Below are 144,179 nucleotides of genomic sequence, written 5' to 3' on the forward strand. Positions count from 1 at the left end.
TGCTCAAAAGAGTTTGAACAGCCGGGTTATTGTCGAATACGCAAGTTCACTGTTGGAGCAAAAATACCATGAAAATGCGGACCAATCATGAACGCGTGCCTAGCGGCGACAGGCGAGCGTTTCCGGAAGGTGCAGTGGCTTTATGAGGGGAAAAAACTGGAAAAAACCACCAGGCGTGATAAAATGCCCAGCGCTCTGAACGCGTTCCTGGCGGCGACCGCCGAGTACCCGGCTCATGCAGTGGCTTTTGCGAACAAAAGAAAGAAAAATAAATACTACAGCTACAGTGTCAAACAACGACGGAATATGTAAATAAACAATTTCGAAGTTCTACAAATGTGTGGTAGTGTGTCCTTCAGTGCTCACGTAGAAAGTAATCAAGCAGCTTTGCTATGGTTCCATGCTTGCGCGACTTAGTACAAGCATTGAGAGTTGATCTGGTGGAAGTGTACAATGCGGATGCTGACGGCATTCAGTACTTACCTTGAAGAATATGACGACCTCTTCGATGCATACAACGACGATTGCTAGCACCACAACTACGCAACTAAGCAATGATACTAAAACGTAGCTAGGTGTCCGCCAACGCTCCCCTAGAAAAACTTCGTTATTCAAGTCTTGGACGAGAGAGAAGGTTTCCGTGATTTTTAGCGCGAATTGTTACCTGGCTAGGCTGGAAAAAGCAGGCACCCCGCCAGCGTCCACCAAACACGTACCCACCTAGGTATCATCCACAAAAAAGTGTGCAGAGCTGCTATATTCCCTGAGGCATTTGATAGCGTTGCTCGACCGTTAGAGCGCGCGTACATCCGGAAGAGTACCCGTACATTGATCCGAAAAAATGAACAGGAAGAAGCACTTTGCGCGCAATGATTCAGGTACTGCATCAAAAAAAGAGGTAACTAGGGAGAAACACTCGGCTAATCCTCAATCCCGGTTGGCTTACGGTACATAGCACGAGTATAACATTAAAAGAAGGCATGCGGCGTGAAAAAAATTCCGCGCAGTATTCATTTGATTGCAGCTGCTGCGGAGGCACTGTCACAGAAGCATGTAAAGTAAAGCCTGATGGCGAGGCTGTAGGTTATGGTGGAACGAGGCAGGGGCTAGGCTCGGCGACGAATCTGCCCAAAGAAACGCTTTCGGTAAAGAAAGTGCTGAAATATCCTGCAAGATTTTTGCATCGTAACTTTAGTGAACATATCGTACGCGATGATATTTCTTGGGTTCAGCTGAGCTAGCACAGCAGGCACACCGTAAGGACACTTTTTTAAGTGCAGAGCATTTTTGGAGCTCGTTTTGGCGTCGTAGCTCACTCACCGGACCCAAGTAGAGCCCCCCGGCGTTCTGTCATCCCAGCGTCACACAGAGGCTTCGAACGCAAAGCCGTTCATATAGTCATAAGCGTCCGAAACTAGTGAATTGCTGGAGCTTGTAAGACATCTCTCCGTTGTTTAGCGCAAAGAAAACTGCAGGTACATTGTAGCCAAAGCATATGTAACTAACCGACAGCGAACGCGTTCATTTAGTTAGGAACTCTCGTTGGGTTGGTTTTAACGGCAGTAAGCGAAAAAAAGTGTCAGTGCAGCGCCGGCACGTCTGGGAGGAAAACCAAGCACCAAAAAACTCCCACCTCCCCTCGCGGGAACCCCTGCGTAGATGCGACGCATAGGCGGAGCGGCGAAGGGACCGCGTTTTATAGCGCGCATAACGTTGAGGGGACTGCGTAAGCCGGTCCCAGTCGATGACGACGTTGGCGTACTTGTAAAGCGGCGTGGACTCTAGGTGTTTGAGCCAAGCGTGGATGTTGCTTCGCCGGAGAACGGCACACCGGTTATATGCGCAGCGCACCCGAAGGAGAGGAAACCGCGGAAGAGAGAGTACTGCACATGCGCCGGCCCCAGCGCGTCTGCGGCGGCTATGACGCAACACAATCCAACACAATCCACTTTAATCCAATCCCATCCAAGCCAAGCCAAGCCAAGCCAAGCCAATCCAAGCGAATCCAATCGAATCCAATCCAATGCCCCTCGCGAGAGAGTGTTCGCTATCGGAGAGGAGAGGGGGTGAGTGGCGGAGAGCGCAGCTGGCGCGGCGAGGAAAATGGGGGAGGGGTGGACAACGCCAACGACGACGGCGACGACGCCGGAGGAACAAGGCGAGTGAATCAGATGCTCTGCATCTAAAAGTACCAAGTCCCCTCACGGGAAACCCTGTGTAGATGAGACGCATAGGGGGTCACGTTGCAGCATTGGACAGCACAGGAACGGCGCTGGAACGATGGAGCGGAGCGGCGCAGGCACCGCGTTTTATAGCGCGCATAAAGGTGAGGGGACTCGCTGGTGCCAGTGCGTCTGCCGTGGCTATGACGCAACACAATCCAACGCAATCCACTTTAATCCAATCCAATCCAAATCCAATCCAATCAAATCTAATCCAAGCCAAGCCAAGCCAAGCAAATCGAATCCAATCCAATGCCCCTCGCGAGAGAGTGTTCGCTATAAGAGAGGAGAGGGAGTGAGCGGAAGAGGGCGAAGCTGGCACGGCGAGGAGAATGGGGGAGGGGCGGACGCCGACAACAACGACACCGACGCCGGATGCAGGGACAAGGCGGGTGAATGAGATGCGTGGCACCTAAAAACAGAACTCCCGCTGGCGCAGTTTCAGGATTGGGGTTCTCAAACACTGCGAAGGCGGCAAATTGAATTGCATTGGTTGGGAGCAGTGAGCAGATAACGGCGCTACAGCCCATTATGGCGAATCACTGCTCCGCACTTCCGACAGCTTTCCGATGTAGTGGAACGGCTTTAGGTCTTCCTGGTAGCTTCGTTCTGGCATCACGTTCTGGGAGCTTCGGTACGGGGGTGCTGGCTTTGGGGATTTGGAAGATAACTTTGGGGATTGTGGCCATAGGCAAATGTGCCATTTGCTGCGCTTGTAAGCCGGTCCCGACTGATCTCAAGCGTGGCTCCAGTTGTGACAAAAAGGCCGAAACTGCTGAAAAGGTTACCGTCGATATGTGCCGTTTTGGCTGGAAAAGCATTTTTTTCCCGTACAAACAACGGCGCTTAAGCCTCACAGAATGGTTTTCTTGAATTTTTTATACGAATTTGGGCATCCACGGAGAATTTGTGGCAACAGAAAACTTGGGCGAGTTGGTTATGCATGTTGACCCACAGCGCAAACGACAAGACAGAGGACGATAGCAAGAAGACACACGAAGCACTCACTTACAACTAGATTTTATTTTGTCCAACGACGCAAATGTAAACGAAACTGAAGAAAACAAAACATGAAAGAATAAAAAGACTGGCATGAATAAACACGGAACCAACTTCACAGCAAAGCATATTTGGCACGTGTCCTTTTAAAATAATGTATCTCTTAATCTAAAATTGAGGCTTCACTGGTGCAATTCTCACGCATCCGTTCGGCCTCAGCGGCCTCTATAATTTCTCGAGTAAGCGTGTTCAAGTTTCTCGCGATAAGGCGGCAACCTCCAAACAGCGGTTCTCAGCGGCATGTGTGGCAGTGGAAGCACTTGCCGCTTCCTTTTTAACGTTATTGTGGTGCTCCCGCAGGCGGTCATTGAGGCATCTTTCCGTTTGACCGGTGTATGTACCTCTTTCCACAACAAAGGCCGGTCATTCAACGTAATCAACGAAGGGCGCTCTGTGCATTATCGGATACGAGGATTTTTCCCTCCCCGAACCGGGGTTCATGCTGCAGAGGCCCGACAGTTTCTTTGAGGCAGAAAAGCATACTTGTATGCGCGCTCTGTGAGCTATTCGTTTTATGTTGTACTAAGTAAAATTTTTAAGTTTGCGCTGTGGTTAATCAACGTGAATTTGTGCACGGGCATAAACAAGCTTCCCGTGAAAACAAAGTCCCTCGATGTACAGCGAGAGTCGACAAAGTTTCCACTTGTTGAAATGAATGAAAATGCTCGAAAATGCGAAATACTAGTCGAGCACGCAGATATGTTAACAGTGTTGTTTGGCGTTTGCATAGCTTAGAAACGGGTCGAGATTCAACCATGAATTCTCGTTGCTTGCCGATATTATAGGAAGTGATCGGTTCACTCGAAATTGATTGGCATGACCGCTACTTTTGTCAGCAGTCGCAGGACCCACTGAGGGCGAAGTCAAGCTTTGTAGTTCGGAGATTAAACAGCCCCACCTGACTGTCCGCGCCGTCCCTACACGGTAATTTCTTGGCACGCTGACTCCCATTGCCGCACGTTGCGATGGGCAGGAGGCTATCTATAAAGCCGGTAGTCGTTTGTCTCGCGACCGTCTTTATAGGGTTTGCCGACGGCACACTGCTCGCAAATTCCTTGCTCTGTGACTTCTTTAGCTTGGGGCGACGCACATTGGCTCTCTGGTAACGACTACATGTTTGCTACGTTCATGAAGTAATTTTAGCGTCTACGTTACTTTTCATATAGCCGTAGAAAGGTGGTTGGTGTGCACAGGCATCTTGGAAGAATTATCGCCGCTATTCTGAACAGCCTGGTTGGTTTGAGTGATTCAATAAACCTAGTTTTTAATTGGAGCCGACTGGAGGTATCCAGCCTCCCTCCCTCTACTTTGCAATATTTTGTACAGAGTTGTTCTATTTTATTTTTTTACAAGAAAGGTTTAAAAGTACAAAATGTTGCTAGTAATCTTAAAAAGGCAAGGAAGGCAAATAGAATTTAGATGAATTCTGAAAACCAGGTCGTGCTTTCAAATGACAATTCCATCAGCGAAAGAGCGTTGCAGCCTAAAAAAATTAGATATGTTAAAAAACTTTGCGTTTTGCACGCCACGACGCCTGGCCCGCCTTAAAAGAGACTACTGAAGCAGAGAGAGAGAGAGAGAAAGAAAAATGCCTTTATTTCTTGCCCAAGATGGGTTCTCAAAAGTAAACGTATTAGACGTTCTTCCTAGACCTACGCTACTTGGATCCTAGCGGGAGGTTCGGCTGTGTGTGGAGCTAAACAGAACAACTTCATATATTGTTCTGCTTAGCTATCAAAAAACTGGTGCATGCTGTCCGTGTCCCAGTTTTTGTATGTTTACTGGCTCCACCTGTGAATAAATTTAGTGAAAGTTAGCGCATGTCCTGTCTGCTGTTTCTTGTGTATTGTCTTGGTTGTTTTCCGCTTAAACATATTTAGGAATGCATTGCTAGTTTCCCGTAACAAATGATTTTGATTCCAACAGTAAGTTCCAAGTTATAGAGAGTTAGCAATGCTCCATTTATGCATATTTCAGTGTACTATTTGCCATACGAGTTATTTCCTTACTAGTATTAGCAAACAGAAAAATGGTAATAGCTTAAACATATATTACAATTATTTCGATCTGCACTCAGATGTCCATGCAGGGTTATAAGGAAGTGAAACTTTTCCCCTGTGTTGCTGAATTATGGGAGCGCACTTTCTAAGTTGAATTACTGCTTCGTAAGCACTATTTAGCTTCTACGATTCTGATTTGATTTGATTCTCGGGTTTAACGCGCCGACGCAACGCAGGCGATGAGGCGCTCCGTAGTGGAGGGCTCCGGATTAATTTTGACCACCTGGGGATCTTTAACGTGCGCCGAAATCTCGTACACACGGCCGTTTTTCGCTTTTCGCCTCCATCAGAAAAGCGGCCGCCGCGGCCGGGAATCGAACCCGTGACCTCGTGCACAGCAGCGCAACGCCTTAGCCACTCAGCCTCCGCGGCGGGTGCTTCTACGATTCTGAACACAGATCATTGGGCTAGCATATTTAAGGAGATCGTAGAAATTATATCTTAATCCAAAACAAAACCACGGAATCACGCCCACACAAACCAGCTACTCCTAATGTAAGACCATGCGATTATGGTGGTTCTCCAAGGAGAGAAATTTATGCAATGGCTCCTTGAGTTGTCGGATTGAGGCGCAGAACCAAAATACCAGGCAGGGTGATATGCGTCATGTTTGAATACGTTTAAATTGAATTCAAAGATGTAGAGCCACGATAAAAACTTGAAGAAGAAAATGGCAATTTTAGGTTATTTCTCTTCCAGTAGGAGCCCGAAAAACTGCCGTGTGCATGAGAGATGTCATATAATTAAAGAACTAATCAAAAATACGGCACATGCTACTCCGGGCGGCTCCGCAGCAGAGAAATAACCCCAAATTGCTTCTTTTTGGATCCGTAAACTTTTGATCATGGGTGTACCTGCATTTATACTGAAGTATTTGGGAAAAGCCAGGTCAAGGTGCACTAACTTGAACGCCAGGAGTGTACCTTTTGCAATCTCATTTGTTTCTTGTTTGTTTAATGTACTGGAGAAAGGTGACTACTTTTTATGAACATATCTTGTTTAGGTTCAGCCTATATCATTCACACAAAACATATAATCAAGGTGTCTGCAGGTGAAATTTTTGAAGGGCATACATGTTAGGCCCCACGGATGCCGGCCGCACTTTGGAGGTCATAGCCAGTATTTGGCATATTTCTCTTCACCTCGTTTTTCTGTGTTTTTTTTTCGGTGTGAATTTCCTCAAACCTTTGAAATTGGGTGTCGATGTTTTGTATCAGTTCCGTTGAGCGACTACCAAAAGTGTCAAAAGACGCGTTTTGCAAGCTCAACCGGCTGTTACAGTAGAAAAATATTGGCATGGCCGTTTGTAGTCAGTCGCCCCATGAATATGACTCACCGTTTACCTGCCGTGATAAAAACAAAACCGTGTGAAATTTCGGCACTGAAACCTTAAATGGTCTTCTCCAACATATACCTAGCCCCCACAAAACAAAAAACTGAGATGGTGCCAGTAGCAACTTTGACACACATGATTGCTTTTTGAAACCTGACTTCCGCTGCGATGCCGTTTTGCTGTTATTAGGTGAAAGTCTCGCACATCCCATTGTGTGAAATACCTGGAGTTAGATTTCGCCTCTCCATCTTCTTGGCGATTGATGAAGACGAAATAATGAAGTTCTTTTGATGGTCGAGCCGAGAGTACGATCTCGACTCGCTCGGATGACCGACGTCCGATGCTTAAAGCAGGGGAGGGATATGGACTGCCTTTCTTGGTGGTTATTAGGTTTATTTACACTATTCCATTACTGCAAGTATTTACATCAGGACAGAATGACGGTTACATTGACACTCTACCCGCAGCCCTCCTGTTCGGCCAAAATCTATACTGAACTAGATCCGTCCGACCGACCTGGGACAAAACCCAACACTCCGGTTTTGATCCCAAAAACCAAGCCTCCAAAGGGGGCGTTCAAGAAAGAGTGAAAAAAACTTTCAAATTAATTCATATAAATCATTGATTGCCCACAAGAACCAACCAATCCTACACAGGTCCCCACCTGTGGTGACGTGACCCAACGCTCCCTCACTAGCACTCATAGTACGTTTCCCGCGTACGTTATTGCAACCAGCAAGCAAATAAATACAAGACATCTGCCACCTAAAGCCATTGACCACGCGGAGTGGTTACACCATCTGCTCATAAGCCAAAGCCGAACGCTTAGAGCGGTCTTACAGTGTGCTCGCCTTGCCGCCTCGCACTTGTCCGCGCACGCTCGCCGGCACAATAAGAAAGTCGTGGCTATTCCCCTCCCAAACTAACGGATCCGCTGCCCGCCGCCTGACTCACAGGAAGAGCTGCTCGAAGCTTAGGCGCCCATTTGCAGGGCGAATGACCCACAAACGAACCGCACCTACGCCGGCTTCCCAAATCCTCAAAGTCTACGCCGCGCGCCTTTTCGACACTAAGAGACGGCATCCTTTCGCTTCCCGTCAGCTCGTCAACGAACGACCGCATACCAACGCAACAGAGGTACTCGGGCTAAGAATCCCCGTATTTTACCACACAAAAGGAAGGAACACAAAGCATGCACTTAGCGGCATCCAACTTCGCATCCCTGGGGTTGCATGAAAGGAACGCAGCATGACACCTACAAGCGGAGGCGACGCCGATGCATGAGCCACCGGCGGCTTTCATTAATTAAATGAGGAGCCCGAACTTAACACCGGGCTTGTAGTTTCTGTGGAGTAAATGAATAGCCACAATCGCAAAGAGTGAACAAAGAGCCCGACGACCCTGTATGAAAATTTATCTCCGGTCGCCAAAGTAGGAGCCGAATGCCTTATAGCCGTACTGCCGCAGTACGTTGACAGCGGCAAAAAAGTGAACGTGGTGCGCGCAGTCCTGACGTCCCATTGCGCGCTCGTGAGCTATACCGAGCGGGTAGTTTTTGCCCCCTTATCCTGAAGTCGAAATTTGTTTTGTATCGTTGATTAGTATATGAACCCAGTGTGCAAATAGGGAGCTTCAGAGCTCCCTCACAACGCTTGTTGGTACTCGACCCTTGAATCCTTGCGGGTGGTAATTCTACTACACGCGAAAGACAGCCGCGGGTCCTTTATTTTGTGTAAAAATATACCACCCTCTTTCCGTTTTTGCAAAAAGAGGAGGTCAAAGTGCTGGTTCAATAAAATTTTGGCTCATAGAAACACTTGTGCTTTCCCAATATTGTTCATTGTATTTCCTTACGACACATTTCAAAGCTATAAAGAACTGTGTCGGATCGAAGGATAAGTGCTGGTGTTATGTTTTTCTGAGAGGACATTTATCACTGAAAAATAACCGCCACAAGTTGCGCTACTTCACTTCGCCACAGACATTTTTTTTCTAGGCCTCGACCTTTCACGTCAGCGATGACTAATCTATGAAGACGGCTGTCTTGTTCACGGAATTACTGGCTGTTTTTTGTTTTGTTTCTTTCGGATGACAAGAGAAGAAATCTTCAAAAGCGGTGCGTCTGGGCCTCAGTTCACGCACAGTGCCCTTTGGGGCGGTTTGAAACAATATGCGGATTCTGGAGGCCACTGCTCTAAATCTGCTTTTCCTCGTAAGTAGGGCACCACACTTTTTTGGCCATGACTTGCAAGATGGGCTCTCCAAGAAACATTTCGTTTCACGCTCAGGAAGTATGCCAGTGTAGGCAGCTATTTAGCAATAGCAAAGTGGAGTAAAACGACGTCATGTTTATTGTGATCTACCGGTAGCAGCCGGCGATGGCCGGGTGGGCCATTATGATAACGACAATATTCGAGGTATAACACGTATTCACTTTTTTTTTTGTTGTCTTAGTTCAACGTGGAGTTGTACATAATTCCCAAGTCCCGCCTTGGCCCAACTGGAAGCATGTGGTGATTGGAAAAGCTGGAAGCCGTGTTCTATACGAACTATTCCAAAATGTTGTACGAGGTACAATTAAACGTGGATATAACCACAGTCCTTCAATGCTTTACTGGTCAGGAAACTTCGGCGCTCGTTTCATATAGGGACCGCGCGCGCCACTACAGGCGCCACCGCCGACCGAAGGGCATCCAGCCGCCGCGTTCGCGGCGTATTGGCCTGCTCTTGGAGCGGAGATGCTCGCTGCTTTTGGTGTCTGCGCGCTGATTAAAAGTTTTTTTCGTAGTAGTTAGCGATGAATAGTCCAGTAATCACCTGCCTTCAATGGAGTTTAATTTTTTGTAGTAAATTCCCGTAGACTTCGGCCGCGAAGGGCAATGGCTTCTGCGTGCTCTGGCACAAGCACTGCGCCGTCGTGTTTTCGGATTTTTAAATCTCTATTTCTTCTTTTCTTAAAGCAAAAGTTGTAAATACCACGCATACGGTAGCTGCGTAGTCACGGAGGGCTGCGGGCCTATCGATATTACAATAAAAAAAACTGAAAGAATCAGACTAGGCTTAATGAAGCCGCTGATTGCTCTGGAATGCAGAGAACACCAAAAGAGATAGCCCAATAGTATTGTCGTTTCGATGAGTGGGTACATACTTGAGAACATCAAAAAACGCTGCAGAAACGCGAAGGATCAAAACACAAAGAGATATGTTGCACCATGTGTCTTTCCGCATCCACGCATTGCAATCTTTGGAAAAAACAAGAAGCGAAAAAAGAACAACAAAACTGATTTTATCACACGCAACAAAAATTCACTGTTACGAAGGGAGACAACAGAGCGTGGTCCAGCGTACAAAAATTTATTTTTTCGCGCTGCGATGTGCAGCACAAGGAGGAGAGGAAACAGAGTATTGCCACATAGCCAAGAACTACGCAAAGCTTTTGTGAACGCAGTGAGCTAGGGATCTCCTGCACTACAAAAGACTAGAATGAAACACAAACATCGAAAAAGCAGTCCGCAGTGTGACGTGCACAGATGAACGTCGATAAAGTGAGTTGCGCGGCGTTTTCTATGCATGCATTACTCTCGGAACGTTATTAATTTCAGATCCATGGAAATGGGATCGAGAACATTGTCGGAGAAACAAAATATCAAGTTAGCGACAAGGTGGCACCCTTTTCATACTAAACAATATTGCCCAAGGGGACGTACGACAAAAAGAGCAAACGGGCGCTCCGGTTAAAACGCCGGATAAGAAACCGGAATCGGCCACGCGCGGTTACAAAACAAACAAGACACAAGACAAACACTAAGGGATAATTCGCGGAAATATGAAAAGTAAAAGCACAAAGACGTCCCAAAGCTTTTTTAAACGCGATCCTGAGCGCAAGGTAATACAAGTTTGCAAGCAGGTAATGAAGCACCGCTACAACCTTACTGTAATGACAAAAATCCGGCTTTAAGTTAGCCTTTTACAATTCTAGGTCCACGATGCTCTCAAAAGGGTACATTGCTTTTTCCATTCTCACACACAGTGCATTTCCACACACTATGACACACTTATAATCGAAGCTGAAATCTCCCGTTTCTTGCCTTGGAATGGCGCGCCTCCATTTCTCTCGCATCTCCTTGTCGCTCAGTCAACACAACAAGGAAACATTTTATGTGGTATCGTTGTACAAGGAACGACATCCCGGGACGCAACACATGTTAAGCATCTTTGTTGCACTGCTTAAGTCGCATCAGAAGAGCGCGAGATGCAGGTTACATTTTTTCCCCCGCACAAAACAAACACAACTCGCCGCGGCTCGGCCGTCCGAGCCAGCGCATTGCCGCCCGAAGAGTGACCTCAGTGAGAGGGTGGCGCCACCGCGCGGCGCCCAAACGCAGCATATGAAGCTCTCCCATTGAGTTACGGAGCAGTGTCGTGACCAGTAAAGCATTGAAGGACTCAGATATAACCAAGCTGACAAAATATCGCAATTTTTCGTTACGTCCACGTATTCGTTAAATGGAGGTTTTGAGTTAAGGGTGGCGTGAATGAAGCATCAGCAAAACCAGAATGCTATACATCAGTGAAGGTGAACTCACCCTTCGAGGACTTATTTCGCAGTAGAAAAGTTCGTGATTTGCGCCTTCTCCTTTCCCACAAGCTCGGGCACTACACGGCGCTCCAAAGAGGCACCGTCCCCCATTTACAAGCGTAACTTGCCATTCGAAACTTCTTGGTTCCAAACGCGTTTCAAGAACCCAACTTATGCTGAAAAGGGCGCCTTTCCGGGAACTCGAGGTTCACTCCCACACTCAAAATTGTTGAGAGGCTGCTGGCTTGGATACTGTACCGGGCGGCCATGGCGTTTACTTGGTCGTGTTGAAAAGAGAAAATGTTTCGCAACGGGAAAACTTGGACGAATTGGTGATGCATGTGGAACTACAGCGCAAAGGACGAGGCAAAGGACGATAGCAAGAGGACACACGAAGCGCTGACTTACAACTGGATTTTATTTTCTCCTTGATATGCCTTGTCATGCCGGTTTTTCATGTTTTTTTCTTGTGTCTTTCACGTTTTATTTTCTTCAAGTTACTTTATATTTGGCGCCGTTGCAATAAATCAAATCCAGTTGTAAGTCAGCGCGTCGTGTGTCCTCGTGCTATCGTCCTTTGTCTCGTCGTTTGCGCTGTGGTTCAAAAGAAAATGTCGTTTTCTGGCAGCAAACTCATCACATACGAACCAACACCACAGATTGCAGTGGAGACGCGCGACTACACGTTTAAAGGCAGGCCTACCACCTGAAAACTTGTGTCGATCCGACACGACAGGACAACGCACCATCGTTTGCGTTACGGGCGAAAAAGGTCGGTGTTTGCCACCCTTGCGAGGTGGCGTCACGCTGCACAAGGAAAACCTTACACGCCCAGAATAAGCACGCTCGCTATGTAGATGTGGAGCAATACCAACATGAAGCCTTCGCTGCAGTTGTCATAAAGGCAACCACCGGAGACACTGTGCCGGCGGCAAGCGTCAAGTGCACCGATGTAGAACGCACAGTGGAGGTGGCCATCGCCATTACCGATGCAGGTTGCAAGTCGGTGGCCTTGGCAGGCTGCAAGTTGGTTACTCACAAAAGGCAGTACCGAACGACGCCAAGGGACGCATCTGCAAAAAATTTTTGCAGGTGCTACACAATGCACGTGTAGAAAACCCAAGAACTGTTCGAGTCGAGTGGATCCAGGCGCATGCGGGCAAGGACGCGTCGAGTAAGAACGCAAACGTTGCAACGATACATCGGAGCTGTGCGACCACCGGAACACTCACCCTCGTTACGGACTTTTAAATGCAGAGCATTCGTATAACTCACGATGTCACCCGTGCGTCGGCGTCCGCAGCAGCCAGCCTCCCCCTACACTGTAAAAAGAAAAAAAAATAACAGGTACCGGCGCCTGGTTTCGATCACACGACCCTGCGGGCGGAACGCAAGGTACAGGGTGCTCTACCCACTGCGCCACAAAAGCGGCACAGAATCAAAGGCTACGAACGCGCATTATATCCTTGACTCATTCAAGCCACGTCGTCAGCGGCGTGCGTTGGCGACTCAGCGGCGTGCTAGCGGCGTGATATCTGCGTGGTGTACACGTGATAGTGATGGCAATAAATAACAACAAGTTGACGTTACCTACTTACGTCTCTCTCCTCTCTCTCCCTCTCAAACCCAACTACCATCACCAACAACTACCACCAACAACTACCACCACCACCACCACCACCAACCCTACGCCACGTAAACGACCCCAATGCTCTGCATTTACTCGTGTCCCTCGCGCGGGGGCATGCGACGGAGGATTTTTTGTTTCTCTTTATCCCTTCTCTTTATTCTTTTAAAGACGATAATCTTTCTTGGGCTACTTAAACCCAGAAATTTTGGCCTGTCTCTCTGTCTATCTGTCTGTCTGTCTGTCTGTCTCTGACTGGATTCAGCCACCCGGCCAAAGTAAAAAAATGCCAGCGCAATCGTCCTATACAGTCACAGCCTAATCTACCCGTCTAAGTCGGGTGTAATGTTCCTACTTGTCAACATTGTTAAAGACGAACAAGGCATTACGTAAATATAAGACAACAAATTAATACAGAAGTGATATTTGCAGTTTCTTTATAAAAAACATACATGCTTGACTTTTGCGAAATGAAATACTTCATCAACTGCAGAAAAAAAATTCACTTCGCCGTCGTGTGCTGTCGCCCGCGTCACTATAGCTTCTGGCGCCATCTTAAGAAATCAACCGGCAACAGTTACGAAAGATTCCACTAGATAGGTTCCGCGTTCTGCTTGCAACGCACTTGGAATAGGGAAACGCGGTTCTATAAACGTTGAAGTAGGTCGCCTCGATTCACGCGCCTGTTTGCCGTGCGGCAGCGTTGGCATCCAGACACCCGGTTTGGAGCAGTGGAACGCGGAAATTTAAAATTATTTAAGCAAACCTTTGGTGTCTTTACCTTGGGATTAGCGCGACGCAAGAGTAACAACATGGGAGGTGAGAGGGAAAGCGAAGGGAGGCATTTACTTGGCAAAAGTCGATAAAGACTATCGTCTCTTGACGACATTTGCAACGAAAGAAGGCGATACGCGGCCAATTTTTTTTAGTGTGTCGCCTGTATAGAGCGGTGTGTAAGTGTGGTGGGCTGTCGTTTATGGAGGTTGGAATATTCTGTTACAATATTCTATAGAGGGAGCAGTGTCGCAAACGGCCGGCCAGGCCCTCAATGTTTTCCTTCCGGCGGCCGACATGATGGCCTCCCCGTCAGGGGACGGCCATTCTTGGTCCCGCTTCGGCACCCGAGTCACCCCATCCACTTCCCCCGCGTTTCTTTTTTTTTCTTTCTCCTGCTTTTCGCTATCGCTTGTCCGAATATGGTTGCGGTGGTTCGGCTGGCCCGTCGCGTCTCCGATTCAGGGAGGGAGACGCGGCGAGACACGGCGAGCCAGATGGCGAGAGAAACAAGACTGAGGCGCAGCTAACGAGCCGTAGAAAGTCTGAGCCAGACGGCAAAATAGAAGACCGTAAGGGTCAGAAACGTTGTCGAGGAGAGGCACCGAGCTTTCGTCGGAGTGGCGAGGTGCTGATTATTTTCAGCTGTGTTCCGGCAACTGAAGGTTTGGACTACCTGTTGGTACATGCGCGTGAAAGAGCGATGCTCGCTCTTCTCGAGGCACGCGGGGACCAGCACTCGCGGAGTTCTGACTCCCGCGGGAGAGAGAGAGATAAGAGCCTAAGGCCCATAGGTAAAAACTAGTGGCCATCGCCCAAAGTCTTATTAAAAGCGTAAAAAAGAGACGTTTAACCATGAACCTTTTACCAGACCAGACGAGATTTCATCAAACTTTTGATTTCAAGAGCCTATGGCTGCGTGTCATGCTGGCCACGCAGTTGCACGTAGGGTTCAGGAATCATCTGGGCGATTGTCGTTTTGTGCCCCCTCGTGCGACTGGTCACACGAACCGTTTGCTGAGAAGTCTACACTGACCGGGCATGCAGAGACAACTTGTTGTAGCTTGAGTATTTGGATAGTGGAACACATTTTGCATGTTTGGGTATGTTGTAGTCTTTTCTTTGTGAGCGTAACACTGCGTGTGTCCTCAAAGCACGGGAATGGAGTTTCGGCGTAAGGTGATTTTTTTTGGCGTGTACCGGGATGACTTTTCGAATGTAGCGTGCGTCCTATCTTTTTGGAAATTGTGTAACGTACATGTGCGTTCTAAGCACGTGAATTGTGCTTTAGCGGAGGATGCGTTTGTTTTCTGGATTTTCCCGAGAACGAAGTGTGCGGTGTTTCTCGTTTGGCGTGTTCTCGCGTAAGTAGACCTAGGGTGCGTCAGTGGTAAGCACCATGGAACAGTGGTGAGCAACATGGAACAGTTGCGTGTGCGAGGTGGTAGCGCGTGAATGTGCGCAGTACAGCCGACTAAAAGTGCTCTGGTGGGACCGTGCTCGGGTGCGTTTGTGCGCGTTGCAACGATGCTTCGGAGCTGTGGGACCACAGGAACACTGACTCTGGTTACGGACTCTTTGTTTCTCTTTATTACCTCTTTAGTGTGCCGCCTGTACAGAGAGTTGTGTAAGAGTGGTGGCCTGTCGTTTGTGGAGGCTAGAATATTCTTTGGTCGCGCTTCGGCACCTGAGTTCCCACATCCACTTTTCCCGTGTTTTTTTTTTCTTTCTCCCGTTTTTCGTTGTCGCTGCTCCAAAGAGGGCACGAAGAGGGTCGCGGCGGTTTGGCTCGCTCGCCGCGTCTCCGATTCAGGGAAACGTCCCAATCACGCGAACAGCGTCGCACTCGCAGATGCATCGTAGTGGCGGAGGCCCAGGGAAAGAGGGAACGAAGGTGCGGGACAGTCGGGCGATCGGGCGAAGTTTATTTAAGGGGGTGCGAGCGGCAGCTTGTGGCAGCCGACTGGAAATTTTTCAACGTGCAAGACCCTGGGAAACGTTGTTTGCGACAACATGTACAAGACTGGCTATACAGTTGCGGGGGTGACGCGTATTTAGCGAAGACCATGGGTAGGCTCGCGACGGGACGACAAACGCCTTATCTACGGGATCGAGTTTGCCTTGTCGTCGCGGGTCTCAAGGGCGACCAGACTCCGCACCCCGGATCCCCGAAAAACGTAAGCGGCTGCGCGGCGAAGCCGACTTGACTTCGCTGTCACTTTCCGTGAATTCCGCCGACCGTGACTTTTCACTCGCGGTTACCCCTAGCCACGCCTAGGGTTAAGACGTATGCCTCCCCCTGGTTTTTCCTGTGTCACGTACAGCTTTCGTACCTGTTACATTTTTTTCTGGTGTTGTTTTTGCCTAGTACTAAGATGTAGCCTCCCCAGAGAGTGTGTCGCTGTATTATCCCATCGTGTATTTTTTTTTGTGGATGTGGCTTGTCTAGTTAACGACGTGCGTTAGCCGCCGAGCGCGTACGTGCGCCCATTGTTCGGCGTCTCCCCACTTAGTGCCTGCGCGCACGAAGTCGATGTCCGCGTAAGTTTTTTCTTTCTTTCTTTCTTTTTACAACCGCTGTCTGTCCCCTAGTAATCTCTCCGTATTGTGCATGCAGTAAAAGTGTTTTGTTTAAAACGTACTCGTGCACCCCTTTACGCTCTGATTCACTCCAGCTACTTCGGCACACGCACGGGCCGGCAATCCTGCAAATAGAAATAACTGTTGTGGCGCCTCTTTGTTTCGGCAAGCGGGCAAGGGGGGTTCATGACGTATAAACAGGCCGCATACACATGCGCTTCATTGGGGATGGAAAATGGGGAATTGAAAAACATCGTTAAATACAGGAATTCGTTACATACAGGTTCGTTACATCCAGGTTTAAGTGTAGTGGCTTCTTACCCCAGAAGTTGTATTTCAGTGGGTATTAGGAACATATAACAGTTCCAGTTTGACAATAAAAAAACTGGCACAGCTTACACCAGTCGTGCGAGGCTGGAAAAACAGCAAAGCTGGGGGTCGACCTCTCTCCCAAAATAACGCCGGGTCCCAGGATACAGGGAGCAGCCGGACCCTGGTATTTCAAAGCCATTACGTATGTACAAAGTAATAAAGCAAGGAATTAATAAAGCAAAGCAATAAAGAAATAAATTTCAAAGTATGTACAGTGTTTTTTTTTTCAGTAGCAATTATGCTCATTTCTTTCGTCGTTCTCTTCCGATGGCACAACCGCGTAGGGCAAATCGTCTTATAGCTCGTCCTCACCTTGGTATACCTCCACTTCTTCAGCTGGTTCGGTGGCCGTCTCCACGGGTGGATTGTGAAGAGATGGCTTGACAGATTTGTCATTATCGTCTTCGGCGCGGCGGATCCATGGCGCGCCGGTCACTACATGACGACGACTACGAAGGCGGGAGCTACTCGTGTGGCGTAAGCCCTCGCGTAATCCTGGACGACACCAGGCAGTCACCGCGAGGCGCCCGTTTAGGTTCGCTCGCGCTTTTCTGTCTCCGCCAGACATAATTGTGTTGGCATTATTAGCTCTGCGGTCAATATAGGGTCGTACTGAAGGTGTGAGGTTCAACATTCTCAAATGATGGCGCGCGCTATTCCAACGGGCGAAACTTTAACTGTAAATTCCTGAGAGGTGTTAATTTAAGCATCCCGCTGTCCCCTTTATATGTTTGTCAGAGAGAGGGAGAGAGAGAAAACGTTTATTGAAACAACAGGGACGGGGCAGGGGAGAAAAAGAGTTGGGTGCTGTGGGTGGCCATCCTATTCTGGTAGGCCGCGTCCGCGTGCCGCGGCTGCCATTCTCACCCGAGAGATCGGGGCCTCCTGGTCGCGCACTCCCACTGCTCAAGGGTAGGGGATTTGGGTGGTGAAGCGTTGGTGGGGCCCGTCTAGACGAAATGATCTGCGGTGTCAGGCTCATCGCATTGGGGGCAGTTAAGTGGGTACTTAGTAAGGGATATGTGACGGAGATGGAGGTGATTGTACTGAGTGCTGATTGATGAGTGATTGAATGTTTATTAGCATTTGTCACATGAAGTTTACAAACACTGATTGGACCCATAGCCAGTGGTATAGCCCATAGTTGTTTGGAGTCGGCGCCAAATGCGGGCGTCAGTAGTAGAAAGATTAGGGTTGGGAGGGGAATAGGTGATTCGGTTTGCTCTGTAGTGGTACGGGATGTCAGTGTAGGTTTGGGAGAGGGGCGTAAGAGAGTTTGTAATACTGGCTGCATTGCTGGCCTCTTCTGAGAATGCCCGGTGAAGGAGAGCTCGGGCGGTGGGGTGTGCCACCTCGTTCCCAGGGAGGGAAGTGTGGCTGGGTGTCCACACTATGCGGGCATGAGGGAGGGTGGGGCATTGAGAAAGAATGGCCAGGGTAAGAGCCGAGACTCGTCCGAGTGCAAAACGATGGAAGGCAGCTTGTGAGGCAGAGAGTATTTTTATGCGGGTACTCATGGCTTGGGTCATTGCGAAGGGAATGGCTGCTTCTTCTGCCGTGGTAGTAGCCGCTGTGCAGACAGTTGCCGAGATGAGGAAGGCATTGTCGAAACGGGCCACACTAGCGACGTCAGCTGTTCGTTGAGGGCAGGGAGAGGCGTCCGTATATAGGGTGGTCGGGTTGCTGCCATATTTTCTGATGAGGAGGCGTGTACGATGCTTACAACGGCCGGCGTTGTATGTAGGGTGGATATGACGCGGAATGGGGAGGGCATGGATGTTGCGTCGCATTGATGGAGGTATGCGTTGTGGCGAGTCCGGAGTTTGTACCACCTTCCGGCCCAGCGTTTTGAGCAGATGACGACCGGCGGGTGTGAGTAGTAGGCGCTGTACTTAGTTTTGGAGATGGGACTCAATTTTTTCCGAGAGGGTGGTATGTAGACCCAGTTTCAATAAGCGGTCGGTAGAAGTGAAGGTAGGTAGGCTGAGGGCTGTCTTGTAAGATTTTCGTATTAAAACACAAATCTTGCCATATTCTGGTGGTTTTAAGATAAGATACGGTGCCCCTTAGGTGATGCGGCTGATCAGCATTGCTTGAATGATGCCGCAGTTATCTGTTTCCTTGAGTCCATGTCGGCGAGAGCATATTCATTGAATTGGGTGTGTAAATTGGGAGACCGTATACGTTTGTGGAGGTACGCGGCCCCCAAGCCATCGTGGTGGTAGTGGACTCCTAGGATGCGGAGGGTCTTGACGGTGGAGATTGCTTGCCCGTTGAGAGTGATTGAGGAGTCGGGGGCAGGGTTTAGTGGGCGTTTTTGGGTTCGTGATTGGAGGACTAGTAAGGCGGATTTTGATGCGGCGCAGAAGAGGCCACAGGTTTGGAGATAGTGGAGTATAGTGTCGACTGCCTGTTGAAGACTATCTTGCTGTTGACCGGGAGAGCCTGTATTGGACCATATGGTGAGATCGTCTGCATATAAGGCGTGCCACACGTGGGGGATTTATTGAAGTACTGTCGGGGAGTCCCATGAGCGCTATATTGAAAAGTAGTGGTGAGACAACCGAGCCTTGGGGAGTGCCCTTTGTCGGTGTGTGAAAGGTCTCTCTCTGGTTCGGGCCAATCTGGAGAGTAGCAGTTAGATCTTTCAAAAAGGCTCTCACGTAGTTATATGTTGCAGATCCGCAGCTCGTGGTTTGAAGTTGATAGAGAATGCCTATGTGAGTGACGTTATCGATGGCACCTTGTATATCAAGAGCAACGACCTGACTGGGAACCCGTTCTTTGAGTTGGGGGTGGACGTCTTGCACCGAGAGGTTAGTACGGAACCCGAACATGCTGTAAAGTAACCGGTTGGTGTCTTCAAAGAAGTCCGTTCGATGGCGAGTCACCAGATGTTCAAAACGTTTGCCCACACAGGATGTGAGGGGGATCGATCATAAGTTTTTAAAATTGATGGGTTTGTGAGGCTTGGGAAGTAAAGTGACATCTGCGTGGCGCCACGGTGGCGGTACTGTGCCGTTAGTCCAGTGGTGGTTGTAACAGGCAAGGAGGGATTCTAAGTTGTCGTCGCTAAGGTTATGAAGTAGCTTGTACGTTATTAAATCGTGTCCGAATGCTGTTGTGCGGGTTAACCGGGTGAGCGCTTGCGTGAGCTCGTCCATGGTAAAAGGGCCCTCGAGATGAGGATTCGCAGTGCGTCCGGGTGCGAGGGTGTTGTCAGAGATGACACAGGTCAGAATAACTTGTGGCGGATTTGAGAGAGTAGTTGATTAGGCGGCTGATAGTGGTTGTGTAAAAGTAGGGCTTTGTTTTGCGGCGGGGCAGTTTTGGTAGGGGGGTTTCCCAGGAGGTGGCGTAGGATGTTCCAAGCTTTCTTGATTGCAAGAGTGCCATTTATTTGGTCACAGAAGCCACGCCAGGTTTGGACTTGCAGTTGTTTGGCGTATCTGACAGCCTCTTCTGTAATGTGGGCAATACGACGTTTAAGCTTGCGATTGTGTTCACTTCGGCGCCATCGGTTGAGTAGGCTACGTCGTGCCGTCCACAGATGGTCGTGAAGGTTGTCCACTGTCGGTAGATCCTGCGTGAGCGTGATTTTTTTGGTGTGAGAGTTTTGTATATCAATGAGTTGTTGCGTCTACTGTTCTAGGTTATCGGTCGGCAGTACGCTTGGAAGTGGAGCTTAACGAGCCTGTCTTAACGAGCCTGCGACAAAAGGACGATCATCATCATCACCAAAAGCCTACTAAGGTCCATTGGCTCTAGAACCTGCAGTTTGTTTGCGCGTTAACATCACGTGTTCGGTGTTTTTGGCACGTGAGGGTTCTGTTTTGAAAAAAAAAACTTTTCACAATTTAGAGTTGACGTTGGGGGAAATCTTTCAAATTGGTTTTTTTTGCTTTTGTAAAAGTTCCATATATCACCAAAAACTAATTAAGTACATCCAACTTTGATACATGGGTAAGGAAACCGGTAAAACACTTAATTTGCTCCGATGGGCAGATTCGGACAATTACCGTTGGTTAGGGCAAAACCCTGAAACTACATTTTAGAGATTCTTACAGGTTAAATACATCCGCAAAAATCCTTCGATATGTTAACGGCCAATAGAGATAATGACGAATTTGTGAAAGCAAAATGTCCCTTTTTATACAGTTACCGGCGTAATTTCCAAATATCCCGGCTTTCTAAGCTCCTCTGCCATATCGGAAATGTACTTTTGAAGTTTGAAGCCTCTAGGTGCAGCAGTTTTGGCTGGGCATTGGTGAATCAGTCAGTCAGTCAGCCACTCAGTCATTCAGGAAGTCGAACTCTTCTTTTGAAGGTTAAGATTCATTTGATCTGCATAACATATTGCTCTTGCGTTATTGTTATTGTGTTGTGTATCAGTGCGGTAATCATCCACACAACCCTTTTTACTGGCTAAACGGATTATCTTGCCTTTTTCAATTTCCCTAAACTCGCACGCTTAAGCTTACACGTAACCTGTTCCAGAGTTGCGTTATGTAATTCCTGCCCTTCCCCTCCCTAGCTTAGAATTATTTTCCTTCAGTAGTTTTTTCCTACGGATTTAAGCCCCTTTCATGGTGCTACGAATTAGTCTGGTGGCTCTTAAAACCTCTTAAAGATGTACCACCCATACAAAAAGTATATTACCGTTTTTAGATGCCCAATACCCGCAATAATGACGTTTCTGCACAACCTACGACTGCGCTGACGGGACAATCTACGTTTAGTTAGTTTGATGGTTGCTACGGCTCGTGCTATGGCGGCAAACGTCCGAGCTTGAAACACGCAGCTGACAGGACGGCCTCCGTGAGTTATGGCTGGTGCGCGTCAGCTTGTTTCAAGGCTGTCGTGGCACGCGAGGTGGTCGTCGTATTCGTAGAACTGTGTCAAGCACACTAACATGCGACATGCGGATGGCACGACCATGTACTAACTAATCATTCGCAGTCGCGACACTGGCGCCTACAGGACCGTATCACACCGCGAAATCGCCCAGTTAAAGAGCCACTGCCTTGTGCATGTCTGCTTTGATTGAATGGCAGGCGGCGCCGCTGAATTGAACACACTTCATGCGGCACCAACGCCTGGAATTACGATACATGGTGATCTCGTGCTTGCTCGTTCACCAGGTGGGCCGGTATACCTAGAAAATGCCCGACTAAAATATGGCGACATACGGGTGCACATGTACATTATGGGAAACGGTGCCACCCTTGTGCAACGGCTAAATGTTCACAGAAGCATCGCTGTGCATTTACTGCGTGATTTCCGGAGCCCCGTGCACTGAACAGAAATGTCTCCTCTATTAAGATTAGGCACTATTAGGCACTAAAGATTGTACTGGTCGTCTCTAGCTACAGAAAGAAGAGCAGCTGAATGGAGTGTGGGATTCAATGGTCGGGCAGCACGGAAATGCCTCAGGAGAGCTCCACAATATTCACTCTCAACATGCACTCGGCCGTAATCTTGGTATTTGTGGATTTTAGAGGGGTGTTATCATCTTCTATGAGAACAATTCCCAAACTTGATTTGTGGGAATATCACTGTGGGCCATTACGCAAGATGAAATGTTGAACTTTCTTCTCAGTGAAGGAAAGCAGCACAATTTTTGGTTTTCCGCCTCAGACTTTATTCAAATTTGCTTTTATTGCCCAAGAATTAATAACAAAGTACACAGCCAGGTCTCACATCAAAAACGTAGCGTTAGCATGACACCAGTAGTGATAGTATAACAAGGGAGTATAAAACCATAGTCATAGCATAAAAAGATTTTCAAGTACTTTTTTTCTTCCCAAACCGTTTCTGATTGTAATGATATGCCCTATAATTACCCTACTATTGACATGGCGACGTAAAATTGTATCCAGAGCTCGTTCAATTCACAACGCTTTATTCGTGTCTGTATTCTCGCCCCAGACGTTTCACAAATATTTCCTCTTGAATTATGAAGATCTTTTGTGCCGCAGGATACGTAAGCGGATTTTTCTTAATTATATTGGCTTCCCACCACCTGTGGCATGTTTTAAAGTAAATCAGTAAAGTAAATAAACACGGGGTCTTCGTAGCAGCCGGAAGGTTCCCGTGGTGCTATATATAAAATAAAGGTACTGACATCTGCTTTCGCGCACATTGGTCGTTTTATCATCCTATCCGTGGTTTTTACGCGGGAGAAAACTTGGCGCACTCGACCTGCGCAGGGTGCCCTCGGTCCTTAGTAGGAGGCTTCAGCACATTTCTAGTAACGAAAGAAGAGGTGATACTAGCGAGGTCGGTACCGCTGTGGTTTATTAATACTTAGGCGATTGTGTTTGCGTCAGCCCTGATGTGGGTGCACCAGTGATTATGTCAAGTTTACGTCTTAGAACGGGGCCCTATGAAAGGGGAGGCGGCACAAATAATTTCCCCTGTTTCGGAGCGAGCTATCGGAATTTTGTATTAATTCCAACTGCAAAGTCGTGGCTGGTCTAAGACGATCTGTAATGCTCTGGCTCTTTGTGAAATTGTTACTGGTGGCTCGTGTAGGTAAAAGCGATGATGAGTTCTAGTCTAAGTTCAGCTCAATTCCGAACGCGCGTCCCGATGTGCAAGGAGCACGCATGAAGAGGGAGCAAAACAGAATGGTGTAACCCAAATTGGATGCCTGTGAATTGATCATAGGTAAGATTGCACTCTGCTCGCTGAATCCCGGATAAGTAGCTGTGACGATGGGTGCACTGTCATTTCGTCGAGTCATCTGTCATCTGGAGGAGGGAGGGTAAACGAAGCAACAAAACATGTTTGACCCTCCGCTGCAGCTCAAGATAACATAATTAACATCCCTTTCAAATACCTGCCCTCGGGACATCAACGCTGGCGTCACGAAACATACGATATAGGGATAGAATTGAAATTCGGGCTTCAATTGTTTAATTTCTTCATGAAGAAACAATTTTTTGCTGCCAGGCATGCACGGGCTCACTATAAAACCTAATCAATCGAACAAAATAAACTTGTATTTTTTCTTCATCCACCGTTTAAAGCCTCCACACCTCCCCCGCACACATCATCGCCGTCGATGTGTACATACTTAAAGTTCACATGTTCATATATAAAATACCATTACATTATTAATATCTCCATACTAAGCAAATACATTCATATATCAAGTATTGCAAAAGTATGTCCACATATAAAATTTTGTCAATACAGAACAGATAAATGCTTTGCTAGCAGTCCCTCTTCAATATAATGGAAGGGCCGATGAATTCCTTCTGCAGACTTTACCTAATCTCACCACCTCACTGTACGATAACTAGATATGATTTTAACATGCTTTAATGCATGTGCTACACGGCGACTCTCAACTGACAGTTAAACGTTCGCCCACAAGTGCGCCCTATGCATTTACAGTGGGGCATTCGATAGACAATTGGTTCAACGGCCTTCGAAAGGCATTTGAAACGCCCGTGTAGCACAGGTATAAGACGGGAGCACAATTTAGCAATGGGTGGCGTCAACATGTGAACGTTTCATGGTATTTAATCTTCTCTTTATTATTTCCGTACAGTGTGCACGTGTAACGGGGGGCCCCAGGGACAGAAAAAAGTTTGCTCGACGGTGTCTCTCCCTGTTCGCACCAATAAATGAGTGGAACTAGGGGATCCAACAGTTGAAAGAAAGTAAATCCTGAGCAATTGCTGAGTTGAAACACCCCGAGATTTCCCGAAAAAATGGGTCCCGCTTATAAAGCTTATTTAACCAATGCAGATGTTTCGCACAGAGTCAGGAGTTGATTGGGGTATCAACACCTTGAAAAGATATTGTAAAATTTTTAAAGTTTTATGCAATGTTTCGGTTAAAGCTACTGCCCATGTATTTGAAGCTTATACTTTCCTGCACTCTATGACCCACTAGAACAATGGTCTGCATTTAATACTGTGCACAACGTAAGCTCTGAGCTTAAATAATAGGTTTGCTGAAATATTTTCTGACACCTAATATCTCGAGAGTAATCACTTATGAAAACAATGCTATGAGGCTTAAATCTCCATTTTTGTTGGTCAGCGTTTCCAGCTGCTTTAAAAAACAGCACAAAAACGATACGACAGGGAGGAAAGACGAACGTTGCGCTAAAAGTCCGACTGAGTTTTATTTAGATCAGCATTTCCAAGTTTGAGGTGTGTATGTATATCCCGGCGTCATATCCCGGCCTTATACCGGCGTATATGCAGTAGGCTCCAGACAAAAGGTCAACATTATTACAAAAAAGTTTAACAGTATACGCCATCCATTTATACAAATATCAAAGCATTTCAAAAGTGATTCCTTGGAATTTTCTACTGGGCCTTTTGGGCCTTAAAACAAAGATAGAAGATAAGCTGTGATAACAGAAATAGTTTTTTTCCTAAACGCGTCCTGGACGCGGTTAAAAATGGGTTGTACATCATCAAAACTGGCGTTCAGTTGTTGCATTTTTATTGTTTACTTTGGAAAAAAATAAGTGGTTTGCCGGCTGTAGTTCTTCGTTACGAAATGTGTCCTTCTCTTTGAATCCTGCATAATAAAAATGTTAAGAACACTCTGAAATTTTACCTAATCCCTGCTATTTTTTAATTCATTCGAGAAGATACATTGCAGAAAAGGCCGGGCTTTAGCATGGCGTATTTGATAAAAAGTTGCCCAGTGCTTGGATCGCGCTCCTTGTCTTTGACGTTTGCACACGTTTGTAGAGCTTTTGTGACTTAGCAGTTAACTCATTGACTCATACGGGTTTGTTGCATCGGAAACAAGCACCTTAAATTTTAGCCGATAGTCAACGAGGCGCATAACCGGACAATGGCCCATAGCGCCTTCCTGACCCACCACGGGGGGTGACGAGGAATCTAGTGCACAGAGTGCCTCAGACAGTCATGGCTACTTTGTAAATACATTGCATTCTCTTCAAACACCATTCATGTCATTTTCAGGGCAGTTGTTTAGCAGGGTATACATGACTTGCTTTTCGATATTGGTTAAAGTTTCGTACGTACAACTGAATTTTATGAAAGGGAAGAATTTTCGCACCGTTATATGGCAGCAGCACGGCGATTCATGGAATTTTTTGAAATCATCATGGGAGCACCCGACTAATTTCAATTTTTTTTCTTTTAGGTGTGCCTACAAGAAGGTAAGTTGTACCAAAGGGGTGAGCCTAGCTCGTCCCTTCTTGATTAAATAATTCCGCTGACAGATTACCGTTTACCCGTTACAGAAAACTTCTTTTCGCTTTCTAGTTTGAGTGTACCATAGCCATTATTATTGGCAATGGCTGGTAGTAGAACTCCAGATTATCCATACTTGCAAGTTCGAAAAACGGCAGAACAGTGCTTGTTATTGGCAAAAGTGCTTATGCGATATGGAATGTTTTTGTTTTTGTTACGCGCATTGTTTGTGCTTCCGGAAGATCAGACTACGGACGTTTGAAAGGTACTGAAATTCCCCATGACGCTGTCAAAGCCAAGGCTGGTGAACGGCAGGGTGAGAGCCCCTTCGAACAAGAACATCACGGTAGAGAGAATTTTGCAGGCCACCATCAAGCAGGTTTGGCGCAAAGATAGTTTGTCTGAATACATCAAGCGATAACAAAGTGAGCGCAAGTTGGCAGAAGACCGGGCATGTGGTATGGAAAGCTGTGACCGGCCATATATGCATCATTCGATTACCGCGCCATGCACATTGACGACAAAGCCGGACCTATTGTCGAGATGGTTGATATCCGTGGTATGTGTAGTGGAGGATGTTACGCTACAGAAAAGAAATAAGAGAAGCTCCAGAAGCAATCATCCCATCCCACTACCTTGACGATTAGTCGGTACCGCATGCCGCGCTCTGCGCAAGCAAAGTGGCTCGATGTTTAAACACTCACTTCGTTTCGTTTAAACACGCACCGCTTGTGCCGAGGACTGTGGCACAGCTGTCGGCGAATCAAACCTCATCTCGAAATTAGGGCAGTAGTCCAGCACCTCAAGTTTGTACTACTTTAAGCGAAAGAGGTACTATAAAAGAAAACGAACGGAACAAAGCTGAACACGAAGAAGACATACCCACAGGCAAATGTACGATGCTAGCTTCCATTATTGCAACTGATGAAAGTGCAGTAGTTATACACGATACCCAAGTAAAAGAGCATCAAAATAAACGCACTAAAAGCAAATGCCCGTATGAAAAGTGTGTAAAAATCACTTTTAAGCTTGTGAGAACCAGTATGGATGAAACAATAATGTAATTCTAGCAACCTGGGCTCAATTTTGACGTGAGCCATTAGAAGCAAGCCTGCATTACTAGCGCGAACGGGGTTTGAAACAAAATGTGCCAGGTGAGCGTTTTTAAGATGCCGGCGACTATGGCCTGTCTTTTATAAATGACGTTTCTTTCTTCTTTCTCAATAGGTGAGGGCATTAAAATGCACGCATCAATTTCCTACTCGTTCTGAAGAATCGACACGATAATGTGTCTTTTCGCTCGATTTTTGCTTTCCTGAGAAAGGTCATCCGGCCCAGGTGGGAAGAAACGTCATAGCGTTTCCATTGGGCTGCCGAGTATTATTTTTATTGCTCATTACGGCTCACACAATCGCTAAAGCACCGTACCGTTTGTCCATTACACCCTGCTGCGGCTTAGGACATTGTGGGTTACGTTGCTAACACGCTCGGTGTAGCGTGTTGCGCCCCTCTTTGGGACAGGCTGGTGGCCTTTTTTTCGGTGCCATAGGGCAAATCTTAAGGAAATTTAAAGGTTAATATTAGAATTGGTACAGCATATAAAAATGGCCACCACGCTGATACTGTGTGAACGCCTATGTAAATTAGGGCATTACATGCGTCCTTTTTCTTTCCTCTTCGCGCACCTTGTTTTTCTGTATAATCCTCGGCGTTAGGCTTTCGGCCACCCCCTTAGTGATTGAAGTGGAAATAGAGCTCCTTATCTGAATAAAAAAACGTATAATAATATTGTACTCGCAAGAATATAGTATGCCTAAATAACACACGCAGGTAGCTATTTGCCTATTTAACGGAATGAGCTGTGTAACGAAAAAAAATTGGCAGCGTGTCCATTACCTTGATGATGGCGCAGGTGGGGAGTACGGGGACTAGAAATGACATCCAAGTTGCACCCCGAGCGATATCCCATTTGCGCCCCGACCATCATCCGATTTTTGCCGTGACTTGCACCTTGATTATTCCCTAAGTAAACTGCAACTCACGGCTCAAATCGAATTTGGCTTGATTTTCGCTTGATGGGGGTGTGCGAACGGATGAACGCGGGCGGACATTGGGAGGTCATAAGGTATTCCGCACCGTTGCAGATGAGGGAGTAAGCCGTTTGACTCTCGGGTACCTACTGACGGTCGCAGCCCAATGGCCAGGACGACTGACACTATCTCTGTATGGCCTACCAGGCACAGGCTCAAATCCTACTGGTGCCTGTTTGATCTTATGCGATTGTAAATGCTAGGCGCATGGACGCGGACGGACATTGTGCGGTCTTAAGGTACACCACACCTAAAAAGCATTTCGTGGCCACAGTCTCTGTTACTCCATTTTTTGTGAAGTTCTGATCATTTAACTTCTACTCAGTTCAGCTGCCTTAGCTGTGGCTTACGTGCGCTCACCATGAGAGGACTGACCCGTTTAGGTATGCCTGGGTAACGCAATGATCATGCTTCTATGGCGGTTTCTGACTGCGATGTCTTGATAAAGCACAAAAGAAACTCGATCCCTAGGCTGTGCGTAACTTTGCCGTGACCGGAGGGAAAGGGAATTCTGGTGGCTGAGCAAAACGAGGGTTGTTTTCGAACTTCATGCGTCCCTGGCAGCTGGAACAGACCAAGTTCGTCCCTGCTTCTCCCAGACGACGCCCCCCATCTGACTTCCCCTGGGAAGAATCAGCCAGTCGCCTTTTCCTGCCCTACTCTTAGTTCTTTCTCTTTCCTATCGCCTTTCCTAACCGCGTCGTGTCATCCCCCTCCTTCGTAAGTCAGCATTTTTCCAGGATGTGAGGTTAGCCCAGTGCAAAGATGTCACCCTAGATTCCGAGGATAGGTTTATGCCGCCAACATATAGTGACCATACGCTCAAAAGCCACGTTCCCTTCTTGGGCTTGGTGGCGGCCACTGGCCTTACCACGGATTTATTTCGATGATCTCTGGCTATGTTTACTATTCCACCGAGAAGCTCGATCAACCTCCTAAAAGGGGTCACATCAAAGCATTACATATTCAGTCACCTCAGGCAACACTCAGTAAATATCTAGTGGTACACTCTACCGATAAAAAAATATCAATGTCCTGTCGTTCTTTATTGCCAAGTGGATTGAATATATTCTGATGAAATATTACAGCCCCAAAAAGATGCCCTCTAGAAGCTTTCTTGCTTAAGGTATGAAAAAAAAAATGTAAGAACCCCCTGACGCACGAAAAATTGCAAACGACTGTCACCGTTGCGCCACACCGCACGCTACACACTGTCCAAGGGGATATATTTAAAAAAGAGCTACTTCATTACTCAGATGCTGATCTCCTGGTGGGAATGCAAGACTAAGGTATTGTTGGTGTTCGTAGAATTGCAATGAGACGGAATGGGACAGACGTCCACACGCAGAGATCATTCGTATCTTACATATCCCTGAGAACTCTTTCTCTACTGTGGTCGGCCCCTTTTTTTCGTCGTCTACGAAAATACCTTATTTTAGTGTCTAATCGGCGCTCTGCACATCAGAAAAACGCAGCTACTTCTCGTGATGCAACCGCTTCCAATCATTTGAGCTTGTCTCCTCTGCTTGATTTCCTCAAAGTTGTGGTACACACTAAACTTTTTAACACCCTTTAAGGTGCTAAAAGGGTGCACTTAACATTTTGCACCCTTTTTGCACCTTTTAGGGACCAAAACATTGCTCCGGCACCCAATCATAAGGGTGCCACAAATTAAGGGGTGCAAGTTTTAACATTTTTACACCTGTTAAGGTGCTAGAAGGGTGTACTGAAAATTTTGCACCCTTTTTGCACCTTTCAAGCAACCAAATATTGCTCGGGCACCCCACATCGAGGGTGCCAAAATTCAGGGGTGTAATCAACAGTTTGAAAGGGTGCTACGATTGTTAAAGGGGTGCTAAAAAGTATTTCTTCTCGATTGGGGTGTTACCATGGCACCCTATCGTTAGGGTGCCTAAAAAAATGGTGCGTGAATGCAAGCATGCAAAATTGCACAAAAACGGGCTGAATGTTTAAACCACACATCGCACTATTTCACCCAGTGGCGCACCCACGGGGGGTATTTTGGGGGTTGTAACCCCCCCCCCCCCAGATGTCCGTCGACCAAATCCCCTCCGCACGCCTCTCCCACCAAACCGAAACCGAAGTTCACCGAGCGCGGAAGCTCTTATTGTTGAACATTCGCAGTTAAATCTCGACAACGAATATTGTATGACCGGAATTAAAAAATAAAACTAGAGCACGAGCTTTTAGGATTTCGCTTTTAAGACAGTGCGGACCAACTTGCGTATAACTTGAAGTAGTTTAAGAAAAATAATGAGAAAAAAATTTTAATGACACCAAAAGTGTCCCTGGAGAGGAAATTTCTGAATGCTTAAGAATCCGTGGGGGTTTTAAATGATTCCGTAGCCCCCCTCCCCCCTACGGCACGCCTCATAGCCCACGCTAAACCGCAAATAGTCGCACAATTTTTGTAGGGCCAGATTATACCACTTTCTGAACTTCTGTGCGGAATTTCCATCACAAGATTTGAATTATTCGTCGCCTTCTAGACAAAAAAAAAGACGCTGAAATTTCCCATAGGTTGGAACTCAGTATTGTCGAGCTTGCCTTCTGGCCTCAAATCAAATCTAACAAGATCAGATCGAAGTTTTTTTATTTCATTTGAAAGCTTAAACAACTGTTTTTCCTTCAATACTCAGCACTGTACGAGCCCTCCCTCTCCCGTTGAATAAAAAAGGTTCGGTTTTCCTTTATATATATATCGCCTGAGTTTGTAACATTATAGTGAGGAAGACATCAACGCTTCATGCGCAGTTACGAAAACCTGTGAACCTGTGATCACGGATAACAATGATGTTTTGTTGAATAGGCTTTCAGAAATATGTGTTAATTGGACTGTTCAGTGCAAATTGTGCCAGCCTATACGAACAGATTTCGTGCATTACTCTTGGCTTGACTTCACCAGTGAAGAAGGCATTAATTGTATTTCCTCCCCAACCTCGTCTCCCGTCATCCCTTCCTTCAAATTGTACTTTTAACCTTGGGTCCGTGGCCTCGGGCAATGGCCAAAGGCTTCGCGTATCTTCTATTTTTATGTGAAGGGGCATCCGTTATTATATTTCTTCTGCAGGCGAATTGTATAGGTTATGGCGGCTGATTTATTGCGTAATTTTTTCGCGTAAGAATTAATAAAAACTGTGCTGCTCTTGATAGTTTTATATATTTTATTCTTTGTGGTTATTTATTTTTATTTTTTTGTATTACTTACATTTGTGTTTATATTTGTTCGTTTACATTAATATATATTATATTTTATATTGCGAAAATTTCAAACCCCCCTTAAACAAAAACCCTGAGTGCGCTAATGATTTCACCTCCCGTTGAGAGGTTTAAATATAAACTCTCCCCATAGACCAGGGGAAATGCTCTAAAATTGCTGTTCGTAAATTGAACAAAACGTGCTGAATGTTTCAATTCCACTCCGCACTAATCTACTCCTTCGAGTGTATCACAAGGTTCGTTTCGATGTCTGGGTGCACGGGAAGGGAAGGCTACAAAATGCCTCTTGTAGTCCTATAAATAAAACTTTTACGCGAGGCATCGGTGTCCTCAACGAAATCGAATTTACCTAAGAATTTGTTCCCGTATTAATATGCCCCGGGCAAAAAGTCCAACAAGACTTTCTTGTTGGGCTCACAGCACGCCTGTGGGGCCAATACGAAGTTCTGTCGGCACTCTATCGTTCCAATAGCCTAATCTTCCAACAGGGAGTTTAACCTTGATGGCGTTTGTGGGGTCAATGAGAAGCTCTGTCGGCACTCTATCGTCCCAACAGCGTAGTCTTCCAACAGGGAGTTTAACCGTGATGGCGTTTACCGGCTCGCCAACACAATCAGTGAACGCCAACAGACGCCTTGTTCGTAATGAGCGGCGCGAGCGCGCCATCAGACAGAACCGACAGACGCCCTGAAGGTGGTTTTTAGGGCCTAAACAGCAGCGTCTATGTCGGGCATATATAGACGCTAGACGTCAACGTCTGTGTTCTGAATTTTCTCTTCAATAAGTAACAGTCAGACGGACGAACATAACGATGTGAAGATATGCTTTGGCTCATACCACGGCAAGCACAATCGTTTGTGGCTGCAGCCTCGGTTGCTCTTCGTCTACAACAAACTGAATCGGCTGTACAGCTTTCTTCGAGGGCGTGTATGCAGGGGTTCTATCTTCCTTTTTTGCGCAGGCCGACGGGGGCGGTCATGTAAAATCATTTTCGCTCGTCGCTGCCGTTCTGCCTACCTGTTTGCTGTATACAGCAAACAGGTAGGCAGAACGGCAGCGACGAGCGACGGCGACGTAATAGGTATACCTATTACGTCGCCTCTACCGCATGCTTCGGTCGCTTTCTAATAATCCCCACTTGTTACAAACTCAGAGTTTTTTGCACTGTTACAGTCGCTTTACACGACGGGTTTGATGCGCCTGACATGCCGGGAGTGACATCGCTTGTAGTATTAGCGCGACGTTGCTTGTCCCCAAGACGGTGCCGGACAAACAAGCGTTATCAACGCCATAATTCTAACGGCACATTCCATTTATTTCGTGGTTACCGTGGCTTGCGCAGGAAAGGTCGGGTTGACTTGAGTCAAATAAGGGAGCTTTGGCTCACTCGCTTGCAGCGCTAGCAATGCGGCCTCGTCTGCAAGACCGGTGCCTGAGAAACAAGCGTTAGGACAACCAGAATTTCAAAAATGCAGCATAAACTAGACAGAAGTGACAATATTTGTTGACAACTTACGTAAGTATAGAGTAGTTTTAGGCGCCCCAAACACCGCCCGTCGACATAGCTGGCTAAGCCACGGAAGCATTGCCGTTGTTTGCTCGAACAAAGAAAGCGTGATGTTCGCCGTGGAAACAGTGAAGCATTTTGGGGAGGTCACGGGTAGTCTGGTAAATTGGGGAAAATGCCTGGGGTTCTGGCACGGTGAATGGAGGTCAACGCCAGCGATCTTTGCTAATGTAGCTTGGGTAACCACCCCAGTAAAGTACTTGGGAACCCCTCTGGAATACTATCGCGACAGTGAGCCCTACTGGCGGGGGCAGGTGCAATCACTGAAAGAGAAAGCGGAAAAAATGAAAGCAACTGGGCTGTCAGTGTTCGCGAGATCCACGACTTGTAATCTTTTCTTCGTGGCAAAGCTTTGGTTCGTTAGACAAGTGCTGCATTGTTCGCATTTGAATGTACAGAAGCTGCATCGCGTATTTGCTGTTTTTGTGTGGGAGTCCACGTGGGAAAGGGGCAGTAGGACGAATTTGTTTCGGCGAATCCGTGAAGGCGGATTAGGACTGACTCATCTGTATGTACGGCAACTCGTAAATCGATTTTTATTTCTACGCGATGTACAGGACCCTTTTCTACGCACTGTAATCCAAGTTCGGTTAATGCGTGCTTTGCCAGAATTTGTGGTTTCTTCAAGTGGCATGCCAGGTGGTGTCCATGGATATTTTAAAGAAATTGTTTTGTCATTCCGATTTTTAAGAACGCGTTTTTCGATGCAATATCTGGCCAGTGTAACTAGGAAAAAATTATATAAGGATGTATGTGACGTAGTCTTCCCAGTGCCACTGTATAGAGCTCTGTACAGCAATGGTCCAGGACAAGATGTGTTAAAAAGAGTCAAGCGAATGGAAGTGTCACCTGGGGCAAAGACTTTCTTTTTTAAATTGCACACGGGTACACTTTCAGTCGCTACTTGGATGAATGAAAGGGGGCTCTCCATTCCATGGGGAACCGACTGCCCCATTTGCAAACAACCCGAAACTGTGGAGCATGTTTTTATTCATTGTTGGGCCGCAGTGTTCCTTTGGGATGTCCTCCAATGGTCACTCCAGAAAGATTTTCCACTTAGTCCACACGGTATTCGTTTTTTGTGCATTGATAGAGAGGATGGTGTACCATTTGACAGTGTCATGTTGTTAGGTCTGCACAGCATTTGGTGTTCTCGCATGGCTTGGCTGCATTGCGATGTCGACGCGCGACCAACGAGACAGTATTTTAGGGAAAGTGTGTCACAGTTTGTTGAAGTTCAGAGAGCGAAGAACTCTCCGCCAGAGTGGTTGTCTAAAATTGAACCCCTTACTACGCTTAGGGAATTTTAAATGACAACACCGGCTCTGGGGGCCATGGCGGCATTACTGTGATTTTTTTCTTTGTCATTGTACCTGGTACCTTGTGTTGCTGTCCGAGATGGGCAATAAAGAAAAAAAAAGTCGACATAGCTGAGTGTTAACGTGTCCGTTTACTGTTTTGTAGGTCAATGGTTCGATTCCTCGTCGAACCTGTTTTTTTTTTAGGTGAGGGTTTTATTTTACGACCAGGGTAAGCGCCTGTTCCTGGCTTTCTATCACGCCGACATTTACCGCCCTCTTCCTAAACCCAAAGTAGCTCGTTTTCTCGCACCTTCTCTCGTGAGAAGCCCGCCGTGAAAACAAAACCAAAACAAACTTCAAAGCCTCTTTAAAATATCAGTATATATGTCAATTACTTTATGTTTATTCAATTTTTGTTTAAAAACCTTAAATTTAAGTTATAAACACATTTCAGACTTTGAAAGCAGAAGGATAATTACCAACATTACAGTACTAACACAATTTTCATCAAACATAGAGATGCTGCATTTGAAGTATGGCAACTATCTCTCACTTTTTGTGTGTTTTTTATGGCGTTTTGTGCCGAGTGGTTGCTGGAGTGATTTAATCAGTTTTATCTATTTCAAGATTAAATCATAGTTATAAAAGCTTTATGCGTGATGTCTACCCTTCCAACCTACGCGTGTGTTGAACATGGGGACCCCAGAAGAACGATCATTGCCGGATAAAATACTGCGCATCAAAAGTGGATGACATTGCATCAGAGCAAAGCGTGTTCGTGTGTCCGCGAGATGAAGACGACAGTGAAGGAGAATTGTACGTTGGAATCATCGTTTTTGCTCGGGTAAGTACGCATTTTTTATTATTCTGTATTTGGTTGGAACGAGTTCTGGTGTTTATGGGTCAGTAATTCGCTAGACCCCCATCTCGTTTGCTCTGAGAGCCTACGTGAGTTATATACATGTGTGGCGCCCAGTCCACCGTTTCCGCAGAAGTCAGCATCAATTTACGCTGAAGCTAGACCTTGGCTACGATGCTCGCGCTGTGGTACACGGCTGCTAATAATTTCACATCACGCAAGGCTCTTTAACACCGGGGCGTTTGTTTATGTGTCTCTCAAACAGTGCCTTTGCGGTTGCAGATCACAGTAGCAATTTCGCGTGAGTGGCACAACGCTGTGATTAGTCCTCCCTCGTGAATACCCGCGGTATACCAAGAAATAACACGAACAGGAGGTTCCCTGGAAGTGCATGTGAAAAAGCGTACACTTGATTCCTTGGCTGGCGTCTCGTAGGTGTTGTGAAATTCCCCCCCCCCCCCCTACACGAATTCCGTGCAGTGCGCTTCGCAGCTATTGCGCTCGCGAGACCGGCGACCGTACGCCTCGGGGTCTTCGGGCCGCGAAGAATTCAAATACGTGCAAATTGAAGGTGAAATGCGCGCATGTGGCGTCGCAGGGAGTTAGCATAGTCTCGGGGTAGTGGGGGGGATTTCACAACGCCTACGAGGCGCCTGCCGATTCCGTCAGAGTAGCTCTCGGGAAGTCTGGGGCTTGACATCAGAGGCATATGTATTGTTTAAATTAGTGCAGAAAATTGAGCGAATTCGCAAGTTCTCATTTTCGCAAAACCGCAGGCCATACAGAGACTAACAAGTAAGCTGTAGGCACTCACTCAACTCTATTTATATTGGAAAATTGAACGTGCAGATACAAGTCAGACATTGAAATGTTTCATCCACTCCCAGGTCGCTAATTATTTATAAAATCACAATATCAAATTCGAATATCACCACGGTTTTCACAAGGGTTACTTGAGAAACACAACATTCAGGATTTGTTCACGATCTACATTGACCCATTGACGCAGGCTTACAAACTGCGGTAGTTTTTCTCGATTTTTCTAAAGCATTCAATCGCATTGCACACCACAGACTACTTCTCAGACTTCACCCTAATGTCCTCACTTGAGTGAAAGATGTTCATTCTTCTCAAATGCAGTTTACTTCTAATAACTATATACTTCTTTTGCTCGTGCCACTTTGTTGTCCCCCCAGGCAGGTTGCTTGGTCCTGTCTATCTTCCATGTTGCATATCCTCCCATGTAGGTCTATTTGCAGATGATGTTGTAATTTATCACACAATTTCTTTCAACTACTACCGTCAATGCTTTCAATCTGATCTTAACACAATTAACTCCTGGTGCTGCAAATGGCTAATGTCACTTATCTCTAAAACAGAGTGCATGACTTTAACGGTGGCAAGTCTCGAATTGTAAATACTTACTTCATTAACAACAGCCTGATTACCACTTGAGACAAGGGTGTTTTGGTAGGCCGGTAGGGGAGGGGGGATTGCATGGTGAATTTCAAAAGGTAGATCGATTGGGAAAATAAGACGTGTGATTAATATTTTCATTTGCACTCCAAAACTCGCTTTATTTTATATGTTTAACCCACTGCAGTGGCTAGGGTGGTGTGCTGTGGAGGCGAATGTTGGTTAGATACTGCTTGGTGTGGCCGCTCTTCAGATGGAGGCAACACGTAAAGACGCCCGTGTTTTCAGATTTCGGTGGGCACAAAAATACCCAGGTGGTCAAAATTAATGCGAAGCCTTCCCCTACAGTGCTCCCGATATCCAAACTGTAGCTTTGGCGTGTTAAACCACAGTTTTTTTTCATGTTTTTGGTATATTACCAGCTGCTGTAGCAGATGCAACATAAAAGTGAAATTATACATAATGTTTCCAAGAGCTAAATATAAAGGCCATATTGAAGTGCGTTTATGGGTATATCTCATAGCAGTAGTGAAAGGTTATATACTCTGGTGCAGGTTAAGAACGGCAATAGCTCATGTAGTGTAGTCTAGTGTTTGACGGAATGCCGTGTAGGCAGGTAAAAGCATTATTGCAATGATGAAACGTAGGTCACTGACCAAGTCAAGAAAGCCATTTAACGGCTTGGTGCTTGTTCACGGTGAACATGTGTCGTGGAAAACGATGCTATATATTGGGCATTACGCGGCGCAATGAGTTTGTATAGATATGGTGCAGATTGCCATCCATTATGTTGATAATTTTGGGCGTCGTCTGAACGATGAGGGACTCGAGCAGTAATCGATAAAATAGATTGCACTCAGTTGTCAGTAATTTTGTGTTGTTCCAGTCGACCACGTGTCCCGTCCTCTCACGGTGCTCTGCCAGTGGATTTGTTTTTGCATGGCCCTTGTTCACTTCGTTCCAGTGCTACGTTAATCTTCTGTGCAGATTGCCCGTTTTGTCAATGTACACTGATTTGCATTCATCGCATGGAATTTAATAAACAATACCCGGAAGCTTGGAGCGTGAGAGGAGGTCTCTCACGCTGACAATGTCAGAACGCAGCTTGCTAGTGGGCACATGCACTGCGTGTCTTGAAAATGTGTGCGAGAGTTTCACCGATATGTGGGACGTAGGTAATTGCTGCACGTTTTGATGCTGTCCTTGTCCTGAATTTAATAACTAAAGCATTATATTCAGAAAGAAGCAAAGAGGGCGACTAGCAAGAATCCACATTGACATTAGCAGGCGGAAGCGTCCACAAGGCCTGTGTCAAAACGTGCTGCAATTCTCGTCCTACACATCAATCAAGCTTTCGCACGCATTTTCAAGAAACACATTGTGCACATCGTGCACGTGCCCACTAGCAAGCTATGTTGGGACATTGTCAGCGTGAAAGACCCCCTCTCACGTTTCAAGCTTCCAGGTGTTGTTTATGTTTTGAACGAAAAAAGTGCCATTTAAACGTGACACCTCCTTCCTTGCCGATTTCTGATGCCTGATTGTTCAGTTTGTGGGGATACGTTTAGCAGATTGTTCACATGTCTAACCTGTATTTGTGCTTGAGCAGTCAAACGCTGATGTTAGCAGTGAAGTAGGTGAAAATTGTAGTTTGATTGTAGTTGTGTGCAGATTACCTACATTGTACTAATTCGTAGAAAAGCAAAATTGAGGTAACCCTGCTAACTGTTCCGCATTGCAGCATTTTATTATGCGAACGTTAAGGAGTTCAGCTGCTTGTTAAAGGTGAAATAAACAGTGGTACAAAAAGAAGAGCATCTACTAAACAGAAATATCTTCACAATCGCAGGATGCCAACGGTCCGCCTACCAACTTGTGTCCTGCATCGTTTCTGCTGGCTGGAGCGGCTCATGGAGCATTTTCCACCTTCTCAAAGTTTGTGGTCAAGCGCTCCCCCAAGTGAAAGATGCCGCAGAGGGATCTTTTGTTTTAATGCCACAATTTCACGAGCTCAGCAGCAAATTTACTCGTTAGGCTTTTTAAATATTCATCACCCAAGAGGGCATGTTACCTTCGTCTTCGGAGGAATGTGTCTGCACTCAGGTTATTTGTGACAGAAACAAGAGGACCCCGTCATGAGAGTCATTCAGGCCTTGTTGATTGTGCATGCTTCTGAAATGACATTTTCATTCGGCTGAATACTTTCCAAATACTACGATTTGTGAACAAATTATGGTAAAAGTCATGATTAGTTGTACTACAGTGCAGGAAGGAAATGCCAACATACGTTTTAAGCGCCTTTGATATTTCAGATCGTTGGCTGGTGAGCAATAAAACAAAACTGAAATTTTTTAAAGTAAAATCAAATATTTCTTGTCATCAGTGCATGACCATAGGCAAAGCTATCTAGTCACCAAATTTAGAATTAGACACGAAATGCCAAGAAAAATAGGGAAATAAACTAGACAGCTCGCTACAATAAACCAATTCGTAAAATTCCTCAATGTCTATCAAGTGATGATTCAGGCGGGTTAGTTAAGATGTCAGTGGGTTTACACACCCAACTTGCAGGGAAGCACATGAGCTCCCAATATTAACATGTTTTTTAGTGAAGACCGTCTTCCTTCATTAAGCTGCTTTGCACATTGATGCCAGTCTGATAAATGTAGTCCTGAATTTTTGTTATGATCAATCTTTGTATGGGAACCATATATTTTTATATGATGTCGCTATGTATTTCTGAAACTCTATCTAGTCACTAATTCCAATTTGTTGTGGTCAGGTTTTTTCAACTAATTCGTAGCTTTTTTAACAATTATGGTATATTTTGTGTGCCTAAAGGAATGCCTCATTGCATGTTTAGCCTATGTAGTCTTGAAAGCGGACATTTTGCTTCAAAGTGGAATGTCGGGCTAGCAACAAGGTACTTCGCGTGCTGCTCACTTTCATTCATGCCATTATTTTTTATATTATCATTTAAAATTAAAAGCCAACCAATTTGCTATCGTTTTAATTTTGTCACCTACTTTATACTTTCTTTTTTTTCAACTTTCTGTAAGGATTGACTATCCATATTTTTGTAATACCAAGGCGTTGGACTGGGCTAGCTGGTACATGTTTGAATGGATGAAAAACCATAGGAAAACCCAGGACACAGAAGAGAACAACGGGACAAACTTGTGCCATCATTCTTTTTTAACTGTTTCCTGTGTTTATCACTGGTTTTTTATGCATTCAAACATATTTATTGAGTTTGTTGAACAGTGATTAGTTTAGGTGTTCAAACAATTTTTGGCTGCGAAGGCTCCCTGTAGCATTTATATAAGTGCTCTCTGCTTTTTTTTTTGAGCCAATACCCCACCACCAGTCTTCATGAGGTGGTCTTTTGTAGAAATGAAGTTGAAATAAATATTTCTTTGCATTGCTTTACATGTTTTGAAAGAATTTCTTGTTCATTCTTGTTTCATTCAACCCCGTTTCAGAATCCTGCTTAAGGCATTTCCTCTGTTATTTTTTTTCAGAACCAGGAAGGGTGCTCATCCTCGGTTCTTGCTGAAGCAGCAGTATCCATACTTCACACGTGAGCTCTGAACACACAGTAATTATGGTATGAAACATTCTACCAGTATAAGCTTGCTTTGTAGACGTCATTGTAGATGTCAAAAGTCTTGACAGTGTAGACCATTGTCTGGCGTAACGGGCAATGTCTACAACTTGTAAAAATTAGTTTTGTGGCTATAATGTTTGAGATTATTTATAATGCACGTCAACTACTATTTAGCATGGCTGTCTAAATTGGCAGCCATTTCCTGGTGGATACAGAAAGTGAAAAAGCGCATGTGTAGAGATTTCAGTGCATCTTAAATGTCCCAAATTTGCTAAAGCTAATCTAAAGCCCTCCTTGTGGTGCACTTCATATCCTATGTACAGTTTTTCGTAAAAACAGCTAAAAATTTATGATCAATTTAAACTTATTTTAATATTTTTAATTGCAAATATTCTCAGTTTAAGCTGCCATATTTAGAGTAAAATATTTTGTAACAATTATATAGCTACCAAAGGTTTACAGAAAAGCTTTTTGCTTTTGATTATGCACCTTCTTATCAAAACAAAAATGATAAGAAAGGCAGAAGAAACCCAAATATGAAAATTAGCAAACCCTAAAGCTGTGGATAGACTGAATGTTTTGTAGAGAATCTTTTGCTGATTTCAGTTCTAGTCAACTCTAAAAAAGTCTATCGACGTAGAATGCTTACCGTGGGGCACCCCGTAATACTAGCCAAAACTAATGGGCCCTGGCTGTTGGCTTTTCATTTGCAACAGTGACAAATGACCCCACATCCACCGGCAGGGACATAATGCAAGGCACCATGTACAAGCTAGCCTCATGATAAAATAATGTTTTCTGAACAATTAAATTACATTTCAACCATGGGCTTCACCAGGGAACTTGTATGCATTGTTCTGTGATGATTGCAGTTCTTGTTATTGCTATGTGGGGTCATTTAGTCTAAAGGTATGCTTATAAAACTCCATATACCACCAAACCTTGGAAGTGCTGTACCATATGAATATTTTTTCGTAAAGCAAAAAGAATAATGCAAATGAAAATAAATGGCTTGGGTACCCAACTTTTATAAGTAGATTATGAGCCGCAGTATGGAGGGAACTATATTATGAGCCGCATTACGGAGGGAACTATACATTTTGCATTTGGTCTTCCTTCATATTGATCCTTCCTGCTCAGCTCAAGAATAAGGCACTAAACATTGCAGGTAGCTACCTTGATTGGAAGTTTGATGCAGTACTAAGAAGCCAAGGGTTTTAAGGTTCAAGGATGTTTTGTGTTGTTGAAGTGTTGCACACCTAATTGCTTTCACTGCACAGCATGGTTAGGCTGTGCAGTGAATCTCGAAGGATGTGTACTGCAGTTCGGCAAAGTGAACATATAATTGGTTTTTTACGAAGTTTTGGATAATCAACTACCTCTAAAGTTATAACTCTGTACTGAGATGTGGCTCCTGACTCTTTAAATTGATGTTTTAACAATCGGTGACACAAGTTCAAGGAAATTATCAGCTGATGTTGAGCTTCAATGGAATGTCTCACAGAACCGAGCTTGGAAAGCACGAATGTTTCATACCATATTCGTGTGTGATATTGTGCAATATGTGGTCTCACACCTGCTGCACCTGTGAACCGAGGATGACGCACCCGTTTTGTACCCCTTTAGGTGGGTGCTTTTGCAGAAGATGCTCATACAGATTGGGGTTCTAAGTAGCACCCTGGGATACTTTTAGGCGGAAAAGGGTGTTATAAGACACCTGTCTTCTGGGGTGCTTCCCAAAGGGTGCTCCTGCGGCGACAAAATCCAAGCACCATAAAGGGCGTAAAATATTCAGTTTTTAGGGTGCTCCTGCGGCGACAAGCTGAAGCACCCTTTTGGGCGTAAAAATTTTTAGTGTGTACAGTCAAGACAGCGATAGGATGGTTGCTTCCTTGCGAGAGAACCGAAATGTTCGAGTCGTAGCATATGTCGAAGAACGCTTGACTTTCCACTATTCGAGAATTCACTTCAGGGAGATGTGGAGGTCACAAAACCTTGGCTTGTTTCTTTTGCAAATCGAAGGAGGTTTACGGTACTGACAGGTGCGAATGTCCCTTACCATCAGGGTAAGACCTCTATGCCTCAGCAAGCCCGTCAATGTTTCCACTGTACAGCCAGGAATCATATTGCGAAAACCTTAGCCACCGCAAAGTGCAACAGCCAGCATACTTCGATGATGTGCGAGCCCTACGTACCTGCCAGTTCAAGGCCTTAGGGACCGCCGGCTGCTCCGGTTCCGCTAAAAGCAGCCGCACGCCGAACCATCGCCACAAAAAATCGCCTACTTACGCATACCGTGCTGCACGCGTCTTCACTGAAGAAACATTTCTACTCCATGGGGGCAGTCAATGAACCTTTGTTACGGCTGGATTAGCCAGAAGATTAGCCTGCCCCACAGTCGACTGTGAAAGGGTTTTCGTGGGTTTCTATGGCGGCCACAAAACCTAGAATTGCTCGACGTGGAATTAAGGAAGGCCGTTCTGTTAAGATCGACCTCATTGTTACGCAACAAATCTGCGACTGTCCTATACGCCATGGAACATGCTTCGGAAAAGCTACGGGAATAGGGTTGCACTCTAAACAAATTGTATCGACACTCCGCTATGGCGGTTCAAGCATTATTCGATATCCTCGTTGCCACTGAAGGTCGTCACAGTTTGAATAAATACACCGAGAAATGGTCTAAACGCTGTGAAGACAGTTTTCGGGTGGACTCTGCGTGGCCCTACTACTGAGACACCAACCCGAGCCAGTTGTTTAGAGAATATGGCCCTGAAATCTTACGGGAGCACCAGGGAAATATTTTAGAACGGTTCTGGGACCTTGACCCACCGATATTCGCTCCCAGCTGTGTGAGCAACCGCACGACAAAATAACACTGATTCAGTACTACAACTCTATGGAGCAAATCAATGGCCGGTACGAAGTACGGCTTCCACGGATGGTACCTGCCGCACTGCATTTGTTCCACGACCATTACATTTACGGACACTAGACACCACAGGACTATTTCTCCAAAAAAACGAAGATCTTCGTCGGGCGACACTAGCTCTAGTTCCAACGTGTGGAACGGACCTCCCTAGCCGACTCGCTCGCTGCGAGGAGGTCTTGGTGCGAAGACTTAGTCTTGCTGTAGCCCTCCCTCCTGCTGTTACCTGGGAGTGGCCACCACCCTACCATGCCCCGTTCGCACAGAACTGCCCCATTTTGCACGGCTCCTGCCGAATATGCGGACACAAAACATTTGCTGTGGACGTTCCCTTAATTGTAAGCGGCCCGAACATGACACCTTTGAGGCACAGGCCTCCACCATGACAGGCCACCTGACCTTCATCGGTGGATATAGGGAATCTACCATCAGTTCCTCCTTGCGTTTCTTCGCGAAGCGGTAGTTAATTTAGACTTGTTACATAGTACTTATGCAAACGGGCATATTATCGAAATAAAAAAGTACGGCTTCCCTGGAAGCTATCCGTCGAACTAGACGAAAACAAAGCGAACGCTGTACTGGCGCACTCAACTTCTACGAAGAGAATGACAACATCCCGACCTCTTAAGTGCGCATAACACCGTGATGTCGAAGTACGCTAACAATGACATGCCTGAAAGGGCGCCTATATACAACACTGAAGGCCCCGTCCATTATATGCCTCACCACACAGTCATCAGGGAGGAGCGGGCAACGAAGACTAGCGTTGTTTGAAGCATCGGCGCACGCACGTGGACATACCTCCCTAAACGACCGCATCTACAATGGCTCCAACCTATAGATGTAGGCTTAGTAGGCCTGGTTTGGGAATGAAGAGGCTGTTCTGCGTGTGTCGGTTTGAGTACACCACATTCACCTGTTTTATAAGGGCTACCTCATTATTTTGCTGAAGCAACCCTACTACTCCAAGCTTTTTTTGCAGAATATCCCCTTAAGCTTCTACGCGCCGGTGTGACAGACACGGTCGCATAATTTTGAAAGTAGTACGGGATTCTCGAAAGACAACAGCTTGTGAAGAATGTTATTTCTGAATGTCCTGTTTGTAGAAGGCACCATGAAAAACCTCGGGAGGAAGTGTCAAAGACAGAGTCACGGAAACCGAACCGTTCACTGTCGTCGGCATCGGCTTTACGGGAGGATTATTCGTGCGCACGGCACGGACGTTGTCCTGGTGCTGTTTACTTCCGCTGTAATCAGGGCTGTATATCTCGAACTCATGTACGACGAAACAGCGCCATCCTTTTTACCTGCGTTTTCTCGTTTTGTTTCGCGCAGAGGTTTCACTCAGTGGTGTACACCGATAGCTCCGTTAACTCTACACACAGCAGTAGAGAAGTTACACAGCTTGGGTGACAATTCTGGATACACAAGTGAAGAACACATTTTCCAACAACAGCACTGAATGAACATGCATCGCAGAACGGGCGCATGGTGGGAGTGCTTTCCGACCGTCTCATTCGTTCGGTTATGCTAGCAGAAAAAATTGGCTTCAATCGAAGCTTGGAAGATGGTTGCAAAGCAACGCTTTAAACGACAACCACAAAAATTTCCCATGCGACATCACATGAATTCACACACCTGGCTCTACAAAGAGTGAAACCAGAGTTTTTCCAGCCGCTACCTGGAATGCGCGGGGTAGCGTCCGGAACGCAGAAGCCGAGAGAGAGAGAGAGAAACACTATTAAAATCGGGCCCTGTTAGGCGGGGCGGGTGGCTAGCAGCAGCAGCTGCTCAGCGATCTTGGCTGCTCTGTCCGTCAGGGCTTGTTGCGTCGTCAGTTCAGAGCAGCCCAGCGCCGCCTCCCATAGCTCCGGGGTGGTGATTGGGGGTAGGGGGTCATCGGGACAGGCCCACATGTGGTGCTGCACAGTGGCCTTCGCACCGCATGATGTGCAGTTGGGAGAGGAGAACTGTGAGGGGTGAATACGGTGAAGGAGAGCTCTGTTGGGTAAAGATTCTGTTTGTAGGAGTCTCCAGAGTCGTTCTTTCGTGTAGCTGAAGGAAGGGTGGGCGGGGGGTATCGGCGGCGAGAGAGGCGGTAATATATGGTGATGTGGTGGCCCAAGAGGCTGTCACGAGCTGACCTGGCTCCGTGGGAAGCAATGGCGCTGGGGTATGCACGGGAGTTGAGCTCTCGGGCCGTTGCATGAGCCGCCTCATTGCCTCCCAGCCCAGTGTTGGCAGGAGTCCAGATCAGTTCTACTTGGGTGGTGGGTGGATTTTGCATAAGAAGTTTTAGGGCCTGGGGTGAGATGGCACCCGCAGCAAAATTTCGAACGGCGGTTTTCGAATCGGATAATATGAATTCAGGGGCTGGTCGGTGTGACAGGGCTAATGCGATTGCCGCCTCTTCCGCCATCGCAAGTTCGGAGGTACGAATTGTAAGGGAGTTGATTGGGGGGCATTGCGGGCAATAATGATCGCCAGTGCGAAAGAGGTCTTGTGCCGGTATTCGGCGGCATCTACGTACACCGTGGCGGGCCGTATGGGGTGGCGTTCTGCTAAGGCTCTAGCTCATTGCTCTCTGCGGCACTGGTTAATATGAGGAAGCATATTGCGGGGTAGGGGACGTGCTTTGAGGCAGGAGTGGGTTTCAATGGGTAAGGGGAGCTTAGGATCTCTACTATTAGGCGCATTTAGCTGTAGGCGTTGAAGGAGGTGTTTGCCGGGGTTAGTTTTGGCTAGGCAGCTTAGTTGGCTCATCCGGTGCGCCTTTATCAGCTCTTGGGCCGTGTTGTACAACCCTGTTCCTTCTAGTCTGGCAGTAGAGGTGCCGGGTGGGAGTTGCAGAGCAGGTTTGTATATTGTGCGGATAAGGCAATTGATTTTGGCCAGTTCTGAATTTGAGGGGAGGAGGTACTGGCGAGCATAGGTGATCCGGGGGTGAATGACGTTAATGATGTTGAGGAGAAGTAGTTCTGATTTAGATGGGGAGCATTGTAGGACGGCTGTAGTGGCTCCCTCAACCACGGATGACGCTGCTGCTTGGAGATTCTCCTCTACTTGTGCGTCACTACCTCCGCTTGTGCAAAGTGTGATGTCGTCTGCATAGACGCTAAATTGTAGGTTGGGATTGCAATCTAGAGCCTTTGAAATATGAAGGAGGGCTATATTGAAATGGAGAGGGGATAGCACAGCTCCTTGCGGAGTGCCTATCGGGGTAGGTGAAGCTCGCCTGATTCTATGGTGCCTAATCGGAGGGTTGCAGTCCGCGAGGAAAGGAAAGCTATAACGTAATTGTACGTTCGTAAGCCAGGGGAGATAGAGGAAAGGGCATTGAGGATTGATTGATTCGAGACCCGGTCAAAGGCTTTCGTGAGGTCTAGTGCTAAAATCGCTGCTGTGTCAGACTGTTGGGGAGAAGAAATTATGTCGTGGTAGAGTTGGACATGCGCATCATTTGTCGAGAGTCCGGCACGGAAACCGAACATTGTGGGAGGCAGGGCGTTGGTTTGGTTTATGTGTTTGGTGAGTCTGGCATGTATGATATGTTCAAGCACTTTTCCGATACAGGAGGGGATACAAATCGGTCGGAGGTGATCTAAGCTTAACGATTTTTAGTGCTTGGGGATGAGTGAAATGTTCGCATGTGTCCATAACGCTGGTAGTCTGCCTTCTTTCCAGTGTTTGTTGTAGAAGTGTGTGAGTGTTGTAATGGAGTTGTCATCAAGGTTGCGTAATATTTTGTTAGTTACTTCAACCCTCCCAGGAGCCGAACTGGTTTTGAGAGTGAGAAGAGCGGCTCGGACCTCTGCTTCAGTTATATCCGCGTCGAGGAGTGTGTTGGGTGTTCCTTGGTAGTCTGGTAGGGGGCTACGGTCGCCAGTAGGGATGTATTTTTCTTGAAGCGAAGAGAGGAGTTGTTGTGGGGTATTTGGGTAGGAGTGGACAAGCTGGGCCATGCGGTTGGTCTGAGCAGTTTTGGATTTATGGGGATCGATGAGGTGACGGAAGAGGGCCCAGGTGCACTTCATGGTAAGATTGTCACAGATTTCTCCCCGTCGGGCTGCGGCTAGTTCTGCTGCGTACTTTTCCGTTTTGTGGCTTAGCTCTGCAATTTTCTTCCTGAGGCTGTTATTATGTTTATTTGTCCGCCATATTCGCCGAAGGCTGCTTAGTGCAGTCCACATATTTTTGAGACGGGAGTCTACCATTTCAGCCGGGATTTCAGGGTCAAGCGGTTGGTCGTGGGCTTTTTTGTCTCGAAGGAGGTCGGCTACCCGTGTATCTAATGACTGTACTGTAGAGGATTCAGTCAGTTGTTCGTTGCGAGTGGTCCTGAAGGCGTGATGGTCTGTTATGTATTGCTGTTTGTGTTGGGGGACATAAGTGCGTTGAAGGGGGGTGGTGAGCTGGATGATGCAATGGTCACTTCCAAGAGTGTGGTACATGTTGTGCCAGTGTGCATTGGATATGCGATGGGTAAGAGTGAGATCTGGTGTTGTGTCTCGTTGCACATTATTGCCAAGTCTGGTTGGTATGTCAGGAGGGGTGCCTAGTGTGAGCCTGTGCGTGTGAAGGTGTTCCCAAAGTAGGCGGCCTTTTTTCGAGATTGTAGGATAACCCCAAGCTGTATGTTGGGCGTTAAAGTCGCCCACTACTATGAGGGGGTGGCTTTGTGCCTCTCTCTTGGGTAGCGAAAAAAGTTTGTTGAAAGTGTGCGTGTATTCTTTGGGGCCGCTGTATATGTTGAGCACGTGTAGTCGTGGGGAGGACGGAGTTTTGGAGTAAATGACGACCATGTCGTGAGGGATAGGAACGCTGTCAAAGTGCACTCGCTTAACTGGGACGTTACGGTGCCCTAAGATTGCAGTGTATGGTATACGGGGGTCTTGGAAGAATTGGTAGCCACCTAGTTTGACGTGGGGACCAGGTTCTTGTAGACGTAATATTGAGGGGGGTTGGTCGGACGAGGCAGTTAGCATCTGTAAGTTGGCGCGTTTCCGTTGGAGGCCACGACAATTCCACTGCCAGACTAGGAATTCTTTATGGGAATATGTAATGGGGACATCTAATACTGTGGCTACCGGAACGTTGATGCTGGTAAGTATTCGGTGGAGGTAGCTATGCATTTCCGCTCCTATTGCCTCTATGGTTCCCCGCATGGGCGCCTGGTTGCTAAGCAAGGATTGGTGGAGATTAGTGTACTCCGCTTTTTGTTCTTCCATGGTATGTTCTAGCCTCCCGAGACGTTCCTCTAGCTGCTAAGGAGGCTGGTCCTGAAGTTCATCTTGGGAGACGGAGCCGGCTTTGCGTTTTTGTGGTGGGGAGGTTGAGTTCTCCTGCTGGGAAAGGGTAGCTGAGTGAGACTGATTTTTTAGCAAAAAGTTTTCGCGCTTGAGAGCAGCGTTTTCCTCTCTGAGATATGTGATTTCAGCGCGTATAGTCTGGAGTTCTCTGAGTACGTCTGCTATGGATGTACCTACAGGGGGGTTTTGGGAAGCGTGTGGGGGCTGGGAGCGGGGATGGGCGCTTGGGCTGCTCCCCTGCTGAGACTGTGAGCCAGTCGATGACTTGAGGAGTTGGCGCTGGGGATCAGAGGGAGTCCTGCTGCCTGTTGACTTGTGCGTTGCAGACTTGCGGTCTTGGGCTTGTAGTGGAGGAAATGAATCAAGTAGTGGAGGGTGGCTTTGGGACGCGACTTCTGCGCAGGAGAGCATCCGTGGTTTGGGCTTGTAGCGGCGCGGGCAGTCTGCCGAACCTGTACGGTGGCTTCCTTCACACAATATGCAGCATGGGTTGCAGGGGTGATTTTCATGAGCGTTGGTAGCGCCACAGCGAGAACAGCGGGGTACAGTTTGTTGGGTAGGGCACACATCCTGGCGATGAACCGTTTTCCAATAGCTGATGTAGGCTTCGGTTTTGCGCCGGAAGGGTCGGCAGCGAGTGGTGGCGGCCCGGCACCGAACCCAATACGGGACGTGAGGTCCGTCCAAAAGTATTTGGGCCATGTTGGAGCTGTTCAGTCAGCGGACGTCGAGGATTTTCAAGTCGGGGTTATAATTGATGATGCTGTGAGCGATTTGTTCAGGAGTGTCCGTTTCTGCAATATTGAAGATTATGCCCAAGGAGGTATTTGCCGGGGCCGGAACGTGGGCCGCGACGTCATACCGATGTTCTCCAATGAGCAGGGAGGAGATTCTAGAATCATTTATTGCACGTGCCTCCGAGGGAGTACTTATTATGATGAAGTTGGATTTGGCTTGAATGCGTATTTGATCCTCACCATTGGGTTCAACATTTGCGTGCTGTTGAATTGTATCCGCCAGAACCGCAAGGGAGAGCTTGGCGAGGGCTAGTCCGCCTCTCGGACGCAAAACAATCTTGACGTCGGTCACAGGGAGGGGTTCGACTGGAGTTATTCGACGCAGGGGCTTTTTGCGGCCTTTGCATAGAGAGCTTGTAGAGGTTGCTTGGAGACTTGTCTGTTGGGATTGTCTCTCGGTACAACGGAGAGCTTGCTGCTTGCTTCGTATAGTTTTCCAGCCAGGTTGAAGCAGTTCGTCCGGGTTGATGGGTTCACCGACAACTTCGCTTTCCATAGCGGCGGGGCAGGCGACGAGCATCAGGGAGCAGCTGGCCGCCTGGCGTGCTGCGGGCGCGCACAGCCGCGGTGCTAGGCCTGGTTAGGCCTAGCAGTGCGAGCGGCGTGGTCCGGTCTTCCAAGGCTTGCAATTTCGAGCTGGTGGGGTGGATGACCATAAAAGTTGTTACCCGGGGTTCCTGGGTGCTTCCGGTGACCCTGTGGCGAGCTTCAAGGTCGATGGTCAGGGCGTACCGCACTTAAAGCAAGTGAAATACGGAGCCGTTGTGAAGCGTGGACGCTTGGCGCGGCCCCCTAGCGGGCTTGAAGCAGCGTCGGCCATGTCCGGGCTAGAGTGGCGGACGCTGCCGGTGTTGCCCGGCCGTGAGTCGGGAGGAAGAAAACGGAGAGGAGCGTCTTTCGAAGGGTGAGACAGCGGAACCTAGCCATCCTGATGTGCTAGCTTGGGGCTACACCACCGCGCGACACAAGCCAGACACCGAAACAATTCGGCATGTGAGCTTAGTGATTCCCCTTTATACCGATTTAAACTAGTTAGTTTAGTAAGTTTGAGAATTGCGATAAAGCTGAGGAAACTTTTGTAATCGCCATTTATACTCCTCCTGCAATAATCCCTAAGAGCACCAGCTTTAACGTGGCTCATAGGTGGCATTCATTGAAAAATTCGGCTGTCAATTTCTTCGCTTGGAAACAATAGAAACGGCCATGGAAATGGCCACGTACATGGCCGCTGCACCACGGGCATGGAGCGCCTTGTGCCGCTGCGACCGCATGCAGCCGAACAAAAAAACCGGCGTGTGTCGTCTGCTCCGTTTCTACACGATTCTCAACGGTTGTGTCATGAGAAATGTTAGTAATCGCACTAAAACTGGCATCGAGGCATTACTTTGCGTTCGGTGGGATGGAGTTTAGAACGTCTAACCCAGTTCATGTGCAACGTGTGGGTGCGAGCGAGTTGGTAATCCATTATTACTTTGCTGAGCGCAGCAAAGAGAACAGAGGAGGAGGGATACAAGGACTTAGCATGGCCAAATACCACCATCCCGTGGAACTCGACATGACCAGTGACGATGCACTCACATGGTTGCCTGCATGGGAGCCTCGCCACTGAATACATAATATAGGCGGTATTCGTTGAAAAGTTTAGCGGTCAATTTCTTCGCATGGCAACGCTGGAAACGGCCACAGACATGGCCGATGCACCACGGACACGGCGCGGCGTGGGCCACTCCGGCCGCACGCCGAAGAAAAAAAAACACCAGCGTGCGTCATCTGCTCCGTTCCAATCCGATTCTTAACGGTGGCGTCAACAGAGATGTTATTAATCGCACTGACATTGAACTCGAGGCAATAATTTGCGTTCGCTGAGGGAGATTTTGCAACGTGAAACACAGTCTTGTGTTTCACAGTCGTGCTTACCATTGACAAGTACTGCCATCCCGCAGACCCCGACGTAACGAGTGCCGGCGCACTCGCACGGTTGCATAGAGGAGAAGAGGGGTGCCTGATATGCAGGCCGTGCGCACAACATCGCCTAGAAACAGACGCTTGACCGCATATTGGCGGTGGACACTTGGTTGCCTCCATGCATTCCACGTCGATTGAATACCGGCTATACCCGGACTTTCAAGTCCAGAGTAGGGTGCGATAATTTCCCACTGTCCCGATGACTGCAATGCGTTGAGACTACCGGAGAGATTTAACCTGAGTGAGAAACCGCTCTATGCCCATCCCGCTATACAGTAGCTGCACGTGACGCAGCTGCCTACCAGGTCTTGTACAAGAAACATTCTGGCTTTGTAAGAACTGTCCAGTGTACCTCTGCTTATGGTGTACCACTGCACGCGTAACATCCGCTACCCCTCAGTCTCGTGTACGGCGGGGACGCAGGCTTTAATTGCGCCTCTTTTAACACGGAAGATGTTTACCCTGCCGCAAGTTGTCCAACGCGAACTGAAAACGCACCACTGGAAAAAACGCGTTCCTGGTGGTGGGAATCGAACCTGATCCCTCACACTCTGAAACAAGCGTCTGTCCGACAAATGTCTCTTTTTATTTCTTGTAAGAGCAACTTTATTTACATATATAAATATATAGTGACATAGCGTGTTGCCAAAGGTTTCAGAGAACAGAAAAACACACCTTTGCATACACAGAACAACAAACGCGTTCGGGGACTACGCGAGTCAAGAGTCGGCACTTGTCGTCAGGGAATTTAAAACCAGTCGAGGGAACTGCCAGCAAAGACGCAAAGTGCTGGCAGAATTATTGTATGAAAGATTTTCCATTGGGCGGTGGCGTAATTTGTGTACAGTTTTAAGACAACGGGGTAGGGACACGCAGATGGGGAGAGAGCGTTTGGAGCGAATGCGTTGATCTGCAGATGTGGCCTAATGTGAATTCCCGCTTCCAGCCTTCACATCAGCTCCCATCACCTCTACGGCCGTAGCTTACTAAGCGCCATGTGAGCTCGTGAGTACCGCGCCAGCGATTAACTTTACCTCAATCCTGGAAACACGCAAAAGTCACAGTTATACCAAAAACAGGAAAACCACTCATGCGTAAAAATCTCCGACAAATCTCTCTCACCTCCTGCCTCGGAAAGCTCATAGAGCATATTATACACAACAGACTCATCAAGTATTTACAGCACAAAAAACTCCTTCCTCACACAATGATTGGTTTCCGACCTAAACTATCCTCACAGTACATTCGTCTTTAGCTGTCCCAATACAAAATCATGCCACAGCATAAACTTGGTAATGACGCTATACTAGCATTAGATTTACTCACGAACATGACAGTTTTCTCACGAACATGACAGCTAATATACAAATCGCCAATATCACTTCCGCCACCCGGGCTCTGCCTTCAAAAGGCACGCCAAAAGGCGCCGCCTCTTCCCCTTTGCTGTTTAATCTCGCCATGTTAACCATTCCCCAACAAGTCCAACAAATCCCTAATCTTAATTTTGGTTTGTACGCTCACGACATTACACTTTGGATCAACAGAGGCAGCGACGCTGAAATTGAGAGCACTCTACAAAGAGGAGTAGAAATAGTGATAAAAGAGTCTGGTACAGCGGGTCTCACCTGTTTGCCAACCAAACCCCAGCTGCTCATACTCCCACCAAAAACGCAAAACTCATCTCCTTTCCCCCCCGAATATCCACATACACATGCCAGACGACCCCATCCCAAAGGTTTAAATAATCAAAATCTTGAGCTTAACCATCCAACATAACAGATCAAACACTCACTTCATACGCCAGCTCGAAGAACACGCCACATAAACAACTGGTTCAACTAGACGAGTTACCAATAGACACAGAGGCCTCATGGAAGCAGAACGCCTCCGTCTCCATCAAGCCTTTGTATTTAGCAGGCTGACCTTGTCCTTAGCTTCCATATCTAAACACATCTAAAACAGAGCCTAATAGAGTCAACCTCATACTCAGAAAAGCCTGTGAAGCAGCGTTACAACTGCCCCTCGGCACTTCCACTGCCAAATTCGAAGCTCTAGGTGTGCATAACACCGTGGAGGAACGTATTGAGGCCCATCTCGTCAATCAAATCACCAGACTCTCAAAATATACCACTCGCACTCGTATTCTCCAGAGTTTAAGAATCTCCCCTCTATACCCACAGAAGACTCAACGCAAACTCAGCGATCGAGCCTTGTTGTTGACGACCTAGACAACGGCATACGGCGCAATAACCTTATTTTTAAGGGCCTTCCTGAGACCAGCCCGGAAAAGTGGGCAGAGACGGAAGAAACGATTACCAAGTTTGTTAGCGAAAACCTAGACATACACGTCGCTGAGATCGAGCGGGCACACAGAATAGGTGAACGGAAAGAAGGAACTGTCCAACCTGTAGTTGTCAAATTCCTCAACTTTAAAGACAAACATAACATCCTAAAGAATGCTTCGAAGCTGAAAGACGTATTGTGGCCACGTGTATGTATCGAGGAAGACTTTTCTCCAAGAATTCAATTAATCAGAAAACATCTCAGAGACATTGCCCACGCAACGAAGCAACCAGGTGAAAAATACAAGGTACTTTCTGATAAACTTCTCCTGAATGGCAGACTTTACCACCTCGACCCGGTAACTAATAATGGCGTGCCCTTGCGGAGGCGCGGAACCCCTGCTACGGAACAGGGTGAGACACTTTTAGAGGAGACAAGCGCCACGGCTGCTAAAGAAAAGTGACTGAAAAATCGTTCGTTTTCAAAGCTGCCAATCCTCCTGGCAAATGTTCTCAGCCTATTTAATAGACAGGACCTCCTATGCTCGTTCACTGAATCGTGTTCGGCGGATATTGTGCTTTGAACTGAAACGTGGCTTTCCTGTGATTTTTGTAATTGCGAGTTGTCATCGGCTAAACACTCTTCTGTATTTAGGTAAGATAGAACAGCGTCTCGCGGTGATGGTGTTGTTGTGGCCGTTAAAAAGAATTTGCAAGCCCATTTAGTCGATACAATTTCATGTATAGAGAACCTATGGGTCATAGTACGCGTATCTGCCTGTGTGCGTTGTCCTGTCGCGGTCTGCTACCGTCCGCCAGATTGTTCCCCAGAATTTATTGAGCACTTAAACGAATCGCTGTGCTTTATACAAAACAGGTAACCAAAATACCCAATAATTACTGCTGGAGACTTCAATTACCCAGGAATTGATTGGTGGTGAGGCATACCACATGGCAGCACAAAAAGGCATCAATGTCACGAATTTCTCGATGTGTTGTCTGCCTTTTGTTTGAGTCAACTGGTCAGATTTCCTACACGTGTCGACCGAATTTTAGATCTTGTGCTGACCACAGAACCAAGGAATATGCTCGTACATGTTTTAGATAACATCAGCGATCACAATGTAGTGCATTGTATGGTAACATTAAAAGCTCCAAAACCAAGAATAAAAAGAAAACAACTTTTGATTACAGCCGCACGAACCGCGCCATGATAGAAACCGAATCGTTATCATTTTCCGCGAAGTTCTTCGCTTCCTTTGCTCTCAGAAATGTAAATGAAAACTGCAAAATTGTTCGCGATACGATTCTGAAACTGAAAGCAAAAATCGCGCCAATCAACCCCGTGAATGTGGTTTGAAAGCAAAGCTGTAAACCGCACCCATTACGATTACCCATTCGACGTCACTTAAATTCACTCACATCGCTCTACAAATCGTAAAACCACTAAGAAGTGAAATGCACTTAACCACACTATTTATTACTTCAAAGAGATATTCTTGATAAGTGTAATGAAATGGGCCGGATCACACGAAACGGAGGGAACGCTCTTGGTGCGGATGAGGGAATGGCATTATATTTACAGACTGGACAGCACAGATGGTTTAAGCAATGACAAAAGGGAATTCACAAAGCGTTATGGAGAAACTCAGATAATAAAACGGCCCACGCGGCCCGCTCCAGCGCCCGCAACTACAAAGTCCGCGCACCGTCCCCGCGTAAACGTCCCGAGGGCAGGAAACGCTCACAGTCGGTTGTATGGGACGCGGGTGCCGACGTCGCCCTCGTAGCGGTGTCCGCGTCGTTGAGGTTGGCCACCCAGGTTCCGAAGCCAGAAGTCTTTCCGCCGGGTCCTATGACGCCCTTGCTCCCGCCTCGAGCCCGGTCACGCGCCGTTCGGAACGCCGGAGCCCGTTCGGCGGTGGCCCGTGCTGGCGACGATGTCCCGGGCCTTGGTGGCGACGCCCGGAACCGTAGCGGAGACTGGCCACGGCCTTGCCTCACTGTGGCACGTAGACCAGACGTCTTGCCGTGAGGTCGCACAGAGCCGTGCCCCGTTCCGTCCGCCTCGTTCCCTGGCTGGGGTCTCGCTCCCTGCGCCCGTGCCTCATTCACCTCTTCTTCTTCCAACTCATCAGCAGGCGCTTGGCCTTGAGCTTCGGCTTTTTCGCGTAGAATGTGGCGTCATTCCCCTTCGCGGGTAATTTCCATCACATTACCCCCCGCTTAAGAAAGTTGTTCGGGGAACAACTATTCTACAGTCCAAAGCAGAGTCCAAAACAGTCTAACATACACAAAAACATTGTCCTCACAAAAATTGTGTCCTACGGAAGCATGCAAGTTGCTAAGGCACGTAAAAAGAAGATAAATACGGTAAGCTCATACAATAGGAGAGCTCGTGACAAAATCAGCGAAAAATATTTTGGTACACTGGCAAGCTGCAGTGCAAAACTGTGGACAAACTTAGCCGATTGTAGGTATTGTCAAAATATGTTATTCCTGCTCTTTTGTTTTAGTAAGAGACTGGGAGACAGGTTCCAAAGGATTGTCCCTACGGTGGGCTACACGAGAGGCGCCAAGGTTGGTGTCCGATGCGTGGGTTCCCGGTGGAGACAAGTCGTTTAGTCCTGTAAGGTGTTGGGAGAGCTTTTGCTTCAGGGTGTTGAATGCGGCCTCCTGAGACTCATCCCAAGCAAGCCAGTTTGTCTCGGTTGTATCCATCAGGTCAGTTAGAGGCTCGGCAATGGCAGCGTAATTCGGAATGAACTTCCGGTAGCACCCAGTCAAGTTGAGAAAGCACTGCAGGGCTTTTTTTTAGTTGGTCTTCTAAACTCAAGGATCTTCTGTAAGGTCCGTGGACGAGGTAGGTTCGAGCCACTTATGCCGTGGCTTAGGGAAGACCCATTCGTTTCCACGAAGTCGCACTTTCCTTGCTTGTACCCAGCAACGCGATGAGATATTCCATGTCGTGGTATTCCAACCCTGCCCGTACATGTTTCCTTGCAACCGTCGCACGACCTGACGAAGCGTTTGACGTCTCCGCGCAGACCCGGCCAGTAAAACTCGTCTAAGATGCGGTAGACGGTTTTTCGTAAGCCCTGATGAATTGCGCCGAAGCCTTCGTGTGCAAATCGAAGGATAGGTTCCCTTTTGGACTTGGGCACAACGACCTGTGTGAATCTTCTACCCGTTGAAAGGTGGAAGTGACGATGTAAGACGTCGCTGGTCTTGTCGAAACGGTAGCTCTCGCCTTTCCCTGATGAGACTGTTTCTCCAACCTTGTGGAAGCAGCTTCTGAGCGAAGGATCGCTTTGCTGCTCCCGGGCGAGCTGTTCTCTTTCTGTGTCCGTGGTCGGAATCACAAGCGCTTTCCAGGCCTTCATGTTTGATGAGGGCACCTGTGCGACGGCCGACACCAAAACATTCTTGCTCGGATAGACAAGCTCCTTGGTGATACCCTTCACTAGATTGAGTGAACGCCCGCCTGGACCTTTCCAGTGAGAATCCGGGTTGCCCACCGCTCCGACACCTGGAAGGTTCCCGAGGACGAGACCGTAGATCGGCCGCTCCATACACGATACGGTGAGTTCACCTACGAAGTACGGAGTGTCGACATGGATCATCGCCTGGGCTAATTGCTTCATGGAGCCGTCTATAAGTGACACACGTGTTGTTCTTCCGGTTAAGCAACCGTCTTCAACCAAATATCTCCGAACGATGGCGGTGTTGCTTCCAGTATCCCGAAGGACTGTAGCAGGCTTTCCTTGAACACGGCCTTCCACGACAGGCATGCCATTCACGCAAAACGCGTCCTTTCCAGTGACTTGTCCGCGGTCGTGGGCGAAAGGATAAGCATTTGCTCCGGAAGCACTCCGCTGGCTACACACCGGATGATTTGGAGAGGCCATGGTCAGTGCGCAAGCAGCAAACTGCTCTTCACCGTCTGACCCAGGTTGGCAGTCCTCTGTTTTGTGTACGACACGTACACAGGCGCTGCACTTCGTTGGATCCCTTGCGGTGCTGCGGCAGTCTGAAGCGCGGTGGCCCGGCCTGTTGCACAAGAAGCAATTGGGAGCTTGCTTCTTCTGCGCGTCTTGCGCATCCTTCTGCGGTTGATCTGGGCCTTTCCCAAGATTTGGGAGGTTTTGCGCCTCCAGAAACCGGTCGGTGTAATCTGCCAAGTTATCCAGAGTTTTGCACTGGCGCTCTTTTAAAAAGACTACGAGCTTCGGATGGCAACAGCGGAGGAACTGCTCCGCAATGACGTGATCGCGGAGACCCTCAAATGTTTTTGGTATCCCGGTCATTTCAATCCAATGATCGAAATAACCGGATATCCTTGCTGCTAGCTTCCTCCCTGTTTCGCCATCCTCAGCTCGTGCTTTGCGAAACTTGTCCTGATAGCCTTGGGCAGTAAACTTAAACCGTTGCAGCAGAGCGTTCTTGACTTTCGCATAGTCCAACTACTCTGTTGCAGTCATCCGGCCGATAACTGAAAGTGCCTCCACAGACAAGCACATACTAATGGCAACAGCCCATTTGTCTTGGGCCAACCCTGACCCGTTGCTACGCGCTCGAACCTTTGCAGATAGGCGTGCAAATCGTCTCGCCTCTCATCGAACAAGGGTAGCAACTTCTGTGGGTTGATCACAAGCGTGTTGGGGCCAGCGCTACTCTCTCCAGTAACTGGTGGAGTGTTTTGCGCCCCTTCCTGGATGCGCAGCTTAAGTTGGAGGAGTGCCAACTCTCTTTCGTCAGCTTCCTTTTTCCTTTCCGCTGCTTCTCTAAGGGCTTCTCTCTCGGCTGCCCTGTGAGCCCTCTCCTCCGCACGCTTGTTCTCAATCCACTCCCGAAGTTCGGGTCCCGTCAATCCTAGCTGTGAACCTATTGCCATTAACTTTTCCAAATCCATCTTTGAAATGTCAGATCACTCGTCCGCACACAGCATTCAACCAACTTTCGCAGATGTTAATGATACGGATCCTGGCAGGCTCGCCACTTTTTGTAATGAAATGGGCCGGATCACACGAAACGGAGGGAACGCTCTTGGTGCGGATGAGGAAATGGCATTATATATACAGACTTGACAGCACAGATGGTTTAAGCAATGACAACAGGGAATTCACAAAGCGTTATGGAGAAACTCAGATAACAAAAACAGCCCACGCGGCCCGCTCCAGCGCCCGCAACTACAAAGTCCGCGCACCGTCCCCGCGTAAACGTCCCGAGGGCAGGAAACGCTCACAGTCGGTTGTATGGGACGCGGGTGCCGACGCCGCCCTCGTAGCGGTGTCCGCGTCGTTGAGGTTGGCAACCCAGGTTCTGAAGCCAGAAGACTTTCCGCCGGGTCCACTGACGGCCTTGCTCCCACCTCGAGGCCGGTAACGCGCCGTTCGGAACGCCGGAGCCCGGTCGACGGTGGCCCGTGCTGGCGACGATGTCCCGGGCCTTGGCGGCGACGCGCGGAACCGTAGCGGAGACTGGCGACGGCCTTGCCTCACTGTGGCACGTAGACCAGACGTCTTGCCCTGAGGTCGCACAGAGCCGTGCCCCGTTCAGTCCGCCTTGTTCCCTGGCTCCGTCTCGCTCCCTGCGCCCGTGCCTCATTCACCTCTTCTTCTTCCAACTCATCAGCAGGCGCTTGGCCTTCAGCTTCGGCTTTTTCGCGTAGAATGTGGCGTCATTCCCCTTCGCGGGTATGTTCCATCACAGTAAGGTTAAAACAATGCATGATGCATGAACGGTGTTTGGTTGAGTTGTATTGGTGCAGCACCAAAGTGGAAACTTTTTTTATAAAATTAAAGTAAGCTCTAACCTGGTGTTAGACGATCTCCCTTCTCCGTCTCTGCGCCGCGGACGGAGGCGACGAGATTTGCGGGAGTGGAGGAGTAACGCGAGGAAAAAATGCTTCTGTTCAGATTTCTAAACGGCCTAGAGTGCAGACCCGGGGAGTGATTCCTTCTTCTGTGGGGCCCATATGCAGTCCGCGCGGCCTGTGTTCTGTCCACCCCCTGAAGCTGGGTAGGTAGGGAGGGCCTGGACAGCAGCATCTCCCATTGCTCTTGTTGGATAGTTGATGGAAAGAGAGGAGGGTGCTCAGGGCTAACGTCGCACACTCCGATTACGGTTACGTCAACCCCCTGTCTTCTTCTCGACAAGGAAGACATAGAGATGCTTTATATAATGATTAGAAAGGCGGTCGAGCAGGCCATTGCTCTTCTCATGAGTGCGTCCACACAGAGGCTGCTTAGCACGGGGCTCCACAACACGGTGGAAGAGCTGATAGAAGGCCATCTTTCTAACCAGAAGGTCCGACTCAAAACTGCGGTGGGTGACCGCATGCTTCACCAGATTGGCTGAGCAAAATTTACATTCAGCGTCGTAGGGATTCGGATGCATAAAGTGAAGACGCGTAGGCTGTGGGAAGGAGCCCGGATTGTATGAGCCGTAGGGTAGTTTGTTGTTCTCTGGAAAGGTCATGGTAAGCCGAAGGTACGGTCTGTCTCAGAAGACGATAATGCTGGGTTATCTCCCTGAAAGCGACAAGCGGGTGACTGTCCTCGCGCAGCTCCACAGCACGGGAGGTAATAGCGCAGGCTTGTTGGGTGGGCGTATTCGTTGCCCTCCATTCAAGTGTGAGGGGGTGTCCAGATGAGCTGCATGGAACCGCTTGGGGAGTGGTTTTTTAGCACGCGCAGTGCAGGTCAGGACACCCAACCAAACTGGTAATTCCAGTAGGCTTCCTGGGAATCGGTGACTACCCTCCGAACCCCTGGTTGAGTGAGAGCCGAGGTGATGGCTGCCTCTTCTGCTGCCGTCATTTCTTGGGTCCTAAGGGAGGTACGCGCAAGTAGGTTGGTTCTGGAAGTAGCCACGATGATGGCGTATTGCTACCCTTGATGTTTGGAGGCGTCTGTGTAGATAACTGCATGATCCCTAGCGAGGATGGTGTTTAGCGCTTGAGCCCGTGCTTTTCGGTCACCTTCGTCATGTGAGGGGTTCATATTTCTAAGCAAAGGGAGCATCTTTAGTTTTAGTCGCCAACAGTCTGGGAGTACGTCAAGCGGAGCAACATTCTGGGCTGACCAGCCAATCTGGTGAAGCATGCGGTCACCCACCGCAGTTCTCAGTCGGACCTTCTGGTTAGAGAGATGGCCTTCTATCACCTCTTCCACCGTGTTGTGGAGCCCCGTGCTAAGCAGCCTCTGTGTGGACGCACTCATGAGAACAGCAATGACCTGCTCGACCGCCTTTCTAATCATTATATAAAGCATCTCTATGTCTTCCTTGTCGAGAAGAAGACAGGGGGTTGACGTAAGTGACTCTCGAGAGGGCAAAAGCTTGAATTAATCGAAAGCTACCGGATTCCTTCAGGCCTCGCTTCTTGTTTGTTATAAACTTACCACCTGCCCAGGCGGACTTGCGTCGAACCCTGGACTACCCCGCTTCTTGGTGGCAACTCGCCTGATCATGTGTATGATTTGAATAATGCTGTTTTGGAGGCGCTGCAAGGAGAATTCACTCTTGGTGTTAGCTTCGAGATATAAGCCCAGGATCTTGATGCTGGGGCTTGGAGTTATGGCCTGGCCATCAAGAAGTGTTTGAATGTATTCTTTGATTTGGCGTGAGGGCGGACGACAAGGAGCTGTGATTGTTTACGTGAACACTGGAGGCCACAGGCTTTAGCACATTGGCGTACTAGAAGTGAGATGCCATGCATTGTTGTGAGCTTACTTTAATTTTTGTAACTCTTAGCACATGAGCAAGGTGCCCACAGGGCTGCTAGATGAGCGCGAGTGGTCGCGTGACGCTTTCACATGGCATTCAGCGAGAGCGGAGGGGGTAAACCCGTAGATGTGCTTGGTGAGTACACAACCTGTCTTCCCCGTCTTCGCGTCGGCTCGTAGCTAAATCGGTAAGACAACGGGCTCTCACTTCGTTAGCCTATTAGTTCCAGGTTAGATTCGCGGCGGTGCCAGTAAATTCTTTTATTTGTTCGCTGGAGTTTTCTGGTGACACCAACGGTCGCGAAAGAACCCTGGGGGGGGTAGAGGTAAAAAGCTTACCTTTAAAATACGTTCCAAGAATCAGTATCACGTCATCGACGGAAAGCGCGTGGTTTACGACAGGCGTTAAGGGCTGCATCAATAAGAAAAAGCGACTTTATTCCAAGGCCAGACGATCTGATTCAGCCGATGACTGGAAGCGCTACAAAAAACACTCTAAACTGTGCAAAGCAGAAATCGAGGCAGCCAAGGAAAAAATTTTAAACAACGATATAACAAACCTACCGCACACCAACACGAGAAAATTTTGGAAAGTGATAAATCCAAAGTGCTCATCATCATCGTCCATATCATTGTCTCAAAATGGTACAGACCTTTCCTCATCAGAGGCTTCTGAGGAATTCAATTCTGTTTTTTGTTCTGTGTTTACAAATAAAATCCGATTACCAGCAACTCTTAATATACAGTCGTTAGATTCAGCAACGGACGACTTGCTTATCACTCAGGAGGGTATTGCTGCAACCATTGATAGATTCCCGACCAACTCTGCACCAGGCGCCGATGACATATGCACCAAACTACTAAAAATGACTAAAGTGGTCATATCCCCGATCTTAGCGGCTTTATCTCAGCAATCGATAGACACATGATGCGTACCGTTTGCTTGGAGAATCGCCCGTGTTATCCCCATCTTCAGGTAAGGCGACCTATCTTTGCCTCTTAACTACAGACCAATTTCCTTAACCAGCATTGTTTGCAAACTTCTAGAACACATAATATTATCTGCCGTAATGAGCTACCTAATAAAACAGAGTTCTTTTTTTCTAATCAACATGGTTTTTGCAGAGGTCGTTCTTGTGAAACTCAGTTATTCGAATTAATGACTGATCTTCATAATGCAGTACATTCGTCCTGACAAATAGATGCTATATTCATAGATTTCGCCAAGGCCTTCGACAAGGTCCCTGACATCCGTCGAATGGAAAAACGTTCTGCTCCTAATATCAACACTAAGGTTAACAGGTAGATTAAGAACTTCATATCCCACTGGTTTCAGTTAGTAACCGTTAACGATCATTCCTCCTCTTTAATCAAGTAACTTCCGGTGTTCCACAGGGCTCGGTCTTGGGTACTATCCTAGTTATAATTTATATCAATGACATTAAAGCTAATATCTCTTCTACTATCCGATTATTTGCGGTTGACTGCGTCATTTATAAGCAAAAAAAACCCCCAAGATTTCTTATTCTTGCAATAAGACCTTAATCAACTGACGAAATGGTGTAGGGATTGGCGGATGGAAGTGAATGTGCCAAAAACTAACGCCATAACATTTACCGAAACTAGCGCGTCTGAGCCCCGTCACTCTTTTCCTAATAGTATGCCAGTACAAACCGTAACCATGGTAAACTTCGGGTCGACATAACGTCTGATCTAACCTGGAATCACCATATCAATACAATAACCAGCAAAGCTTCTAAATCACTCGCATTCATTAGGCGCAATCTGCATTCAGCTAACACATCCACAAAGCTTCTGGCCTACCAAACACTTGTTGGATTAGAGATTGCATATGCAGCGCTAATCTAGGACCACCATCAGTCGTATCTCGTAAATAAAATTGAGGCACTCCAAAATAAACCTGCCCGATTCATTCGCAGTAACTACTCACGAACATCCAGTATAACCGAAATGAAACAATCCCTGAACTTACCACCTCTACAACAACGCCGGCTTTATAGTCTTTTATCGGTTTTTCATAGGCTATACCACAGCCAGTCTTCTATCGCTGCCTCGCACATCAGACCCGCTGGTCGCGTTTTTTTCCCGTTTAGATCATCCATTCAAAGTTCAACCAATGTTCGCGCGTACCAACCTATTTTTCTTCTCGCCACTCTTACATGCTATTCGTCACTTGAATTAGCTCCTATGTAGTATCGTCACACTCAGTAATCTCGACTCATTTTCAAAAGAGTTACAGTTATTCCTCAATGTATAAATCATTTTTCAGTGTTTGTGTCATTTTTGAACCTCTTAGATTGGTTCAATGTTCGATGTTTGTGTTATTTTCAACCTGGGTAATTTTTTAACCCACAGATTTAAGGAATTTGATAACTGTTGTGCGCCTTGTGTGTACCCTTTTTTTGAAACAATGAATTTTGACATGAATGTATTTGTATTTGTATTTTTATGGGTGTTGCTGTTTTTAATGTTACAATGTGTTTTTTTTCATTGCGACCCCTATGTAACGCCCGTGAGAGACTTTAAGGTAAATTAATAAAAAAGCCCATACACATGCACCACAATTCAACACCAAAAGGCGTTCGCAACGCGCACAAGCACTAAATAAAAATTCCGCGGCAAAAATGACGTCCATTACGTCGACGCAGCCGAATATCGGTGGCATGGTGCCTTCTCAATCGTCTCCCATTGCACTTCCAATCACGTACAGCGCAACCTCCTGACCATCCGCACCAGCAACCCAGCCACAGCGGAAGAGGCGGCCGTAGCATTAGTGCTAACGCAAAAGCCGACCCCCTCCACAGTCATCACCGATTCTAAAAGGGCAGTTCAAAATTTCTCTTCCGGCTTTATTTCGCCTCAGGCACTCACAATTATGCAACAAGCCCCCCTAACGTACCCCGTAGAAATCATGTGGGGTCCGGCGCATGCTGGCCTGGAGGGAAATGAAGTTGCCCATAGTATGGCTCGAGAACTCACCATCCGAGCCGGGCCAAGCTCGTTCCCCCACCATGGCGCCAAATCGGCTAGAGACCGGATGATCAGCTACAACGAAATTACCACCCATTACCGCCTCTCTCACCATGTATATCCCCCGGCGCACACATGACTCACCATCCAGCAAGAACACACATGGCGTCTTTTACAGACGAACACATTTCCCAATAGATGCCATGATTTTGTCTACTCTGTTCTTCGTGCGTGTGTTTTTGTTTCCCTTCAAATCATGGCATCTATTCAGCAACTAGCACAGCAAGAAGTCCTGCTCAGCTACATTTACCAATCCCGCTAAATTACACCTAATTAAGCCAGCCCTATACCTTTCACCTGACTGCGCTGCCTGCCAGTCCCTCGGTACCCTTGAGCACCTTCTGTGGGGATGCCCCAGACATCCATACCCGAAAATAACCACATGTGAGCAGTGGGAGGCGGCGTTGCGCTGCTTAGACCAGGAGGCTCAAGCTTCACTGGTCTCGTGGGCGGCCGCGGTCACCCCCAAAACAGCGGCCACCATCGTGAACTAACTCTGCTCCTAAATAAATGTGTTTCTTCTTCGCGGAGTTCAGGCTCTAACTCAACCCCGTCAAGGGCATTCCAAAGCGCACAGCAATTTTTTCTTTGGGTTATTGGTAGTGTTGGCTTTGAATTCACGTGAGCGTTCTTTCGCTCGATCGCTCGCTCGCTGGTGAGTTCTTTCGCTCGTTCGTTCGTTCGTTTGTTCGTTCATTCGATCAATCGATCGCTCGGTAGCGCGGTCGCTCGCTCGCTCGTCCGCTCTTTTGTTAGCTCGCATGCTAACTCGCTGGCTCACTCAGTCATTTTTTCGTTCGCAACCTCGCTGACATAGGCCTTCCTGCCGCAAATGAGCCGCTTTGAGCCGTTATGAGCCGCTCTGGGCCGCTCATAAGAGCAGAGATGTTTAAGCTTGAGTTGGGTCCGGTGGCGTGGCGTCGTCCAGGCTTGCGCATGGACTTGCGACGAATGAGCAGCTGGCGAAAAAGCCAACACAACCGTTCCCGGGCGTCCGCGCCCCCAATGGTGAGTACAGGACAGCTCGGACTACGGTTTGCGAATCCCGTTACTTGGGGTTCTAGCGCACGCTACTGCAGCTCATATTGGAGTAGATGTAACAGGCTGCGGGCTAGACGATCCTGGCTGGCACTCATGAAGAACGTCCAGCGGGAACTATGGAAATCCATCTGTGGGGCAACACCCGTGCCCTCGACGATGGGAGAGGGCTCTCGTGTTTCTAAAGCCTTGCACCACTAATGCAAGCCGCTCCAATTTTTTGTACACTAGGGCAAAACGCCAGACTTTTTTTGGTGGACAAAAATTCTGCGACGTCCCCTACGGGACTCTGAACTAGAAAGAAATGTGTAGTTCCTAAAGTGCACGTTCGACCAGATCTATATTCGATGGTGTTGCAATGTGAACGTTAGGTCTTTTTTTGTTAGCCCTTCTTCACGTTTCTGGCATCGGTTTCCTAACGTTTTCATTCAGCTTTCTCTTCAAAAATGAGTGGGAATTTTACATTGAGAATTTCGAGCGCATTTTTTCAATCGTTTATTTTTTTTCCCCCGCAGTTGTCAGAACCTTACCCAATATTCAACGCTGTCCCAAGGCGAATGCCGCCCGCGAATATTCTCGACGTTTTTCAAACCGAGCAGGTGGGGACCTTATTGTCACTGGGGTATGCCAAGAAAGGTTTAAAAACGTGCAATCACATGTACTGAACTGCTGCCGAAGGAGACCTAAATCTTCCACTCAATCAATACATCCCCAATATTCGTCGAACCACCTGGAGGCAGGCCCCAAACAATTATGTGTTACAAGGCCTCTAACAATTGTTTGATTGTTTTATGACCATTACGCTTTGCACTCACTGTCTGTAAAACAGAAAGAGCAGCTTTATCACATACCTTGCATGGGTAGCATGAAAATGAAGTGCCATTGTGTAATACACAACACTAGGATTCCGCAATGCTAATTCCACAGCAGTAGGATTCTTCGATAATTTGATCCACGCTCAAACCGTGAAAGGAGCATTATCAACCGTAATTAGCCAGGCATCAGTCACCCACTTCTTGGATAACATAAATTCTAGGTCTACCTTATTTATTATTTAGTGGTGTAAGCTGTGCAGGGATTGTACTTTTTCCGTGAGGGGTTGGCGGCACTTAAGGTACACAATTTCAAGCCATGCAACATGAGAAAGATAAATGGTGCATCCCAACGAGAGGGCCTATTTAGAAACGATCAATGATTACACTTTCCACAAACAAGCGGAGACACAGGAAGAAGCCCATGTGCGAGCGCCTACCGCACTCACGAGGTGATTTCGCCCGTAGGTTTCCTTTTGCGTGTCTCTTTGTTTTCCGGATGTGTGATAAGGAATCATGTACGTGAGATTATCTGTTCATGCCGCCATTCCCATGAACCTGCATTATATGTACGGGCCGGAGCATTGCCATTTTGTTCATTAAAACTCTCTCATCTGGCCTTACAAAAGCTTTATTGTGAGCTGTTATTGCGCACAGGCATAATGCTTTTTTTATATTTCCGGCACATTTGAAATCTTGTCAGATTAAATGCCATAAAAATTATTTTTTGTATTCAAATAATTTCCCCTTATAGCCCAAGTAAATGCTGCATCATCGTGCACCATCTAATATTTTTTAACAATAGGAGGGGCGACGGAAAAAAAGTAGTCGAAGTGCGAAACGTACGATCAAAAATATTTTTTCCTCCTCCGTGTGCTAGTATCTAAAAATCTTAATATATCACTATCATCATCATCAGCCTATCTACGGCCACTGCAGGACAAAGGGCTCTCCCATTATTCTCCAATTATCCTGGTGCTGCGCTAATAACGACGAATTTATCCCCGCAGACTTCTTCAACTCATCTGCCCATCTAACTTTCTGCCGCCCCCTGCAACGCTTGCCTTCTCTAGAGATACACTCTGTTACCCTTAATTACTAACGGTTATCTTGCCTTCGCATTACATGCCCTGCCCCCGTTCATTTCTTCTTCTTAATTTCTACTTAACCCGCGTTTGTTCCCTTACCCACTAGGCTCTCTTCTTGTCCTTTTATGTTAAACCTATCATCTTACGTTCCATTGCTCGCTGAGTCGTCCTGAATTTAAGTTGAACCCTCTTAGTGAACCTCCAAGTTTCTACACCCTAGGTGAGTACCGGTAAGATGTAGCCGCCATACACTTTCTTTTCCAGCGACAATCGTAGGCTGCCGTCCTTTACCAGAGAACGCCTACCGTATGCACTCAACCCCATTCTTATCCTCCTAATTATCTCTGAATAAGGTTGGGGTCTGGGTTCACTACTTGGCTTAAGTAGATATATTCGCTCACCAATTCTACTGCCTCGCCACCTACCTCAAACCGCTCTGTTCTCCCAAGGTTATTAAGCATTACTTTGGTTTTCTTTGAGGCCCAGGGTTCGACTCCGTTTCTCCACTGCAGAAAGCATGCTTTGCAATTCGTACCCCGAGTTACTTAGCAAGGCAACGTCATCAGAAAATCTGAGGTTAACATTAACCCTTACGCCCACGTGTTCCCAATCTATTGTTCTGAATACTTCTTGTAAACATGCTGTGAATTATATTGGAGAGATTGTGTCCACTTGTCTAACGCCCTTTCTTATTGGCGGTGAGATGTTTGAGTGGCGCCCCCTGGCTCTGACGTCGGCTTAGGGATTCGCGCCGCTGTCGTCTGCTACACTCCGTTTGTGAGGGGCAACAGTGCCTGGGCTAGAAATCGCCCCCTTCGTTGCTGTAGTGCGTTAAAAAGCGTATTCCTAGCGACTAAGTTATTTTGCCAGCTTCTGACGCATCTGAATAATTTGAAGCTGTATCCCCCACAAGTTTGCAGCACACGAAGAGATAGAGAACCACTTTTTTCAGAGTATCGGTCAGAAGATCGTGTGTAACTTGTCCTTTCTTTCTTATTCGCCAGGATCAGCGATCAGAGCTTCTCGATAGGTATTCAAAATGCGTAGGCTTCCCTGCAGTATTTTTGAGATGCTCCTATGAATATTCAACAGTCTAGTACTGCGTACCAAGCAGCGGCCTCTAGACGCTCATCGCACAGCAGGAAATAAAGCGGCTTTCTTGTGTTTCTTTTGTTGTTGTCTTGTACCGAAATAATGTTTCTTGCTTTTTTTCTGCCCAATACATTAATTTTTCTGCGCCGTCACCAACTTCTTATTAGGAGGTTTCGGGATTTCTGGGAGCCTCCCAAAGGTCGTGTGGATATTTCCTTCATTTTATATGGCATACATTCCCTTCTTCACAAATTGGCTCTTATTACGGCTGCCTGCAAGAAGGTGCATATCCGCAGCGTGCTTTGTTTATTCACATGCAAATACAATGAGAAGGTTTGTGCTACGCCACCGCCATCGCGCCCTAAACAACGTGGTCCACAGTACTCGAAGGCGGCTTTTGCGCTCCGAATTTCTATCGTAATTATATCGTTATCATAACGAAATGACTCTCAACTCGAACAATGATGACATGATTACGGTGTTGAAGGCATGAAACACTCGCGAACTGACGTAATAAATAAAATACCTGCATATATTACAAGACTCGAAACCGAAGAAGAATTTTAAGTAGCTCTTTATTGCTTTTCAACCCTTCCAGGCGCGAAGAACAAATCCTTTTCTACTTGGGATGGCGTTCTATGATTTGAAGAAAATTACTTTTACTCTCTTGTCCTGGACTGAGTACCTGGCCCACTAACCAGATCGATTTAATTGTTAAACAAAGTTTTCTTCTCCTCCCCTTACTCCTCCTTCTCCTCTTGAGTGCAGTTTTCCTATAACGCATATCCGAATATCGGGAAGATCAGGCTGTGCAAAATGTTCCGAAATGTCCCTCCAGGTCTTAACAAACATATATGTGTTACTATAAATTTAACGAAGACGTGACTCGTTTTGCTCAATAAACCTCCATACTGGTTAGATGCTTGGTATAGAAATCAGCACGCGCGTATATACGCACTGGGTTATTTGGAACTCAAGCTACAGTTTTTGCAGTCTATAGTGCATGTCGGCAAACTTTCATGCCTTGACAACGTAAAGTGATGTGACAAAACGCGTTCGAGCGTTCGGCAAGGATGCAAAAACTGTTTTACCTAACATAGGATTACCGGGAATCGTGATGCCTTCTGCCAAAGCCGACAGCCCTGAATGCGTAGAATTTGTTTTGGTCTTTCATTTTCGATGTTGTCGGTTATTAGCAGCTGACTGTTCCTTTTTTTCGAATGCTTACATGAGAAGCTGACGCATAGCTCGGACTCTTCGCGCTCCGCACAGGACCGGCTTCGCAAGGAATGGGGTGGCGCCGGCAATGTTTCTCCCATAGCGGTATTCAAAACAATACTTTAATTGACACTATGAGCTTCTGTATGCAATTTTAAGCCTATTATTATGATAAAAAGTTACCCACACGCCAATTCTGGTGCGGACAAGCATCAGACGTTGACCGAGCGCAAAGAAAGAGCAGGGAGAGCGATCCTGAGTGAAGCAGACGACAAATGCGAGAATCCCTAAGCTGACGTCATGGAGGCGCGCTTCGCAGCGCCGCCTGTGTTCGCGCTCACCGCCAATAGGTATTTTTCTGCTCTCCTTATGGAGGAATATGATAGCTGTCGACTCATTGTAGATATTCCCTAGTATTCTTACACAATGCTTATCTACACCCTGGTTCCGTAGTGCCTGAATGACTGCTGAGGTTTCGACCGAGTCAAATGCTTTCTCGTATTTTTGAAGCCTATATATAGGGGTTCAGTATACTCAGCGCACTTCTCTATCCCGTGATTGATCGTGTGAATATTGTCCATGTATGAATATCCTTTGCAGAAGCCTGTTTGTTCTTTAGGTTGACTGAAATTTAAGTTGGAGAAATTCTGCTAGCGATTACCTTGGTAAGCACTTTGTAGACGACTGAGAGTAAGCTGATTGGCCTGTAATTTTTCACGTTCATCATGTCACCTTTCTTATAAATTAGGATGATGTTCGTGTTGTTTCAAGATTCCGGTACACGTGCGGTCGTTAGGCATTATGTGTACAGGTTTGCCAGTTTTTAAAGTACAATTTCCCTACTATCTTTGAAGAGGTCTGCTGTTATCTGATCTTCACCAGGTGCTTTGCCCCCTTTCATTTCTTTCACAACCTTCCTTACTTTTACTGTAGTTACTGGCGGAATGTCTATCTCCTCTGACGTACTGTGTCGTTCGGCATTATCGTGGATGTCCCGGCTGCTATACAGATCCCCATAGAACTCCTCGGCTACTGTGACTATTTTATCCCTATTTGTGATGACATTGTCTTGCTTGTCTTTAAGTGCATACATCTGATTTTTCCCCAAGCCAAGCCGTCTCTTCGCTGCTGTCAGGCTACCTCCGCTCTTTGCAGCGTATTCGATCCTTTGCATATTATGTTTAAGTATGTCAGCGCTCTTACGCTTATTGATTAACTTCGAAACCTCCGCTACTTTTATTCTGTCATCTGGGGTGGAAATTGTCATAATTTGCCGTTTCCTTCTTAGATCTTTCGTCTGCTGGGAAAGTTTACCAGTATCCTGACTAGCCATCGTGCCCCTGACTTCTACTGCTCACTCCGTGATAATGCGTGTAGATTGTCGCTGGCTTCATGTGTCGTACACTCTGCTTCCTCGGTAAGAGCTGAACATCGATTCTGCAACGCGTTCATGATTTTTTCTACTTCACGTCTTACTTCTTTCGTACTAGCTTGTTACGGCCGCTCCTCAAATCTAGCCTAATTCGAGACGTTACCTTACGGTAGTCACTACACCTGACCTGTCCGAGCCCTTCCCCATCCTGCACGACGCCAGGGTCATCGCATAATATGAAGTCTATTTCATTTTTGTGCTCTTCATTCGGGCTCCTACAACTCCACTTCCGGCTGTCTCGTTTGCAGAACAAGGTATTCATGATGCGTAGGTCATTTCATTCGGCGAACTGAACTAGTAAGTCCCCCCTGCTATTTTTACAGCCCAGACCATAGTACCCCACTGGCTTGTCTCCAGCCTGATTCTTGCCTTCTTTAGAATTTAAGTTTCCCATAACGACAGTATATACTGTGTTTTTAGGTTAGCCATTGCCGATTCCACATCTTCATAGAAGCTTTCTACTACCTGGTCGTCATGACTGGTTGTGGTGGCGTAGCCCTGTACCATCTTGAGTTTGTGCCTCTTATTGAGCCTTATTACGAGAACTGCTACCCTTTCCTTAATGCTATAGTATTCTTCTATGTTGCCAGCTATGCTCTTATTGACTAGAAATCCCACTCCCAGTTTTCGTGTGTCCACTAGACCATGGTAACATCAGACGTGTCTATTTTCAGCGCCGCAAATGCTTCACCTGTCCTCCTAGCCTCACTAAGCCCTATGATATCACATTTGATTCCCTCTAATTCCTCGAACAACACCTCTGGACTCGCTTCGCTAGATACGTTCACGCGTTAAATGTTGCCAGGTTCATATTCCATATGCGGCCTGTCCGGATCAAGGGATTCTTAGCACCCTCTGCTGCGTCACAGGTCTGACAGCCGCCGTGGTCAGTTGCTTCGCAGCCACTGGAGACTGAGGGCCGTGGGTTAATTGGCGTAATAATGGGATGTTGATATCTAAATATCTCGAAAATGGGTGCAGTTATTTAGGCAAACGGGCTCGTTTCTGCATGAAACAAATTCAAACAGATGGAGCAAAGCAGATTCTTGAGACCTATATAGTCGTAGAGGCTATTTTTTGTTTCCCCGTGAAAAAACAAACAGGCTGAGCCAGATTTTACTTTGTCGGTGCCGCACACTGACTTTGGAGTTTGTAGCCTTTAATTTAAACAATTTCTTTTAGTAGCTTTGGTTACCTTGTAATTCAAAATTGTGTGAGTATTGGTATTATAACAACATCGCTTGGTTGGATTCCACTTACAAATTTATTACTAAGTCTTCCACTTATAAACAATATTTACAACACTAGCTCAACCGGGTTTCCTTGTGAAGGGGGCTATTTCAGTACTCAGCTCTCTGAGCACCGACTCAGGACCTGTTAGGGCAATAGTAGATAGTTTATTTGTAGGTACAAAGTTGAGAGAGCACAAGGACGTCGAACGTTCTTGATAATGCAGTGCTTGAAGACTTGAAAAACTTCATGGTTTAAATTGGTGCGCAGAATTTGCATCTGTCAATGGGCCATGCAGCTAATTATGGGAGCCTAATATACGGCACCGAAATAAACAAAGTGGTTTTGTAACGGTACTAACATCGTTTCTTTGTTTGTTTTATATATTACCTAATTATCGAAACAGAACTTAAAAATACTCGTAATAAATCTATGCGCAGGTTTCGCTAGCATTGAGAGCTACCTTAACCGTCTTGTTCACAAGTTTGGGGAAGAAGAGGCAGAGAGGGAAGAAAGCACACTGGTGTGGACGGACTTCCGGCAAAAGCATCTACCAATGAAACTAGAATACCGCAAGTATGCCATGCAAAATTAAAACAGAAATGAAATTTCTGAGTCACACAGCGCTATAACTTTACGGAGCGCACCGACATACTTTCAAATATACCAACAAATTTTTGTTCGTGATGATCTCATCACCTATAAAATTTTATGCCTGATTTCACGGCAAAACAAATGGCACATAAAAGAATATGTCAGTTTCACTGTTGATAGCTGACGTTGCAGATAAGTATACGACCATATTGGACAGGCAGCGCAAAAAAGGACGGGACAAAAGAAGAATTAACGACCACACAGCGCTGATTTTCTGCTGCCTATTCGATATGGTTGCTATGAATCAACTTGCCATCCTTCTTCAAGCATACGATCTACTACAATATTATGAATTTGAATGTATGAACTCACCAACTACCCTTTCAACGGCAAAACATACTGTTCACAATCCAAGGGGGAGATAATGCAGGAGCTTTGGCGGAAAAATTATACGCAATGTTTAGGCTGCGAGGCGCAAACAATTTAGGAGCGAACCATCAGCATACGTGAAGCGACTGAAACACAGACCGATGACAGTAGCACATGCGCCTCAACTTGCCTAACTTGCAGTTTCATGAAGAAGTCATGCCGTATGCTATTCCAAGTAAATGAGCTGCCGTTCATGCACAATACGTATTCAGGATCTAGGACTTTATATCAGCCACAGCGTACACAGCAACGCGCGACTTGCCGTTAGAATCTAGCGACAAGATCGTTTATGGCCGTACCAATTCCCTTTATTCGGTGTCACCACAATCATGCCATCCTTACTAAGGATGCAGTGCTTACTAGGCGCGATGGCGTCCACGGGGGCGCGCGATGCGCAGCCGCAACACCTATTGATTTGCGTAAAGAAAAGCCCAGTTTTTTACCCTGTAAAGATTCGGGCCCGATTCATGACCCTGATAATGCCAGGAACAATGTTTTGGGTTTTTCTGTTTAGTTTTTGCCGACCGGCTGCACCGGGCTATGTTATCTGTGTTATCCGTGGGCCAAGTGAAGGGTATGTTCTATTCTTCACACCACATGTTTTACATCCTTTGATAGAGTGTCGCGAACTAACCCAGAATAATCTTCTATGATCTACAGCGTTCTGGATGCAATTATACTGTTCGAGAAGCCCTCGCGCCTAGACATAAATGACCGCAGAGCAGAAGACGCGGCATTCGATTCGCCGACACCATTCGGCGAACGTCGTTTTGTTGACTGCTGTTTCGCCGCCTGTGTATTCTTTGAGTTGTTAGTGGAGCACAGGTTCGCTCCAATAAACTTGTTTTCCCTGAAGACAACTTCGTCGTCTTCGGCTACGTGACATCTGGTGGAGTGCTAGGTACGCACCCTTTATGCACCAAACAAACTCTGGAACCCACCAGAACAGTCCAGCTAGAGCCAGCCGCCGGCTGCAACGTCTCCCGACCAAGTTTGGTCTCCTGCCAAACGCACCCAAAATAACGACTGCTGGAACCACCACCATGGCGCAAGAAGTAGCAACATCCGCAATCGTCCTGAATCAGTCCTGGGAACTGCCATCACTCCGAGGGGCCCCCCTGAAGACCACGAAGAATTGTTGGAGAAGCTGGAGGGCGTCCGCATCTTAAACAGATGGGACGAAAAAAAAACTTTCCGGGATGTCTTCTGCTACTTAGAAGATGCAGCTCGAACTTGGCTCGAGAACCATTTGGCTCGAACTTGGCTCGAGAACCAATGGGACTCAATTCAAAAGCGAGTTCCTTACTACCTTCACTACCGTGGTACCTTCACTATCGAACGCAACATCCCAACGAAAGAGTCGTGATCTTCGTTGAAGAAATCGAGCGACTATTTTCCCGTGCGGACCCGGAAATGACGGAAGAAAACAAACTAAGATTTATTATGCGAAGAGTAAATCAAGAACTCTTTGCTTGCCTTGTCCACAACCCCCATAAAACGGTGGCCAAATTAGCGTCTGAAGCTGCCGCGACGGAGAAGAGGCTAGAACATCGAACGAGGCAGTACGACCGCTCTGTCAAAGCGGTGTTCTCGGAGCCCATCGGTGCCGCAAGTGTAAGCTGCGATACAATGCGCGAGACCATCCGAGCAGTGGGCGGGGCGGAGCTTCGGAAGCTTTTTCCAATGACCCCGCAACCTCAAGTGGCTTCCCTGACTGACGTCGTCCGAGAGGAGGTTCAGCAGGCACTAGGGGCTCCTACACCATCCGAAGCCCCCACCAGCCACAAGCGATGACCTACTCCGCAGCTCTTCGACAACACCGCCCTGCTCCAACCCGTCGTCAAGAGTGGAAGGCGGAATGGCAGGGCGCCATACCGCCGCCCGCTGTCTCCCGCTCGACCCCCTGTAGACCAATACCAAACGCCGAGGAAGACCGACATGTGGCACACGCCCGATAATCGCCCGATGTACTACCACTGCGGAGAGGCCGACATCTACTGTCGCTGTTCCTGCAAGAGGCTAGCCTTTTGAGGGTACTCCGTCGACGCCCCTGACCAGCGCCACACTGAGATCGAAGAATACCTCTCTAACACCAACCGAGGACCAGCCCGCGTCAACGGTTCATTGTTGCCCTACGCGTACCAGTAGACAAACTACCGTAGCACTGCTGACTTCTCACGTGAAGGGTCCCCTAACCCACGCGGGGGAAACTAAAAGCTGCAACTGATGGAGGTAAAGTTGCATGACCATGTGAAAATGAAAACCCTCCAACGACGCAATGACTCGCTGAATACAATAATTCACGACATGCACTCAAGCCGACGACGCGATCTAACCCGGACTTGCCTCCCAAACTCGACGACAACGACACGGCGCGACGCTTCCCCGACATGACCAAGCCTGCCTCTGAGAAGACGACGATAACGACGACGCATAATACCCCACCGCAAACACGCACAAGACGAAATAGAACGCCCCACCGCACCCGAAATTGGAGCAAAGCGGCGTCCGACGTCCAGTTGTCCATCGACGGCTTTGATGTAGTCGCCCTCATCAACGCGGGAGCCGACTACTAAGTATGGAGTGGGTCATTCCCTCGTAAAATGAAGAGAGTTACGACCAAATAGGACGGTCCGCCCATTCGCGCAGCAGGAGGCCATCTCGTAACGCCAAGTGCAACGTCCACATCGCGCGTCACAATGGACGGTACCACGTACCCTGCTGCGTTCGTAATTTTGGATAACCGATTCGGCGACATAATTCTTGGAAGTGACTTTTTGACGGACAATGGTGCAATGATTGATCTGCAGAGAAGGTCGACAACTTTTTCCTCCGATGGGCCATGACGCCAGAACCGAAACCTGAACACCGTGTCATTGTGAGGATCGCCGACGATCACGTCACGCTGCCACACCGCGCAAGCTTGATATGAGATCACCGTCTACAGTGAGGATGCTGCTCCTGTCGTCGACGGTATTGTAGAAAGTGACCAAGGCCTGCTTCTCGACCGCGGTGTCTCTGTCGCAAGAGGCACTGCGCACTTTAGGCAGTCGAAATCTCACATTTTGGTCAGTAATTTCACCCAGGAGTACCAGCATCTAAACAACGGCGCTGAAATTGCGTTCCTCGAAGAAACGCAAGAAACAAGTCAAGTGATTGCTGTCGCCGACGTTGAACACGCACCCGAAGATACCTTCAAGCTTCCGCATCACTTCGACACGACCCACACTACCACAATAAAACGGAGGAAATTATTGGCTTTGCTGCGCCGCTACAGCGAGAGTTTTTCGTCGAATTCAAAATGACGCCAGGCACTGCTGGCGAAGCACCGAATTATAACCGAAGATGCAGGCCGACCTACCCGACGGTCACCGTACCGCGTGTCTTCTCACGAACGGGAAGCCATCCGGACACAAGCCGACGAAATGCTCAGCGACAACATTACACAGCCATCAAAAAGCCCCTGCGTACTCGTGAAGAAAAAATATGGCACATTAAGGTTCTGCATTGACTACCGGTGACTGAACACGGTCACCAAAAAGGACGTGTACCCCCTGCCACGAATCGACGACAGCCTCGACCCCCTCTTCCACGCAAAGTGCTTCTCTTCGATGGATCTGAAGGCAGGCCACTGGCACTTTGAAGTGGAAGAAAGAGACCGAGTGAAGACTGTGTTCAAACCCCGGACGGCCTATACGAGTTCAGGGTGATCCCATTTCCGATGTGCACGCCACCAGCAACGTTTCATAAGAGTCACGGACACTGTGCTTGCTAGCCGGATTTGGCACACCCTCCTCGTATACCTCGAGGACGTTGTGGCATTCACACGGACTTTCGACGAACACCTTGCAAGGTTGGAGTCTCTACTCCAGGCCATTCGTACGTCGGGTTTGACGCTGAAGCGTGAAAAGTACTGATTCGCGTACGAGGAGCTGATGTTTTTGAGCTGCGTCGTCAACGCCGCAGGTGTCCTGCCTGACCCAGCGAAAACTTCAGACAGCGAAATTCCCAAGACCGCGAGACAAGAAGGGCGTGCGAAGATTTCTCGGACTGTACGCGTACTATCGGTGCTTCATTGCAAACTTCGCATGCATAGCAGAGCCACTCACGTGGTTGACGAAAGATAGCACCCGTTTCAGCTGGGAAAACGCCAAAAATGAAGCATTCTGCGCGCTGCAACAACGCCTGCAAAGCCCGCCTGTGCTCGGTCATTTCAACGAAAACGCCGAAACAGAAATGCATACGGACGCCAGTGATACAGGCTTGGGGTCGTCCTCGTCGAAAAGCAAGGGGGTTGCGAAAAAGTGATCGTTTATGCCAGCCGTGGTCTGTCCAAGAGAACAAAAACTCCTCAGCCACTGAGAAAGAGTGCCTCGCGATTATATGGGCCATTTCAAAATCTCCCCATACGTGAATGGGAGACCGTTCAAGGCTGTGACAGGCCACGATGCGCTTTGTCGGCTCGCCAATTTGAAGGAAGCCTCTGGCCGTCTGGGTAGGTGGGGCTTGCACTAGAAGTATTCGACGTTACAGTGGTCTAGAAATCCAGAAGGAAACACTCCGAAGCTGACTGCCTGTCTCTCGCCACCGTCGGCCCACCACCACATGATTCTCACGAATACGGCGCATTCATTAGAGTCGTGACGGAAAGCGACCTAGCCGCCCAGCAGGGTGCCACCCCGAATTACCCATCATGATCGACTACCTTGAGGGACGCAACGTCGCCGTGCCTAGGGCCTCCATACGGAACTTACCAGCATTCAGCCTGAAAATCTCCGTCCTCGTGACGAAGAATTTCAGCCCCGGAACGATAACGAACTATCTTGTTATCCCCGCAGACCTTCGTGAGGACATTTTGGAAGCCTTCCACGACGACCCCTGTTCCGGACATCTCGGCACAGCTCGCACTGTTGGAAAAGTCAAGAAGGAGTACTACTGCATCCGAAGTCACGCACTGCGTCCGGAGCTTCCGTGAGTGCCAGCGACGAAAAACGCCACTGACGAGACCCACTCGACTTCTTCATCCGATCGCCGTCCCCTCGAGGCCCTTCTAACAGATTGGAATGAACCTTCTGGGCCCGTTCCCAACGTCACGATCCGCAAACAAGTGGATTGTCGTAGCAACAGACTACGGGACGCGCTAGGCATAGACCGCCTGCCTTCTGAGGAGGACTGGAAGAGAAGTCGCCGAGTTCTTCATAAACAAAGTTGTGCTGCGATACGGAGCCCCTGAAGTCCTAATCACGAACCGCGGAACGGCCCTCACTGCGGAGCTCATGCAAGGCGTATTATGCTACACCGACAGGGATCAGCGAAGGACGACGGCGTAACACCCCCAAACGAACCGATAAACGGAACGTGTGAACAAGACGATCGCGGATATGCTGTCAATTTATCTAGACTTTGAACATAACACTTAGGACAATGTCCTTCCCTATGTCACATTTGCGTACAACACGGCTATCCAGGAAACTATGTAGATTACAACGTTCGAGCTTGTCTACGGAACACGACTGACTACAATGCTTGACGCCATGCTTCCGCACTTAGAACACGACGACCTCAACCCCGAAGTCCAAGGCTGCCTTTAGCGTCCTGAGGAGGCCTGCCAGTTCGCTCCAGTTCTCAGAACGGACCAGCAGCGTGTGGATTCCGGCCGCTACAACCTCCGACGCCGAGACACCGTGTACCGCCCAGGGGATAGCGTGTGGGTTTGACTCCCATACGACGACGTGGACTCAGTGATTGGACTTCTGCTATAGTATTTCGGAGCCCATAGGATTCTACAATGTGTTCGCGAAATAAAATACGAGTTGATCCCTGATGGTGATTCCGGAACATCACGACGACGCACGGGGCCTGAAGTCGTCCACCTGGTTCGTCTGAAACCTTACAACGCACGATGACAAACACGTTTGTTTTCCCGTCGGACTGTCTTTAATTTTAGCATCGGGTAGATGCCCTTTTAGAGAGGGTAATGCCACAAACAATGTTTTGGGTTTGTGTGTTTATGTTTTGTTTTGGTCGACCGGCTGCGGTGGGCCATGTTATCTGTGTTATCCGTGGGCCAAGTGTGTTGCTGATGATTTTGCTGTTTACCGAGAGATTAAAAACGCTAATGACACCGTGCTACTCCAGGCAGATTTGGACGCGATTTTGGACCGGTGCTCCAAATGGAAAATGACAATAAACACTAACAAATGCAAACTAATGCAGTTCTCACGTTATCTGTGTTATCTGCGTTATCTGTGTGCACTTCTCTGTTAGCTCTGTAATCTATGTTATCTGTGTTAGCTGTATTGTCTGTGTGCACTTCTCCCGTTATCTGTGTTATCTGCGTGCACTTATCAAGTTATCTTTGTTATCTGTGTTATCTATGTGCACTTCGGTGTTATCTGTGCATTTCTCACGTCATCTGTGTTATCTGCGTTATCTGTGTGCACGTCTCGCGTTTTCTGTGATATCTGTGTTATGTTTTGTTTTGGCCGACGGGCTGCGATGGGCTATGTTATCTATGTGGCTATGTTATCGTGGCCAAGTGTGTTGCTGATGATTGGGCTTTTTACCGAGAGATTAAAAACGCTAATGACACCGTGTTACTCTAAGCAGATTCGTACGCGCTTTTGGACCAGAGCTCCAAATGGAAAATGACATTAAACACTAACAAATGCAAACTAATGCACTTCTCACATTATCTGTGTTATATGTGTGCACTTCTGTGTTATCTCTGTTATCCGTGTTATCTATGTGCACTTCTCAAGTTATCTGTGTTATCTGTGTGCACTTCTCACGTTATCTGTGTTATGTTTTGTTTTGGCCGACCGGTTGCGGTAGGTTATGTTATCTGTGGTATTCGTGGACCAAGTGAAGCACTTGTTCTATTATTTATTCCGTACGTGTTATCTCCATTGATAGTGTGTGGTGAACAATCCAGAATAATCTACTGTTATCTACAGCGTTCTGAATAAACTAGACCCTTCGAGAAGCCCTCGCGCCTAAAGATAAATGACAGCAGAGCAGACGCCGTGGCCTTTGATTCGCCGACACCATTCTGCGCACGTCAGTTTGTTGAATGCTGTTTCACTGTGTATAGTTTGAGGTGTTAGGGGAGCACAAGACCGCTCCAATAAACTTGTTTTCCTTGAAGAAAACTGCGTCGCCTTTGTCTCCGCGACAATATGTATCGTCAGAAACCGTGAAGAACATACAGCTCCGGAACAGAAGCTCTTTGAGCAAATGATGGCGTTGCAGCCATCAGCCGGTTGCACCGGCCACCTCGACTGCAATCCTAGAGCTCAGGACCAGAGATACCCCGCGAGCAGAGCGGGAGCTGATCAGCAGGCCTTCCACTGCTGGAAGGACTGCATCGGAGAGGAGATGAAGGGTTGCATCATTAACAGGCCCACATCATGTGATAGGTAGAGTTACAAGAATTGGCAATTTATACTTGAACACCTTTACGGCAAAGCAAGCAGAAAAACACCAAAAGCTTGTCGCGAGTTGTCGATTATGGTCGTCATAATCATGTTATCAGCTTAATTTATTGTTACCTTAAGGGCACTTTGCGCGGTGTTATATAAGGGGGCAAACAATAGTGCAGTTACTTCTCATAGCAGCTCTTTTTAAATTACTAGTTCGTGAAGTAGCTGCGCCCAAGTAAGGCTGTTGGAGCGCACGCTGGTGATCGGTAGTCACAGTATAGTATTGAAATAGTTACATCACAAAATGAGCGTGGGGAGTTAGGCCTTGCAAATGAAAAATCTTAACAATCTTTGAACAATCTCTCTTGCACGGTGTTTTGCCAGAAGACTGTGAAGTTGGTAAGGTGGTTCCACTTCATAAGTCCGGAGACAAGCACTCACCTTCCAATTATCGAGAAATATCATAACTAGTGTTTGCTGTAAATTCATAGAACATGTCATTTTTCTCAGCTAGTCAATTTATTGAGTCTTCATCTTTCTTTTGCACCTCGCGACATGGGTTTAGAAAATTATGTTCCTGTGAAACACAACTACCTATGCTAACTGATGATCCCAGGCAGCACAGGACTGTTCGGCCTTACTCAACCCGGTGTACTTTGGCCGGTGATTTTCTGCCCGGCCTTTCTCCGTCAACCATGTTCGGCCCGTGTCCAAATGTGGGCCTTTTGGCCGTATACGGCCGTACTCCCATCACTGTCCAACGGCCAGTGTCCGTCGGCCAGTCGACCGGCTTACGTTCATACGGCCAGATTCCAGCCGTAGGGCTCCGGCCATCCCAAAGCCACCCGCGTGCGGCCGAAGTACGGCCACCGGAGGACAGCCGAGATTCGGTCGTCGGACTCCAGCCGGACTAAAGCTGCCGTAAATTCGGCCGTGCTACGGGCATTGTAGTTCAGCCACAGTACGTTAACTGTACGGAGACCGGTGGACGACCACTGCATGCAGCGCAAGCAGATGACTCAATCGCGCTGTACTGCAGCACAAACCCACCACTTTGGCTCCACTGCACCCACATCAAAGTGAGCCCACGCGCAACCACCAGCCGTCCAGCCTTCAGAGCAGCATGGCTAATTTTAGCGTCAGTTTACACCACAATTATTCAACAGTGCTCACAAATGGTCGTTCCAATTATTGCTGTGCCTCTTTTACTGCCGAATACCGCAAATATTCATTTCTTTGCAGAGATGGAATAGATGGATTGTCCAGGTCCTGATATCTTCTGTGGGGCGGCTTACCTGTAATAAACAAGGAAGGATAGGGGGGGGGGGGTGGGCGGAAGGAGCGTACTTTAGTGGGTTGAATTTCACAAAGATGAAAGTGCCGCTTTTAGGTAATTTCTTTTAGGACAACACTTTCATGCTGTGACTAAATCGACTATTTTTACAACAGCTGCTTTACCAGTTTTATTGTATATAAACCGGTGCGAATGCCTTTACGAAGTGGTTCGGTACTCCACAAAACAATCAGCAGCATTCAATATAATATACTTCACACAAAAAGTACGTCCTGTATTTGCCCATTTTTTTGCAAAGAAATTTTCTACTCGATCAACTTTTCTGATGATCTTTCACAGGGCTGATCCTAGAAGAGATCAAAGAAGTACTTTCAGTTTCAATATATTTTATGTTGTTTTTATGAGTTACGTGCACACTCATTAATAGTCCAAAAGAACTTAATTTTCCTCTAAAGTTGTACTACGTTAAGAAAATTCTAGAAGTGTTGCGAAAGACGCCCTCCACATGGCTGCAGTTGTATCCCTCTGTGTTCACGCAAGGAAAGGCGGAAGGCAAGAGTTTCATATTTTCTTTCAAACAAAGAACTTAGCAATTGTAGAATTCATACAGCAAACCTTGCATACTGCAATGAATAAAGCAATCAATATTTCATTGGTCAAGTTTGAATGCGTAGGGTTCTCAACCCGTCGGAGGCGAACTTGCGGCTCCGCAAGTCTATTTTTTATTTACTTATTTATTTATTTTTATTTGTTTATTTATTTGTTTGTTTATTTATTTATTTATTTATTTGTTCACTTATTTATTTATTTCTTTATTTGATACCTGCTTTCCCTTGCATGCACTACAGCAGGGAGATACATAACACTAAGCATCAAATATGAGACCAAACAACAAAATAATTCTACAAAGCGCTGTGAAAATCGTCATTATAAACAGTGGATAAAATCATACGTGGAAGATAATTACTCTCATCTTGATCTAAAATAAATAGAATCGCGCAAGACGTCACCTTAAAGGAAAGTTAATAATTTGCTTAAAGCTATCAATCCCACTTTGGGATATGTAGAATGGCGCTTGGATATATACTTCTCCCCTTCTATTCCCGTTTACGAATGATAAATATTACGGAAAAATTTCAACCTCAGGTTTCGTCTATGATCTTTCCCGTCTTACCATTTAAGTTTACTTTTACTTGCCCTCACCCTAAGTTGACAGTGCCAATACCTAATACGAATTCCACTGCCCTATTCTGTATGTTTTCGAGCGTATCAACCAGCTCTTTACTGTAGGGATCCCAGAAAACACATGCGTAATCCTACATTGAGCGCACATGAAAGAAATACGGTTGTTTTTTTAAGTTAGGTGGAGGTTCGCCGAAATTTTATCTCGGAAAGCCAAAAACACGTGCAGCCGTAACTTTTAGGTCGTGAACGTGCCTATTTCTCTAAGAACTCGTTAAATAAACTCCTCGTTATTTATATTCCACGACCGTTCTTAAAGCAGTGTAATTTACTGTCTACGCATTCAATTGGAATGAAAGTTATCTTGTAAAGTTGACGTTAACACACTTTTTAAGATTTAACGACTTTTCTGAATCAGCACACCAGGATGTTAATAATTTGAATCATGCTGCAAGTATTTTGAATCACGTTCATTCGCTATAGTCCTGTAAATTACACAGTCATTCGCGAACATTTTTAACAAAGATTTGAGGCCGCAAAAAATAAGTAGGGCCCGCAACTGAGCCTAGGGGAATTCCTGAGGTCGCGGGAACATATCCGGACGAACGACAGTTGAGAGCGCACGAGGTCGCGGGTTCGATTCCCGGCCGCGGCGGCCGCTTTTCAGATGGAGGCGAAAAGCAAAAACGCCTGCGTACGAGATTTCGGCGCACGTTAAAGATCCCCAGGTGGTCCAAATTAATCCGGAGCTCTCCACTACGGCGCGCCTCATCGCCTGCGTTGCGTCGGCGCGTTAAACCCCCTTAATCAATCAATCAACGACAGTTGAGAGCGACCAGATGCTGTCTTAGAGAGATATACTCGGCTATCCATGCAATAACCGATTCATATTGTTTATTGCTCGCAATGTACTAACAAAAAGGTGATATGAAACACCGTCAAATGCTTTTTTGCCGCACTAGAAAATAGTCAGTTATTTTAAGCTTATCTATTGCTAGAGCCAAATCATGCGTGAACTCGACAAGAATAACCCGACGAACGCCGTGTTTGCTAGGATGCTGGCGATTATGTTTAACCAAATGAGTCATATACCAAGTGTAGCGAATCTCAATTTCAAACACCGCAACTAAATTAACATCCAGGCTTCGTCATTCACAAGGCTCTGTTGTTATGGGAAATTCAAAATAACACTTGTTTCTAAATAGGCAGTCATAAAATCCCATTAAGTAACACAGTGCCGGGCACGAAGTTGAGCCTACCAATGCACGAGCTTAGCCTCTTCTACGTTTATCACAAACAATATAGTGCACATTGTTTTTCGCAGTATTATAGTGAGTAGAATAGCCGGAAACTTGCGGTTTTGCGCGCCCTCTCCTTTCTTTGGTGCGGAGTCCTTGACACGGCGCCGGTTGAGCTCCTGCGTGGTGGCCGCTTTTAAGGCCACCCTTTAAGGCCACTTATTTTGGTGAACCACCGCCATCTCGGGTCGGATATCGCTGCCGGGTCGATGTCTCCAATGGTCTCCATTTCTTGAGGGAGCGAAGAGCCTCGAGCTGATGCGTCGGCGGCTATGACTGGCTAGGCTTAGCTCACCCGTTGGTGCGGCACAGTCTTCTTGTGGCAATAAATGGCATTTTGATGGCCTAAACGTTTCCCTGGTAGTGTCCAGTGAGTCCTTGCACCTTGCCCGTTTAACTAGAACACCCATTACTGTTTAACAAATGTAGTTCATTCAGTTAAAACGCAGAAACACCAATCAGATGAAAAACGTGTCGGCGCAATTCGACTCCCTTACGGCTCTTTCTTCACCCAGGGAAAAACCGGTCTTCTTCAAAGCACGTCTGTGCAAGAATTTTCGGCGCCCAGACACGCGGCGTTGTTCGCATAATGACGTATAACCTGATACCTTACGAAGGCCGGTCTCTTCTTGGACACCGGTTGCCGAAATTTCTGTGGCCGTTCGCTTGCCGTAATTTGGCCGAGAACTGCTAACCAAATGATAAACGTACATTCTGAGGCCGTAGGTCGGCCGGTCTCCTTTATAACACCGGCTGCCCGAAGAAAACAAATATTCTGCCGCCGGACGCGCGGTTCACCGTTGAAAGAGCGGATGCGCGGCAGCCGCGCTACGGCCGGTCTCCTTTCGAAAACCAAGTGCCACAAGAATACGGATATCCTGTGGCCGGTCGCTTGCCGTGCTTCCGCTGAACACCGCTTCCCGAAGGAAAAACGGATGCCCTAAAGCCGTACTCCGGCCGATTTTTCTCTCAACATTGGCAACCGACCGGCAACTGAATATCTGGCAGCCGGGCAGCTGCCGTTCTGCGTCTGAACATGGGCGGCCGGAGAAATACAGAAGCGCTAGTTGCCGAATGTTGGCCATTCAATGTATGATCAGCGGCTGCCAGAACCTGGATGCTGGCCGGACATGCCAGAAAGCGGCCGTAGACGGGTCCGTCTTCGGACACACTTTGTGTGCCGCCTGGGATGTTCATTATGTTCTTGGCGTGGTTCTGAAGTAGACTGTGTGTACTTGTATTTTAAAGACTATACTCTTTCTTGGGCTACTTAAAACCAGAAATGTTGGCCTGTCTGTCTGTCTGTCTGTCTGTCTGTCTGTCTGTCTGTCTGTCTGTCTGTATGTGTGTCTGTCTGTCTGTCTGCATATGCGCATATCCGCGTATCCGCTTATCCGCATATACGCATATCCGCGCATATCCGCAGTAGGGCAGCGATGGCATCGAGGCACCTGGCCTGGAGGAGTGGAACGTGGTAAATTTAAATCGACTTGACCAAAACTTCCCCGAAATTACCTTGAGAGGAGCGCGACGGAAGAGGAACAGCATGAGAGATGAGAGGGAAAGCGAATGGAGGCATTTACTTGGCAAATGTCGGAAAAGGCTATCGTCTTTTGTCGACATTTGCAACGAAAGGAGCCCACACGCGGCCAATTTTCTTGTAAGGCATTCGATAAAGTTCCGCACAACTTTCTTCTTCTAAAATTAAGTACACTTAGCATTGACCCGAATGTGCTTACGTGGGTTAAATCCTAAATCTTTCTTAACCGATCGCTCACAATTTGTCCATGTCAATGGCTATATTTCTTCAATTCCAGTATCTTCCGGAGTATCCCTAGGATTAGTCCTTGGCTCCTTACTCTTTTTGATTTATAATAATCATATGGCAAGCAACTTATCCTCCACTGTAGAACTTTTTGCTGATGATTGCGCTGTTTACCGAGAGATTAAGAACGCTAATGACACCGTGTTATTTCAAGCAGATTTGGACGCGATTTGGGACCGGTGCTCCAAATCGAAAATGCCATTACACTAACAAATGCAAACTAATGCACTTCTCATGTTATTTTTGTTATATGTGTTATCTGTGTGCTCTTCTGTGTAATCTGTGTTATCTGTGTGCACTGCTCACGTTATCTGTGTTATCTGTGATATGTTTTGGCCTACCGGCTGCGGTGGGCTATGTTATCTGTGTTATCCGTGGACCAAATGTGTTACTGATGATTTTGCTGTTTACCGAGAGATTAAAAATGCTAATGACACCGTGTTACTCCAAGCAGATTTGGACGCGATTTGGGACCGGTGCTCCAAATCAAAAATGACACTAAAGACTAAAAAATACAAAATAATGCACTTATCACGTTATCGGTGTTATCTCTGTTATCTGTGTGCAATTCTCACGTATCTGTGTTAGCTGTGTTATCTGTGTTATGTTTTGTTTTGAACGACCGGCTCCAGTGGGCTATGTTATCTGTGAAGCCAAGTGATGCACATGTTCGGTTATTTATTCCGTACGTGTTATCTCGTTTGATATCGAGTATGTGGCGAACAATCTAGAATAATCTTCTGTTATCTACAGTGTTCTGAATAAACTAGACTGTTCGAGAAGCCCTCGCGTCTAAAGATAAATGACCGCAGAGCAGACGCCGTGGCATTCGATTCGCCGGTACCATTCTGCGCACGTCAGTTTGTTGAATGCTGTTTCGTCGTCTGTGTATTGTTTGAGTTGTTAGGGGAGCACAAGATCGCTCCAATAAACTTGTTTTTCTTGCAGACAACTGCGTCGTCTTTGTCTGCGTGAGAATATGTATCGTCAGAAAAAGTGAAGAACATACAGCGCCGGTACAGAAGGATGGCGCTTCAGCCATCAGCCCATGGCACCGGCCACCTCGGCTGCAATCCTAGAACTCAGGACCAGAGATACCTCGCGAGCATAGCGGGAGCTGATCAGCATGCCTTCCACTTTTGGAAGGACTGCATCGCAGAGGGGATGAGGGGTTGCCTCATTAACCGGCCCACATCATGTGATAGGTAGAGTAAGAAGAAGGCGCAATTTATACTCGAACGCCTTTACTGTAAAGCAAGCCGAAAAACACCTGAAGCTTGTCGCGAGTTGTCGGTTATGGTCATCATACTCATGTTATCAGCTTAATTTATTGTTACCTTATGGGCACCTTGCGCGGTAATATATGAGGGGGCAAACAATAGTGCAGTCACCACTCGTGGCAGCTCTTTTTAAATTACTAGTTCCTGAAGTAGCTGCGCCCAAGTAAGGCTCTCGGCGAGCACGCTGGTGATCGGTAGTTACAGTATAGTTTAGAAATAGTTACATCCCAACATGAGCGTGGGGAGTTGCTCCTTGCGAATGAACAATCTTTGAACAATCTCTCTTGCATGGGATTTTGCCAGAAGACTGTAAAGTTGGTAAGGTCGTTCCAGTTCATAAGTCCGGAGACAAGCACTCATCATCCAATTATCACCCAATAACGTTAACTAGTGTTTGCTGCAAAATCATTGAACCTGTCATATATTCCTAGATAGTCAATTTTCTTGAGTTTAGATCTCTCTTTTCCCCCTCGCTACATGGGTTTCGAAAATTATATTCCTGAGAAACACAACTACTAATGCTGACTGATGATGTTCATTATGTTCTTGATTGTGGCTCTGAAGTAGACTGTGTATATTTGGATTTTAAAGACGATTGTCTTTCTTGGGCTACTTATACCCAGAAATTTTGGCCTGTCTGTCTGTCTGTCTGTCTGTCTGTCTGTCTGTCTGTCTGTCTGTCTGTCTCTCTGGCTGTGACCAGATTCAGACACCCGGCCAAAGTAACACAAGGCCTGCGCACTATAAGCAATGAAGTAGAGCCCCTCAATTCAAGCGCATATCCGCAGTAGGGCTGCGCTGGCATCGAGGCACCTGGCCTGGAGGAGTGGAACGCGGTGAATTAGATCGACTTGACCAAAACTTTAGTGAGTTTACCTTGAGAGGAGCGTGACGGAAGAGGAACAGCATGTGAGATGAGAGGGAAAGCGAATGGACGCTTTTACTTGGCAAATGTCGGAAAAGACTATTGTCTTTTCTCGACATTTCAATAAATCAATCAAAGAGATGTTTATTGTTCGCCATATATACAACAAAAAAAAGGTGGTCGGAGAAAAAAGCCGCACTTTCACAGCTTGACGAAGCTCCATCCATTTGCAACGAAAGGAGCAGACACGCGCCCAATTTTTTGTAAGGCATTCGATTAGGTTCTGCACAACTTGCTTCTAAAATTAAGTAGCCTTAACATTGACCTGAATGTGCTTACGTGGAATAAATCTTTCTTAACCGCTCGCTCACAATTTGTGCATGCCAACGGCTGTAATTCTTCAATTCCAGTAACATCCGGAGCACCCCAAGGAATAGTCCTTGGCCCGTTACTCTTTTTGATTTATAATAATGATTTGCCAAGCAACTTAACCTCTGTTGTAAAAGTTTTTTCTAGTGATTCTGCTGTTTACCGAGAGATAAAAACGCTGACACCGTGTTACTCCAAGCAGATATGGACGCGATTTTTTACCGGTGCTCCAAATGGAAAATGACATTAAACACTAACAAATGCAAACTAATGCACTTCTCACGTCATAAAATTCCTGACCGCGTTTCGTACACCCGAAATGAAACGCTATTAGAAATAGTAACAACGTACAAATGCTTGGGTGTCTAACGCACTTCCGATCTTTTTTAGAACAGTCACGTCGGCCACGTAATCGCCAACGCTAACCGCATGCTGGAGTATATTGAAGAAATTTTTATATATCACCTCACCTTCTGTTAAACTCTTCTGTATAAGTCGTTAATTCTCAGTAAGCTTGAATATGCCGTTTCGATAAGGGACCCCCGAAATAAAGAACTAACAAATGCTATTGAGGCTGTTCAGAATCGCGGAGCTCGATTTATTATCTCTAACTACCGTCGTACAGCTAGTGTTACACTTATGAAGCAGTCTTTATCGTTGACACCGCTGGAACTAGGAGGAAAATTTCACGCTTAAGCTTGTTCTTTAAAATATATCACATGAATTCATATCTCAGAAATGCATTTTTCACCCCGGCCACCAACGTTTTATTGCGCATGGATCATCGCCACAAAGTGGGCATGCCTTTTTGTCGTGGTGCTTCTTATATACTTTCATTCCAAAGACGTCATCAGAGTGGAACCACCTTCCAGCAGCGGTCGTTGAAACTACCAATTTAGAAGAGTTCAAAAATCGGCTGCGCGCGCACTTTGCAGTACAGGCTACTGATTAGTTGTCTGTTTTGCACTGTTGTCATTGTGTACACCTTTTTAGTTTATTGTACAGTTGAAGTGCCTGATTGTTGCATTGCTTCTAATCAAAAGTTGTTCCTTTTTATGTCCTTGTATGGTATTGAATAATACCGCTATCTTTTCTGCGCTTAATTATGTCTGTACAGAAACTTGTTGAACATTGTTCTCTGCTATAAATGTACGCTGTACCACTCCCCTCTCCAATGCCCTTTTGGGGCATGAGGGTACATTAAACAAAAAAATAAATAAACCGATAGAGCATGACATTGGTTAGGAAGAGCTGTGTGGCACCCGAATAGAGAGTGTTTGGCTATGAGTGCAACTTGTTGCGAAAGAGTTAAAACTTGGGCAGACTGCGAAGCGCTAAATGCGTGCTGCCCACTGTTGTGAATGGGGAATACGATGAAACGAGCCGGAAAAAAACACGGACGTCACTGTAGTGATTGCTGGTGAGGCAGATACAGCAACGAGCTTTATTAGTAGTTTTAGGTATGACAGAAGCATAATGTTTACGCTTCTACCTCATCCGAGACATCAATGCCGTTGTAAATAAATGGTACATAAGTACGCAATACGATAGCATTAGGCCAGCATTTAAGGAGGCCCGTACCACTAGCTTCTCTGTTAGTTCATAGGTACCATAAGTGTGCTTGTGTGATTCGAATGCACTCGCGCGCGCCCTCGCGCACAACACACACACACACACACACGTGTACACACTCACACACACACACACACACACACACGCACACGCACACACACACGCATACGCGCACACGCACAGGCACACACGCACACGCACACACACACGCGCACGCAACGCACACGCACGCGCACGCACACGCAGACGCACACGCACACACGCGCATGCATGCACGCACGCACGCGCACGTACGCACACATGCACGCACACACACACGCACACACACACACACACGCACGCATGCACGCACGAACACGCACACACGCGCGCACACACACACACACACGGACGCACGCACGCACGCATGCACGCACACGCACACGCAGACGCACACGCACGCACGCATGCACACACACATCTCTCGCAACGAGCCAGGTTTCATGTTGAAAATGGTGCAACTGAATATGAGCTCTGAGTAGCAAGCGTTACAACCGCCAACTACTAACCCCTAAAGGATCTTCAGAAGCTTTTGGTGGTAGCTTCCGCAAAAAAATTCAGTCGCAAGTAAGGTGCAGAAGCCGTAGGATGCTCGGCGTTGCTTACAAGGTGTGTTTGAAGCAGTACCAAACAGATAGCCACTGAGATAAACAATAAAAGGTAATTTGTACTGCGAGCAGGAAATAGAAAAATGTGTTCCGCTGTAAAGTTATAAAAACTTATTGCCTTGCCGTTTAAGGAGGTATGTTGTAAATTTAATGAACACCATTTGCTGTCGTAGGGTGTACATACACTGGAATCAAGATAAGGTGGAATATGACTCTGAAATCAAGGTCCGCAAAAAAGAAGTAAAAGCCTATAGTACGGTCATCGACCAACTCAAGAAGAGAACCAACGGAATGCTGACGTTGCAGCGAGAGGTCGCGCATAAAAACGTGTATGCTGTGTGGAGTTTAGACGCCAAAGAAGCCGTCTCTGAGAAGCTGTTTACTGCTGGTCTGAAGGGTATACTAGAAACAAAACTACACACTGAAGAAAGCTGGGCTGACGAGCTTGAAACGACCATGAACATAATACAAACTGAAACACTGAGTGTGTGCACCGAAGTACCTCTTGCTGGCCGGTCTCTCACGGAGGTCACCTGGATCATTACTGAAGGCGAATCTGTAAGTACACCTTTTTTGTTCCATATTGTCCGAAGTAAAAAATTGAAAATTACTGGTGGTTAGGTTTTCTTAACCAGAATACCATTTGAAGGAAGCATGCGCTGGGTATGCGCTGTCTGCCCTGTAATAATTTTGTCAGCCATAAAAAATATTTGAAGGAAGAATGGGATTTTACAGAATAGCATTTCAAGACAGCCCAGAGTAGCATTTGAAGGAACCGTGTACACGCCATGCGCTCTGCCCTGTCGGGTTATGACAACCCTAACACATGCAGTGTTGTTTACTTTTATCGCGCTCTTGCCAGTAATGACATGCTAATTGCCCTTCCTTCCAGTCCTGTTCGTGCTATCTTGCAGTTTTCTCGATGTTTTACGACACGCGAGTCGCTAACAAAGCACGCTGTCAGAAGTGGACACTGCATTTATGCAGAAGTCGGGTTTGCGCAGCAACAACAGCGACGGAGCTTCTGAAGGTACTTCCACCCTTGCAGCTGACCGGCAACCTCTTCGAGCAAAGGAAGCGCTTCAAAGAGAGTTTGAGCTGTTCCACGTGGCGGCCACGATGAATGAGCAACCCCGCAGTGAAGCTGCAAAAGCGGCGCTTCTCCTGCGAGTGGGGTGTGACGACACCCTGGATGTGTTCAAAACGTTCAAGTTGGAAGCGCAGGCATTCAATGAAGACTACGCGGTTATCATTGCAAAGTTCGAGTCCTGCAAAGTTCGAGTTCATGAACACTTCGTTGAGCTCGACGAAGCAAGCAGAAAAGGAACCTTTGGAAAAATTGGTTTGAGATCTGAAGAAGCAAGCTGGCGTTGCGCTGCTGAGCACGAGGTCGCGGGTTCGATTCCCGGCCGCAGCGGCCGCTTTTCTGATGGAGGCGAAAAGCAAAAACGCCCGTGTGTACGAGATTTCGGCGCACGATAAAGATCCCCAGGTGGTCAAAAATTAATCAGGAGCCCTCCACTACGGCGCGCCTCATCGCCTGCGTTGCGTCGGCGCGTTAAACGCTACAATCAATCAATCAAGAAGCAAGCTGCCCAGTGTACTCCTGGAGAACAGTGGGACTCATAGATCTGGGACCAAATAATGTTTGGCACAAATAACCCGAAGTTGCGACAGAACATGCTTCATGAAAGCAGTTAATGTTAGGGAAGGCAGAATGGTTTTGCAAGGTAGCCTAATCTTTGGCGAAACAAAAACGAGGGCTGCAAAGCTACCTTCAGCAATATCGATGCTATTTGAGGGCCTGCATTCGTACCAAAAAACAAAAACGCCGGGGATAGCAACACGAAGTGTCCCTGAAAAACGTGCGACCAGTTGCACAGACCGCAGCACTGCCCCGCATAGAGTATCAACTGCAATACGTGCCGCTTGCTTCAGCATTTCACTGGGTGCTGTCTGTGAACGTCTCAAGTTGCTCACGTCTGCAGAGACGACTTTGAGGATCACTTCGCCATCCGTGAGGTCAGCGTTGATAGATGGCAGCAAAGACTGAAAAGTGGAAGCTGAGGTTATGGACAAGAATGTTTCTTTCTGCCATTCCCAGCGTACAGGAAATCGGGGCCGACTGATGGCTACAAGCTCGGTGCTACGTTCCTACAACGGAGGCGTCATAGCAGACTTCGGAGTAACGTTGAATAAACTAACCATCCGCAACACTTCCCCCACAGTGCAGTTCTTTGTCGGCAAGCTTGGTCGTCGAGCCATACTAGGACTGAATGCGAGATAAACGTTTAGTTTTTTCCAGCGCACAGTGGCCACTGTAAGCATTTTAGAAAATCGGCGTGTGAAAAATTTTTAGCAGCTCTTCCAGCGGTTTGGCTGCTTGAAACAACCATACAGCACGTTGTTTCAAACTACGACCGTTCTTCTGGCCCAACCAGATTGCCTCTACGGGACCATCTACGGGCTCTACGGAGCCCACCCCGAAGTGGCTCTAGGGCACCCCCTTCACGACTAGCTGTGAAGACTGAAGTGCGAGAAGACCATCGTAAAAGGGAACGAGCCCAGGACTAGGTAAACCCCTTGGCGTGGCGTGAAGCAGTCGTCGCCGAATACAAGATATGGATGGCCGTAGGCGCCCGTATCTGTCGGATCTGGTCTTCGTCGAAGTACGTTTTCTTTCTTTTTTTCATCAGCTACAAATTTCGCGGCGGCATATTACCCGCTCAGTCATACGTCCTTCCACTGCAGCATGACCAGGCACGATCCCGCACTGCCAGTTGTTTCACCGAACACGGCTACCACAGAACAGGGATGATTATGTTTCCTCGTAGCTCGTAGACGCACAGTGAAGAAAGCAAATCCCAAAAGCTGCTTAAGAGTCCAATGGCCATGCCAAGTGCAAGTAAAAAGCAGGGATCTTCCCATAACCCCCCACGGCGACATGGATTCTCAAGCGCAGTTTCCTCTCTAGTATACCTACTAAGAAACACTGCGAGTGTCTCAAACAGTGTCCCGGCCGCTCTCCGTATACTACAACTGAGGGACGTATAAGGTCCTTGGAATTTTTCCAAACGTTCTGCTCGTGCAACGAAAGCCTCACGGGCGTACCTTGAAGACACAAGTCTTGATCAGACTTTGTAAATTGTTGATATCATATGTTCTTCTCTTCATGATTATAATCATCGTCGTCCTCGCATTCATCTGGCCAGGAAACTTAGCTCAGCTGACATCGCCAGTTTAATTAAAGATCGTTCTCTCTCTCTCTCTCTCTCTGCCCGCTCTATACGCGTTTGCTCGGCCTGCCATTGTTGTTACTTTGTCGCCTTCTCGGTCCGTTGTGCTCAGCCTTGGCCAATTTCTACTTGGCACACCTTCCGTGGGCTCGACGATGTGCTCAAATAATTGTTTTTAACGCGCAATTATTACTTCGCTGGGCTGCTGAAAGCACGCACACGGCCAGCGCCCACCTAATGCGCACCCACTCGGAATTTGCCCGCAAAAAGTTTACACGGGTGCTGACGATTTGCTGACGCGTTTTATGGCGTTCCACTCGCTCGATAGCATGCTTACATATCAAAGAATAACCCGCCGCCCCCCCCCCACCAAAAAAAACGGAAATATTATTAGGCACAATTCAACAACACGCACTGTTTCATATTCGCAAATTTCAGCGGCTATAGGTGGCACCGCGAAAAATTCAATATGGCCGTTCGAGAGATTATAAGACCGAACGGAGTGTATGCGCCGCTGTATACTAGGTGTGCACAGAGTGGTGTGCCACCGGTTCACCGTAGCGACTCACGACTAACACCATTCTGACGGATAAAAGGAAACACTGCTCTGCACCTCCCAAAGGGGCAGCGGTTGTGGCAGTAACCATCACTGACGAGGCCAATGCACGTCCTATCGTCTCTGCCTACACGTCACCCAATACACCCCAGGGCGCCGAAAGGATGGACGTGGAGGGACCGGCAGCGACTCCCATCCCCGCCGCGCTGCTTATTCCACCTGTGGCGCTCACTATGCCAACGGCACTCGCAGCAAAGGCAAGGAACACCCGAAAGCATGCCAAGTCCAGCGGGCCTGGTCCGCCGGTCGCCCCCATTACTTCGGATGACGACATGACGTCGAGCCGTTCCGGCTTGCATCGCAGCGAAAGGGACGGGCTGTGGCGTCCATGTCAGTAGAGAAGGTAAAAAAACGACCCCAACAGTTCAAGCCCCGAAACACGATAGATAAACACACACATATTCTAGTTGCTCTAACTCAAATATTGCGAAGAGAAAATGTCATGCAATGAAACTGCAGAGGCGTTTCTAAAAATCCTCATATCTATGAGTTATTGCATTCCAATCAGCAAATGTCATGTCTCTCCAATAAACCCATTTAAACACCAAACACACAAATGTCTTAATTAGTTACATGGTATTAAGGAAGCACATGGATGGTGGTGGCATTTCTTCATGTGGTGTGGCTATCATTGCCTGAAAATTCTTGGCGTGTGAAACTATCCAACTACGTACCATCCTTGAGGCTGTTGCCATTCATGCAAAAATATTCAAAATGTTAGTAACGGCATGCTCTCTTTATATCCCTCCTGATTTCCAGCTATCCAGTTCCGACTTCCAGGCGCTGCTAGATCATCTTCCGGAACCGTTTATTCTTATAGGCGACTTTAACGCACATAACTCTTTTTGGGACTCCTCCCTAGCGAATGCCTGGGTCGCCTTATCGAAAAATTCCTAAAATGTTCCGGAAGCCCGATTATTCAACAAAAACCAGCCTACATACCATAACCTATGACACAATACTCACTCACACCTTGACTTGGCTATTGGCTCTGCAGTACTCTTTCCATCTCTTGTGTGGGATGCTGGCACTAACCCATATGGTAATGACCACTTCCCTACCTCACTAAGTGGCCAAGCAGTCCATCTTCCCACAACAGGTTTAAGGAATATAAAGCAAACTGGAGTACATTTGGAAATATCTAAACTCCACCACACCTCCATAACACACCTACATGTAGACGAGGCTACCCAACTCGTCACGGCGCATATCCTCGACGCTGACCCCAAAAGCCCGTTCTCCAGGCCTCCTATGCCTCGCGCAACCCAAGGATGCCCTGGTGAAACTTGGACTGTAGGCGAGCGTGTGAGACCCAGAACAAAACCTGGGGTGTCCTTCGCAGCTACCCCACGTCGAACTGCGTCATATCGTTTAAACTACGCAGGCTTTTGCAAAGCATGGGCCTCGTGATACGAAAAGGAAAAGTTGGCACCCCTTCTTTAAATCTATTGACTCATACACACACACTCACACACACACACACACAAGGTATGGACAAGAATGCGTAAACACAAAGGGCAAACATGCACAAAGCCTACCCCTTCCCAGCACAGCAGGGGACACACTCGAAGACCAGGCTAACAAACTTACACAACACTTCCCACACGAGTCCAGTTTTGCACACTGCACAAACACTTTTTTAAAACATAAAATCGCTCGTGAAAAGAAGTTCCTGCACGACAAGAATAAATCACAGAGTTCTTACAACTCCCTGTTTTCAATACATCAGCTGATGGCTGCTTTGAGCGCATGTAAGCCTTCAGCTCCAGGCGCAGACAGCGTAACATACCCCATAATACGACACTTACACGCAAAAACACTTGAAACACATCTTCATTTATGCAACAAATAGTGTGTTTTCGGGGCACCTCCGTAAGCCTTGGAGGGAGGCCATAGTAGTGGGTTTCCTGAAGGAGGGAGATGACCCGTCGTCACCATTAAAGTTACCGTTCTATCGCGCTGAGAAGCTGCCTGTGCAAGCTTCTCGAGAAGATGATCAACAGAAGACTTGGGTACTTCTTGGAGTAGCATGTTCTTCTTGAGAGCTGCTAGGCAGTCTTGAGGCCGGGGCGATCAACCAACGATCAACTTGCTGCTTTTAAGTCCTTCATAAACGATGCCTTCATTCCCAAACAATTCTGTATTATAATCTTTTTTGGGGTGCCAAAGGCATACAACATGGCCTGGCCATACGGCATGTTGAGTGACTTCAGGTAATTCGGCATTTCAGGCAACAATATGAACACCCTTTCTACCTAAATGTCAAAACAAACTTTCCGTGTGAGAATTAGTAGTGCACTTTACGGTGTATATTTTTAGAAAAATGTCGTGCCTCGTGGTGGTGTTTTGAGCTGTACGCCCTTTATAGCCAAGCTGAACACCCTTCGGAAGGCCTTGCAACCACCCATTGCACCACCTACCTACACGCCAATTACACGCGAACACCACATACACGCACTGACGTTCAGTGCGTGTAGGTGGTGTTGAAATATCTTTTAATCATGTAATATGTCAATCTCTGAACGTCACATCCAGTTCGTGGAGAACAAACTTGCTGTCTGGGCGGACACAAACGGTTTAAATTAAACCCTGAAAAAAGTACATGCATTGTCTGCTGACACCGCATGTTGTGGGCAGACAACAACGCCAGCATACCACATGACGCTGACATTACTATAAATGGCGCGTCAATTTCAGTAAAAGAACCACAAGTTCTTAGGAATATTGCTGCAAAACAGACTGAAATTCATCCGCAGCACTGTCGTGTATGAATTGGCAACGAAACGGCGCTAAGAATGCTTGACCCGTTGCTGCATTTGGGGATTCGCCTTGCCTGTGGCACCTTTCGCACTAGCCGTCTTAAAAGCCTCATGTAGTGTGTCATAAATGGTCCCGACGTCACCAGAGGATATACACGGACTTTTTCTATGCTTTAAAATCATGTCTATTACAAATCATCTCTTTCATTTAAACATTTGTAATACATCCTCTCAGCAACTCTTTTTAAATCGTACATTTATTTTTATGCCGTTTTCTCTCAGAGTGAGCACATAAGCATCTGAACAAACAGGCATCCAAAAGGCAGGCATCACTGATTTTATTGCACCATGGCAACTCCGGACTGTGTTTTGTGACCTGTCATTCATGAGCCTAAACAAAAACAGGGCGCCAAGAGTAGCTATTCTGCAGCATTTCCTCTTTCTGCAGGATAAGTACCGGTGCGCACCGTTTTACTGCTATGCATCAAACACTGCTCAGGCTGTGTTTTGTGCTGCGTACAGACCAAGCTTTAATACAGGTAAAAGGATGAGTTTCCGCAAGTGCATTTTGAATGCTGACGCACAGGGTATTCTAATTGTGTTACATCACATTGTCCGGCATCAAATTTTAGGCTCCATGGAGTCTACGAAGCCTCTTAGCATTGTTCGTGCCCTTTCGATCAGAACGCGTTGAAGAAATGTTGTGATCAATCTTCTTATTGAGGCTCTTACATGGACATACGCCTCAAGTCTCGAGGTAACAATATGCCGGGCTCCTAGTAGCTCTGCGATAGCCGGAAATGAAACCGCGGATCAAATGGTCGCTCGTGCTAAACTTGAATACAGTAGATATAACAAATTACCCTACACCTACATGGAGCCACACATCACACAAAAAATTCGCAAAACATAGGAAACACACTGGAGTGAAGACACGAACAAATTCCACGCACTAAAACCACACTTGGGGCCACACACCACTGAAAAACAGAAGATTCACAGAAGTTGCTTTTGCTAGGCAAAGGATAAGGCACACGCATGCTCTCGTATCCGCATACTCTTGTATCTGCTCATAGGGTCTTCAAGACCTCTGGGTAGTTGGTTTGGAGAGGTCGTATTCACGGTTCACATTACTCATTCAATGCAAAGCACTTGACACAACGCGATGCAAACACTTCCCACAACTATATAGACTACACATTCCACTACACCCACGGTTTTTCCTCTCTGGCGATCCCATCTTTTTCGATATTTAGCAGAAGTAAAATATTTAGAGTTAATTTTATACCACGCCTAATAACAAACTCGCCTTCTACACCAGCCATCCACATTGTCTTTTACTGATTTTCCTTTTGTTTTTTTTTTTGTTCTGGTTGAGCGATTTTAGTGCGTCTTCAGCCCTCATACTTAACCACTGGTATGGCGCTCTTTGCCTGAGTTGGCCTTGCACTATTTCATCCAACCATCATCATCACCACCGGACGAAGATTTTTGGATAGGCTTCTTGGCCTATCGTTCTACAAAACTTGAGGGCGGCAGGTTCCCGGGAGAACTTCCTCAAGGCAGGCGTCTCGGACCTATTGTGCCAGATTTTGGCGACGTGCACTCTACAGCCGTCAAACAGCATCGCTAGAACGGCCGCGGAAGCCCCTTATTGCCTTTGTATAAAGGGTCGGTCGTCAGGCTTACGGACCCAACCGTAGGGCACTGTGGGTATATGAACTTCCCCAAGGTTATACGAGGTGGAAATAAAAGATGTTTTCGTGTTTATGCGTAACAGACGGCACCGCCTTCAGGCTCATGAAGAGTGAACAGCAGCCGTAAGTGATGATGATGACTGTGGTTCGCCCGACTCTACGCCCGTTGAGTCTAGCACCTGCAACAACTCGCCCGACTCTACGCCCGTTGAGTATAGTGCACCTGCAACAAGTCGTGCTGTTGGTGTTACAATGCGCTGTTTGTGCTAGCAGTCAATCGGTCTGGTGAAAATATTGAGGCCAGTTATTGATTGAATGCTTGAGCCATTTTATTGCCATGATATACATTTAACCATTTACAACTATTTCTTTCCTGGCGTTTTTTTCAGCCATAAGTGGCAAAAAATGGAAGGGATATTTTATTTTAACTCAGAAAGTGTTGAAATAATTAGGCTCGGCTGATTTAAGTCTATATTATATCCTTATAGCGTAAGCTTAGGCTTAGGCTGCTTGAGGCTTTCAAGATGTTGCTCACTTGGACTCCTCTTACTGCTAGGAAGTATTATTTTACGCTTGGTCTGAATAATATTTCCGGTAATCCAGTCTTCGTAAAATTGGCCCTTAGCATTTCTTAACAGTAGAAATTGCTCGATGCAGTACATCAGTGCGTACTTCAAAGACTCCACAACCTGTGCATGTCACTGTGCGTTCGGTTATCAAATCGCAACTCTAAATGAAGAATAATAGAAGCGTAATCCACGCGTTGGATATTTTTCCCATATTTGACAGGATGGTCGTCAGTACTGCCAAACCCGACAGAATATCACCAAAACAAAAAGATTATTTCTTGCGGAGTTCAGTATCAATATGCACGATACGCGAAACTTTTGCTGCTCTCTTGATGTCCTTTTACACAAATATATTTGCTCCGATAGGAAAGATTTTGGTTTAGCCGCACACTATGAGCATTTATTCTTATTAAAATTGGGCAGACTTAGAGATCCCGCACACTACGCCGTTAGGGAAGACACAGTCCAACAGAATGTCACACAAAAGCTTCTGCCAAATGCACCTGCGGCTGAAGTGTATCGCCCGAATTAGAAGGTGTACCCTTTTAGGAAGCAACAAAACCGATTTTGTACTTGGGGGTTTCTTTAGTTTATTTATTTTGTTTACTTATTTACTTGCACATAATGCAGGCCTTTAAGGGCTATAGCAGAAGTGGTTGAAATGCAGAGCAGCGAATAGAATAGATCAATTCAGGAAAAAAGCAATGCAGTGTACACACGCACACGCATTGCAGTTACGTTCAGAAGAAAATTCCGGTCCTGTCGATGCCAGTGAACATAGAATCATCGTTATACATCCAATGAGTGGGCACTGCAGGATGGGGCGCACATACCGACACGACAAAGCAAAGACCTATTGATGAAACACGAATTTCAAGAAAGAGCTGAAATATATGTATCGATGCGCTCCTAATCTCACCCGGCAGTAAATTACACTGTTTTGTCGTTCTTGAAAAAAAAACTAATGTTGAATACATTAGTGTTTGCATGAAATGGGGTAGAGTTTAGGGCATGATTATTTGGAGTTATGGTCTGCATACCATACTTAAGATAGCTGCTATCGGTAATGCGTTTAACTGAGTGAACGATACCATGTTAGAATTTTAGGGAATCGGTATCGCGTCGCGGCTTCAAGTTGTAAGGGCGGATGTAGGCGAAAAATTACCGTCATAGCGGGGACAAAAGAAACGGATTGCTTTTAGGTGCGGAGAACCTTAGGACCACACGATGTCCGTCCGCGTCCTTGCGCTCTGCATTTACAATCCCAAAAAAACCACACAGGCACCGGCGGGACTCGAGCCTGTGTCTGGAAGACCAGACAGAGTTAGTGTCAGTCGTCTTACCCATGGGGCTACGACCGTAAGTTAGTACCCGAGAGTAAAACGGCTTACTCTCTCGCCTGTAACGATGCGGAGTACCTTAGGACCTGCCAATGTCCGTCCACGTCAATTCGTGCGCACATCGCCTTCACGCGAAAATCAAGCGAAGCTCGATTTCAGCCATGAGTTGCAGTTTTATTTAGAGAATAATCAAGGTGCAACTTACGGCTCAAACCGAATGATGGTCGGGGCGCAAATCGGATGTCACTAGGGGCGCAACATGGATGTCGTTTAGAGTCCCCGTAGTCCGCACCCTCGCCATTATCTACGGAGTAGAGATGCCGCCATTTTTTTTACGCGGATTCAATTTGTTTCATTTCACCTCCCTTATACGTGCACCAAACGATAGAGGAATATTCAAGAACCGGACGAACTCGGATGGTTTGTACATTAGTAATTTAGTTTCCTGTAAGGATGTTCTGACAGTGCGTTTAGGTAACCAAGTTTTTTAAGAGATTTGGTACAGACTAAATTAATATCTTTAGACCTGGAGAGGTTAGTAGTATAAATCACGCAAAGATATTTATTATCTGAAAGCCTTTGGAGCATTAGGTAATTGATAGAGTAGTTTAAAACGGAAGTCCGCGTTCTGGTGCTGAATGCAATTGAGACTATAATATGGAAATGGATATTCATTTTTCATGTAGCACACCAAGAGCAAAACGCACCAACCGAGTCACTAAAAAGGTGGTGATCTTGAACGGAGGTATTGGTGTACAACAAACAGTCATCGGCATAGAGACGCAATTTAAAGGTAATGGACTGTGGCAAGTCATTAATAAAAAACAAAAAACAACAAAGGACCAAGAGCGAACCCTAGTGGTACCCCTGATGAGAATAACTAAATGTGATTGGCCCGAATGAAAGCTAACGTCCTGGGTTACTTTTTAGTAGAAAGTATAATTGTGTGCCAAAGATAAATCCTTTGCAGGAGCCACCATTGCGGCAAGTTGTGTTTGTTTTGCTTTCTCAAACTAGTTCAAACTGTCGGTTTTATCAAGGTCTCTTGGTACGCCTCAGCCTATGTACAGGATGAGATAAGTGAAGAATCCAAGGAAGTTCATTCAAGGAAGTTTCTTATTTGTTTTTCTTTTTTAGTTTTTATTAAAACAAAGTGATAAGCCCAAAAATTTACAGCATGTTCAAAGTACGTCACAAGAGTATCAAGGTCACTGTTGCTGCTCATGGATTCGAACTGAGAAAAAGCATCAGCAAGGGCGTCCGAAATCAAATTATAGTTAGCACGATTACAGTCCGGGAATGTTGTGAACGAGTACAAGATTTTGACGCAGGATATTTCAGCTTCACGATGACCGCCTTATGATCCGATGCACATTCGGTAGTTACACATATCATGTCATGTCATGAATATTATCAATGACGCTTACCGTGTACTTGGCTATCTTCGAAGAAACTTGCGACTCGCTCCGCCTTCCGTTAAACTTCTTACTTATCTAACAGTTGTCCGCCCAAAACTGGAATACGCATGTGCCGTCTGGGATCCCCATCAAATCACTCTTACTAACACACTTGAATCGATCCAGAACCGTGCAGCCAGATTTATTTACTCAGAGAACTCCTATCTAACCAGCGTAACCGAACTCAAATCTCGAGCTAGTCTTGTTGACCTAGTGTCGTGGCGCAAAATTCAGTGACTATGCCTTTTTCATCGCTTTTATCATTCCATACACCTAAACCAGGCTTTCATTCCTGGTCATCGCCTTTCATGTCGACTAAGCCATTCGAAAGCTGTTTGTCCTGCTCGTGCGCATACTGCCGCTCACCCTTCTCTATTTTTTCTTCAAACATCTAGGGACTGGAATGATCTGCCTTCTGACGCCGTGCACCACTCCTGCATCACTCATTTCAAAGAAGCCATCGCACAAATCATCCTTCAGTGGCTTGTTTACCCCCTCATGTAACGCCCGTAAAGGGTATAATAAATAAATAAATAAATAAATAAATAAATAAATAAATAAATAAATAAATAAATAAAAAATAAATAAATAAATAAATAAATAAATAAAGAAATAACTAAATAAATAAAAACAAACAAATAAATAAATAATTAATAAATATAAATCCAGCTTCCCCAATGTTAGCGCTTCGAAACATTACGTCAAAAGTGCGTCCAGTCAAGTTTCATCAGAAACCAACGGCACATAGTCAGTGCAGTGACAGTGAAAAATTGTTTAGCTCTCGGCCAAGGCCATGTTGCCGACCGGACGGTGTCAGAGAAGGCCAATGAATTCCGGGTGCATTGAAATCTCGCATAGAGGTACTATTAGATTAATCGATGTTGTGGTTATGAATATAATATTAAGATTGTGCATAGGATCGATGGAGGTGCCAGGTGAGATGATGCTTGTTTAGGTAAAGCTTGCACCATACCGATTCAACATCTAAAGCAGCAGGTAACACAGAGAAATTGAAGTCCAACCAAAAGAGTAAACCACACCCCCACACTTGCCGTTCTGTCGATCATTGCGAACTAGACGTACCGAGGACGAGTTATCTGAGTCACAAACGCCTTGAGGATTTCCCCTCCACCTTGGGGATTTCCCCTATATGTGTTCGATTAACAATGACCTTCACCTGGAGTTGTTCATCAATTCGCTCTCGCGCCACAAATGGTCAGCCTCCTTGTCAGCTCAGTTGGTAGAGCAACTGCTCCAGTTAAGCGGTGGTCTCGGGTTGGAATCTTGGACTAGGACGAAGTTTTCTTCAACTGCGAAGTTTCTGAGAAAGAAGTGTAGCTTTCCTTTGTAGCCGTATGGCGGCATTTAGGTGGGTGCCAAACTTCCCTTCGCAGAAACTTACTCCACCTTGGGGATTTCCCCTAAATAAATCTGTTCGATTAACACCGGTCCTTCACTTCGAGTTGTTGATCAATTCGCTCTCGCGCCACAAACGGCTAGCCTTCTGGTTAGCTCCGTTGGTAAAGTTACTTCTCCGGTTAATCGGTGGTACCGGGTTCGAAACCTGGACAAGGACGAAATTTTCTTCAACTGCGAAGTTTCTGATGAAGCTGCAGCACAGGAATGTTCGGCCTAACTCAGCAAAATTCTGACAGCAAAGTACTTTCGCAAAGTATTTTCTGCAGGGCCTTTTTCCGGCAGCCGTGTTCGGCCTTTGTCCAAATTTGGGCCTTTTGGCCGTATACGGCCGTACTCCCATGGCTGTCCGACGGCCAGTGTCCGTCAGCCAGTCGACCAGCTTACGTTCATACGGCCAGATTCCAGGCACCGGCCATTCGAAAGCCACCCGTGTACAGCCGAAGTTCGGCCACCAGAGGACAGCCGGGATGTGGTCGTCGGACTCCAGCGGGGTAAAGCTGCCGGAAGTTCGGCCATGCTACGGGCATTGGAGTTCAGCCACAGTACGGTAACTGTACTGTGGCCGGTGGAAGACCACTGCATGCGGCGCAAGGAGATGACTCAGTCGCGCTTGGCAGCAGCACAAAGCCACCATTTTGGGTCCACTGCACCCACATCAAAGTGAGCCTCTGCACGCCACCACCAGCCGTCCAGCCTTCTGTGCAACCTTGCGGAGTTATCAGCGTCAGTTGACAGCAAAATTCATTTATTAACAGTGGTTACAAATTGTCGTTTCTTTAATTGCTGTGCCTCTTTCACGGTCGCATACAGAAAATATTCATTTCTTTGCAGGCCCAGGTCCCGATATCTTCTTTGTGGAGGCTTCCCTGTAATAACTGGGGAAGCAGGAAGAGGAGAGGGCGGAAGGCGCATACTTTAATCGGTTGAAGTTCACTAAGATGAAAGTGCCTCTTTTAGCCAATTTCTTTTATGACAATCTCTCTGAACACTACCATGCTCTGACTAATTCAACTATATTTACAACAGTTGCTTGACCCGTTTATTGTATCTAAAACCGGCGCGAAGCCTTTGCGAAGAGTTCGGTACTCCACAAAACACTCACCATCATTCAATATAATTTCATTGACGCAAAAGGTATGTCAAGTTTTTGAAAATTTTTCTTGAGAAAAAATTTTCTACTCGATAAACTTTTCTGATGATCTTTCACAGGCCTGGCACTAGGAGAGATCGAACAAGTTCTTTCACTTCCAATCTATTTTGCGTGTTGTTTTCATGAGTTACGTGCACGCCACTGAATAGTCTAAAATCACATATTTTTCCTGTAATGTCGTACTTCATTAACAAAAAATGGTAGACGCGTTGCGAATGACGCCCTGCTTCTGGTGGCTGCACTTGTATCCCTCTGTGTTCACGGAAGCAAAGGCGTAAGGCGAGAGTTTTATAATTTCTTTCAAACCAATAACATAGCAATGGTAGTATTTATACAGCAAACCTTGCATACTGTAACGAAAAAAACAATAAATGTTTCATTAGTGGAGTTGGAATGTGTAAGGTTCTCAACCCGTCTGAGGAAAACTTCCGGCTAGGAAAGTTTATTTATTTATTTATTTGATATCTGCTTCACCTTTGCATGCATTACCGCCAGGGAATACATAACCCTAAGCATCAAATATGAGACCAAATAACAAAATATTTCTACGAAGCGCCATCAAAATCCTCATTATAAATAGTGGATACAGCCATACGATGAAGATAATTACACTCTCGTATTGATATAAGATAAAATGAATCGCGCAAGGCGTCACCTGAAGAGGAAAGTTATTAATTTGCTTTAAGCTAGCGATCCCGCTTCGGCATATAAAGAATGGCGTTTGGATATACTTCTCCCCTTCTATTTCAATTTTCGAATGATAGATATTACGAAAAAATTTCAAACTGAGGTTTTGTCTGTGATGTTTCACTTCTTACCATTAAAGTTTACATATATTTTCCCACATGCTAAGTTGAGAGTGCCAATTACCTAACCCGAATCGCACTGCCCTATTCTGTATGTGTTCGAGCATATCAACCAGCTCTTTGGTGTAGGGGTTCCATAAAACACATGCGTACTCCAACCTCGACCGCACATGAGCGAAATACGGTTGTTCTTTTAAGCGAGATGACGGTTCGCTGAAATTTGTCTTAGAAAGCCAAAAACACATGCAGCCGTAACTTTTAGGTTGTGCACGTGCCTATTAAACCGTTAACCACTCGTTCAATAATCTCCTAGTTATTTATATCCCCCGGCTGTTCTTAAAGGGACACTGAAGTGATATGTAAACATTGCGGGATTACTAGCGCAAATTGTAGTCCGGAGTCCCCAGGCCATGTTTCGACCACTCTAGGCGCGTTTACGCGATTTTATTTAGTAGAAAAACTAATTCGAAAACGCTGTCCTCCTCTCTTTACGCTCGCCCATTTTCTGTGGCGTTTTTGTGTGACGTCAGGAGGGGATGAGCTGGCAATTGGCTGCGCCACGGCTGCGCTACTGCACGGCTCCCCGGCCGACAGAGTCAGTCGGCCCAGCGTTTCGTCCGCCGGCCGCCGGCGGGTCGTCGCAATCCAGGAGGTTAAAAAAAATTGCTTGGTCGCAATTCGTTCGCTTAGTTGAAACGAAGCCAGGACACGTTTGTGAATGGAAGAATGTGCCTTTCTACCTTTCTTTACTTGGTTTGTTTGTACACTGTATCTAGCTCCAAGTCAAGGTCGCTTCACACAAGCGCTGCACATGCGACGCTTCGCTGACTGGTACGTCAGTAGGAAAATATAAGGCCTCTTGAAGGCGGGGGAAGAGTCAGCGAAGTCAATATAGGTACTAAGCAAATAAAATCAACTGATATTTTTACCGTACAGCGTAAAACTAGGGCACGGGAAGCACTTTTTTGCGCTGGGCGAACAAGCACAGCGGTCAGCAGCACGACTACGCATCTGCGAACGCTTTTCCATCTACAAAATGCAATTGCTAGACGTGAGCTACTGTGGAAACTCGGGCGACGCTTACTGCACGATCGCAGTACAACAAATAGTCACTGAAGCGGCTTGAAATGCCAAAACTAAATAAAAGTGTAAAACGGTTGTACAATATATACCCTATATTAGCAAGCCGTTCGCGTCCCGCTCCGTGGCCTAGCTGTCTGGGGCGCTAGGAATTCACCCCAAATGTTTTGCGAGTCACGAGTTCGAATCCCCGCGGGTACGTGCTTTTTTTTTTTTTGTAAGTTAACTTTTTTGTTTTCCGCCGATGTTTTCTATATTGAGTTCACCTTTTTTGGGGCCGCAACGTTCATGGCTACACGAACTAGTTCACAAAACGCGCGCAGGCTGGCACTGGCGCGCTAGCGAGTTCTCGTTGGCGTGCTGTTGCCATAAGCACCGACTGCTTGCAGGCAGTGGGCACAGGCCAGAATGAACAGACCCTTGGCCTGGTGCCAACACGCTTTTTACGATACAGGCATGAGGGAGGCAAGCTCCAAATATGGGGGAAAAGCGCATGACATTTGGGCGTCTACGGGTACGCGGAGGGCGTTCATGCACTGCGTAGGTCTCGGCTAGTGAATGCTACGACTACAAGCCGTCCTGGGAGGCTTATCTCGTGCATTTTACAGCCGACAACATGGCAGAAGCGCGGTACGATGATTACTGAGATATTGAGAATGCCCATCCAACAAAGCCATATATGTTTTACAGAACCGAAACCGAAACGGAAACTTGTGTGATTGCTAACCTTGGGCATCGTCCATTCAGGGCGCCCCTCCTCCCAACGTCACAGCCTTAGTTGGTGCGGCCGCCGCAAACCGCGCATGGTAGTTTTTCTTCTTTCGCGCTTTGTAAAATAATTACCGATTTGTCAACCGGATAAACGATGAAAAGTGTGCTAATTTCAGCCAGTCTACGCAGTGCAAGCAAAAACGGGAGCTTGACAAATTCACTTCAGTGTCCCTTTAAAGCAGCGTAATTTGCGCTATACGTATTCAAATGGATCGATGGGTTTCTTGTAAAGGTGACGTTAACACATTTTTTAACATTCACCGATTGTGAATCAGCACACCAGGATGTTAATAAACTCATATCATGCTGCAGATATTCGGAATCACGTTCATTCGTTATAGTCCTTTAGGCTACACAGTCATTCCCAAACATTTCGAACAACGATTTGGGGCCAATAGTAATAACATTTGTATATAACAGAAAAAACGAGGGCCCGTCACTGAGCCTTGGGGAATTCTTGAGGTCACAGGAACATATCCGGAAGAACAACCATTCAGAGCAACCGACTGCTGTCTTAGAGAGAGATACTCGGCTACCCATGCAATAACCTATTTTTTCAGCTTATAGCCCGCAATGTACTAACAAGGAGGTGATATGAAACACCGTCAAATGCTTTTTGCAGTCCAACAAATAACAATCAAGTTTTAACGTTATCAATTGGTAGAGCCACATCGTGCGTGAACTCTACAAGCTGCGTTGAGCAAGAAAATCCTGACGAAATCTGTGTTTGCTAGGATGCTGGCGATTATGTTTAACCAATTGAGTCATATCCCAAATGTAGGTAAGCTCACCTTCAAACAACGCAATTAAATTAACATCCAGGGTTCGTCATTGACAAGCCTCTGTTGTTACCGCAAACTTAAAATAACACTCTTTTCTATATAGGCAGTCATAACATTCAATGATAGTGCAGACCACGATGTTGAGCCTACCAATGTCCAAGCTTAGCCTCTTCTACGTTTATCACCAACGAAATAGTGCAACGTTGTTTTTTGCAGCATTATTGTAAGAAAAAAAGTCGCAATCTTGCACTTTTGCGCGCCCTTGACTTTCTTGGGTGGGGAGTCCTGGACATGGCGCCGGTTGAGCTCCTCCGTGGCGGCCGCTTGCTCGACGGCCTTTAAGGCCACTTATTTTGGTGAACCACCAACTCCTCGGGTCGAACATCTCTGCCGGGTCGATGTCTCCAATGGCTCTCCATTTCTTGAGGGGACGAATAGCATCGAGCTGATGCATCGATGAAAGGGTTAAGGCTTGGGCGAGTTGGTGCATGATTTTAAAAGGTGAACCGCGCAACCTCAGACAAAAACACAAGACGAAAAAGGTGACAAACACGAGCGCTGCTCGTGTTTGTCACTTTCTTTGTGTTTGTCACTTTCTTGGTCTTGTGTTTTTGTCTGAGTTTGCGCTTTTCCCCTTTTTCATCGATGGAGCCGGCGGGAGAGGCGTGGTAGCGGCTATGACTGGCGAGGCTTAGCTCACCCGTCGGGGTGGCACACTCTTCTTGTAGCAACAAATAAAATTCCGATGGCCTAAAGGATTCCCTGGTAATGTCTAGTGAGTCCTTGCACCTTGCCCGTTCACCTAGAACACTCATTATTGTTTGCAAAACGTAGTTCGTTCATTTAAAACGTAGGAACACCGAGCTGATGGAAAACGCGTCTGCGTCGTTCGGATCGCTAGTAAATTTTTCTTCACCCAGGAAAATACCGGTCCTTCAACGGCCGGTCTCCTTCAAAACACGTCTGTGCGTGAATTCAAAGTGCCCAGAGGCGTGCCTTTGTTCGGCTGTACAGCGCACACCGAAAGAATAATGTATAACCGGAGACCTTGCGTAGGCTGATCTCTTGAACACCGGCTGCCAAATATTCTCCGGCCGTACGCGCGCCGTAATTAGGCCGAAGACCGCTAACCAAATGAAAAAAAAAAAATGGCCGCGTATCTGCTCCTTTTATTGCAAATGTCATCAAAAGACGATAGTCTTTATCGACTTTTGCCAAGTAAATGCCTCCCTTCGCTTTCCCGCTCACCTCCTATGTTGTTCCTGTTGCGTCGCGCTCCTCCCAAGGTAAAGACGCCAAGGGTTTGTTTAAATCATTTTTAATTTCCCGCGTTCCACTGCTCCAAACCGGCTGTCTCGATGCCAACGCTGCCGTACGGCGAAGACGCGTGTGAATTGAGGCGCCCTACTTCAACGTTTATAGAACCGCATTTCCCTTGTCCACGTGCGGTCCAAGCAGAACGTGGAACCTATCTAGTGGAAGATTTTGTAACTCTTGCCACTTGATTTCTTCGAATGCCGCCAGAAGCTATATGGCGCGGGCGACAGCAGGCGACGGCGGAGTTATATTTTTTTCTTCAGTTTATGAAGTATTTAATTTCGCCAAAATTAAACATGTACGATTTTTTTAAAGGAACGCTGCAAATATAACTTCTGTATTAATTTTTTGTCTTATATATGCGTAATGCCTTGTTATTCTTCAACAATATTGACAAGTATGAACATTACAGCATACTTAGACGGGCACATTTAGCTGTGACTATATAAGACTACAGTGAAACCCGTTTATAGCGAACTGCAATATGCACTGCGATTAGTTCGATATACCCGAACCCGCTTATAACGAACATATTGTTACGAGTTCGCCATCCGCGGGAGCCAGCCCCTCTCCCAACTCCGCAATCCCACCATGCAGAACCGAACACAGTAAATTATCCATTACCATACACAGAATAATCCATTTATTGCAAATTATAAAGCTACTTTCCGCCTTCAATGCCTACTTTGCAAAAAAAAGCGGTGATTTTTGTTTTCACTTTCGTTTTGGCGGCTTCAACTAGCATAGCATTCTCTACAGGAAACGTTTTTTGCACAAGTTCGAGTCCGCGTCCTCCAAATCTAAGCAGCATTGGTGGAGCACATCGACTGCCGAAAGCGCTTCATTTTAAATGTCGGACAGCTTTCACTTGCGACATCATCGGGAACGCTGGCGAGCTCTTCACACAGTTCACCGATGCTGCTGTCTTGGTCCGGACTTGCGGAATGGGCGGGTTCCATCGTGAGTCCCGCGCGTCGGAAACAGTTATGGAAAGTGTCGGGAATCACGTCGCTTCGTGCGAGGCGCAATGTCTCAGTCGCGGCTCTTCTCCGTGGTCTAGGCGCGCAGAGTTGATATATCGGATGTGAACGTCGTTATAAGGAATATTTTTTCCATGTATTTCTGTAACTGAATTATTTTTGTTCGATATACAGCATAATTCGCTCTACCCCGGTTCGTTATAGACGGGTTTGACTGTATTGCGCAGGCATTGTTTTACTTTGGCCGGGTGGCTGAATCGAGTCACAGGCAGACAGACGGACAGACAGACAGACAGACAGACAGACAGACAGACAGACAGACAGACAGACAGACAGACAGACCAAAATTTCTGCGTTTAAGTAGCCCAAGAAAGACTATCGTCTTTAAAACGTACATTCTGGGGCCACACGCCGGCCGGTCTCATTTATAACACCGGTTGCACTTAGAAAATGAATATTCTGCCGCCAGACACGTGTTTCACTGTTGAAAGAGTGCATGCGCGGACGCCGAACTCCGGCCGGTCTCCTTTCGAACACCAACTGCCACAACAATGCGGATATTGTGTGGCCGGTCGCTTGCCGTGCTTCGGCTGAAAACCGCTTCCCGAGGGAAAAACAAATGCCCTAAGGCCGTACTTCGGCCGTTCCATTTCTCAACGCCGGCAGCCGAAAATGAACCTGATATCTGGCAGCCGCGCAGCTGTCGTTATGCGTCTCAACACGGGACGCCGGAGAAATACCGAAGCGCTGGTTGCTGATTGTTGGTCATTCAACGTATGATCAGTGGCTGCCAGAACCTGGATGCTGGCCGGACATGCCAAAAGCGGCTATAGACGAGCCGGTCTTGGGACACACTTTCTGTGCCGCCTGGGGTGCTTTTCTTTGTAGCCGTATGGCAGCATTTAGGTGTATGTCAAACTTTTTTTCGCAGAAACTTACTCCTCCTTGGGGATTTCCCCTAAATCTGTTCAATTAACACATGTAGGAAAGATTCAGTTACACCTACTATGTGTAGGGAAACGTAAAAACTATGGAGATAAATCTAGGACATATATACAGTAGGCTTTTTTTATTGAAATTCAAAATAATTAGGTCATTACATGGGCGGAGTGGTAGTCAGGGAGGAGACGAAGGTCCAGGAGGGGGTGCAGGGTGGCGTGAAAATTAAAGGGAGGGTACTTTAGCAAGCGTGTTTGATGTGGCGTATGGGATATTCTCAATGTAAACAATAAAAAGTTTATCCCAGCACCAGCGTACTTCCGCCCGATGTTACGAAATGAAGCAGAAGCATCCCAAAACTTTTAGGGGCGAAGCTCCTCTTGCTCGGGCCCTGCCCCGTCCCTTGTATCGCCGTGTACATACCGCTGATGATGATTGTGGGAGGATGCCCCAAGGGATTGGCCAACCAAAGATGGACGAAGAGGTCGAAGCGTTCAACGCGTTCGTTGCTACGCAACAAGGAGGAGCGCAAGAAGAACAGGTCGTCGTTCGTTGTCTGCTAGCTCAAGACTCGTACCGACCCGAGACGCGCTGCAGAAGGCGACGGCCAAGGTGGCGAAAATGTCACACACCGAGTTTGCCAACTTACCCAACTTACCCATCGTCCCACACAAGCCCTACGTGATCACCAGAAACATCGACGTCATCGACGGGCTTGTCAGCGGAGCGGTGGAAAGTCTCAGGCTTTGCGAGCGAGGAGTGGTGGTCTTTACGCGGCGACGCCCGGTTTCGATCCCACGACTCTCTGGCCGCGATGGGATGTACGCGGCGCTCTTCCCACTGCACTACAAACCGAGATGCGAGCATGGCTACGAACGCACCTTATGTCGTTCAATCATTCAGACGGTGCGCGCCGTCAAGAAGACGTATACAACGTGTCGAGTCTTTCGCGTGTGTGGGCGAATGTTTCGTGTTTTTACCGATAAACAATTTAGCTTCGCCCCTCTCATCATCATTAACATCGTGGAGATGGCGGGATTTTTTTTCGGAGAGAGCGCACACCTCATGGGAATATTCTTCCATAACGTACCACTAGGATCCTTTGAACTTGCGGACGTTCTTCACAACGTTTATTTTATTGCGACAGTCTAGAAGCTTCATTATAACGGGACGTACTAGGCTATCTCGGGACTGGCCTAGCCTAAGGCAATGTTCAACGGCAGGACAGTCTATGAGCCAGTTCTGACTAACTACTTGTGATACTTTAGCCCGGAGACTGTCACTATTTTTGTCGTCTTCTTCATTCAACGTATGCAATATCGAGGATGTCTTTGGCCATTTGATTTTGACCGTCGAAGAGTTTAGAAAGCAGTTGCTCCACGTTAGAGTTACCTCCCACAAAACAGCGTTTGCTTAATTCTTTGAACGCGTCTTGGGTTCATGAGCATTACCATTACTGCTTGATTTAGCGGCAGCAGGTTTAGGGGGGCCAGGTATTAGTTCAACATCCCCGCTCAGGAGAAGGCGACGTAAACTATATAAGGCATGAGAGAAAACACTGACAAAATTTTGTGGGCAGGACACCCAGCAGCAAACACCGATTGTCTGAGCGAAAACACTTGGCATGATCAAGATAACATAACTGCAGAATAAAAGCGAAGCGGTCAAGCATACTGCTGGTGCTGCCGCTGCCTAGCCCAATGACGAGGGAAGCCACGTCTGGAGGTTTTATACTTTTCCTTAGTGGCGTGACAGAAGGATGCCTGTTGATGATTGGCTGGTCGAGGTGGTCTTGCGCATATAACAGTCCGGCCAAGCAGCTGCAGGGCACACCACGATAGACACACCTGCGCGTGATAGAGCAGTCTGTGTGGCAACGGTTGATGCTGAGCGTGAAATTCCCACATAACGCTAACGCAGCAGTGGTCGGCACATGCTCGAGGGACAAGCTGCAGCCCCCACGAAAAAAAGTTTATTTGCCGGGAAAGAGAAGTTACAATTGCCTAAATATACAAACCAGGGTACCCCGCTCCCATGACTGTCATGTGATTGCAATTCATGAACACATAAAACCAGCAGCGCAGAAACTTTTACGCAGTGTTAACCTATTAATGATCAGATCCATTACACAATAAATGCAAAGCTTGTACAACAAATACAAGCGTCAGACACAAACACCCGCATAATTAACACCAGTAAGTATGGACTAAAAACCAATTCCGGAATAACGATATTATGTGCTTGGAAAAATACAAGTAGGATTAGTTGAAGTGCAATTTCGAGTTTATGTCACTAATTTATACACACTGTTCATCTTACCCGCCGCGGTGGCTCAGTGGCTAAGGCGTTGCGCTACTGAGCACGAGGTCGCGGGTTCGATTCCCGGTCGCGGCGGCCGCTTTTCTGGTGGAGGCGAAAAGCAAAAACGCCCGTGTGTACGAGATTTCGGCGCACGTTAAAGATCCCCAGGTGGTCAAAATTAATCCGGAGCCCTCCACTACGGCGCGCCTCATCGCCTGCGTTGCGTCGGCGCGTTATACCCTACAATCGATCAACACTGTTCATCTTAAGGGCACAAAAACACATGGACACAGAAAACAAGGACAAGGGCTTCTTCCAACTGAATTTTATTGAATCAGGGTAAACTATATACCACAAAAAAGACAAGAGATATAGAAAAGGTTATGATTATATCGAGATTAGAATAACGAAATCACTCTGCAATGTCCCACACGTGTCAGTCATAACTACGACCAGTTCTTTTTTAGGAACGCTGCCTCCTTATCCGACAGGGCTAGCGATGTTCTGACGCACTCGAAATTGCCTAGTTGAATATTAGCTGCTTCATAAAACACTATCACAGAATTTCGAAAGTAGGCTCACACTGGGGGCATTCACAGCAGTGAGTTGACAGATTCCCATCTTTTCTGTTGTGTACGTTATTTTCATGCTCGCGTAACCTGTAGTTACGCGAGTACACAACCACGGTAGACAACCCCTCTATCGCATTCTACGTACTTGTCTTGTTGCCCAACGCTACAGCCAGTGTTTTCTTTTTGTACAAGACACGCATCTCTGCAAAGCGTCGCGAGCTTGATTGGTGCGGACATTACAACGCGAACACCAGCTCTCTGCCTTATTTTCTTCATCCGATTTGCGATACTGTGCAAATACGTACGATATAACAGCCGGCTTACGGCGGTCGTTGCCGTCATGCGCACTGGTTTCAGCTGCTTTTATTGCCGGTATCTCACGCATGCGGACAGCCTCAACGACTACCACAATAACGTGTTCAGGATACACTGACCGTCTCAGCCTTGAGACCTGCGCATCCACAGCGCTCTGCACGGGATGGACACAGGACTTCTTGAGAGCATTGCCGAAGCACATCGCCGGTACTGAACGTTTCACCAGTTTGGTGTGTGCAGAGGTAAATGGAAACAGGGGCTTCTTGCTGCGGGGTGCGTAACTCCAGCAAATCTGGTTGTCCGAAAACCTGAGGTTTATGTCCTAAAACTTCAGAGCGTTGCCTTCCGCTACTTCTTGCGTTATCTGAAGTGGTTTCAGGAAATCTTCGAACACTGTTATGTTGACTGTACATCGTTCTCAAAGCAAGAGGCCCCCCTCAGGAGGACAACCAAAAAATCATCCACGAACCTGTACACTTTGACGACATTTGCTGACATCAATCTAACCACCTGGACAAGAAAATGATGCTCAGAACTGGAGCAACTGAAGATCATTACAAAATGAAGGCCAGATCAAGACCTTGCCTATATTCACGCGCGTCCCCCTTACACAAAGGCGCTGGCATCGAGACACCAAATGTCAGCGGTGATTAGCATCATGATGCGCTGCTTCGCTTCACCTCTCCTAGACTACAGCACTGTCTGAATGAGTCATAGGGAAATACATAAGGCGCGTTCGTAGAGGTGCTCACGGCGCTGTTCATAGCGCAGTCGGTAGAGCGCCACGTACCTCCCGTTGCGGCGAGAGGGCATGGGCTCGATTCCGGGTGCCGCAGCGTCAATGGCACTTTTTCTGGCGACGTAACCACCGTGACGGATATGTCTTGAGTAAGAGCAAGTAAGCCGGGCATAATACACTTTCGTGTTAAAATATGCGACGAATTCTGAGGTTAACCGACACGACAGGTTAAACAACACGACACAAGCTTAAAAGCCAAGCAACATGCTACACTAAAAGGACAGTTTAGACTTCAAGCATGCAAAGTGTTAAACTCGGAGAAGGGTTTTGTTCGATATGGTAGGTAAGAAATTCAAAAGGAAATAAACTGTATTCTGTGCTTGCCGTAATTGGTTCGAATGTTAGAGAGCAAAAGTTTTTTTTTACCCTACAAACACGAGTTATGCATATTAGAAATCATGAAACCGGAGTGATGTGTAGTGATGCTTTACGATCAAGAAATATAAAAACAGAATATCAAGGCTGTAGCGATAACTTTGAGTTAGAAGCAAAATCCGAAATCCTCAAATAACGGAAACCGTAGTGATTGATACAGAACAGAGGTGATAGCGCGAATGACTAGTATCTGGGATGTATTGAGCAGTAACAGTTGAGTGCTGTACTAGCTACCCCAAGATGTTGTAAAGTAGTTCTAATGACTCTGAAAGAACGCGAATTACAGGGTACGTAGGCTTTGGACAATAAAGTTTGGGTGTGCGCGAATCAACGCTCTGTGGCTGAAGGACGCCTTCTCAACAATGGAAATCCCGTGTTCGTTCAACATCAACTTAGAGTCAACGGCAACGCCTAAAAAGTTAGCACTAGTGCAACAGGAAAGTGAACTCGAGATTAGAAAAAGGTATAAGTGTTTTGTTAGGTCAGCAATATAGCCTCAAGCAGTTTTTGCTAATGATAATAGAAAATTTGTTTGTTCACCTCAATTGCTCTTGTTAGAGCAAGTAAGCGTTTAGTTTAAAGTGTTGATATTGTGGTCACAAGAGAAAATGTATAGTCAGCATACACACATTGGGAAGATGTTGAACACTGAGACAAGTGGATGTGCAACCGGAATAAAAGATGTTCCAGGATTGACCTTTGGGGCACACCTTGTTTATATTACCGTAAGTGATAAGTGACCGTTAAAGCAGACGATTTGGCGCATATTTCAAATAAAGCCTTTCGAACGACTTCGTGATTGTACAACAATGCCATAGATTTGTTGTTTATTTAAAAAGATCTTAAGGTCAATCGTACCGAAAGCTTCGGATAATCAATGAAAAACTTAATTTTATCTGTAGCACGAGCAATTATCTGTCGCTAGAGAAGCCACAGCGAAAACCACACTTACAACTGCAAAGCGAAAACCACACTTACAAAGTTTGTAAAGTGCCGGGAGAGTCGTAGTTTTATTAGTTTTTACAACACCGTACTTAATAATGAAAGAATTGCAATGGGCCTGTATTTTTGTATAAAACGGTGATTCTTTATTTGAATACTCGATCAAACCTTGTCACTTTTTATTGCGTTGAAGACAAACTGGTCCTAACAGACTAATTAAAATGCGACTAAGCGCATCAGAAATCATATTTCTGCGAAGCTTTATATGTTTCCCGTGTATGCCATCTAAACTAGGGCCTTTATCCGTTGAGTAGCTTAACCACTGACTCAACTTCTCCTGGAGAAGTAGCGCGAATATAGGAAGGATTTATCCCAGCGACGAAACGGAGCCGAATATGCATCACATTGGGAATCAGGGGCCATATCTTCTAGATATGTGCTGAGAGCATTAGTTATGCCCTTTGGTTCAACGATAAGAGAATTATGAAAATAATGAACTAATGGCTTTCTTTTCATGAAGGTTATTTAAAATTCATTACGTAATTCCCCCTTCTTTGGTGTCATGGCAGCGCAGTTGGAGCTGATGTGCGAAGTATTGCTGTTTACAATATTTAATTAGGGACGACAGAGTGGAACCCTAACGTTTGTACCATTCTTTAATATAATAGTTGAAAGGTTGATGCGTCATTTTCTTGAACAAGTTTCGTTCTTTCGTAAACACCGTTAAAGTAATCGCGAAAGTCAGGGACTACGAGGCGCGTCGTATCGCCTATTTGAAGATTTTACATGATTACGGCTGCTCACAACATTCGCGAAAATTTACATAATATTTTCCAAAGCGGGATCAGCGTGAGAGCTTTAGTACAGATTACAAGTTGTACCACGTGACATTTGAAAGGGCACCAATGAACTTTTTCCTGTCGAAAGTGGGTTTGTAGTCAAATAGCGGACACTTATTTTCTTTTACTCAAGTGATTCATAACGTCGAAGAACTTGATTCATAACGTCGAAGTTTGAATATAACATCAAGATTAGAAACACTATAGTCCGGCAATGATTCAGTAGCGTGTTTGACGCCACGTGTAGGGACGTTTAGTAGAGATTGGTAGCCATAAATCGAAAAACAGAGTAAGTAATTTGCTGTCTGGGGTTGGAGGTACCCAGAAGATAAAATAAAATCTTCCACTATCAGAGCATGTTATTTTAGACGGGGAGCTTATCATACAAAGTTACAAAACGCAATGCAAAAGTAGATTGAGTGGGAAGATGGCGAATGTTAAACTGATTCTAGCACAGCCTTTTTGGTATTGTTTGGCAGGCCCACGGCTTCGTCAAATTTAATACATATGGTTTTGCACTTACGGATATTATGTCTAATAGCAGACCCTCCGTAGATGGGTAATCTGGGAAGCAATACAAGCCCCTATCTGTATCGGTTAGCTCGGTTTCAAATGAACAAATCCCAAAACATTTTTGTGATATTTGTTTGTCCTGCTGATATTTGTCGTGCTGATTTGTCCTGCTGATATTTTATTTTGGTTTTCCTTAAATCTCCTTACGTTAAAATGGATCGTGTTAAAGTCAACATGAGGCAAGTTTTTAGCAGCATCGCCAGCTGGTAAATAAGATGACAAATAAGATGACCAACAAAGGGCAAAGTAAGATGGCTGAGTCTTTGAAGATATTCAAGCTAGCCTCTGACAAGACACGCAAGAGTTCGCTGTCCGTTGGCTTCTTCGCATAAATACGCAGGCGTCTATTTTAGCATACATGCAGTTCTTTTTTCTTTGTAAGTACCCGGCAATTTGCAATCAGAGCCTTGTTGTCTCGGATGAGGTGTTGCTTGACAAAAATTGAAAATTCTTCAGGGGCCTCAGGAAATACGCAGGTGCGGAAGACGTGAGGCGTGTCTAACGTGCTTTGGCTACATAGTCAAAGCGCTTGTGCCGTTAACGAAACCGGGCAGTCATGTCCATTTGGCTGGCGGTGAAAGTGGGAGCTCATAAGAAGTCACATAAGAAGTCATAAGAAGTCACATAGCACTCAATCTTCTCTCCTCTGAGCTCGCGCATTTGGGTGCATCTTTTTCCTTTTGCGATGGGCACGTTCGGAATCGTGGTGTTATCCTTCCGGGAATGCCGCTCTAGATGAGACACGGGAGCCGAAAGCCGATTATTGAACTCACCCAAACGATTGTTATTTGCCACAAAAATTTTGTTTTTTTCACCGGCAGCTTCAAACTCAATATACAGGAAATCCACCGATTTTTTTATTTCGTCGATTTCATTCCTCAGGTGATTCAATTCAGTTCAGTAAAGCTTGATGTCGGGCGAGTTCGTGCAACATGCTTTGAAAGGTAACTTGCGCAGGTTATGATAACAGAGGCAGACACAGGAAAAAGTGTAAACCTTCACAAGCGCCTTCTTCTTGGGAAGTGTACATTCTTTCCTGCATCCGTCTTTCTTATCACAACAAGCGCAACTTACCTTCTAGATTATATTCACCAGGCTCGGCTGGCATCGTCACAGTCACAACACTGCTCGGGCCTCTTTTCTTGGCCGCATTTATTGGAATTCTCGAACTCATTACACAGATTTGCAGCAGTATGGGTCATGAAATACTGAGCAATCTGTCAACTCGAGAACTAAAACAGAAGCAAACAGGGCGTTATCTGAATTGCGCGCCGTTCTCGGTCAGTGCCGCTTGGGTAGAGCCACGTGCCGTACTGCTCGTCAGTCAATGTAGAAAGTGGAGCCATGGTGGGGGTTTACGATGCAGCCGGCTGCTGAAGTGTCATTTTGCGTCCATGGGAGGCCCTCACGGCACAGGAAATCGGCTCCGCGGAACACCAAGCAAAGCGACAAAAAGGCATAGCAGACACGCGCGGCGATCAGGCAGCACGTCGTCAGGAAGCGAAGGGCACAGGGGCAACGTGCCTGAATTGCGGAAAGTTCTCGATTAGTGCCGTTGGGGACTAGCCATGTGTCGGATTGCCCGTCAGTCAATGAAGAAAGTCGACGCACGGCAGGGGTTAAGATCCAGCTGGTTACTGAACTGTCATTTTGCATCTGTGGCAGGAAGCTCGCCGCACAGGAAATCGGCTGCCCAAGCAATACGACAAAAAGGCGTAGCAGGCTCACGCGGCGATCACGCAGCATATCGGCACGACGCAAAGTGCACGGGAGCAAGGCGCCTGATTTTCGGAAAGTTCTTGATTAGTGTCGTTGGTGCCGAACCACGTGCGGGATTGCTCGTCAGTCAATGTAGCAAGTTGAGGCATGGTGGTGGTTTAAGATCCAGGCGGCTATGAAGTGTCATTCTTCATTCATGGCAGGAATCTCTTGGCAGGAAGCAAACGGCAGAGGAAATGAGCCGCGCGGTGCGCCCAAGCAGAGCGACAAAATTACGTAGCAGGCACATCTGGCGATCGGCCAACGCGATGGCGTGAAACGGGGCACTTCTCATTGTACCTGAATTGCAGAAAGTTCTCAATTAGTGCCGTTGGGGTCGAGCCACCGTGTCGCATCACTCTTCAGTAAGTCAGTCAGTAAAGTGGTACAATAAAAAAATCATTGTGATGAGCCGCATCGAAAGAAACCGGAGACAGTGCTAAATTGCACTGCAAAGGAAAATAATATTTCTGTAAAACAAAAATCATTTGCGCTTTTTAAGTGCCGATAATCACAAGCCAGATTTCTGGTTCAGAAGAAGTGTGTTGAACGTAAAATTAAAAGCAAAGTAAGCACTCCTTTTTTCCCTGTTGAGTATAAACTGGAGAATTACAAATTTTATTTTAAAGCAAACCTTGTGGAGTTTTATTATGCAAACAAAGACTATAGGTAACTTTAGAAAAGGTTTGTAGTTTAGAATTTGAAAACACCACATCATGGTTTTTACTACTCAAGCGGTTTATTGATAGTATGCTTAACTTGCGTGGCAGTCAGGCCGATCTGCCGTAAACAGACGTATAATGATGTTTAATGCATGGTTTAGGTTGTTTAACACAGTGAAAGTTAAAGTTAAAATTGTTGCCGCAGGCAATGTGGCCATAATTTATGTGGTTGTAAAAAAATGTAACATAAAGGTGCAGCAAAGCACGAGTCGGGCAGTAATTTCTAGCCTTGATTAGAGCTCAATTGAAGAACGCAGTCGCAGTTTTGGGGTGGGTTATACGATAGCTAAACCTATGGTGACAATAGAGGGCAATACGGAGGAATGTAGTGAAGTCATAAGGGGAAATTGAAGTGCTACCGAGCTCCAAGGAAGGCAGATGCGGCAACAATCTGTGGCTTGACCAAACAATTTATTAAGTTAGTCTTTCTAGATTGAATAGATAAATGGTTCTTTTGGCACAAATTCAACATAATAGTCAGGACAGAATTTACATCACTTACAATAACGTTAAGCCCATGACAGACATAGAAACTGTTGTGTCATCTACGCATACGGCGCAGTTTGAAGAATTGAACAATAATTGTGAGGTCATTATTATAAACTTACAACAGCAAGGGGCCTAATATAAAGTGCTTCGAATTGCTTAGAGAGATATTTTCGCCTCTGAGGAGGAATCCGCTCTGTATGCAGCATTTTCCCTGTCAAGTAGAGAGTTTTTTGCAAAGCCTAGCCAGGGCCGCGTATACCAAAAGACGTCAACGTCAATGCCATAATTAATTGCGCGGAGCACTTTTGTAATGTATTAAAACACTGAACCAAGAAATTGTGATTTAACTAATGGATGTATGACGAAGCCGATTAAAGAAATCAAGGCGAAGCTGCTAGAGCAGCCTGCGCAAAAACAGAAGAAGTTATTAAATTAAACTTTGTTAAATAGGTATTTAGCCGGTTACAGAATGATATCTTCATTACCGTGCTGAAAGACGACAGAGTTTAAGTCGGCCGGTAATCTAGAAGCTAAGTCTTTCTGACCTTTTCGAATTCAGGGATGATCTTAGACTGTTTGGAAATTTTCAAGTGAAACACCTCAATGGAATAGCAAAGTCAGTAACAGGTGATGCTAACAACCAGTACCATCTGCTACGTATAAGCAACTACTTTTAACTGCCGCATTAAAATATTGTCTAGTAATAGTGAATATTGTCTAGCTGAGATAGTAAAGTATACGTCCTCAGAAAAAATGCCGCAGTAAGACGCTGTGTGCGGCGGATTTAAAAGTGCAGCAAAAGGTACACTCGCTTTGGGCGAAGAAGATTGATTACACAAAGTATTGGTAATTCCAGAGTGTTTGTGATGGACAGTGCAGTTTTAGCTCACGGTCGACATTAGAGATCTCAGTGGATGTCGGTTTAAACTTCGTTTAACAGTTTCTACATTTTTTAGCACTAAACTGTCTTTGGGAAAGCGCTTTTCGTTGTAACGCTTTTTGGCTTGCTAAGTCTCGTGCTGAGAATGCTCCGGTATCTTTTATACTATAGTTCAAGTGAATTGCTGAATGGTTAATTTTAGTTTTATACGGAATATCTCTCGTGCAAATGCACATGAAGAGGCTTTCGGTGGAGGGTTGCGGGGTTTCCTTTTTTTTACATGTTACAGTCCTGGGGCTTAACAGCAGTAATACAAATTCGCGCGTATAATTCTATTCTTTGCAGAAGGATAACAAAGCATTTTTCATATAAAAATCAGTAAGTCAGCCTCTTAAAAAATTCTAACGCGTTGGTACATTGTTATAACTACCTTGTTTATTATCTTCCGTGCCTAATCACATGTGGATTTCTGGGTTACGTGCCTTTGCTATTTCTACAAATTCATGGCGTTCGTTAGGGCCACAAAGCAGTTGCTCTACAAACCGCACTCACCGCTTCCTATCTTCTCTTCCAGAAAGTAAGATGGACTGTCCGTACCCACATTTTTGGGTACTTCGCCGTTTGCTTGAAGAATTCAACTCAGAAACAAATCATCAGTGTGTTTTCTGTCGCTGCGCTTTCGAGCGTAGATTATCGGCTCGACGTTCTCAGTAACAAAGAGGTTGTACTTGAATCGCATGGCATCATGAAATCGCTAAAGGCGACTGGTAGTTATATTCGAGTCAACCAAACCTTTGCAAGCTCAAGTAAAAAACGACGAAGCTCGACATTTAACATTCCAACGACGTTAATTCGCTGATATGGGTGCTTGTAGCGTGCATAAGAATAAAACAGGCCACGTATGGCGTAATAAAAAAAACAAAATCACACAATCATAGGTGGCACGTTATAAGGCTATTTGGAAGACGGAATATTTCACCGCTCATGCTAGCGTTGAACCGGCGGTGCTCACGCTGTACCAGTGTTGTACACGTTCCTCAAAAACAGGAACGAAAGCCCGTTCCTCGTTCCTTCACAATTTAGAAACGAGTTTCCGCTACAAGTTCCTTTATTGGGAAAGGAACGCGTTTCAGTTACACTTCGAACATTGGAACGTGTCGTTACATTAACGTTACATTTCCTTTTTAAATTAAAATATGGTGTCAGATTCCTGAGGCGAAATAAAGTGAGAAATTTAAAACTCCGATAGAAGAACTACGTATATAATGGGAATGTTAACACCGCCGGCAGCAGTTTATCTGGAGACGAAAATATCAAAAGAAACGCCCCTAAACAATACTTTTCAGCACCGCATAAACGGCAGACATGTCTAACTGCGATTTTGGTGCTCCTCTATTACAGGAGCAACACATATGACACTTCCCACTTCGGTCTTACAAATGCGCAGTAAGGTTACTGCGCTTCAGATATGTGAAAAGAAGGTTACTCAGATACAGTAACGTAATTAGATGTCTTAATTTCATAAGAAAGCGCTTTGAAAGGAACAATACATAGGCCTTTCTTGAATGCTGATTTAATATTACAGTTTATTAAAATACCTTACACGCCGTTTTGCAGGGAATTTAGTATGAAGCTTTGCAGATGATACAGCACAAGTTTCCGAGTAACAAAACACAGGACAACAAGTAATGACTACAAGGTTCGCCATCCAAGTTTAGGTGGGAAGACGATAACAAGAAAAAAAAAGCCAACAGCGTAGTCACGCACGAAATCTACGCACAAGAATTACAAAGTAGGCTGAACACAATCAGGGTAGTATAAAGGAAATGACCAAATATAGCCAAGTATGTGGATGTGACGCACGAATCAGTTGCGATTGTAAATAATACGCATAAGGGAAAACCGCAGGAAATAACACGCAGCCTAATCACGTGCGTAAAAACATTTACACTATAAAAAATATAGTCGGACACAAATTGCGACACAACAATGTGAAAGAGAAAGCCCAAATAATTAAAATGTTGTGAGAAAACAAGAAAACACGTGCCGTGGTAGAGAAACGACAGATTCTTTGGTTCTTCAAAGAAGAAAAAAGTTAAGTGCATAACAAAGATACAAGATATGGCAGAAGAGAAGAAAATGTAGAATGAATGAAAAAATGTGAAAACAATGAGTGGGAAAAAATTTCCGAATCAATAGACGCAACTAAGTAGTTTCTTGTTTTGACTCAGCAAGAGTTGCATCTCGATGTTGGAGTCACGAAGACGAACCCGTTTTTTCGTCAACACTTTACTGGCAATTTTGGAGAGCCGTTCCACCGAAGCGCTTGAGGGAACTGATGTGTTGTACTTAGCGAAAAGTTGGTTCGGTCCCTCTCAGTTCTTCTTCTGCGGCAGCGGGTAGTCAACTGGTACCAGCAGGTACCGCGACACCTCATCCCGTGCCTCGGCTGGAAGGGTTTGCTTCCCAAAGGAAACGAAATCCTCGGGCACAGACGAGGTGGCAAAATCTGCGCTGGATGGCTCGGTCACCGCAGCCAGCTCTGTCTTTACGTCGTTGGTCGCCTTGTCTCCCATTCAACTGTCTGGGATCCATGATAGCTTAAACATTGGGATTGAGCAATTGGCGACAATGAGCTCGTGCTTTCTTTTTGAGGCGCCCAAACCTGTAATCCCGAACAATTCCCGGTGACCCGGTGACCCTTCGGATGACCTCACAGCGAGAGCAACTCCCTCGACAACAACGCACCCGCGGCTCGAGAGCACACATACGGTAACTGGCCCTGGAAATATACGGTGCTTTCACAAGGTACCTGCATCGCCGCTCTGACTTAGAAACCTTTCCCCGGCAGGGAACTATTCTATCGGCCGGACGCGAATCTTGGCATCCCCACACAAACGATTAAATGTGAAAAGCATTCTCGCGGCTGCGCTATTCACTCGTCCAATGCCACTTATAAGCTCAACCGGCATGGCTTCGGCCCGCTGCGTGGTTATTCCTCTGCCTTTGAAATTCGAGGAAGCACTTTCCGCTAAGGGCGGGAAAATTGGCCAGCCTATGGTAAGAGAAACGCAGTTGCGACTTTAGGATTTTTTTACTCAAGCCTTGGCATCGAAAGCAGCCCATTCGTAGTGATGTAACGTTTGCAGAAGGAACGCCGTCCCTGCCGTTCCTTCAAAAACCTAACGAGTCACCGTTACAGTTCCACCGACCCGAAATGGAACGGTGGCGTTCCTCCGTTCCTCCAAGAAGGAACTAGTTCTAGGAACGTCATTCCTTGGAACGTCGTTCCGTGCGCTGTACCCTCCGAAGCGCACGTAGCATTCTTGTGCTCTTCAGCTTCTAGCCTTTCGATACCAAAGAACGCTTCCGCTTCAACGCGTTGTCGTCAGCACATCTCAGCGCGTAGTGAAGTCTGTACTCAACGCGCAGTCCTGTACCTAATTGCAGCCACCGGTTTGTTAAAAACATCTGATTAGGGAACGCTCAACACCTTATTACAGAATCTGAAATATTTTAATCATTTTAATACGCTTTATTCCGCCTGATGCTTAAGTTGCATAAAATAAGTTGTACAAGTTTCACGTCACTCGAATATCAGACAGCGCTCCCATTGAATCATTGCAAGAGGAGGAGGAGGCAAAACGTTTTATTGAGCAAAAAAAAAAAAGAAGAAGGTGGGTGGCGTCCTCAGTTCAGGAAAGCGCGCACTTCGACAGCCCGGGTGGCCCAGTTCATCAGGCATTGCTGGTCCTGCGGGTGCAGGCTGGTCAGTGCGCGTTCCCACCGAATCTTTGCAAGAGATTTCTAGTTATCCTAAAATTGGAATGCAACCACAGGCAATGTGTGCATATAATTATCATTGACCACATATGAACACATCAGCGCCAGAGTCACGTTCATGGTCATACGCGCAGAACAATGCAATGCCATGCACTGGTGACATTTATGAATAAAATGATCTTCACCGGCCTACCTCACCTGCTTCCTTCATTAGTTGTACTTGAATGACAATGTCTCAATTTTTTTGTTTACGATGCAGTGCAACCAGAAAATAAAAATATTTTGTGTGTGTTGAATAGTTCAAGTGGGGTTTTTGCTTGTGCTTTGACAAAATGCAACCAGCATCCCCAGCATCAACGATGGCAATATTGATATTTGTATGCGTAGCCCTACTGTAGTACGTATGCAAATGTCTCTCTACAAAAATAGAACTCTGCAACAATTACAAAATAAAGCCGTAAATTACCATGGCATACTTATACTTCCTTGTGTTCGTAAACCTTTCGATGCAAGAAATGTTGTCAAAAAGTCACTGCGATTGGAAAAAGCCGAAATCACTGCAGAAGGTTCTCACGTAGCAATGTCTACAGAAGAACTCATTGATAGAATACTTTACTGTGATTTCGTGTTGGCTGAAAAGTTTGTGGATATGTACGGAGAGACAAAACATGCCAGGTTTATTGCTGGTGGCAGTGTAGTTAGCGATCAAATTTTTGACACAATATATGCAGAGGGACCTCGGATGCGTATTTCTGGGAAAAAAAGCCCTAAATCCCGGAAACAATGGAATCCTTTGTTTTTACTTGCGTCCCTCATTGCCATCGCGTGCCTCAGGTTTAGCACGCTGAGTGGTGCTTCAAATATCGCAGAAACCTTTCATACAGGTTTTCCCGCTCAATTTAATCCAAACGCCATACAATTCAATCCAAGCGCCACCAATTTAATCCAAGTGCCATCTAATTTCATCCAAACGCCATCGAATTTAATCCAAGTGCCAATGAATTTAATCCAGATGGAATTAGGCGCAGTTTTTTGGGCTTTAATGCACGTGGTGTGATGAAAACGTGGTGTTCCTTGATGCCTTACGTGCAAAATATCGTACGCGCGCAGCTTAATGGACATTTACTAACACCCGCAGACCGTTGCTGTGATCTGATCGTCTGCGAGAGCGCCGTCGATAACTCACGTGAGCAGTATCGTCTGATCTTCGCGTAACAATGCATTCAGAAGCTCGTTTGATTGACAAGAACACCTTACTTAAACTCCCTTTGCATTCCAGTTTTCAATAATGAAATGCTTTTTTGTAGCATTTAGCATTATTTCCGTATTATAATTATAATTTCCGAATTATAATAGCATTATTTCCGAGATCATCCGAAATATCGCCTGCTGGCGACAGAACTGTCGTCTGCTCGCGTAAAAATACGCTGGCAAATCTGCTGGGGTAACAATATGCGAGCAGACGATACTTCTGACGATCTCGCAGATGATCAACATAGTTACTTGATATAGGATCACCACACGCCACCCACTGATCAAACGAGGCCGCTCTCCTGGTGTGCGGGTATTACTAAATGTCCATTAGGCTGCGCGCATATGATATTTTGCACGTAAGGCATCGAGGAACACCACGTTTTCATCACACCACGCGCATCAAAGCCCGCAAAGCTGCGCCTAGTTCCGCACAAAACACCCCTGAACAACATTCTGACAGCTGGATTAAATTTGTTGCCACTTGGATTAAATTCGCTGGCACTTGGATTAAATTCGATGGCGTTTGGATTAAATTAGATGGCACTTGGATTGAATTGTATGGCGATTGGATTAAATTGAGCGGGAAAACCTGTAGAGTCAAAATTTGCTGTGCGAGCCTTGCTTGTTTGAAAAATGCCCTGCAAACGTTTTGACACAACATCATTCAGGTACTCTTCTCCAAACAGCCGGAGCGCCTTCGACAAGCAGGGTTCCCAGAGCAACTTGTGACACCTCTTGCGGAAGCCGACTCACGGGCAAGAGGGTTCCTATCAGCTTGTCAGATGTGGTAATGGAAATGCTGAGTTAATGCTTCCCAGATGTGTTAACGAAAATGCAGAACACTCTGACAAAAATAGGATCACTCATTCGACCTCTCACTAAAGGCGTAAGAGGAGTTGGACTAGTGAATATCAGGAAACTTAAAATCACCGAAAAGAACTTGCAGGCAAGTAATTCTTTTAATTTATTTGTTTTATTTTACATACAGCAGCCCAAGTGGGCTATTGCTGGAGTGGTTGGTACATTGAATGCAAAAACGCTTTTCTGCAGAAAATAACGCCCAGTTAATTCAAAACACACTTAACCTCACGTATATTTCGCGAAGTTTCTATATGGAAGCTAATAATAACTGCAACAAAGACGATGAAATAATAAAAATTCAAAAAATACTATCAATTTAAATTATACAAAGGTTCTGCAGGGCAATGACCTAATTCAGCTGGTAGTAAAAACGTTTTTCTATTATTCGCAAGTAAAAGCTGTACTTCTGTAGCTTCAAACTTGGATGAAAAGTTGCAAGGCTATTTCCAGTAAATTTTTAGGTTTATTCCTAGTTTGTGGCTATTTCTACTAAAGTTCAATTGATCGGGTGACAAATAGTTGTTCTCTAATAAGTAGCGCAGAGTATTCGCAAGAACATGCAAAGTTTGATATATTTGCAATTACAGCCGCCGGGCAAAGTGTGACCAGCTTGGATGATGGTAAAAAGCTCCAGTGGAAACGGTGAAAAAAGAAACGCATTATTTCTTCCTAGCCGATTCATGCATGCTAATTTCAGTTTTTCATAACGGTTCCAGATTGCGTACGCGTATTCCAGGATGGGTCGGATGAGCGATTTATGCTTTAACACTTTTGTTTCTAGTGGAGCTCCTCACAATCTATGTTTTGGGGGCGTTACTTTTTGAGCACTTTGTTGCACGTATATTCAGTGTGCTTTGACCACGACAAGGTAGATGTGAAAATACGCCAAGGTACTTACATTCAGACACCCGCTGTACGGAAAAACCGTTAAACGAATAAGTAAAGAAAAGGAACTGCGCCTACTGAAAGATTACGTGATTTTTACCTTACAACCTAAGATTAGGTTGTAAGGTAATATTCATTTGCACTTGTAACACTACATTCACCGTTGTGCTAAAGAATTATTTATATTTGGCCATAATCACTGTAATTTTGTTGTATAATACACTGTCGCAAGCGTAGAGGCGGGTTTTTGCCGATACAAAATTAGGCGCATCATTTATACGCACAAAAATTACACCATCTTCCTGTATCGGAACCCTGAGTAGTATGCAAAGCAGCCAAGGGGTTCTTTCAAGTGACCATTAGTTTTCAGTTCGTCACTTCCGTTAGGTTGACGTACGTAGCTGTATACCGTTATATTTACAGTTTGGTTCCCATGGTAACTACCGCACTTTTCACTTACCGGAACTACGAAATGGGAAATTACGTTGAGCCCATGGCTGTTTCGCATACTACTCAGGGTTCCCCTCCGGGAAGATGGTGTAATTTTATTAGATGCGATGGGGCTATGTCCCTCCCTTGTCGTTGTTGTGCCGTCCACACCACCACTGCGCAAGATCGATTTGGTGAACGCCGGGTGGTGTCTTACCCTTTAATGGCTCCTGGAGCGACAGTGTTACCGGTGTCTTGCTGGGCGGGCCCGAGATGAGTCGAGCATGCGCAGTGGGGGTGTGGACGGCGCAACAACAAGTGAGGGACATAGCCCCGACCATGAGATGCTGGAGCGACAGTGTTGCCGGTGTCTTCTGGGCCGGCACGAGACCAGCACGCTTCCTCCTAAAGGGCTCCTGGAGCGGTAGAGTTGCCGGTGTCTTCCTGGGCCGATGGATGGACGGACGACGGACGACGGAGATGCTTTGCATCTAAAATGTGTGCCCAGGACCGAATCCCGCAGCGCACAATTTGGCGATTTCGGCTCCAACGGCATGCATGCGTGGAGCTGGTTCACTCTGCCACTGCCGGTTTGGACGCGCCCGAGCTCGCGCGGGAGTCGCAAGCGACACCCGAGCCACCGCTGCGCGCCGATGTATTTCGGGAAAGCGTGCCGCATGCCTAAGGAGAGCGAAAAATCCCGCGCGGGAGAGTTCGATACATCCATTGTGAGCAAAATCACGTTCGATATAAAAAGTTTTAAATGCATGTAATTTTTACCATAATTATACGAGGGTTCAATATAGGCAATAATTCGATATATTCGTGTTCGTCGTAAGTGGGCTTTATTGTATACCTTCATCCCGCCTACGAAAACTCTCACCAGTCTCTTTATTCTTAATATCTACAGTTCCCCGCAGCACTCCCTAGCTTCTATAAATTCCATCTTTCAGGAAGTTAAAGCTACGACGAAACATCACCGCGTAGTCTTTTTCGGCGACTTTAACGCCCCTCATACTGCATATGTCTTCCAATGCTGTATTAAAGGCAAGCAGTTGTTGAGCTTGATGGAAGTGGGTTACAAACCGCCCACGTACACCCTCCCCCCACCCCTCCACAAAAAAAAATCCGTCATGGGATACAGAGCAGAAAATGACACTCCAACACAGTTGTTTGCTGCCCGGCACACCCACATATCAAAAACGTGCCCTCCTCCTCCCCCAATATAAATATCTGCCTACGCCACTGCATGGTTGTTTAATTGCATCACACATACCAAGGTTGTGTGCGTGCGTGCCTGAAGGTTATATAATGCTTTCGTGCTTTGTCTGCTTCAGTTCTAGAAGACGAAATAACACGCAGTCATGCGAGAATTATGAAAATTCAATTTCATTGCAGTATAAACATAAAACAACTTTCTTACACTGCCAAAAATCAGCACGTATGGAATTAAGTACAAAATGTTGTTGGGAATACATGCATTATGATTTTCTTTAAGCGCCGAAGTGACTTTAACCGTAGCATTATGAGAAATGAGTAACTCAACACCAGAACTACTTCGAAACAAGAAAAAAAACTATTGCATTGCTTATCAAACTATCAATATATATTCTGCTGAAGGCACAAATCTAAAAAATGAAAACTGACCTTTTGCTTGTGTAAGGGCGGCACATATATACAATTTCCGCATTTTTACCACCAGGTAGGATGGACCTTTGTACCTAACCTTCAGGGTGGTTAACCTCTTTAGTGTTAATATGGTCATACATGCTTTGAAGTATACGTGCTTTGAACATGTTATAAGTCATTCATCACACCGTCTTTGTCTCAGAGTCACCGGAAAAGAAGCAAGCTAACGCGACAACACAACTTTGGAAGTAAAATGTAGTGTATACAGCGCGATATAAAGTGGATATACATATTTTGCAATATACCTAACGAAAATGCTGATGTGTCTTCTTCCAGAAGGCAGAAGAACAAGTCCCGATGAAATAAGCAGCATCGGGGCGTCGCTTTCAATATGTTTATGTATATGTTACCCTTTTTTGTTTTTTCGTCCTAGTAATGACATTCGTACCGTATAAAAACGAAGGAAGAATAAACCTTATTGCAGTATGCAATTTAAGGGGGGGGGGGTAGTTATACTGGCGGCAGCCCAGCGGTGACTTCGGCAGCACGTTCCACCAAGACTTTCTGCACCCTGGGGTCACAGCCACCCAACGCTACCTCCCATTGATCAACAAAGGGGATTAGGGGTAAGGTGTTTGGAGGGCACGCCCACATAGTGTGGTAGATGATGTTGACACCACCGCATTTTGGGCATAGGGGTTATGGGTACTGATCGGAGTACGTGCGATGAAGGTGTGCGCGGCACGAGAGCATATTAGTTTTAAGGAACCGTCACAAGCGTTCTGCGTTTCTAGAAAGTGAGTGAGCTGGGGGGCATTTCTGGCGGTAGGCGAGAGCGCGCGGTGATAGCCACGTACGTAATAAAGATATCATAAGGGAATTGCCCTCCGTGGTTAGGGGTAATAGCAGGGTCTGCTCGTGCAGTAAGATCTCGAGCTGCTGTATGGGCCGCCTCGTGGTGGGCAGGTGTCCACACGACCTCCATGGGCGATTTGGGGGGATTGCGAAGAAGAATTTTGAGAGATTTGGGTGATATGCACTTTCGGGCGACGCCCCGTATAGCAGATTGAGAATCGGACAAGATGACTTTTGTGGTAGAGTTCTGAGAAAGGGCTATGCCGGCTCTTCCCCCTCAGTAGGTAAGTGGGTGCGATGGGATGAGATTGGAGTGAGAGGAGTTAGGACTGTTGATGGCCGACAAGGCATAGGCTGTGTTATTTTGGTTGGTAGCGGCATCCGCATAGTGGGTAGGCGATTTGATGGTGTATTTTTCTGTCAGGTACCGTGCACTTTTCCCCCTACGAGCTACGTGGTTTGTGGGGTTCATGTTGCGCGAAGCCGGCGGGTTAGGATATTGTCTCGAATTGTAGAGGGAATCGGGTGGGCGGTGTAAGTAAACATGGGGATGAGGAAGTTAACCGGCGGAGAATTGTTAGTCCATGAGGGGATCATGCAAGACGGGAGTATTGATTCATTATAAAGACCTCAATAAGTTCATCAGCGGTATTGTGGATACTAAGTTCTAGTTTGGCAGTGGAAATGTTGTGAGGTACCTGCAGGGCGAGTCGGTACACTTTAAGCAACAGGCAGTTTACTCTGTCAAGTTCTGCTCCGGTGGGATTGAGGTACCGCAGGGAGAAGGCGAGGCGACTGATAACGAAAACTTGAATTCAGAGCTCTAGTGCCGTTATTCGTGGTACGTTAGGAATTTTGCTCTGGCCGAGAGTTATAGCAATGGCACGACGCAAGGGGGTTTACCGCGAGGTGAGGGGAGAATTAGTAGCTCGCATTTCGCTGTGGAACAAGTAAGCCCTGCTTGGGTCCCGGCAGCAGGGACCGTTTGCACCGGTTTAAAGCTTTTCTTCCATCTGGGAATTGCTTCCTCCAGAAGTCCAAAGGGTAATCTTGTCAGTGTAAAAACGGTGTCGGAGGTGGGGTGTCTGAGAAAGCTGCTGTGGGAGTTCTATGAGGGCTATTTTGAGGAGCAAGGGTGACAAGACCGCGCCTTGAGGGGTTTTTATTGAATGGGAGGCGACATCACCCAGATGAAGCTCCGCGGTACGGTTGGTCAAAAAGGAACGGATGTAATTATAGGTTCGGTGGCCAACTTTTATTACTCAAATTTGCTCAGAAATGCGGCACGGGAGACTTGGTCGAAAGCTTTTTGAAGATCAAGCGGTGTAATGGCAACCGTGTCTATTGGGGAGAGAGGGGTAATGACGTCAAGAACGAGTTGTAGGTGGATGTCTTGGACTGATAGCCGCGAGCGGAAGCCAAGCATTGTGGGGAGATAGGCGTTGGAATCGCCGCGGCATTGCGTAAGACGGGCGTGAATAATATGCTCAAGGACTTTGCCTACACAGGAAGTGGGAGATATAGGTCGGATATGTTCGAGTGCAAGGGGTTTGCCAGGTTTCGATATGAGGTAGATTTTAGCATGTTTCCATTTGGGAGGGAGCGTGCCGGTAATACAGAAGTGACTAAGTATTTGGTGAGAGTGGCTATAGAGGTATCATCCAGGTATCGTTGTAGCTTATTGGGTATGCCCTCCGGGCCGGGAGCTGTGTTGGTGCGGATGTTGAGGAGCGCCGCACGTACCTCCGCTTGTGTGGTCTCTCGATCTAAATCAGGGTGTGGGGCTCCAGAGTAGTCCGGCGCGATAAAAGGGGTACCCTTTGCGATTTATGTAGGGTGGAATATGGTGGGGCTTTTAGGGGCGACCGAGCCAGTACTCCGGCGTAGGCTACCTAGCTAGCTCACAGCGTGTGAATCACGTGGGGTCCCGAATCTACCGCAGCCCAGCGAGGTTCGCCGACACGAGAACACAGTAGACAGTAGTGCCGAAGCACAGCCGTTTGTATGGGAACTTCCAAAGCATGCAAGCACAAGGCTCGACGGCGTTCACGAATCACGCCATCCGGGTCGTGATCACGAACGGGAGGCAGGCACTCACGGGGCGCGACAAACAGTTTCCACCTGAGATACATGGTATCTGACACAGCCGCGCCGTTCCGCCTATGCTGCCCCTACCGGACCTCCGTCGAAATTCTCTCCGTCTTCCTCGCGCACACGTTCGCGCCGCCCGAGCGCCATTGTCCCGCAAGGACCGGTGGTGTCATCTCTGGGGGGCGCCGACGAACCAGCGGAGCGCCGGACCGGTTCCAGCGCAACGCGTGTCCCCCGAAGCGCGTGCCGGCTCGGGATTCCGGACCGCGGTTCTCCACGATTCCCACACTCCCCCCCTCTAAGACAGGACGCCCCTGAGCTCGAGCGCCGCCACGCTACACCAAACTCGTCACAACGCATCAAGTCAGAAAAACTACCACCGAATTCCACTCCTACGCCAGTCCACACCAAGGTTCGCCACACCACGCTGGCGTCGCGATGCTCGCCTCACAAACCCGCAAACACATTGCACAGGCTCCGAGGCTCTCGCGGCTGGGCAGCAGAGCAGGTTGGTATGCCCATGGGTAGCCTACACACGCAGCCGACGAACGCTGGGTTCCCGCCATGATGCGACCCCCATTTGCAGCTCAAGGTGGTAACAGGAACGGTCGCCACAACTGCGGCTGCTCGAAGGCTTGCGCCGCTCGCGTAGGCGCCAGATCCCGCGGCCTCCTGGGTTCCGTGGCTGCTTCGACCATAGCTACTCCCGAACCGTTTGCTGCCGGAAGGTTGGTGGCTTGGCGAGCCGGAGCAGCAATTGGCGGTAGCTCCACGCGGCATGCTCGGTCCCGCTGGTGGTTCAGCAGGCCGTCTATCGCTGTCCGTGGCAGTGGTGACTGGTGTGGCTGCCGTTGGTATCCGTTTGCAAGTCTTGCTCTCACCAACTGGTGCAAACGATTCTCATTCTTGAGGTCGGAAGCAGCGGTACTCCTCAATCTCCTGTGACTGGCCGGAAAAAATATCGACTATCTCGCCAAATAGGGTACAAAGCTGCATGCCCGAGTGTTCTCCTCTTGCACGTTCGCTTGCTCACGGTATCACGAGTCCAGCAACTGTGCTAGCCACCCCCACCTGGAGGCAGCTCGCTTTAATGTTACGGATTGTCGGCTTCAAAACACCCATCTTTGTTATTTCGGCCTGTTGCCTTTGTCGGCAAAGCTGTGTCAGCATGAAGCAGGCGGGGCTCCTGGAACTCGCTCGCAGCAATACAAGCTGCCGTAGAGCCCGCTCCAACTGCAATACCAGCGGCTTACGGGCGCACATCACCGGTATAGGTCGCTTGAGAGTCCGCCTCTTCCTATGACTGTCGATCTCTCGCGACCAACTTCACGGCATTGAGACGCACGCACTCAGGAAGCGCGGAGACAAAGATGCCGTTGCTCCCGATTCACCCCGCGGCGAAATGACACTGATTCTTCAGCGTTCCCCCTAGTTCTTTGTCAGGCGTCCAATCGGGAAGCACTCTGCCTCGATCTCGACACGCAGTAGGAGCGGGCTCATCGTGCGGTTGGCGAAATCCCGAACACAAGCACCCTCACTCGGTAGTGTCCACCGCCCCTGCGGGAAAGTTCAAGCGCCGCCGCCTGCGCAACCGCGCGGGGACGGCGCTACGAGGAAGGCGACAAGCCACCATGTTGGAACAAGGCCTACGTACCTCCCGTCTCGGAAGCGAGCCAAGACTGTGGCTTCTCAGAGGTATCCTTCGGACGTACCACCTGGTGCGTGTACGAAGGTTTACACATTTGCCGTCACGGCTATATCGGGAACCATAACTGTTTGCCTGCAACCGACTGGCGCGAGGCCTTTGGTCCGACAAATGGTCCGGACAAAGCATGCCGGGCTGAGACTGCAGCAACGCATACACCGCCGAGCGGGTAGCCTGAACTACGCTTGTGGTCGATGTAGCAGACGCAGTAAAGATCGGGACCTCGCGTACTCACCGGAAGTGTCCGTGGACACCATCGGCACCGAAGGCTCGATATTGTTCACGGGGAGCTAGCAACCTCGAATTCATCTCAAGACAAGCCCCACGTTGGGCGTCATGTGGAATAAAGCGGTGTTCTTAGGGGCGACCCAGCCAATACTCCGGCGTAGGGCACCACGCTAGCTCCCGGCGTGTCAACCACGCGGGCTCCCGAACCTACAGCAGCCGGGCGAGGTTCTTTGATACGAGAACACAGTAGACAGTAGTGGCAAAGCTCAGCCGTTTATCTGGGGACTCCCAAAGCATCGAGCATAGGGCTAGATGGCGTTCACGAATTGTGCTGTCCGGGTGGTGATCGCGAACGGGAGGCAGGAACTCCCGGCGCGCGACTAACAGTTTCCACCTGAGATACCTGGTATCCTAAACAGCCGCACTGTTCCGCCGATGCTGCCCCGACTGTACCTCCGGTGGGACCCTCTCCGTCTTCCTTGGGCACACGTTCGCGCCGCCCGAGTGCCATTGCCCCTCTCGGAACCATGGAGCCATCTCTTGGGGGTCGCCGACGAACCAGTGGAGCGCCGGGCTGGTTTCAGCGCAACGCGTCTCTCCCAAAGCGCGCGCCGGCTCGGAATCGTGGGCGACGGTTCTCCACGATTCCCACAGTAGCTCGGAGATAATCTAAGAGTTGGGTGTTGGTGCTGGGATATTTGTGGACAAGCTGAGTCAGTCGTGATTGGGTTTGGGTTCGGGAGGAGCTAGGGACCAGTAGGTTTTGAAGTGGCCAGGTACGACGCCTACCCACATTTCCGCACACCTGATCGCAGAGTTGTAACCATTCGAGTTGGACGAGTTCAAGAGCGTGCGCTTCAATAGTTTTTTGTAGTTGCGCTAATCTAACGCGGACTCGGCGGCGATGTTTACCAGTTCGTCCCCTTCGTTCAATACTTCTATACGCTTCCCAGAGGTGATGAAGGCGAGTGTCAACTAGGAATTTCAGGTTCGAGGAGTTTGTCTTGAGATCGTTTAGCCGTTAGGGTTTCGGCGATCCGAGTGGTCAGAAAGCTGGCGTCGATGCTTCCTGGTTGCGGGATAATGTGTTCAAACCCAGACACGATCCCCAGGGTGGTCAACTCGGCGTCTCGGCGTCGGAGGTTGTAGCGCCCGGCATCCACCAGCTGCTGGTCCGTTGTACGAACTCGAGCCAGCTGGCGGGCCTCCTCCGCACGCTGAAGGTATCCTTGGACGTCGGCGTTGAGGTCGTCGTCTCCTACGTGCGGAAGTATGGCGTCGAGCATTGTAGTCGGCCGTCTTCCGTAGACAAGCTTGAACGGCGTCATCTGCGTAGTTTCCTGGATAGCCGTGCTGTCCGCAAAGGTGACATATGGTAGCACTTCGTCCCAAGTCTTATGTTCAACGTCGACGTACATTGACAGCATATCCGCGATCGTCTTGTTCACACGTTCCGTTTATCGGTTCGTTTGGGGGTGGTACGCCGTCATCCTTCGCTGATTCGTGTTGCTGTAGCTTAATATCCCTTGCATCAGCTCCGCAGTAAAGGCCGTTCCGCGGTCCGTAATTAGGACTGCCAGGGCTCCATGTCGCAGCACAACTTGGCTTATGAAGAACTTTGCAACTTCTTGTGCAGTCCCCCTCGGAAGAGCGGCGGTCTCTGCATAGCGCGTCATGCAGTCTGTGGCCACAACAATCCACTTGTTCACGGATCGGGATCTGGGGAACGGGCCCAGAAGGTTCATTCCAATCTGTTGGAAGGGCCTAGATGGGACGCCGATCGGCTGCAGAAGTCTGGCGGGTCTTGTCGGTGGCGTTTTTCGTCGCTGAGATGACAGCTGACGTGAGGCAGCTGCGGACGTTGTGGGTGACGTCGGATTCAAGGCGCGGCCAGTAGTACTTCATCTTGATTTTCCCAATTGTGCAAGCTGCCGAGATGTCTGGAAGACGGGTCGTCGTGGGACGCTTCCGAAATGTTCTAACGAAGATCTGCCGGGATGACAAGAAGATAATTCGCTCTCGTTCAAGGGCTGAAATTCTTCTTCCCGAGGACGGTGTTTTTCAGGCTGAATGCAGGTGAGTTGCGTTTCACGGCCCTGGGCATGGGGACGTTACATCCTTGGAGGTAGTCGATCATGACGCGTATATCGCAGTTGGCACGCTGCTGGGCGGCCAGGTCATTCTCAGTCACTACTCCGAAGGACGCGCTGTCTTCATCGGAGTCTTGTGGTGGTGGGTCGACGGGGGCACGGGACCGGCATTCGGCGTCGGAGTGTTTCCTCCCGGATTTATAGACTACTGTAATTCCGAATTCTTGCAGGCGCAAGCTCCACCTACCAAGACGGCCAGAGGGGTCCTTCAAATTGGCGAGCCAACACAGCGCATGGTGGTCTGTCACAACCTTGAATGGTCTTGAATACACGTATGGGCGAAATTTTGAAACGGCCCATATAATCGCGAGGCACTCTTTCTCAGAGGCTGAGTAGTTTCTTTCTTCCTTGGACAGACCACGGCTGGCATAGGTGATTACTTTCTCGCACCCACTTTGCTTTTGTACGAGGACGGCTACCAAGCCTATATCACTGTCGTCCACGTGCATTTCCGTTTCGGCGTTTTCGTCGAAATGCGCGAGCACAGGTGGGCTTTGCAGGCATTGTTGCAGCTCGCAGAAGGCTGTTTCTTGGGCATTTTCCCAAATAAAAGGGGTGCTATCTTTCGTCAAGCCGGTGAGTGGCTCTGCAATGCAGGCGAAGTTTGGGACGAAGCGCCTGTAGTATGAGCATAGTCCGAGAAATATCCGCACACCCTTCTTATCTTTAGGTCTTAGGAAGTTCGCTATGGCGGAAGTTTTCGCCGGATCACGCCGGACTCCCGCGGCGTTGACGACATATCCCAAAAACTGGAGTTCCCCGTACGCGAAGCGGCACTTTTCAGGCTTCAGCGTTAACCCCGACGTACGGATGGCCTCGAGTACAGACTGCGACCTTGCAAGGTGTTCGTCGAAAGTCCGCGCGAATACCAACACATCGTCGAGGTATACAGGCAGGTGTGCCACTTTAGGCCGGGTAGCACAGTGTCCATGACTCGTTGATAGGTTGCTTGCGCCGTGCACAACGCGAACGGCATCCCCTTGAACTCGTATAGGCCGTCCGGGGTTATAAATGCCGTCTTCTCTCGGTCTCTCTCGTACACTTCAATTTGCCAGTAGCTGGTCTTCAGATCCATCGATGAGTAGTAGTTCACGTGGAAGAGGTGGTCGAGGGCGTCGTCGATACGGGGGAGGGGTACACGTCCTTTTTAGTGATTTTGTTCAGTCGCCGGTAGTCAACGCAAAACCTTATTGTGCCGTCTTTTTTCTTCACGAGTACTACCGGCGCAGCCCAGGGGCTTTTCGACGGCTGTATAATGTCGTCGCTGAGCATGTCGTCGACTTGAGTACGGATGGCTTCCCGCTGGTATGAAGAGACGCGGTATGGTGAAGTACTGTCGGGTAGGTCGAGCTCCATCTTCGGTTATTATTCGGTGCATCGCTAGAGGTGTCTGACGTAGTTTTCAGTTCGACGAAAAGCACTCTCTGTAGTGATGCAGCAAATCCAATAATTTCTTCCGTTCTTGCGGGTACGCCGGATTCACGTCGAAGGAATTCGGGAGCTTGAAGGTATCGTCGGGTGCGCATTCGAAGTTGGCAACTGTGATCACGTGACTTGCGTCTTGCGTTTCTTCGACGAACGCAATTGCAGTGCCCCTGTTTAAATGCTGGTATTACTCGCTAAAATTAGTGACCAAAACTTGGGATTCGCGTTGCGTATAACGCGCAATGCCTCTTGCAACGGAGACACCGCGGTCGAGGAGCAACCTTTGGTCACTCTCTGCGATCGCGTCGACGTCAGGAACACCATCTTCACAGTAGACGGTGATCATCAAGCTTGCGTGGGGTGGCCGCGTGACGTGATCATCGGCGATCCTTACAGCTGTACGGTGTGCGGGGTTTGATTCCGGCGTCATGAAGTGATGGGAGGAAAAAGTTATCGACTTCGTCTGCAGCTCGATTATTGCGCCGTTGTCCGTCAAAAAGTCAATTCCGAGAATTACGTCGCGGGAGCAGTTAGGCAAAATGACGAACTCCGCTGGGTACGTCGTGCCGTCTATGGTGACGCGCGATGTGCACGTTCCACTTGGCGCCATGAGGTGGCCTCCTGCTGTGCATATATGCGGACCGTCTCATCTTGTCGTAACTTTCTTCAGCTTAGACGCGAATGACCCGCTCATTACCGAGTAGTCGGCTCCCGTGTCGATGAGGGCGACTACGTCAAAGCCGTCGATGGACAGCTGGACGTCAGACGCCGCCTTCCTCGAGTTCCGGGTGCGTCGGGGCGTCGCATCTAGGCTTGTGCGTGTTGACAATCGGGCACTGTGCGTCGTTGTTGTTGTCTTCTCAGCGGCAGTCTCGGTCATGTCGGGTACGAGTCACGCCGTGTAGCTGTCATCGTGCTCGGGAGTCTCGTCAGGCGACTGGGTCGTCGGGATGAGGGCATGTCGTGAATCGCTGTCTTCGGCGCGTCCTTGCGTCGTTGGAGGGTTTCCAGTTTTTCGCCGTAGAGCAACTTCACCTCCAGAAGTTGCTGCCTTTAGTTTCCCCTGCGTGGGCTGGGAGACCTTCCACGTGCGAAGTCAGCACTGCTACGGCCGTCCAGCGACTAGTACGGGTAGGGCGACAGCGATCGGTTGAAACGGGCTGGTCTACGGCTGGTGTTCGACAGGTATTTTTCAATCTCAGATGGGCGCTGGCCGGGTCGGGGGCGTGGTGCGTCGACGGAGAAACCACGAAGTCCGAGTCTCTTGTAAGGGCAGCGACTGTAGATGTGGTCGGCCTCTCCGCAGTGGTAGCACAGAGGACGATTATACGGTGTTCACCATACATCAGTCTCCCTCGGCGCCTGGTTTCGTACTACAGGGGGTCGGGCAGGCGACAGTGGGCGGCGGTAGGGCGGGGTCGATGAACAGCCGCGGAGTACGTTATAGCTTGGGGCTCGCAGTGTACTTCGCATGGCGCAGAAGTTCCCAAAGCGTTTTTAACTTCTTCCCGGATCACGTCAGTTAGGCTAGCGACTTGGGCTTGCGGCGTCGTCGGGAAAAGTTTCCGCAGCTCATCTCTCACTACTACGCGGATGGTCTCACGTAGGCTATCAGCCGGAATCCGCATGTTGTCGACGTAGTTTGCATTGGCCGCGCCAACAAAGTTCCGGTTATACTGCCTAGCACGGATTTCGAGAGCCTTCTCAATCGTTCTGGCTTCGGTCACGAATTCAGCGATGGTTTCGGGCGGGTTCCGGACAAGTCCAGCAAACAGCTCCTCCTTCACACCGCGCATCAAGAAGCGTAACTTCTTTTCTTCCGTCATTTCGGGGTCCGCACGGCGAAATAGTTGCTTCATCGCCTCAACGAAGCTCACGACCCCTTCGTTGGGGAGTTGTGTGCAGGTTTCCCACAAAAGGGCGGCTCGCTCTTTCCGCACGACGGTGGCGAATGTTTTGAGGAACTCCCTCTTAAAGAGAGCCCAGTCGGTTAGGGAGCTTTCATGGTTTTCAAACCTTGTTGGGGCCGTATCTTCTAAATAGAAGAAAACATGGCGGAAAGTCTCTTCGTCATCCCACCTGTTAAAGATGCGGACGCGCTCCACTTTCTCCAACCAGTCCTCAGGGTCTTCTCCGGGGGATCCGCGGAATGATGGTGGTTCCCGGGGCTGTTGAAGAACGAGAGCAGTATTGGTAGTGCTGGTCATGGTGCCTGCGTTCATCATAGTGGGGGTGACGACGTCTTCTTTCTTCGCTTTATCCGGAAGCAGTCCAAACTCCGGCTCAAGACCTTGCTGTCGGCGGCTGGAACGAGTGGGACTTGCTTGTTGGCGTAGAGAGCATAAAGGCTTAGTACCCAGCACCTCCACCAGATGTCACTAAGCCAAGGACGACGCAGTGGTCTTGAAGGAGAAACAGGTTTATTGGAGTGAACTTGTGCTCCCCTAACAACTCAAAAGAATACAGAGGCGGCGAAGCAGCGGTCAACAAAGTGACTTGCACAGGTGAGTGTCGTCGAATGGAATGCCGCGGCGTCTGCTCTGCAGGCTTTCATCTTTCGCCGCAAGTGTTTCTGGAACCGTCGATTCCCCATTGTAGATCACAGAAGATTATTCCGGGCTAGTGATGTTAGGGCGAAACGGTCTGCTTATCTGAATGGCATAGCCCGTGCGGCATAAAAGTAATGAATGTAAGACGCGCTTCGTTTGGAACGCAGATAACACAGCCGCGCGTGGCCCGGCAGTAAAAACAAACAATAAATAAACGAACCCATAGATGGTTCGCGGCAATATAGAATAAAATCGTACGGTACGTCCATACCCTCAATGGCGTGGATTCAACCGAGGCATTGCGGTGCACGAGGGTAGCAGTGAAGGTGATAGTTAGGGGTTGCATGGTTTGATAGCCCGTGAGTTTTACTTTGCGCCCTTGTTCTTGCACCGCAATAATGGGGGGACTCGGGTCGTGAGTGGATATGCACATTTGGAGGTTGTGGCGTTTTTTATTACAAACTCTGCAGTTCCACTGGCAGACTATACCATTAAGTTTCGATTTGATCATTGTCAGAATCAGAAGGGGGGGAGGGAGACTTTCTGTGCAAATGGGGCTAAGTTAGCGTTTGTTGTGAGCGCCGGCTTGTAAGACTGTATTTCGCCACGAAGGTCTGTGATAGCAGCTTGTAAGCGTTCTGGGTGCTTAGTAGGGTGCGGTGTAACTAAAAATATTCCTGCTATTCATTAGCTAAAGCCTGTTAAATGGATCTGAGGTGGTCATTCGTTGTGTTATTGATATGAGCTTTGGGGTTTTCTGGCGGCCGGGCCTGGGATACTTCAAGCACCTGTCGGTGTCGGAAGGCGTAGGGAGTGCGGGAGGTGCGTTCGTACTTGGTGTGGTGGAAGTGCGGCGCAGAGCGAGCTTTTCCTGTTTGAGGCGGATATTCTCTGACGTAGGTGTGCAATATCGGCCTTATGACCTGTAGTTCTCGAAGGAGGTTTGGGGAATAGTGAGGTGCCCTTGGGGGTGTGGTATTGTTGCGAGGTTGACGTGGGCGGCTCAACTGGAAATTTTGAGGGTTTTGATCGGTTCGTGGTGAAACGGTGGGCGTTGCAGCCATGTTGCGTAGGTTATTCATCAGCGCAGAAGAGTCTGCACTCTGATGGGCGATGAGTTAGTCGGCGCTACAGTTGGCGGCTGCTTCCAAGGCTTGCACTGTTCCCCTGAAGGAGTTTGGCAGTCTGTGGCGCTGCAGGCGTGGCATTCTCGGTGGTCGGCGCGGGTTTGAAGGTCGAAGCCAGAAAAATCGGCGGAGCTGTCATTCGGAGCCTTGGCTGATTTCCCTTGTTCTGAGACCACCTGAGCGTACGTGGGGGGTCGCTTGCGGGTTTGGAAGCATTGTGGACAGTACGCGGAGCCCGTGAGGTGAGGACTGCCGCACACTATGCAACCGAGGCGTGCACGGTGGTTCTCAGAGGGATTCGTGATGCCAGAACTGTAGCAGCGCGGGGGGGGGGGGGGGTTCATGTTCGGGCACACGTCTTGCCAGTGCCCAGCTTGCCAGCACGCTGAACATATTTCCATCTTGCGGTGAAAGGGCTTCAACCGGCACGTAGCTGCCCTATATCGCACCCAGAAAGGGACTTGGTGGGCGTCACAGAACATTTGAACCATGTTGGAGGTGTTCAGACGTTTAACGTCATAAATTGGTAAGCCCGGGTTATAATTCAAAATACTGTCCAGCACTCGTTCCGTGGTGCCGTCCTCAGGAACATTGAAGATAACTCCCGTGGTAGTGTTACCTGGTGCGGACATGTCAGCGGCTATTTTGTATTGTTGACCGCGAAGCACGAGGAACCTAATTCTGGCGTACCGGGTGGCACGGACTACTGACGGTGTGCTAATAAGAAGGTAATTAGCCACGTGGTGTACCCGAATGTGATTTTCCCTGTTTGGCGCCACTCGTGCTTCGACCTGGATTGCGTAGGCTAGGGCGGCTGGCGCTATAGACGACAGTGCAAGTCCTCTTCGAGGGTGAAGGAAGATTTTCACATCAGACTCCGGGAGAGGAGAAGCCGGTGGCGGATGACGCTGGGGACGCTTTTAGTCTTGCTTCCGTGCACGCTGGCACTCGGGGTGTTCCTGGCTGCTTTGTCTCGTAAGGCGTGCTGTCGGTGGCTGATTGTAGCTCACCCGGGCTGCTCGAGTTCTGCTGGGTCGATATCCCCTCTTTCTACGATGTTTTCCATGGTGGGCATTACGCTAAGCGGCGATACGCCGCAGCT

Source organism: Haemaphysalis longicornis, unplaced genomic scaffold (assembly GCF_048455015.1).
Source record: "Haemaphysalis longicornis isolate Haplotype H1 unplaced genomic scaffold, Haemaphysalis longicornis Haplotype H1 scaffold_52, whole genome shotgun sequence".
In the NCBI taxonomy this organism is placed as follows: domain Eukaryota; kingdom Metazoa; phylum Arthropoda; class Arachnida; order Ixodida; family Ixodidae; genus Haemaphysalis; species Haemaphysalis longicornis.